This window comes from Tauraco erythrolophus, chromosome 13, assembly GCF_009769465.1.
Source record: "Tauraco erythrolophus isolate bTauEry1 chromosome 13, bTauEry1.pri, whole genome shotgun sequence".
Lineage (NCBI taxonomy): Eukaryota > Metazoa > Chordata > Aves > Musophagiformes > Musophagidae > Tauraco > Tauraco erythrolophus.
Genome location: NC_141477.1, coordinates 11,303,753 through 11,430,172, shown reverse-complemented (window position 1 = coordinate 11,430,172; position 126,420 = coordinate 11,303,753). Strand labels below are relative to the sequence as shown.

Below are 126,420 nucleotides of genomic sequence, written 5' to 3'. Positions count from 1 at the left end.
ACCGAGAAACCTCCCCGGGCCGCGGGCTCCTCACCGCGCTGCGAGGCGGCCAAGGAGCCGGGGCCCCCTGCCCCAGGGGCACTGCTGCTCGCTGGGAGCGGGCCCCGCCGCGCTGCGGGGGCCCGCGGCGTACCTCCCGGTACAAGCCCAGCACCGCCGCGGGCTCCCCGCCCGGCGCCCTGTGCTCACCGAGCGCGTCAGCGACCATGATGCCCGACCCGCTCCCCTCGCCGCCCCGGGGCAGCGAGCCGTGTCCAGCACACGCCGGCCTTCTGCTACCGGCGTGGGGTCGCAGCGATGGACGCCACAGCCCTTCCGGTCCGCACAGACCCGCGGCAGCTCCACAGCAGTCCGGCGCCCAGGGCCGCCTGTGGTCGGGGAATGCTGCAGGGCAGGCCGGCGGGCGCGCAGGGCATGAGACCGCCCTGCAGAGCCGGGCACGGGCACTCCTGCTTACGCCCACCCGCGGAGGCGGCATCAGACCGTGTCACCGCAGCTCTCCCCGAAGGGTCTCTGCCCGTTCGGGCACCTGAAATAAAGAGGGCAGCGGTGGGTGCGATCGGCTCCCATCCCTCCTGCCCCGGGATTCGAGCAAACGTGCGGCCCCCAGCTCCCGGGTGTGCGGGAGAAGGAAACTGTCCGGGGACACCCCCACACTGGCCCCAGAGCCTCTCCCGGAGTCCTTCCTGCTGGCACACAAGGCTGCACAGCACAGCTCGTCTGCTCGGTTTTGCTGGCACAAATTGCAATTCCTGTGGTTATGGTCGCCCTCACACCTGGTGCCTCGAGGAAAGTTCTCAATCAACAGTGACCAAAAATTGCCTGTAGGCAGTTTTTATATATTCTGATTTCAGATAATCTAGGTATCCTACTCACCCACCTTGTCTGGGAATTAACTCTACACAGCTACAACCCCAACCTCTAAAAAGTTAAGTAGAGCAGTCACTTCTTCTTGATAACCACCACCACATAATATTCTAGTAACAGTTTCTTCTATTTTAGTTCAAAAAGAGGGGGTCATAAGTACTCTTGATGCATGCGTTTTTAGTTTTCCTTCACGGCACTGCACATCCATAGTTAACTACAAAATAACATCAAATTCTGAATTAAGCATTAATCAACTATAATTTCATCTAGGCAAAAAAAGGTTTGTGGTAATTAACTCTTCTTAAAGTTATTTTGTGGGAAAAAATATTGTGGCAATTCTCCCATATTGTGGGAATGAACGTTTGCATTTCAGCTAGGAAAACTGAAAGTTCCTAGTTACTTGAGTGTGGAACCTGAAAAGCCATCTGAAAAACAAACGCCAGAAAAGCATTTGAAAAAAGCCTTCTGTCTCTAGACCCAAATATTAAAATCAGAAGTACATGTGATACCCCTTGTTACACCAGAATTACCTCTTGCCTCTCTCTTCTCTCCCAGGTGTGCAAATGGGATTGCTCTCTCCCTCAAAGCCCCAGCCTTCTGCAGGGTCTCTGCGGAGTGCTTGCTGCAAGCATTTGTTCATTTACCATTAGCTGAGTGTGCGAGAATTGCTATTTACACAACATGGACAATTATCTGGGGACCACCAGGGCACCTCCAGCCTCCAGATTAAAGCATCCCCTTCTTGAGAGTGCATCTTTACACTGCAGAAACTTGGCTAGGCCTGTAGGCAACAGCTGGGTGCACCAAAGACAGCAGGTTCACTTCTCTTCTGATAGACAACCCGCCGCCTTCACCTAAATACCAGAAAAAGTCCCAAAAAGCAGAAGGCAAGAGGCAGAAGTGCCCAAGAGCAGACAAGAACAGCAGCTGAAGAGAACTGAGCAAACAGTCCATTCCAATAACTCCTCCTTCTCCATCTCCACCATGAATTTTGCTTCCTCAGCTGTAGTGGATCTGCCATCTTCTAGGCTCAGTTCTCTAGGTTACCTGCTGCTCTACAGAACATGCAGTCAGGTCACCACCACTGGTCCTCAGGCAACCACCTGCAGGTCAGCCACCAACTCCTTTAGTCTGCCACGAGAGCCAAGTGCATAGCCTTACAATGGGCTGCAGTGTCTGTTCTTTCGAGGAGGGGGAAAAAAAAAAATCTCATTTTAATGTCGTTTTGTCTTTTTTTAAAAAAAAAAAACACAACTCCAGCAACATTTGACACCTAGATGTGCAAACCCTCCAACACATGTACCCCAGCTGATATCCTCCCCTAGCAAGTTTTCCTGTCTGCAAATTGCAGCCAGCTCTTTAAGGAAAAGCCTGGTTCTGCCTTGAATTGGCCTTTCTGCTTTGGGATTACACTTTCTCAAGCATGACAACTTCCACGACATTCAGCGAGTAGTTTACTCCGACACAAGATAAATGACTAGATGAACACATTCGCTCATCAATCGTTACCTGCTTCTGTTACAGGACTCACATTTAAAATAAATAACGAAAGAGAGGGTACACCGATACAGATCGTGGCTTAAGTAAGGAGTCCAAGCCGGGCACTGTTGCCCTGCAGTAGGTATGGCAAGGCCCGTCCATGCCAGCGGCGGCGCTCAGAGCCCCTGTCCGGCGGGGCTGAGCATCTCCTGCAGCACCAGGTGCAGCAGGTGGTTCTGTTCGGCGCTAAGCAGTGGCCAGAGCTCGGCCTGCAGGGCCTTCAGCAACTCGGCGTCCTTCTCCTGGCACGCCAGCACGGCCGACTGCAGCAGCAGGAAGAGCTCGGCCGGCAGGTAGGTCGCCGCCGGCAGCAGCCCGCCGCCCGCCCCGGGGCCGCCCCCTCGCCCCGGCCCCGCGCCGCCCTCCGGCGCCTCCCAGCAGTACTGCTCCAGCGTCCGGGCGTGCTCGGGCAGCAGCTCGCCTCTTCCATTAAAGACTGAATCCTCTGATCTTTCCAGTTATGGTCTGAGCAACCCCAAACCCACAGTAGCTCTGTTGAAGGAGCACCTTAAAAATCAGAGGACAAAACTCACTGTGCTGCTTCATTTCTGCTACTAAAAACATTAAGAGCAAGAGAGGGATATTTTTCTCTTTAAATGGGGGTGAGGGGAAACACTGAAAGCCAAGATCTTCCTGTGGAAAGCTGCAACTAAAAGTCACAAAATTGTTCTCATTTTCTGACTAGTATTAACAAGAGTCAAAGCAGAAATGGTATGTGGTTCAGAAGCCTCAGCACTGCAACACCAGAGTATGCACTCCCTATACAGCTTGTGGGAAGTCAAGTTTCCCCCCTCATAAAGCAGAGTCCATCAACACCTCCCTGCCTGATAGCAGCACAGCGGCTAGAAATCCTCATGACCCCACACCTGGCCAGCACCCTGCTCCCTGCTCCACAGCGGAGAGCCATGCAGGACTCGCAGGACCAGTGCAGGTTTCCTTTTTGTGGAAAACAAGAGGGATGATGGTGCAGGTGAGAGGAGATGGGACTCCAAGTGCAGGTGGGGGGGCTGGCAGGCAGGAGGAAGCAGGAGGCTGGCAGGGAAGCAGAGGCAGCCCCTGGGGAGTAGGAGAAGCCACAGGGCGAAGGGGCTGACACTTCCGAGAAGCAGGTGCCCCACGCCATGTCTTCTTTCCTTGATGGCAAAGACAGCTCCTGCTGCTACTATCCCTTGCTCCGTAAGAAGTGGGCTGGGTCAGCTCCTTCCAGGAGGTGCCATGGGCACATCTGAGCCAGGGTCCCTGCAGCTCGGCATGTTCCAGGGTCGCAGAGCTGGGTGCTGGCCCTCCAATGGGGGCTTCATTTACCAAATGAGGCATGCGTGCATGGCAAGTGCTGTAGCCCCTCTTCCCACAAACACTACTCTCCAGCCACCCAGGCAGCTCCTCATGCCCCCTGGAGGGATGTGAACTCGAGACCTCTTCACCTGCAACTCATGTTCCAGCACAAGCCCCAAAAGGCAGTAAATGAAGCAGGTCCCAAGGAACAAGTCAGTCCTCCAGTCACATGTGTCCAAAAGTTAGCAGTACGAAACATCTGTCAGGAGCGCCGGCAACAGAAATCCCTGCTCAGATCAGAGCTTGGGGGCTGCTGGGCAGCTCGTGGGGGCTACAGGGTCTGAGCCCTTTGAGAAACGATGTGTCTACATCCTGCCCTCCTGCTTCTCACCCTGCAGCTGCCCTGTGAGAGGCTTTAGGTCCAGCTGCGTTCAGACCCCTCAAAAGTAGGTCAAGTCACCTACTTCAATGCAGGCCGTAGAGAAACCCCTGCCTGTGCTCTTACCCCTTGGCAGGGACTCGCACAGGAAGCCTGTGGGCAGGCACTGTGCTGCTGGGGCTTGTGCCAGCACCAGCCACCTTCCTGCAGTAATGCTGCTTCCCAGGCCAGCGGAAATGTCCTGCTTATTTGCTCTTCCTCAGCAGGAGCCCCTCAACCCACGGGCTGCCTTCCCAGTATTGGCAGCCTCAGGCTTGATCCTGAAGTCTAACCCAGACCTGGGGATGGGCTAGGTCACCTGCCGTCCTTCGTTTCACCACAAGGCACTGTCACTTAATGACTTAGTGGCTCTGGGAAACAGGAATGAAATCCAGATCCATGGGGTGCTTTACCACAGGACGCATGTGACTTGATTTGAAACACCTTGGCTGTGCAACTTGGACACCTTGTGCCACGACAGCATCCTTTGCCTGGGTGAGCTCAAGATGCTGCTTTGCTCCAGAGAGAAACTGTGGCTTCCCTGCAGGGCCAGTGTAGGAGATGAGTAAGGGAGGAGGGTTTGTCCCAACCATGGAAATCTTAAAGCCTGAAGAATGGAGGTCAGAGGCTGTCAAACCCCTATTTTTTCTAGCTGGTTCTGGCATCTTGTGCTGCATCAGCTTCACCTCCAGCCCTTGTTGAGTAATTAGGAAAGATAAGCCTAAGCAGACCTGCCAGCCAGCAGGCAGAAAAGTAACTGTAAACTGGGAAAGGCTGGGAGATTTGAAAGTGAATTTTCACAGCATCAGTTGGCTGGTGTCAGCCACTTTCAAACACATCTATATGGATAAGCACACTGCCACACTTGTGCCCTCTGTGTTCCTGCCCAGCCCGTTTGCAGCGATTCGGTTCCTGAAAGGGTCTAGGGACAGAGCTGGGAGGAGTGAGCTCCCGGTTTCTGCCACTCTGGGTGGGAGCCACGAGGGCATAAATGAGAGATGCAAGGCCAGGCTCACAGGGACAGTCATCTTCTATTAGATCAGCTGGTACCACTGGAATGGCATCAGCCTGGCTGTGCAGCCCAGTCTAGAGTACAGGTTGGCAGTGCAGAGGGGTCTGCTGGGACTGGGAGCAGAAATAAGGTCTTTAGCCCTGAGGATGGGTGGTTACTGCCAGTGCCTGAAGTGCAGGAACCACAGAGTGACCCACAGCTTGCAGGCTGTCATGTGGCACAGCAAGACGCTGACAGCTTGTGGTCCGTGCGGCTGTTGTGAGCGAGTGTTTTGTGAGCATTGTTATGCTGCAGCAGCATCACTCGCTGGGAGAATTTTTTACTCATTCTGAAGAATCACAGAGGGATAAGCTACATTATTGATCACACTTCAGTTTCACTTGCCAGCTTTGCAGTACCTTTTGTGAACTAAGAGGTCAGAGTGGGTTTTTCTTACAATTCTGTTGGGTTTTTCCACGGTATGAATTGAACTCTGAGCATCAATGCGAAGTACTGAACTTGAACTTCGGATTCAGGCATTGACACCCACACTGTCCTTTGGAACCAGGCTTTTACCAGTGCACAGATGGGACACATGTAGGAAAGTGCCCATGCCACAGCAACCACATGGCCTCTCTGAGCTTATTTGGAACAAGCTCAAAGCTGAGTGCTGCCTGTCACCAAGCCTGTGCGATATGATATTCAGGAGTGGGGAGAGAGCAGGAGGGAAGGCTGTATGCAGTGGATCGCACAGGGCTCCCAAGCCATGTCACCTTAGCTCACAGTGTGTATATGGTATATGAGTGTAATAACAGCCTCTCTCAGCCAGACCAAGGGCCTGCCCAGCCCAGGATCTTGCCTCTAGCAGTGCTGTAAGCAGATGCTCAGGAAAAAGCAAGAAGCAGGCAAGCACGCATGACACTTCCCCCACCCACTTACTCGCTCCAGCACCAAATATTTTCAGCGCTGGGGATTTGCCGGGTCGGATGTGGTTTATCCGTTTAAGAACCCCAAGAGCTCTCTCATCCAAGTGTTCATCTGTCACTCCTTGAACTCGCCTAAAACTCCTGCCCCCGCACATCCTTTGGCCCAGAGTCTCACCCACACGCTACCGTTTGGGTGAATTCTTGTTTGAAGCAGCCTGCTGCTGGCCCCCCCGCCCCGCGGCCCCCCCGCCCGCACGCGGGGCCGGGGCCGCCCAGCCGCTGAAGGGCGCAACGCTGCCCAGCCCCGCTCCGTGCCTGGGGCGGGGCCCACCGTGAGACCACGCCTAAGGGGCGGGGCGCACGGGCGGCCGCCTCTGACTGCGGTAGCCACGCCCCCTTGCGGCCTCTTCACCGGCCCGCCGTCCGCGTGACCACGGAGTGGGCGCCGATTGGCCGCAGCACGCGAGGCGGGGCGCAGCGGAGCGAGCTGCGTCAGTTCCGGGCGGTGCGCGATGCTGGCGGCGGCGGGCGGCTCCGGGACCGGCCTCGGCGGGGACGGGGACTTCCTGTCGCGTTACCGGCTGGTGTCGGCCAAGCTGCGGCGGCGGTTCCTGCGGAAGCCGAACGTGGCGGAGGCGGCGGAGCAGTTCGCGGCACTGGCGCGGGAGCTGCGCGCCCAGGAGAGCCTGCCCTACGCGGCCTGGTGCCAGCTGGCCGTGGCGCGCTGTGCCCAGAGCCTCTTCCACGGGCCCGCCGAGGCCGCCGCGCTGGCCGAGGCGGCGCGGCTCTTCCTGCACCAGGAGCGAGACCTGCGGCAGCGCCTGGGGCTGCGCGGCGGCTTCGGCGAGCACGTGGCGGCGGCGCAGAGCTGCGGCGCCTTCGCCGCCCGCCTGCACCTGGAGAGGGGGCAGCCGGCGCTGGCGGCTGGGCTGTACCTGGAGCTGGCGGTGGCGCTGCGCGACATGGGCCGGCCCTCCCGCGCTGCCGTACACCTACAGCGGGCGGCCGAGCTGCTGGCGGCGGCGCGGCTGCCCCTGGAGGCGCTGCGCTGCCTGGCCGAGCGCGCCTCCTGCCTGCTGCTGGGCCGGGACTACGCGGGCGCGCTGGCGACGCTGACCCGGGCGCAGGCGCTGATCGGGGCCGGGCTGGGCGGCGTTGGCGGTGCTGGCGGCGGCGCCTTCTTGGACGTGCTGGCGCGCTGCGAGGTGTCGCGGGTGCTGCTGCTGCTCTTGCTGCAGCCGCCGCCCGCCAAGCTGCTGCCCGAGCACGCCCGGACGCTGGAGCAGTACTGCTGGGAGGCGCCGGAGGGCGGCGCGGGGCCGGGGCGAGGGGGCGGCCCCGGGGCGGGCGGCGGGCTGCTGCCGGCGGCGACCTACCTGCCGGCCGAGCTCTTCCTGCTGCTGCAGTCGGCCGTGCTGGCGTGCCAGGAGAAGGACGCCGAGTCGCTGAAGGCCCTGCAGGCCGAGCTCTGGCCACTGCTTAGCGCCGAACAGAACCACCTGCTGCACCTGGTGCTGCAGGAGATGCTCAGCCCCGCCGGACAGGGGCTCTGAGCACCGCCGCTGGCATGGACGGGCCTTGCCATACCTACTGCAGGGCAACAGTGCCCGGCTTGGACTCCTTACTTAAGCCACGATCTGTATCGGTGTACCCTCTCTTTCGTTATTTATTTTAAATGTGAGTCCTGTAACAGAAGCAGGTAACGATTGATGAGCGAATGTGTTCATCTAGTCATTTATCTTGTGTCGGAGTAAACTACTCGCTGAATGTCGTGGAAGTTGTCATGCTTGAGAAAGTGTAATCCCAAAGCAGAAAGGCCAATTCAAGGCAGAACCAGGCTTTTCCTTAAAGAGCTGGCTGCAATTTGCAGACAGGAAAACTTGCTAGGGGAGGATATCAGCTGGGGTACATGTGTTGGAGGGTTTGCACATCTAGGTGTCAAATGTTGCTGGAGTTGTGTTTTTTTTTTTTTAAAAAAAGACAAAACGACATTAAAATGAGATTTTTTTTTTTCCCCCTCCTCGAAAGAACAGACACTGCAGCCCATTGTAAGGCTATGCACTTGGCTCTCGTGGCAGACTAAAGGAGTTGGTGGCTGACCTGCAGGTGGTTGCCTGAGGACCAGTGGTGGTGACCTGACTGCACGTTCTGTAGAGCAGCAGGTAACCTAGAGAACTGAGCCTAGAAGATGGCAGATCCACTACAGCTGAGGAAGCAAAATTCATGGTGGAGATGGAGAAGGAGGAGTTATTGGAATGGACTGTTTGCTCAGTTCTCTTCAGCTGCTGTTCTTGTCTGCTCTTGGGCACTTCTGCCTCTTGCCTTCTGCTTTTTGGGACTTTTTCTGGTATTTAGGTGAAGGCGGCGGGTTGTCTATCAGAAGAGAAGTGAACCTGCTGTCTTTGGTGCACCCAGCTGTTGCCTACAGGCCTAGCCAAGTTTCTGCAGTGTAAAGATGCACTCTCAAGAAGGGGATGCTTTAATCTGGAGGCTGGAGGTGCCCTGGTGGTCCCCAGATAATTGTCCATGTTGTGTAAATAGCAATTCTCGCACACTCAGCTAATGGTAAATGAACAAATGCTTGCAGCAAGCACTCCGCAGAGACCCTGCAGAAGGCTGGGGCTTTGAGGGAGAGAGCAATCCCATTTGCACACCTGGGAGAGAAGAGAGAGGCAAGAGGTAATTCTGGTGTAACAAGGGGTATCACATGTACTTCTGATTTTAATATTTGGGTCTAGAGACAGAAGGCTTTTTTCAAATGCTTTTCTGGCGTTTGTTTTTCAGATGGCTTTTCAGGTTCCACACTCAAGTAACTAGGAACTTTCAGTTTTCCTAGCTGAAATGCAAACGTTCATTCCCACAATATGGGAGAATTGCCACAATATTTTTTCCCACAAAATAACTTTAAGAAGAGTTAATTACCACAAACCTTTTTTTGCCTAGATGAAATTATAGTTGATTAATGCTTAATTCAGAATTTGATGTTATTTTGTAGTTAACTATGGATGTGCAGTGCCGTGAAGGAAAACTAAAAACGCATGCATCAAGAGTACTTATGACCCCCTCTTTTTGAACTAAAATAGAAGAAACTGTTACTAGAATATTATGTGGTGGTGGTTATCAAGAAGAAGTGACTGCTCTACTTAACTTTTTAGAGGTTGGGGTTGTAGCTGTGTAGAGTTAATTCCCAGACAAGGTGGGTGAGTAGGATACCTAGATTATCTGAAATCAGAATATATAAAAACTGCCTACAGGCAATTTTTGGTCACTGTTGATTGAGAACTTTCCTCGAGGCACCAGGTGTGAGGGCGACCATAACCACAGGAATTGCAATTTGTGCCAGCAAAACCGAGCAGACGAGCTGTGCTGTGCAGCCTTGTGTGCCAGCAGGAAGGACTCCGGGAGAGGCTCTGGGGCCAGTGTGGGGGTGTCCCCGGACAGTTTCCTTCTCCCGCACACCCGGGAGCTGGGGGCCGCACGTTTGCTCGAATCCCGGGGCAGGAGGGATGGGAGCCGATCGCACCCACCGCTGCCCTTCTTTATTTCAGGTGCCCGAACGGGCAGAGACCCTTCGGGGAGAGCTGCGGTGACACGGTCTGATGCCGCCTCCGCGGGTGGGCGTAAGCAGGAGTGCCCGTGCCCGGCTCTGCAGGGCGGTCTCATGCCCTGCGCGCCCGCCGGCCTGCCCTGCAGCATTCCCCGAGCACAGGCGGCCCTGGGCGCCGGACTGCTGTGGAGCTGCCGGGACACGTTCGCGTTTAGCTGCCTCTGCCGCCCGCGCCTCCCGTCCGACCCGGGCCGGGCCAGACACTCGTTCCGCTACGAGCGCCGCACGGCAGCTCCGAGCAGAGTGAACCGGCCGTGCTGCTCAGGAGGGGGGCAGGGGGCGGGGCAGGGCGGGGCGTGGTTACCGCGGACGGCGGCGCGCTCGAGGCGCGCGGCGGTCACGTGCTGACGCGGGGCTTGTCGGGAGGGGGCGGCCTTTCCGGTCTCTGCGCGGCGGCGGCCTCACCACGCGGCGTGACTATGGCGGAGGGGGATGGTGCGCAGCGGCGCGAACGTGCTGGCGTGGCACCTCGCCCCGCGGGCGCGTTGTGCATGGCTGGGGGGCTGGGGTCGCCCTGCGAGGAGGGGTTGGCGCGGGGCCGGGGGCCGCAGCGCGGCGCTACGTGAGGGAGGGCAGGTGCGGGCCTGGTGCGGAGGGGCTCGGGGTTGCGGGCTCGCTCCCGTGCGCGGCGGGGCTGGCGAGCCCTTGGCGGCGGCGCTTAGCCTGTCGCTCCCTCAGGTTCCAGCGTGAAGAAGCGGCGGAAGAAGGAGAAGCGGGCGCTTCCCGATGAGGATGTGGCGGTGAGCGTGGGGCCGCCGGTCCGGCTCGGGGCGCGGGCTGGCCGCGGCGGGCTCGGCGTGCTGGGGGGCTTCCCGAGCCCGATCCGTGGCGGCGAGGCGGGGCGGTCCGTGGGGCCTGGGGGTAGGACTGGGCCCAGGAGGAGCGGTGCCTCGCAGCGCGCCCGACGGACTTCCTGCCGGCCAGCACCGGCGGAGCGTGGCCGCGCGGCGGGGAGCGGAGCCGCCGCTTTGGTGGAGGTTCCCGAGCCGCGTGGAGGTGGCGGGAGCGCGGGCCTCCGGCTTTTCCTTTTCTGATCGAGGATAACTTCGTATGCTCGCAGGACATTCAGCACACGGAGGAATTTTTCATCAAGCCCGAGTCTCGGATCGCTCAGTTGGACACGTCGCAGTGGCCCCTGCTGCTGAAGGTGGGGTGGGTTACAGACAACCCTGTGGTCCATCCCTGCTCCTGCTGCTCCTCTGGCCTCAGTGTAGGCCCATGGAGATGCACAGCTGCTTCTCTGTGTAACCTGCAGCTAAGGAATAGCCTGTGTGATGCTTGCAGCAGAGGCAAACCCTCTGCGCGCAGAAATCATGTTATAAAGTTTGTCCGGCAGTGCCGTTTGTGTGCCTGCTTTCTAAGCTTACCACCTTCTGTAAAGACCCTACTAGATATTTTTCAGCTTTTCATTTTGGTCTGACAGTGGTCTGTGTATTCTGAGTTGCTTGTGCTGAGTTTCTGGGGCATGCTGGATTTATTGTGCATTGTAAAGGCTGGTATTCTGCTGCTTTCCCATCTCTTTCAGTGCAGGACTTCTGTTTCTTTATCTGTAAAACATGGTTTCATTGTTGGCTCTTTTAGAAGAGGCTGTTAATCACTGAAGTGTATACAAATCATACATTGTGTAATTGGAGAGATGTATTGTGGCAAAGCAATGCCACAATACAAAGCAATGCCACAAAGCAAGATGAGCTCAAGATGACGTAACTTTTGCTTGGATTTTGTAGAACTTTGACAAGTTAAATGTGATGACGGCACACTACACACCTCTTCCTTCTGGTGCTAATCCGCTGAAGAGAGAGATTTCTGACTACGTTAGGTGAGTGCAATAAGGGCCAGAGTGATTTATTTTTCTTTCACAGTTAATATGTTCAAAACGTGTTTTGTTTCGGATTCCCCTTGTACCTTTCCACTTAACTGGGTGTTTTGCTGCTAACCAGTAGATGTCTAAATATGACCCGCTGGTCACTTACCGTAAAGTTTGCTTTGTTCTGGAGTTGCAGCTGGTCTGTGGACAGATATGCAAATACTTGAGGAATTCTCTGGGGTATTATGGAGAGTCCTTTGGCCTTCTAGACTTTGAGACTTGGAGTTTGTTTGTAGCATTTGATTTGGTTTAAGTGCAGAGCAGTGATGAGCAGTCTGGGCAGAGGAGAATTCCTTGTGGAATATATCACTTGCTGTGCACAGAGCAGCTTGGTGCGTGGTCGCTGAGAGCAGCTGTGAGGCTCATTGCTTGTATGGCTGTATAGAAATATGTTTCTTTGCAGCCATGACAAATATTGTCAAAGTTTTTGTACTCCTGCTGTGCTTACCCTGATTCTTAGCTGCTGCTGTCTGCCATCTTGCACTGTAGGTCTGGCTTTATTAACCTCGACAAACCTTCCAATCCATCTTCCCATGAGGTGGTTGCATGGATCCGACGAATCCTTCGAGTAGAGAAAACTGGACACAGTGGCACTTTGGATCCTAAGGTGACTGGGTGCCTCATTGTGTGCATTGAGAGGGCAACACGACTGGTCAAATCTCAGCAGAGCGCAGGTATGTTTATTGCCTGGGACCTTTACACTCTAAGTGACTGGGGAGGTGTGGAGTTCTTTTGGAGACAAAATGGAAATTTCCAGTCTTTGAAAGGGCTACCCCTGGTCTTCACTGCCTTGAGCTTCAGGATTGCTTATCTTTCTCACTTCACCCCAGTGAGGGCACATCCATACTGTCACAAGGCTTTTTTTTTTATTGCCTCTCTGGGGCTTGTGCTGTTTGAAGTCAGTGAAAATGCTTGTTACGGACTGGTTTCATGTACTAATTGAACTTATGGCCTCAGCCTCTACCAGTCCAGTGAAATAAAACTTGAGCGCAAAATAAATGTAGCTTAGATTTATTTTGCTGGAAGAATAACCAGCTCTATAATAAACTGTGCACAATTCCTAGGAGAGCTGATTGTGAAAAATTCAGGGCTCTGTGGATGTGTGGCTGTGAAGCAGTGTAGACTTTGAGGTTAACATTAAATGCAAGTGGCCGCTCCTGACTGCTCTTGTCGTTTTTTCAGGCAAAGAGTATGTGGGAATTGTTCGGCTGCACAATGCAATTGAAAGTGAGGCTCAGCTTGCCAGGGTAAGTCTCGGCATGCTCTTAGCCGTGCTGGCACTTGACATGCAAAGTGTTCAACATTGGTGGGAGATGAGAGAGTAGGAGCAAAGCTCAGATGTGCTCTGTGTGTGAGGTGATGACGAAGTTTATCCATTCTCTGAGTGCAGTGGTGCTGCCCTCCTGCAGCACCCTGATTCCTGTTCTAGGGTCTGGGTGCTGTGCAGCCTCCAGATATCCTCCAGTCTCCCAGTGTCCTACTCGGGGCTGCTGTGGTGTGTGGCTGGCTGCCTGCAGGAGTGAAGTGGTGCTGGCAGGGTTGGAGCCCCTCTTTGGGGGGCTCTGTCCCCACTGAGATGAGGAATAATGTCTGATCACATACTGCCACCTGATGAAAAAGCCCACCTGTGCTCACTGGCAGCTGGGATAGCATTTTGGCCACACTACTGATTCAGATTCACTTTATTAAATATAACATCACCAAATTATGATGAACCTTGTGGTTTCTCACTCATGGAAGTGGTCGTAGTTGATGGACACCCCAGGGTGTTCCTATGTTAGGGCACTGGTGTGAGCTGCTACTTCTGCTTCTACCCTCAGGCAATAGAAACTCTGACAGGCGCACTATTTCAGCGACCACCCCTCATTGCTGCTGTCAAACGACAACTGAGAGTCAGAACCATCTATGAGAGCAAGCTGGTGGAGTATGATCCTGAGAGAAGATTAGGTAAAATAGTGCTTTCCTGCCTTCTTCCTATTAAGCTTAACAACTGATAAAATTTCATGTGAAATAGACTACTTCCTGTTCTTGACAGATGTCTTAAGACATAAATCATCACCATCAAGCAGTAACTGCTTCATGTGTTACTTTGGTGTGCTGAGAAGCAAATCCCATTTATTTTTTGTACTGCTGCATCCTTCATTGAAGAGCCAAATGATGTCAATTAGATGGCATTAGCACTCAGTGCAAAGATGACCTTCATCTATCACCCGAGGCTGATGGCTCTGTGAAAGGTTGGAGATACAGCTTCTCTCAGAGGGAGCTTCTAGATGTGGTTCGTTTCTAGATATGTATTTATGTATCTTCTGTCCTGTCCTGCATTTCAGGTATCTTCTGGGTGAGCTGTGAAGCAGGCACATATATCCGAACACTCTGTGTTCACCTTGGCTTGCTGCTTGGTGTGGGAGGCCAGATGCAAGAGCTCCGCAGAGTGCGCTCAGGCATCCTGGGAGAGAAGGTAGAGTGGTATCTCTAACTATAACTGGGAAATTTGAAATTGTCAGAATTGCAAAAGTTCCTTGGAACTGTGTTAGTTTTACAGTGTTAGGAGAAGGTGTAGGTGCATGGTGGCTGGGAGCAGTTTTGTGAATAGTGGCAAAAACATGAGAGTTCTTGTCATAGATGGTCTGTAACCAAAGTGTTGAGTTCAGTTCAGGGTGTTGCCCCTGTTCTGGTAATTAAGCTTTGGGACAGTGAGTGACTGGGAAGTACATCATGGTGACTGAAAGTTTGTTTTATGCCACCTGTGTTTCTCAGCCTACAAACCATGCATGTGCCACAACTTCAGGTGTGTGAGCCATCTGCTTGGCAATCTGTGACTGCTTGGTGTCAGGACACAATGTAGGGAACGTGCTTCATCGAAATGAGCCTGGGAGATGCAGGCTTGTGTGATCTTCAACACTTGTGCAGTCTTTTCAGTCTGGTCATAGCTGCATCCTGCTCCAGGTCCAAACTTCAAAAAAAACCTTTTTTTTTTTTTTCTTGCAAAGCAGCAGTACTAGAGTGCAAGTGCTTCCCCACCCATCTGTGCTCTTACCACAGCTGTAGTCACTGGCAGTCATTTCTGAATTCCAGGTGGTGGGTGCTTACATCTGCTTCAGGAATTTATTCTGTGTCACAGGTTGAAGAGCTGGTTAATTTAGACTTCTACTCACTAATCTTTGTCTAGAAGTCCCAGGTATTTGTTTAAGTTTGGTTGTGTTTCAAAGTTTCATGTGGACAGACCTTATACGCTAGATCCAAGTGCTGTGTCAGATTAGGAAGGTTGAAGTCTGTCATAGCACAAGTCAGGCTGACCTCAGGCTGTTGATGGAAAGTATTCTTGCCTCTTTTAGGTTCCTTTTTTGATGCTTCTGAGTTGGGCATCTGGTTTTCACTCCCTTTCAGCATGCTGTTTGTTGGTGGACTTCAGCTATTTTCTTGTGTATGCTTCGAGTTGGTGGCTGGTAGGAGAGTTTAGAGGGGTGGTGTCTTTGCAGGACAACATGGTGACTATGCACGATGTACTGGATGCACAGTGGCAGTACGACAACAACAAGGATGACAGCTACCTGCGAAGAGTTATCCTGCCCCTGGAGAAACTGCTGACTTCACACAAGCGGGTAGTCATGAAAGACAGTGCGGTGAGTTCCAGGGATAGTGCCAGTTGACAGCCAGAGACTGCAAAGTATCCTCCTAACTTGTACAGCTAATATAATGAATGGGGGATCAGGATCCACATGGTGTCCAACACTGTCCTGATTGTGAGCTGTGTAGGACCTAGTATGGGCCACTGCCAGATGAGCAGTAAGATGCAAGAGCCAAGAATTGAGTGGCAGAGAAGCTGCTCTCCTCACTTCAGGAGGATGCTGATGTTTATAAGAGATCTGCCTCACATGTTGTTTGCTGTGATAGGTGCTTTGCTTTGCTTACTTTTTCCCAAGCCCCAAAGTTTTACATAGTGGATGATAAAAAATCGAAATATAGGAAAGTTAGTGCTGGGACAGTAATGGCAATGGGAAGCTAAAATATTAGAGGCACTTCTTACCTTCTTTTTATTCTCTAATAGCTTATAAGCCCTCCTGTTCCTTATGTTTTCAGGTTAATGCCATTTGCTATGGAGCCAAAATCATGCTTCCTGGTGTCCTGAGATATGAAGATGGTATTGAGCTTAATCAGGAGATTGTTGTCATCACCACAAAAGGGGAAGCTATCTGCCTAGGTATGAAACTCCTTGTTCTTCTTGTGCCTAGCTAGCTGCAGAAATAACTGTGTTCCAGTGAATGCACAGCAAACGAGTCCCCATGTGCAGAAGGTTTAAATAGTGCTTCCTGATGGGGACTGTGGGTCCGCGTGGCCCAAGGCAAGCTGATGTTGGGCAGGATGTTAGGAAACAACAGCTACCTCAGTCCTTGGCAAGGTGTGAAGAGTGCCTCGGGCTGACTTCAGCTATGGGATGCTCAAGTGTGCTCTGTGTGTGAGGTGATGACGAAGTCTATCCATTCTCTGAGTGCAATGGTGCTGCCCTCCTGCAGCACCCTGATTCCTGTTCTAGGATATGGGTGCTGTGCAGCCTGCAGATACCCTCCAGTCTCCCAGTGTCCTACTCGGGGCTGCTGTGGTGTGTGGCTGGCTGCCTGCAGGAGTGAAGTGCTGGCAGGGTTGGAGCCCCTCTTTGGAGGGACTCCATCCTCATTGAGATGAGGGACAATGTCTGATCACATACTGCTACCTGGCACATCACCCTTCCTGAGCAGATCAGTGTAAAAGGACTTGAGCAATGACCGGCTTCTGTGAAGTGACTTGAAAGGGTCACTGTTTAGGTAGCAGGTGCTGGCATACTGTACAGATGGTCTGTCATAGCACTCAGTGCTCACAGCCTCATGCCCTGTCCAGAGCCATGGGACTGAGGGGCCTTTGAGGTGTAATGCAGCCAAGGCATTCCACCTTGTTGTTTGTACTGCCTGAACTCCGGTCATCTTGGGGACCTGGCAAGAAAAACATAATTTATCAGTAGGATTAGTCTCCTCTGGTTTGGCTCTGCAAGGTTTTGGGAGCTGGTGGAGCAGCACTGCTCCTTTCTTTAGTGCTGTGGTTCCTTGAGCTACTTGGAAGTACTCCAGCAGCTGCTCACAAACCTCTTCCCCATCCAGTGATGATGTTGGTGCTGCTCTGTGAAATGATTGGTCTTAACTGTGTTCACTGATCTAGAACCAGTCTTTGGTGTAAGCCAGAGAGGCCTGTGCTTGGGATGTGGTTAATTCACAACTGGTGTGTTTGCTGCCTTTGAACAGCATAGCTCTCTGAAGCACTAGTCCAGAACTTACCTCCAGTGAGGTTTTGGAGTGAAATGGCACTGGTGGGGGATGTTGCTCCTCTTTGTGCTGACAGAGGAAGAACAGGCTGGACGCAGCAGGTTCCTGTGTCGCTGTTGCAGTTCTGCTGTAAAGAGTTAATGAACTCTTTGCCTGCTTCTGCAGCCATTGCCTTGATGACCACAGCAGTCATTTCTACCTGCGACCATGGCATTGTGGCAAAGATCAAGAGAGTGATCATGGAGAGAGACACGTATCCCCGCAAATGGGGTCTCGGTCCCAAGGTGAGCGACACGGAGGTGCGGTCAGTCCCAGGGTAGCAATGGGAGCCCAGCTGTCAGGATGTGGAACTCTGGACCTCGTGGGCAGAGCTGCACTTGTATCTTCTCCAAGGCCTTGATGTAATTCTTCTGTGCTCTCCTAGCACCACGATGGTGATGCTTCCCAGTTCCAGGACTGTGTTAGCCCAGCACTAGTGGGAGCAAGACTTGCCCTCTCAACAGAGGCAGGGTAGCTCTACCTGAGGCCCAGCTGGGGCTGCTGCTGGTGCTCAGACGTGGGCTCCTCAGGTATGTACGGCACCAGCCCTCCTCTGTTAAATAGCCAAATGATGTGAAGTGGATGACATTAGCGCTCTGTGCAAAGATGACCTTCATCTATCACCCTGTACTGATGGCTCTGGAGGGGCTGGGCAAGGAGCTGCTTTTCCTTCTGGTGCAACTGCAACAATGCCAAAATGCAAACTGTCTTGTGAGACAGGAAATTGTGCCTGAAGGACGGGAGCAGTGGGAACAGCCATTGTTGGGTTCCTGTCTCAAGCATGTGGTAGTCATGGAAATCAGAAATGCTAGCTTAACTGCAGCCAGACTGGTGTATCACTGCAGTAAGTGATGCAGCTCGGACTTAAAACTTGGTGTTGAGTTGCTGTGGCTTACTCCATTCCTGTGGTTCAGGTGAAATGCAGAAAGCTGTGGGGATGCATGCACATCTGTCTCACAGCAAATGTGAGGTAATGCAGACTGGTTCAAGCATCTTGGAGTCTTTAACAAAGTCTTGCATTTGCAGCTGGAGTGGTTCAGCTAAAATGTGGCAGGTCGTTAAGCTGGAGAAACCTGGTCAAATAATTGAGCTCCATGGTGTGCAGTGTTATTTTTTTCTGCTGCTATTTCCTCCACAAATTAGCCCTTATTTACTCACGAAGATGCCTCCTGTCTGAGATTTGTAGGCTACTGTGTGGGGGATGTTTTGTGTGATTTGTTAGAAGGTCCTTGGAGAAGTGTTCAATCAGTACCGCTCTAGTTGTTGGCTTAGCTTGTTCCTGAGTTACCTCCTCTTAGGCTGAGTGGCTGAAGCCCTGGGGAGAATTTCTCCCCCCTGGAGCTGCAGTCTGACTTGATGCATGTTTCTCTCAGGCCAGTCAAAAGAAGATGATGATCCAGAAGGGTCTGCTGGACAAGCACGGAAAGCCCAACGAGAGCACACCGGATTCTTGGAAGGAGGAGTATGTGGATTACAGGTGGGTACAGGGTGTGTGGCTCTTGCATGGTGGGCAGAGGGGAGCCCCATGCAGCAAGGGCTGGGCTGGGTGCTGCCATTTGTGCTTGGAGTGTGTTAGGGCCTGGCCCAAGGCTGTTGGCTGTCTGGACCTGTGGGGTGTGGTGGCATTTCTTTCAGTCCCAGGAAATGTGCTGCTAGTGGGCAGCAGCGGAGGGAAAGGCCCTCAGCAGACAGTTATCCCTTTCTAGCCTGTGCTTGTGGTTTTAGAGGGAGTCAGTCTGCTAAATTAAATGGGGGAGGCCTTGCTGTTGCCCAGCCAGCCCTGGTGCAGGATGCAGGTCTTTCCCACACCAGTGTCGCCCTCCAGCACCTGGCACAGGTTATGGAGTCCTTGTGGCAGGGCCAGAGCTTTGTACTTGTACAGAGCAGCGTGAGGCAGCAGCTGCCCTGCTCAGCCTGGGGATCTTCTCTTTCAGGGATGCGTCCAAGAAAGAGGCAGGTGCCATTCCCCGAGCTGTTTCAGAGCTGGAGAGGGCTCCAAAAGTGAGTATCATTAGTGCTGTCTGGCTGTATGGTTGTTAGGGCCCTGATGAAGAGTGGATACGTGCCAGTTCCTTTAGGCAGTTAGTATCAGGCACTGGATTGTGTGCTGCTTCAATTGGTTGTTTTACAGGGGAAACTTTCATATTCTGGGAGCCTAGTGCCCCAATGTGAGTTGCGGTTGCATGGCCTATGAGCCAGCTGTAGGGTGATCTGTTTAGGGCCTTACCCCCCTGGGTGTTTCTCTCTGGGATGTGATGTTGTACTTTGGGTGTGTGTCCTGTAGCACTGTATGAGAAGGAGGAGCTCTGACTTGCGATGTACAAGCTGCAGCATCCAAGGAAATACGTTGTATGGAGCCACAATGGAGGTTTGTTGTGCCAGAGAACCTTTCTGGAGGCTACAAACAGTTGCAGAAATGTCCATGCAAGAATTACATCTAAAGTTTCCTAAGTCAGAGCTTGTGCATGCACTTGGAAAGCTGCAGCAGTGTTTCAAACCGGAGCATTTGAGGTAGAGGAAACACTGAGAAATACGGAGTGTAATTCTGGCAGAAGCAAATCCTAGACAGTGTATGCTGGAGAAGACTGCTGGCAGTCTGTAGCTCACCCTCCTGCTCAAAGCATTGTTAACTGTGTGGTTTGATTGCGTCAGGCAATATAGTTGTAACGGGCTTGCAGTTTTCCCATTGCTTGAGCTCCTCTGGAAGATGGTGTCTGACAACACGTTCCCCCTAACAGAGGAAGCGAGAGTTGGAGAGCGAAAGTGAGGAGGCTGTGACCCCACCATCCCCTGCCACCCCACCACCAGAGGAGCTGAGCAAAAAGAAAAAGAAGAAGAAGGAGAAGAAGGCCAAAGAGGCAGCCGAGAGTGGAGGAGAGCAAATAGAAGTGGTATGTAACTTGGTGCTACCCTGGTGCAGTGCAAGCATGGGAGAGAGTGGTATCTCTTCCCTAATACCTCCAGGATAAATGCATCAGCATCCTGCTGTGCATGTCCCCAAAGTACCAGGGTCCTAAGAGGCAGAAAAAAAATGTCTGTTTAGGTGCATTTGTAAACTAAATTGGTTGAGGGTGGTGGGAGACTGGGCAGGTGAGACTTGTGGCGGTGGACCTGCAGTGGGAAAGGGATGGGTACATGTTCCTGCCAGGCCACCTCTGGGCTCTGGTGCCCTGTAACAGGCCCTGGTGGGAGGATGGTGCCTGGTATGGTGGCAAGAGGATTGTGGCCATGGGGAGCCTGCGCTGCATCTAGAGTTCCTTCTGAAATAAGCGGTGATGGATTCCTTTTTGATTCTTTCCTGACCTTTCCAACCTCTTCACAGACCAGTGAGACCAGCAACAAGAAGAAGAAGAAGAAAAAGAAACAAAAGGAGGTAGAAGAAAGCTCGGAGTGAGAGACTGGATCTGTCCAAAGCAGGCGACCTTGTCAGTAGGGAGGGAGGACTCTGAGGCCTTGAGAAAAAGAGGACTGGCTGCATGGCAGAGGGGCCAGCAAATTACAAGTTCCTTTTCTGCTGTGTATATGATTGAGTGGGTGTGTTTGCCCAGGATAAGCCCTGCTCAGGCGCCCCTCCTCATCCTGTTTTAAGGGTTGCCAGAGGAGTGGGGTGCCTGACTGCCCCTGCACTGAATTACTCTCTGAAGCTGAACACCGTGATGCCAATAGAAACGATATCTTCAGGGAAGCTGTAGCTCCTGGCTCTTACTTGGTGTCTCTGTTTACACCTTGAGAGGGAGGAATAACATTTCTCTCTCCTCTTGTCCTGCATCTTTCTTCCTTCCAAGGTTGGAGCTGTTACCTGACAGTTGCAGAATGTGTTGGTGTCTGGAGGACTGGCTTTGTGACGGCTCATCTGGATGGGTTTGGATAGGGACAGTCAAATTGGTTATTTGAAGGGCTCTGGTTTGTTTTAACCTGGCTGTGTGCTTGGCTTGACCCTCAGCTAGATGAGATCAAATAGTCCACCCAGATATTCTTTAGTATTTTTTTTTACCTTTGTCATAAAAGAATTAGAACATTAAATTCCTGCTTTTTCTTGATAGTGCAGGGACCTGCTGCTTAGTTGTTGGCTGATCCCCAGTGTGTACCTCTTGCTGGCTCTTTGCTCTTCTTTACCTAGTTGTTGGAATGGGACCGCAGCGCTTTCAGTTGCCTTCCCTGGTTTTGATATTTAATATACTCTGAAAGCTAGAAGTGGGGATGCTGCTGGGTGCTGGAAGCAAAGTGACCAGAAGGTGGCTGGCCAGTATGCTTTTCTAAAGGGCTGTGGGACTGGAATCCTTGCGAGGAAAAGTTTGGCCAGAGGCAGCTCTGCAAGAGGCACTAGCTGTGAGGCTTCAGAAATACTTGTCCTAATTTCCTTCCTGTCTGGAGTGGCTTGCTGGGAGTGGGAGGCCTATGCCACAGGGGTGGTGCTGAGCCAGGATTTTAGCCCCTTTTAATGAGGAAGGATCCAGGCTGCTTTGTTCTGAGCTTCATTCCTCCAGAGATTCTGTAACGTAATGTCTTAGGCTCATGCATTGCTTTTGTCTTAACTGTCTGACTTTTCTCCCCTCTGATGCTGGAGATACACACAGGCAGTGGGGCCAGCAGCTGGTGGCTGTCAGAACCTGAACAGAGAGTCCATTTTTATTTACTTTTTTACTTAAAAATAAAAGTCCTATTTTTGAACAGGTGATTTTCTTGCTCATCTGGCTCCTAGAAGAGGTCAGCGGTCTGTTTGTGGGGAGGGGAGGTAAGTTAATGCATGTGCGTGGTGTAGCTGGGCAGGTAAATGGCTGCCCTTTCTGCCCAGCCTTTGTGCTGCTCTCCTGAAGAAGCTGCTGGTGCAGAGAGGTGATCATGTTCACATGGACCATCACTAGAGGGGCCTTTGTTGATGGTCAGGACTTTGCAGATGTTTAGGGGCCACCCTCCACTTTGGTAAAACCCACTGGGATGTGTGCCTGGAAACTCTGTGTTCTCTTTCCTCCTTTGCCTGTGCTGGAGAGGTCTGACGGTGGCTGGAGAGACTGTTTGGTCCTGGCCTGCCTCACCTTGAGTGTGTTAGGGTCAGGGAGGTGGGAACAGATCTCCAGCTGTGAGCAAGTGCTCAGCCTAAGAGGTAAAACACCAGTCACGGCAATATTTCAGCACACGTTTATTGCTGCTTATTGTTTCCCTGCAGTGGATCAGAACTAAGGTCCCTATTGCACATCAACAGATTTTATTTTTGGCATCCTTAAAAAATTGCACAGGACTTCTTAACCCTCTTCCCCTAGCTGACTGCTGAACACACAGATGAGATTCTTTCACCCAAATGATGGCTATGGTTTGCCCAGGAGCCAAGGTGATGCTTTCCAGACAGTGGTCTTCCTGCAGAAGAAGGAACCCCTTCGTGTGGGTGGCTTTTACGTTTGCGTACAGTGTGCAAGACACCCTAGACTGGAAAACATGCCTGGATGATCTTTGTAGATACTGTTTCTATTGCATGCAACAGATACTTGTGGCTGGATCTAGTTTACCCATTGAACTGTCCCTCTGGGGTTTGATCTGTGCGACTTCCTCAGGTGCTGCTGAGTTTCCCTGACCAGGTGGTAACAACCCAAGATGCATGGTGACAATTTAAATACAGTGACTTTACAACTACAGTTGCACACGGTGAATCAGAAAACTCCACCCTCAGAACACGGGGGGAGACATGCCTGATGGTGGCATGTTCCATGCCACTCAAATCCATGCTTGCCTTTTTCTGCTCTATTCCATTTGTGAAGGGAAATCCTTGGATACAGGAGCTCTTGTGTGGTCTGTGTGAAGCCTCCTAAGCTGTGTGCTTCCTTGACACATCGTGAACACCAGCCAGGCTTTCAAGGTGTTTGTGGCACAGTGTGCACTCCCGTGATAGCCTGGAAAGCCCCTGCTCTACCACTTTGTTTGGGACTGATGCAGAGATCGGCTGGGTGCTACAGCAGGACTGCTTTCCCTTACCCGGTGAGGTGGTGAGCTGTGCTCCGAGCTAATGGTGCCCTAGGCTCTGCTGTAGCCACTAACTTAGCACTGTATTGCAGTGTTGAGGGAGGTGGCCGTCCCCTGGGCAGCCCCTGTCCTGCGTTCCCCTGGAGAGAAGATCCAGAAACCCTCTGTGTGTGTGTGTGTGTGTCAACTAATTGAGACCATGTCCATGGAGCAGCAGAGGGAGTTGTGCTGAGCTGTGTGTGGATTAGGGTAAGCTGAGGAGGTTTCTCCCCATGGCTGCAGGATGATTGATGGGAAGCAGCTGGGGTTGGATGCCCTCTCAGTAGACCCAGGAGATGGGTACCCACTGTGGAGAGCTGCAGGCCTGCTCAAAGGCTTCCTGCAGCAGCTGGAGGCTTTCTTCCACCCCGTTGTTGACCAGTGAGAGGTCGAAGTAGTGTGCGTATCTGCTCCGGATGATCTCTGAATCCTTCTGGAGCTGCTGCAACGCCTCTGACTGCAGGAAATGGGAGAGAGTGCTCAGGAGGCTGAGGAGGAAGGGAATTTCACAGCCCACCCCAACAGGCAAACTCTTTCCTGCCACCAGCACAACTCAGGTAGTTGCTAAGCATCAGAGCACAGAGCATCCCTGCTTGTCTGACAAGCTAGGAGGTGGTGTGTGATCTCTGAGTGCGCATCTAGGGGTTTTGCTGGACTTTTATGCAATGCTAGGAGCATCAGGTTACCTGCTGGAGTAAGGCCAGACCTGCTTGGTCTTGTATTTATCTTTAAAATGCTTTGTGGCAGCTTCCTGTGAGGAGAAGGTTCACTGAGCAGCAGGCTGCTCATTACTATGCTATGCAGTGTAGCCAGCTCAAGGCCCAAGGCTGGTTTCAAGGTAGTCTCCCTGCAGGATGGTCCCTTCCCACAGGCTTTTGACCAGAACAGTGCTGGCTGGCAGAGCAACACCAGCCTCCCTCTACTTGTTTTCGCTGGGATTAGAGTTAAATTTCTTCACAGTAAAATCAAAGCTGTCTGCCCCCTCCTGCCGGTGTGGCTAGTTTGCACGGCTCTCCAGCTAGCAGAGGCATCCCAAAGTGTGTCCCTGCGGGCAGCTGTGCCATCAACAGTGAAGTCCAGACAGATTTCCACCTATCTCCTGAACAGTTTGAAACGCAGGCAGCTCCCTGCATCTGTGTCTGGCAGGGGGGATGATCTTGGGGTGCTGTGCTTGCTGCAGCTCCGCTCTGTGTTGCCCGTCAGCTCTTGGGTGGAGAGGGGAGAGTGATAAGCAGTTTGCTGGGTCACATTCTGGCTCTGCTGCATCCCTGCTAGTAAGCAGTTACCTGAGCCGCAGCAGCTAGCTATATATAGAGCCTGCACCAGCAGGGCTGGCTCTGCCCACTGCAGCAGGAGTTAATTCCTCTGCCTGGAGGCAGCGGTGGGTGATGGGCATGGAGGTGGGGGCAGAAGGCTGCCTAACTGCCCTTTCTGCCCTGACACCAGCCTGCTGCATCTGGCTTTACAATCCCCTGCAGGTTAACATGCCTCTGCATGCCTGTGCACTGATTTCTCTGAAGGCTGCATCCTCCCTGCGACCTATCTGTATCTTCAGCTTTACGAACCCCGAATGAATGAACCCTGAATGAATAGGTTGGGAGAGGTGGCCTTGGCTGCCCATGAGTCCGGGAGGAGTACTGCTCTGTGGATCTCCCTGTTCTCTCATCACTTCCCATCTCCTTGCAGAGGTTAGCCCTTAGAGGAGCTAGTCCAGACTCCAGCAGGGCAGAGTAGGCAGCACTGCTCCCCATGGCGGGGGCTTCTGAGGAAATGGCATGTGGCTGCCAGCACTGGTAGCAAAAACTCACGGTGCCTGGCACTGTGAGTTTTAACTGCAGCATCAGTGCTGCTTTCATCCTTATTTTGGAGGGATGAGCATCTTAATGAGGCAAGGAATGTAAAGAGCTTCTGTTTGTGTCCCTCCATTTACATAGCTTGTGGCAGGATAAATGTTTCTGCTCTGCAGCACTGCTGCAGCTGGAGATGGCTCTGAGTGCTGGGCTGTGCAACCCACTACATGTTAGCAGCTGATGATGCTGCAGGGATGATGGTTGCTGGGGGGAGTCAATCTGGGAGAGTCTGTGACTCCAGGAATCACCAATTCCTGTTTCTCAGGTCTGGGCTGAGGAAGTTGCCCTGCTCTCCTGGACCACAAAAATCAGTGTGGACTGGAAGGAGCTGACGTGGAGCAGGGAGAGTCCTGGGCTGCTGCAGCAGGCTCCTTCTCCCCCTGTGTTGAGCAGGCAAGCCCAGCCGGAGTGAGACAGCCTTGGTGCCCTGCCACTCACCTGCTCTGCCTTGTCTGTTGGGGCAATGAAGACTATGAACGGGGAGAGCTCGGCCGTGCGGATGATCTTCAGGGTCTGTGGAGAGAGGGGTGTAGTTACCAGTGTGGCTGTTCCTCAGGGTGGGCAAGCGCTGCCTGCTGTCCCTCACTAGTCCATGGTGCCCCCCAGCCAGGGTGTGATGGTGCCCGTGATACAGTGGTGGGCTAAAGGGGCAGCCCCTAGTCTGGGGTCATGGGCTCTCTTGGTGGATTTCTGAGCCTGGGGGCAGTTGGGTGAAGCTGGAGCCAGGGGTCCCATCATGGCTTCCTTTGCACCTCATGGAGGAAGATGTAAGGGCATCCCCAGCCCTGCTGGCTACTGGACACTTTGCAAAGCAGCACCCACACACTTGGTGTTGGAGAGGGAAAGGGTCCCTGTGCGAGGCCTGTGCTGGCCCTGCACCCCACCCCACCCCCGGCAGTCTGGCCCTGGCTGTGCTGTCACAGCCAAGTGCATGCTGGGGTGGGGAGTACCCTCATTGCACCCTTGTCTCGGGAACTGAAATGCCACCTTAGCACTCCAAGGCTTTTTCCTTTGGGAAGGGTGGAAGGGCAGTGCACTGGGGAAGGCAGAGACAATCACAGCCACCACACTGGTAGTTGAATCTGCAGTACCCCTTGTCCTGTCCACCCTTTCCCCTGCTCCCTACCTGGGGCTCAATGTCCAAAATAGCGACTTTGTCCTGCTGGTGGATCTTGTGCACCGTTTCAAACTTGGTGCCAAACATGTTTCCCTGGTAGCTTCCAAACTCCAGGAACTCATTGGCGGAGATGTCCCGGGTCATTTCCTCAGTGGAGACAAAGTAGTAGTCCTTCCCGTCCACCTCATTCTTCTTCTGGGGGCGTGTGGTGTCTGAGGAGGGAGGGAGATGGTGAGTGCTGGCTCTAGAAGGACTGGGGAGCAGAGCAGACAGCCTCTGCTCTGGGTGACCTGAGCATCTTGCCTTCCCTTTCTGAGCATGGGGCTAGGGCATGAAGGATCTGTGTACCTCAAGACTAGGCTGTATTAATCCTCTTTCAACTCCTCCAACAAGTAGAGGACTCAGCCTAGGAGCCAAGGAGAGCCACTGACATGTGAAGTGAGGTGTCTCTGCAATGTGGGTGATAGCAGCCCTGCAGCCATCTGTGGGTAGGTTCAGTCCATGGGACAGCAGGCAGGGGGGCCCTACAGTGCCCTGGGTGTTGACCTCTGACATCAGGGGCTTGATGGTGCCTGAGGAACATCTCCCCACTTCCCATCTGCTGTTAGAAGGTCTTGGCTCAAGGAAGTGAGAGGAAAGGCGCCCTGTGCTGTCCCCTCCGCCTCAGCTGGGTACTTACATGGGGGTGGGTACATGAACTTCTCTGGGTTGTTGCTGAGCAGAGCATTCTTGATGTGGCTACGGCCCACGCCGCTGGCCCCTGCAGAGAAGGAGGGATGGATGCTGGAGCTGGGCTCAGAGATGCCTGGCAGGAGATGCTGGGCCCCCTTGCAGCTCTGGGTCTGAGGAAGGGTACAGATCTCCTGTGGCTTTGCCTAGGATCTGCTTGCTGAGCTGGTCTATGGTGTCTTCTGGCCCTGGAGGAGGTTCTCCCTGCCCTGGGCACACTCACCTCCAGCCCCAACTGGAGACAGGATCAGTACCCGCTGAGTGGCCAGCACGGCTGGGCTGCCCATGCCCGCAGGGTCTGCTGACAAGTGCTCAGAACACACAGCATGAGAGTGCTTGCTTTGGTGCAGCTGCGCAGACCAGAGCTGTGTTTAATAAAAGTTATCCATCTGGAAACTCCTGAATTAACTCTGCCTTAGCATTGCGGTGCAGGTGCCAGATCATGCACAATGCCACATGGAGGAGGTCAGCCTGCTTAGTGACTGCTGCAGGCAGAAGAAATGCTTCTTAGAGCTTACTGGATTTTGAAGGGCAGCACTGTCCCAGCCCATGTCCAGTCCTTGTTCCCCTGGGACCCACCACATGCAGCCCCTGTTCTGCACAGGATGCCTTGGGCAGGACCTACCGATGAGCACCAGCGTCTTCCTCTTGAAGGCAGGCAGCCTCACCACCTCCTCATATGAAACCACATCCAGCTGGTCAAAAACTGGGACAGAGAAGAGACAGTGAGCGGTCAGAGCTGGCTTGGCCATGGGAGCAGGACCACATGCACGTCAGACTGAAGCTAGGTCCTCAGGCAAAACTGGAGGGAGCAACCAAGACTGGGCTGAGAGCACATTCCAGTTTGGCTGCTTGGGGGGAAAAGGACAGCAGTCTCGGCAGCAAGCAGCAAGGGAGGTGCAAAGGGTGTCCCGAGGAGCTGGATTAGCAGCTGATGAAGGAGAAGGCAGGGCTGCTCTTGCTTAGTAATTCTGCTTAGGACAGCAGGACCTAGGAGCTGGGTGGGAAGGTGGCAGGACATTGCAGGGAGCCTGTTGCTGGGGATGCTTTATTTGCTGATTTATGGGCCTGTTTCTTGCTGGTTGGAGCTTCAGGCCAGGCTAGGAGCCACCATGTCCTCGGGCACCCACCTTTGCCGGCCCAGTGCCTGCTTGGCATGGCGCATTTGCACAGATGGCTGAGGGGCAGGCTCTCTGCCCCACCAGGGACACAGCTTGGCAGCTGAGGGCAGCAGTTCAGGTTGTTCCCTAACTGCTGAGCAGCCGCAAGGACACTGCCTGCCCAGTGTTCAGCAGCCTGTGGGGTTTGAGGGCCTGGGAGCCCAACTTCCCAAGGAGCTTGGGGCCAGGAGTGCCAGGGATTGTCACCGTAGAAGAGCACAGGAGCTCTGTGCCTGGTTCCCAGGTGAGCCAGCCCCAGCTTTGTGCACTACAGAGCTGCATGGGGACACAGCTGTGGCCACCTGAGGGGTATGAGGACTTTGGAGAAGGGACTCAAAAAAGCTGATAGCATGGGCTGTCCTCCTGAGGTCCCACTGCCAACACAGCTGGGCTGTTTGGTCTGACTCCTGTGGCAGACAGATCTGACCCTGCCCAGAGGCAGGAGTGATGGCCAAAGCTGGGGATGGAGCCCATTGCCCTGCTCACACTTACTTGAGCTGTGCTTGGCCAGGTATTTATCTTTGCACTTCTTCTTCTTCCCAAAGGGGCTACAGCTCGGGGATTCGCTCTGACTGGACTGGGTGATGCTTGCCACACGCCTGCCAAGAGAGGAGGACACCACTGTGGTCCAGCTGTGACCTCAAGCCCTAGGGGAGCAGTGGGATTGTCCGCCAGACATGCAAGAGCAAGAGGAGCAGGGTGGCTGTTGGGACAGATAAAGGCTCACTCTGCGACAGATGAAGGGGACATTTGCCTCCTTTTCCCAGCAGTGATGCTGGTGTTACCCAATACTGTCACATTTCTGGTAGCACATGGTCCCTCTTCCCGCCTCCACTCCCAGATCCAACCCTTCTGGCCAAAGCCAGGGACCTACCATTCCTGCAGCTCTGGAGAAGGGATGAGTCCTGCCGAATCAGTGCAGGAGCCCTCCACTCGGCCCTGCCACCAGTTGCTGTCGTCTTTGTTTATGATTTGAATCACGTCGCCGGTCTGAAACTTCAGCCCCACTTCCTTGCAGGGAATCAGATTGTCTTTTTTGGGGTCATAGTCAAACTGCGCTCTCATGAACATCTGCAAAGAGAGAGTGTGCTGGAGTCAGCATCGCCATGCAGGGTGGCTGAACTTGGTCATGTCCAGCTCCCAGCTCCACATTGCATCTCCCGGCAGTGGCTGCAGAGCCAGCTCCTGGCACAAGGTCCGTTCTCCAGGAGGGACCCTAACCCCTGCCGCTTCCCAGGCCCCACGAGGCTGGGTGAGGAGAAAAGGGATGCACAAAACCTTGGGGGAAGCTCTTGGGCATGGAGCTGCAGTGAGACCTGCTGGTGGGTGAGGGTGGGAGGAGAATGGCATCTTGGCCCTACTGGGAGCCAGTGAAACAGCTGCTGCCTCTAGGCAGGCCTGTGTGCCTCATAGCTGGTGCTTGAACCCTGACATGTATCCCCCCCTGCAGCTGCCCGAGTGCTGCACAGTGGTGCTGAGCCAAGCCAACCAGAGATGAGTCCCATCATGGTGCACAGCAACTAGGGTCTGCAATGGGGTGAGTGGAGAGGAGCCATCGCAACAGTGTGCCCTGCAATCCTATGTCCTGGGCACCCCAGGGAATGCCATGTCTCAATCCCCAGCTGCTGTGCCCTGGTCTCTACCCAGCACCAGGCACTCTCCTGCATGGCACAGGGCCTTCAGGAAGCCAAGACTGTGGTCGTGTGTCCATCCCTGCCTGCGTCTGTCCCGGCCTCTTCTGCATTGGCTACTTTTGCAACGTTCATCACAGCTGCAACTGGAAACGAACTGCTGCTGCTTCCCAGGCCACTGTGCCACCCTCCTGGGGCTGAGGAGGCCCTGGGAACCAAGAAGGCATGAGAATTTGGCCTTTCTCTGTCCATTCTGCTCACTCAGCTCTTTGGGAGGGAGCCTACAGCACTTGCTTGCGCTGGGGCAGTCCGCCCTGCTGCCTCCCCTGGCCTTAAGCCCTCCTGAAGCCAGCAGGCAGCCAGGTGCCCTTGGCCTCTCACTGCCCCCGGGCATCTTTGCAAGGTCAGGAGAGAAACAGCATGTGGCTTTTAAAACACAGACCTTGTTTTCCAGGAAGGCTTTTCAGAAAGACTGTCAGAGAATAACAGGACAGATGAGAGTCACCTGTCCCCAGGAGGGCAGACCACGCATGTGTATTCAGTGTTTTGTGCACTGCCATTTGCTCAGTGCCTGGATGAATGGTTTCTCATCCAAAATGCTGCTGCAGCTGCAGTTTGTCTCTCGCCAGCAGACTCGGCAAGATCAGGACCAGGTCAGGGCTAGTGTGGAGGCAAATCCAAGGCAGGGTAGAGAGGATGAGCAGTGAAAGGCAGAGTTTAGGGAACAAAGTAAAGCTGTGGCTAAGCACAGACCTCACATTGTCCTTGTTCCCTCCTGGGTTTTTTTTTCCTGTGGGCCTCTGAGGCTGCTGGGAGCCCCCAGTCATGGTGCAAAGTCCTGCAGGCTATCCCACAAGTCATGGGTGCTCCCCGGTTTGAGACTTCTGTGATCACTTGGGAGGGTGCTAAGCTCGGAGCCGGTGGCATGCCTGGGGCTGCACAGCAGTCATGCCACCAGCAGGAGATCATCTACAGGGCAAGCAGCACTATCAGACTCAGCCTGATGCTTATGCTAATCCAAGCTTCCCCTGAGCACAACCCTATCAAGTTATGATGAAGATGATCCGAGGGCTGGAGTACCTCTTTTATCAAGACAGGCTGAGTTGGGGTAGTTCAGTCTGGCGAAGAGAAGGCTCTGGGGAGACCTTATAGCAGCCTTCCAGTACCTAAAGGGGGCCTACAAGAAAGCTGGAGAAGGACTTTTTACAAGGGTATGTAGTGGTAGGACAAGGGGCAATGGCTTTTAACTGAAAGAGGGGAGATTTAGATTAGATCTAAGGAAGAAATTCTTCACTCTGAGGGCGGTGAGGCACTGGAACAGGTTGCCCAGAGAAGCTGTGGCTGCCTCATCCCTGGAAGTGTTCAGGGCCAGGTTGGATGAGGCTTTGAGCAACCTGATCTAGGGGAAGGCATCCCTGCCCATGGCAGGGCGTTTGGAAATAGATGATCTTTAGGGTCCTTTCCAACCCACATCATTCTAAGATTCTACGATTTATCCCAGAAACGCAGCACATAGCAAGCAGGCAAAGGGATTAATGTGCGGTGGGGTGATGCCTACGTACTGTCCTCAGATAGGTAGGGCCTAGAAAATCATCCTCCCTGGGTAGAGTAGACCATGCTGTCCTTGTTCCATGTTAAAACAATTTCCCACAGTATGTCCTCCTTCAGCAGTGCTGTTGGAGGCATAGGGCCAGCAGGACACAAACATGGTTCCCTTTTACTGCCAGAAAAGCAGAGCATATGGATCAAGCTGCGACATAAGATCTCTTACAATGGAAGACAACAAAAGTGGAATCTCCTTTCAGAATGAGGAATAATGCTTGCTTTACAAGCACTTGCTGGCACCAGGAAGCTGGTGGTCAACACAAACACACAAGGGACACATGGAAGCTGGTGGTCAACACAAACACACAAGGGACACATAGCAAGCACTGCCCAGGCACCCGCCTCAAGCCCTTTGCTCCCGCAGCTCTGCTACTCCAAGCTAGACACAGCCAGGTCACAGACTCTCCCTCACACCAGTTAGGAGTTAGCATCAGACAGCTCCAGGCATCACCCACAAATTGCCAAGGGCTAGCTCCAAATGCAAGCTATTTGCGTGCCTGCTGCCAGCACCCTCACTGGGTCTGCAAGCCCAGATACTGAGCAGGCTCCAGCATGAGAAGCCCTGGTCTTTAAAGTCAAAAGGCTGTGGTTTACACCTGGGAACAGGCTGGACACGACCTTGAGACCCTTGAGTGCTCAGTGCTTCTCATGAGGATTCTCCCAAGCAAACCTGCCCCAAGAGACACTCAGCTGGCCTCAAGGTGGCTGGCTGCTAGGCTGTGGGGCAAGCCAGGGCAGGGGGGCATCATGATGCCAGGATGTTCACTGTCCTCCCTGTCAGGCCCTGAAATGAAGGTGATCATGGGGATCCAGGAGTTGAAACAAAAGTCCACTCTCAGCAGCGGACTACAACAAGAAGAGATGTGGGCAGCCCATGAGCGGCGGTTCTGGGGAGTAGACAGCAGCACAGCCCTGGACACAGCAAGAGGGAGGACAACTGCTGTTGGGAAGGACTTTGTCCCTGTGTCCTTCCCTGAGCACATGGCCAGCCTTGGGCGAGCCAGCAACTGTGTTCTTTTTCTCAGAGGTACCTTTTCTCCTGGCACTGAGCTGGCCTGGCTGATGGGAGCTGGCAGGGTCAGGCCAGGGAGAGCAGATGTACAGCAGGAAAGGGCAGACATGGGCCAGTGCTTAATAAACAAACACGTGCAAGGCTGCTTGAGCTGGAATGGGGCCAGCATGGGCTGAGCAAGAAACAGAGACAGTTTTCACTTGCCACCATGTTCAGAGACTTCAGCTTCTCTGGCTAAGAAGGGTGACATGGGCTCCTCCAGCCCATCCCAGCACCATCCAGCCTCCTCCCTCTGCCTCTGAGCTCCTCTCCCACTCCTGCCTGTCTATGCGGGTGGGGGGCTGCACTGGAGTTAGTTCCTGCACCTAGAGACAGGACAGCATCCCAGCCACCACACACTGAAGTCTTGGCAGAGGAGCCAGCCCTCCCCACTATCCTGAGTATTTCGGCTACAGCAGGACTTTGAAGGCGAAGCCAGGCAGGTGTAACCCCCTGCCACAGTGACTGCAGGGAGCAGTGAGAGCTCAGTGCTCTGGTGGTGCTGTGGCCCTGTAACGGGGATGTGGCTCTAACAGCCGCGTCTGGGAAGGTAGCAGGAAACTCTCTCGTGGCTCCTGCTGCGCACATGCTGCTGCTTTCCCATCACTGAACACTCCGCACATGTACCACTGTGGCTCAGGCATCCCAGGCCCACATTCCTACACACGTTGGGTAAATACATCCACACAGGGCCAAAACCTGCTTGTTCACAGCAATGTAAGCACAGGACAGGTCCCTCCGTCCTCCAGCAGCTCAGGCAAGATGACTGGGCAGCCATCCCCTTGTCTTTCCCCTGCCTCAGCACAGCTCCCTCTGCAGTGCTGGTCCCCTGTTGTGTGCTTTGGTCCCACCCAGCCCCACAGCCATGTCCCGGCACAGCCCGCAGGTCTGGAGGCTGCACTTACCTGGAGAGCAGGGAGGCGGCTTTGTTGGTTGGGAATTACTTTTATTGAGACCATCCCCTTGGTTTCTTTCTAGTGAACAAAGGAAGGGGAGAAAGAAGAGTTGAAGGAGGTGGTGTCCAGAGGCAGCCTGACAGCAGCAAACTGCAAGGAGCTGCTGAGTGCCAGGACCCGCAAAGGCAAACATCCATGCTGTGAAAGCTGGGGGACACTACAGGCCTCCTGCTTAGGCTGCTGGTGGGTGTCCTCAGCTCCACCACCACCTCCCTCCGGCCAGGTCCCACATGTTGGGCATGGATCAGGATGGTCTCAGCATGTGAACCCAAGGCAGGTCAGAGACCCTGTCCAAAGCTGTCCCTAGCAAGGGCCTGACAGGATCACTGTGACCTCAGCAGCAGGAAAATGGCACAAGGGTGACCTTCAGGAGTGGCTCAGGTCTGCAAGAGCAGCCAGCCCTTGGGCTGGAGTTGTACCGCAGCTCTGACAAGCAGAGGTGGTTTCCAAGACCCATGCGCATCAGCACATGTCAGGGACCCAGCCAACAGCCTTCACTGCTGCTCTTGAGAGGCCAGAAACAAGCAGCAAGCACAGACCAACAAGGCTGCGTACAGAGAACCAGCACTTGGCTGTATTACAGCACCCTGGCACAGCAGCCCTGGCTCCTGCTGCATCACACTGCTTCATGCAGCTGTGTGTTGGCCCTGGTATCTAGGAGGGGGTAAATGCTCAGCCAGCATGCACAGCTGCAAGCCAAAGGAGTTCTTACTGGGGAACCGCCCTGCCAAACACAAATACCTACCAGCATCTTCTGCAGCTGGTCAACTGAGTGGTTGCTCACACTCTGCCCATTGATTTCTATGATTTCATCACCCACGTGAAGGGAGCCTGCCAGCAATGGGAGAAACATGAAAACGTAGGACCAGACAAGAGCTGCTCACTAAAGCCAAACTACGCAGCTCCACCAGCCTCCCGACCCACTGGTCAACCTGTGCCAGGACTCTGCGGTGTTTGCCTAGGCAATGCTTGTGCAGCCACATGTCACCTAAGCACATGGGACTAAAGCACAAGGAGAATTCATTCCCCCTCCACCCGATACACACACTTCATCCAGTCCGAATGTCACCAGGTAGCTTTCCATTGTGTGTCCTTCAGTACTTCAGACTAGTCAAAGCACCTGTTTCAGAGTTATTCAAACCCAAACCCAAGTACCTCACCTGAAGCCAAATGACAGCCTCCCTATAAGGTCCTTAACATAAGCATTCTTCACTTTGTGTGTTTTCAGTTTATATACCCAGTCAGATTGCAGCCTCAGATATACTGCTATAAATAAGGCTCCAGTAGCACTACTGGAATGGCTCCTGGGTTATTTTGGCAGGGGTAAGCTCAGACTTCCCACTTGGATCCAAGGCTGGAAAAGGGGCCTCTTTTAAGCACAGAACATGTCATTTACATGCCCCTTGGCAAGGCCCAAACCCAGAAAATAGCACCTATCTATTTCTCTTGGCACCTTCTTTTGGTCTGCAGAGCCAATCCACAGCAAGCCTGTCCCACCTGTGCACTTTAGGAATGGGAAGAGCTTCCCCTGCAGTCTCCAGGGTATGATCCATCTCTTGTTACTGTGACCCCATAATGAGATGGAAACAGTCAGTCTCTGGTTCCTTTTCGAGAGGGCCCTTTCCTCAACCCTTCATTTCTCCCTAAAGGCTCCAGGGTATTTACATGACAACCATGCAGTGAGACCAGAGAGTCCTGAGTTCCTGACATATTCCTAGTGGAGGAACCAATACAGATGTCCACCTCACAGGCGAAAGTCTGCAGTGCTGGGAGGCTGCCTTATCTCTGCATGGAAAGAAACCAGCTGCAGATGTGCACCTCATACACTGCCTCTATAAGGGCCTTGTTACCTTGTCTGTGAATCATGCCCCCGTGGAAGATCCTGGCCACCATGCAGCTCTGCTTGTCGTTGAGCTTCAGTGTGATTCCCTGGAAGACAGGAAAATCCCTGACTGCTTGCTGGAAAGGAGAGCTCCCACACTCTCAGCAAAGTTTTGTCCAGGCCCACATCTGCGGTGGGCTGTCCAGTGGCTGGGATGAAGCCCCCTGCTTGGCCAGCGCAGCCTGCTGCAGCTCCTCTTGGCACAAGCTTCACCACTCTTTGATCGGGCTCGCTCTGGGTCCCCAGGCAGAAGGCAGGATCCAGCACCCTCTTCCCATGGCCAAGGTCTCTAGTGAACTCCTGCTTCCCCCGAGGCCAGCCCATTGGCACGGCTCTACCTGCCCTTCCGCCCCTGGGGTGCCGCCAGGCTTCGGGATCTTGCCAGCTCTCACCATGGGCTCCTCCGTGACCTTCTCAAACTGGATGAGGCGTATCTTCCGCACCTCACGGCCATTGCTGTAGGAGGGGCTGCCCAGAGTCGCTGAGCCATTGGTATAAATGTCCTCAGTCGTGGTGTTCGGGGACTGAGTGATGGCCTGTCAGGGCAAAACAAAGACCGGGCTTTAGGGGCTCCACCTGAACGGGGCCGGGAGTGCTGGCTCCCCGCTGTCGGGCTGAGCTACCTCACTGTGTTAGGGTGCCTGAGACACAGAAGGAGGAGACATCTATGTGCTGGAGGAGAGGGCAGTAAGAGCAAGAAAAGAAAAAGAGCAAAAGAGCTGCACCCATGAAGATGTGGATGTGGGCTTGATCTGCAGTTTTCCAGCCTGGGAAACACAGGAGGTAAGAAAACTTTGGAAAAGCTACAGGTAGCAGAAGCCAAAAGAGTCCACAGCTGATCATCTTCTGCAGCAACAAGTCCCAAACCCTACTTGTGTGTTGCAGCAGCACTCGGTCCACAGCTGGCTTGTTGCAGAGCATAAAGCTCAGGCAGCTTCACTGAGTGAACGAACAGAGCAGTTTCAAACTCACTGCTGAAGAACTGAGGCCAGGCTCTGCTTTTGTTTAGTTTGCAAGTTCAGCCATTCATCATCTGCATCAATGGGCAACTGAAACGATGCAGAGCCACGTCTACATCCAGGCACTGAAGGCAATGTGCTCCCAAGCCAGCCAGAAACCCCCCGTACCCCTCCTCTCAGCTACAGCCTAGTTCATGCTGGCTGGCACTGGGAAGCCAAGCAGAGGTTTTCAGCCATGGGGAAACCCCTGCTCTGCATCTCCAGCAGGCACAGGCACTGGGGCAGGTGGAGGGTGCATGGGGTCCCGGGCAGACACCACCAAACCTGCCCTGCCATGCAGCAGGGACACTGCAAAGTGAGCTGCCACCTCCCAGCCTAAGAAAGCCTGGCATGGTCCTGTTAAACTCCGCAGGTATGCTGGGCAACATCTTCACACAGCTCGCAGACACACTGGTTTGGCCCCAAACGCAGTGGACTTCCCTTGAGCCTCTCCCAAATCGGTGCTGGCCCAGCAAAAGCCAGGTCAGCTTTGATCTGCAGCCCCTGCCCACCTTGTCAGCACACTCAAATCCCTATGCCAGCCCATAAGGCAAAGCAAACCCTCCCAGCTGCCCCACTCCACACCAGGCTGCCAGCTTTGCTGCCCAGTTTGCAGCTTGCACCCTCCCTCCCAGCAGCACCCAGCAAGGTCCTCATCAGCTTTAGTTCTGCACAAGTGATGCCACACGCATGCCCAGACAGAGCCAACACCTCTCCCTGCTGCATGCCGATTTGCCAACATCTGACCAAGTGCTGGACCCTGGGGCTCCAAGCCTAACCCCCCTGCCCTGGCTCACTCTCGTCCATTGCAGACACCTCGCCCGGAGCAAAGAGGCTGCAGCCCCACGCCACCAAGGGGTGAGATCCAGCTGGGCCGTGAGGAGGTTCATGCACGTGCAACTGGGGTGAAGAGCATTTGCTGGTGGGGTGCACCCACGGCACTAAACCACAACAAAATTAACTTTGGTAGGTATGTGCCAGTGTGCTGCCGGGCTGAGACAGCGGCCCAGCCTTGTGCAGTGGCTGAAAGCAGGGAGGGAACCAAAGGCAAGGGCAGCAGAGCCAGGGCTAGCTGGGCTAGCAGGAGAGGCACTTGCAGAGAGGGACGGACCAGCATCAAGGCACGGGCACCACTGCACCCTTGACAAAAGAGTGCTAGCAAGGGCGGGGAGGAGAGGCTGCAGGGAGCCATGTGCCCACGCTGCAGTGACAGGGAAGATGTGTGATTTATTTTTAAGCCAACTACTTCTAAAAGAGACAACCAACCTCCTCCTCTCAGGAAAAAGGCATCACTTGGGCTCTGGCTGCCAATGGCTTAAACATGGAGGAGGCAGCTGAATCCCAGTCCACAGCAGTGCCCAGGTCAAGGACTCACAGGGTGGAAGGAAGAGCGACTCACAGCCCCCCAGCCTGGCTTGCCAGCCCCAACAGGGCATGCTACCGTGCTGATCACAGGGCAGAGGGACAGATCCAGCAGTGTGGGTGCCTAGAGCCAGCCCTCAGCTCTCCGCCAGCTGCCCCAGCTCTGCTGAGCCAGCGGGTGGCAGGAGGAAGAGGATGATGAGGAACTTTTGTAGCCCTGCCTGAGGCCAAAGTGCCCATGAGGTGGTTTGAGTCAGCACAGATCACACCTATCTTGGTCATGCATTGGGAAAGCATTACACCGTGCAATCCCTGGCTTCAAACCTCTGAGCTCAGCAGAGGCTGATGACCCGGGACACAGCACAGTCTGCTCCAGGGGCTGGGAGTTCCCGTCCCCGCCAGCTAAGCCTCCCAGCCCTGACCTTTGCATTTTGCTGAGAGCTGAAGAAAACACCTGGCCCTCAATGCTGACACAGCATCAGTGTCACCCTGGTGACTCCCAGAGAGCAAGCCTTGTTATTAGAGCCTTGTTGTGTGCCTGGAGATGGCCACCAGTCACTTGATGGCAGCCCTGAACCCAGCAGGGTCCTCTGGCAACTCCCTGTGCTCCAAACAGAGCCACTCTGGGACGGCATGGGCTTTTGCTGACTGCACTGGGTAGCCAGTGGATGGGGATGGGAAAATGCTAGGCTCACAAGGAGGACCAGGACCCATGAAGTAGCAGATCCCAGCCTCCATGCTGGGCATCCAGAAGCTGGAGACAGGAGATGTGCACAGCTCTTGTGCTCCATGCACGTAAGCCAGCCGGCCAGATCACCTAAAGTGCGCGCTCCTGGCAGCCACAATGCTACTGGCCTGCTCAGGCTGGTGTAGCCTGTGACCTCGAGAGCCCTTCAAGTCATGCTGGTGGCGGGCCAGACCCTGCTACTTATGCACTGATCTGCAGGAAACATCTATAAGTGCTGCCAAGAGCTGGCTCCGTGGCCACCAGCCACTGCCAGTTCTGCACAGCCCTAGGTTCAGTCACTACTGGGGTCAGCCTTGGTGCAGGCACGGGGCGAGGGGGCTGAGCTGTGCAATAGACCTGCTGGGCAGGGCCGAGCAGCCCTGTGAGTGCCTTGCAGCTGGCTGGCAAGGGTACAAATCCTCATTCAGAAATCATGCTCCAGGTGGCGAAGCACAGAGGAGCCACCAGCTTCACAGGTCAAAGAGGTGCACCTCAGCTCCCTGCCTGCATTTTCCTCAAGACCCTGGCTTTCTGCCCTGTATCCCAGGGTGGAGGGAAGGGCACCAGCTCCTCGGCCAGTATTTGCCAACACGGCAAACAGTAAATGTGGAGCAATCCTCAGCAAAGACCCCAGGGCTTGGCGTCCTGTCCCCCAGTGGGGTCAGCATTGTCCTGCTGCTGCACTCGCTAAGCTGGACTGCATGTCACTGTGCAAATCAAACTTTAACTGGGCAGCTCGTTTGCAGGAGCCTGAAGCAGCACCATAGTGCAAAGGGCACATCTGGTTGTTTACTTCCTGGGCTCTCCTTGCTGATCTCACCAAGAGACTTCAATATCAGATGGCCTTGGAAGAGCAGGGCTCCCTGAAGAGCATGTGGAGAAAGGTCAGACACTGCTGGCTTTGCCAAACAGGTACCCAAAGCACAGCACCTTGGATGTAGGAGGGAACCCTAGAGCCAACATCCCCCAGTACTGCCCTCTTGGCTGGCAGGGAGACACACTCTGCTGCCCACAGTGAGCAACAAAATCCCAGCTCCCCTCACATTATAATCACCATGGGCGTGGGCATGCACAAGTAGGTTGGAGCACTGTTTGGTGCAGCGATGTCCTGGCCCAGCAACCTCAATTCCTGCCCTCTAGTGCTCCAACTTTGCCTTCCCATCGTCCAGCAGATGTGTGCATCACAGTCTCAGTACAGCTTAAAAACCACAACAATGTGTAAAAAGAGCAAACTAGCAAAAAAATTTGAGCTTGGGAGTTGCTTTGGGGCTGCTCCAGCAGGCTGGGGAGCAACAGCCATGTGGACATTTAGAAGTAATTAATCCCTGCCTTCTTTCAGGAGCTACTGCCTTCTCAGGTCTGCCAGCACAACCACAGGAGCAACCTCATCCAAGATCCCTTCCAGCAATATGATCCTTTTTTTTTTTTTAAAAAAAAAAAAAGCATTTAAACCAAACAGGATTATATTGCTGACAATGTGAAAAGGCCCAGCAACACCAACAGGTTGCAGTGGTGTCCTGGTTTCGGCTGGGAGAGTTAGTTTTTCTTTTTAGCAGGTAGAAGAGCTCTGTGTTTGGGTTTTAGTCTGGGACTCGTTTATAGTTGATGCTGAGACATCAAGGACCTTTCAGCTTCCTGTGTTTTTGCCAGTGTGCAGGAGCACAACAGGATGGGAGGAAGCATGGCCAGGACAAAGGGCTCACAACTCTCCTCATTATTTGAACTTAGATTTAGGATTGAGCACCAAATTGGCCAACTGAGTTTTCCGTATCATGCAACGTCATGCCCAGTATATAGATGAGGGTTGACTGGGAAGTTGGGGAATTCTCATCTGTGGGACTCTCTCAATCTCTTGGAGCTCTCTCTCTCTCTGAGCCTCTGACTAATCCGGGATTGAGGTGTCGAGCACTTGTTTCGAGATCACTTGCTGGGATGGGATGGAATGGGAGTTTGCCACCTGGTAGTGAGCAATTACACTGTGCATCCCCTGTTTGTACATATTATTATCATATCTATATATTCATATATTGTTATTATTTTATCATTATTACTTTTAATTTTATATTATTGTTCTTATTAAATTGTTCGTATCTCAACTTGCGAGTCTCCTTCCCTTTTTCCCCTTTAATTCTCTTCCCCATTCCCCAGGGGTGTGGGAGAGTGAGTGAGCAACTGCATGGTGTTTAGTTGCTGGCCAGGATAAAACACAACAAGTGGGAAGGGGAACAAAGAAATAGGAGGGATACAAGCAGTTGTGGAGGTCAGAACACGCCGCTAGCTCTGTGTGCCCTCACACTGACTCCAGATCATGGAGTGGTGCAATAGAGAAGAGTCAGATTTTCAAGGGAGCACAGTTTTGCTGAGGCACCATCTTCCCACCAGGAAAGGCTGATGCTGCCTTTCAGATGTGTTTGTGAAATTCCTCACCTCCAAGGGAGAGTCAGTAAAACCACAACACTGCCAGAGGAAATCTTGAGAAGCTGCTCAGCTGCTCCATCCTCACCTTCCAGAACAAGCCCTGCAAAACAGCTTTTCCCCTGTAGATGCTACAGACTGGAACATGGCAAACTGAACTTGAGATGAAAAAAGTTGGAATCAGCCCTCCCCACTTCATTTTGGTCAAGCCCAGAAGTTTTGCTCAGCTTTCAACCACTAGTTTTGCCCGTGGTCGTTTCAGGATTTGGTCCCTGTGGACTGTGGCCTCAGTCTGCTCTGGAGCTGGTGCCAGTCGGATGCCAGGAACTGCTGCCCACAGGGAAGCACAGTGTCTCCTCTGCATGCTCAGGCTCAGCTCTCTCCAGAAGTACCCTCCTTTTCCCCACCGAACTCCCAAAGGTCACATTTGCTGCCCATTTTACAGCTGGGGAACTGAGTCATGGCCAATAATGGCATCTGCCTAAGGTCACCCTGCCAACCAAGGAATAAAGCCCACACCTCTATGGTAAATCTGTATTTGCCAGTTGAGAGATAAAGAAAAGATATGCAGGCATGTGGTGGGGCTCAAGGGAAGAGGGTGAGTGGCTTCCTCCACCTTGGCTTGTTTTCTAGCAATGACATGACTTCCACTTTCTGAGGGTTTGCGTGCCCTGCCACCACGGAAGGAACGCAGGACAGCATTTCCCAGCGTGTGACTCTGCCACAGGAAATGGGGAATAGAAACCTCCCAGTTGCCCTGTTCGACTCCAGCCAAGATGCAGCCAGCCAGACCCAGCAGCCCTCCCGAGAGCTGCTGCTGGGCGATGTCCCTGCTGTCTCACAGAGGGGCCCACAGCCACCATGGGCCAGCACTGCCTCTGCATGCATGTGACACGGGGATGAGCAACTGGCAAGCTCAGAACACATAACCTCAGTTGGGTGCCAGCCCTACAGAGCTCCTCCTCCTCTCTGTCCACTTTCAGAGTATCCCTGTCCATAGCAGGGGGTTGGCACTAGATGGTCTTTAAGATACCTTCCAACCCATACCACTCTATGATTCTATGATTCCTAAAAGGCCCCAGACAGATCCTGGTTTTCCATCTCTCTCTTTATCCCTACTGGAATAAATATACCATAACACCAGGGAGCTGCAGGCCAGATCCTACATTTTTCATGCCCCACTGCCATTGGTGATTTATCCCTGCTCTGCCTGCAGTCAGGCAGGCTCTCTGCCTTGATCCTGCAGGTAGAGGGATGGGAGAGCTCCTCTCAGCAGTTGCCTGATTTAGGCATTTTGTTGTAAAAGCTTTTTTCTTTTTGTTTGAAGCACTCTGCCAGGGTTGAGCCATAAAAAGCGCACAAACCGCTGGTGTGGGACAGATCTGACAAGCCTCTTGGATGCTGTAGCGTCCAACAGGATGGGCCAAGGACAGCACTTCAGGAAATTTCCTCCCTGCTCTCTGAGGCTCCCCAGAGAGACAAGAAAATCTCAGCCCTGGTACACTGTACCATGACTCCGTCAGGGACTCCTGTTCAAAGTCAAAAATCTCTGCTGGGAGCACCAGCTGCTTAGCACTGGGAACTGCTGACCTTCTCCTGGTTGCACCCAAGCTACCCCAAATGACATCAGCTGGGGAAGGAGCCCTCCCAGCACAAGAGAGACAGCTGGTGCAGTCTGCTCTCCTTCTGTTGGAGATGGGGCGTACACGCCCCGCCTCCCCCCGCCCCCAGCCCATTCCCTCCCCTGGGGTAGGTATGAGAAGGGCTGGTTGCATCCTCCTTCTCTGGGGCTGAGACCCACTCCCCACCCCCCTCCAGCCCATGCTGTGGACCTGGAGGTTGCTCAGCAGCTGAATCAGCTCATGTGACAGGCAGTTCCAGTTCAGACCAGCTACAACTTTGCAGCAAAACAAGCACAAGCTCCTCCGTGGCAGGATGCTGAAGCCTTCCTCCTCTCTACCCAGCTCCTTTCCTGCTCGGCCACGCTGTGCTGGCCACGCTGGCTGACCGTTTCCTCACGGCGCCCCACGTCTCCAGCAAGAAGCCCTGCTCCTGGGGTGCTGGCGATCAGCAATGCCACGTATAGGGCACGGATCTGGACGCTCACCTCCTGCCCACCGTGGAGCCTCTGCCCTAGGAACCCTGATCCCTCCAGCGTGTGCGGGAGGGACCGCATGGAGGGGGACCCCGGGGGCTCCGCACTGGGCCGGAGCTGGGCTCAGCGCTCGGCTAAGGACCCGCGGGCAAGGGGACCGGAGGGCGGAGGCGCGCTCTGCCTCGGGGTGCCGGGGCCGCCACGGGGGCGGATGGAGGGGCCGCTCACCTCGGGCTTGGCCCGGTTCTGCAGGAGGTGCTCCAGGTAGAGGTCGGAGAGTGCAGTCCGCATGCTGCCGGCGCTGTCGCTGCGCCCCGACTTGAGGGTCATCCCGCCGCCGCCAACAGCTGCAGCCGGTTCCGCTGGCTACAGGAGATCGGCCCGGCCCCGGCCCGTGCTCCAGCAGCGCCGCGCTCTGCCCGCACGCTCCGCCCGCTTGGCAGCGGTGGGAGGCCCGAGAGCGGGCGGCGCGGCGCCGGGCGGAGCCAGGGGGCCGGGGGTGTGCTGAGGCCGGCCCCCGGGTATTGCTGCCGCGGGGGTGTCACTTCCGCGCTGCGCCTTCCCGGGAGGCGGGTCGGGGCCGCGCAGCCGGCACCCGGAGGTGCGGGAGCGGAGGGGTTCGATCCCAGAAGTGGAACGGATGGGGCAAGACGTCCCCGCACAGATGGCATATCAGCACCGGCAGCTGCCACTCGGCGTGTCCCCATCGTGTCTCTGCTGGGAACAGCCCCTGCCCCATGCCGGCCCCCCGACGTGCCCGAGCGCCAGCAGAGCTGTTAGCCGGCACGCACCAGCGAGGGTGCTGACAAGTCTGAACTCTCATGCGACTCTGCCGGGGGTGGGGGCTGCCTGCACCGCTCACACCAGCTCACTTGGTTGCCAAAACCAGGGCAGGAGGCTGGATCTGAGAAAGATTTGTCCTCTCATAGCCAGGGCAGAAGCCCAGCAATGACATGGGGACCCCCTCTCCAAAGCAGCATTGGTGCATAGCTGGTTCTCACAAGCTGATGGTCATCTCCAGGCCCCACTGGTGTGCTGAGCAGGGTGTGCTGGGCTCCAAGGGGCCTCTAATGTGAGGAGACCCACGGATTTCCCTGTGCTGCAGCAGGAACAGCCCTGTTCTTGTGCTGTTCTGGCTCTTCCACTTCCTCATGCACCTGCAATTCACATGGCTGTGGGTGGGATGGCATTTGTGAGCTGTGCGTGATGGGAAAGGCTGCTGTCAAGCTTGTTTTGTGCTCTTGCTATGAGTCTCACTGATGCCAGAGCCTCAGGTGAAATCTGAGCTTTATTTGCAGATGGGAAATTAATTCTGGTAGAATGTTCTTTAAGATAATTACTGAAAGGATTTTTCATCTCTGGGATCCTGGAGGTTTTGAGGTTTCCTTGCTAGACTCCCACACTGCTGTATACAAGTTCCCCAGGTTGCCTCAGTCTAAAATTGCACTAAGAAATACATGGAAAAGAAGGGTGTAAATCCCTAGAGAAAGGAAACAGGAAAATGAGGGAATAAAGCAGGACAAAAAGAAAAGAAAGAAAATCTACCTTGTTCTGACAGCATGTTTCTCCTGCCTTGTGGGAGTAAAACTGCTCCTGATTGGGCTTTCAGAAAGCCCAAGGACATGGGGAAGAGGAGGAGTGGGAGTTGCAGGCACTGGCGTGACTGGCTCCAGCCAGGAGGAAAGAGCCTCAGCAGCACAGCCTGGGCAGGCAGCAGGAGAGAGCTCTGCTGCAGCAAGTCAGCCTAGTCCAGCCCCTCACAAGGTGGGTGCTCAGAGGCGGGAAAGGTGCTGGGGGTCTGCCCCCGATGCATCCCACAGGTGGATTCAGGTTGTGTCACCAGGAATGCACCATCTTTGTACACAAACGGAGCCAGAAAGCTTACTTCTTGAGCAGATGCCATAATCTGGAAACTTTGGAAAAGTTCTGATATAAGCTTTGTGCTCTGGGGCTCCGTCTGCTTTTTTTTGAATTTATTTTTGACTATGGCCTCATAGACTGGGTAATAGCTTGTGGTCAGCATCCTTCCCTGTAAATCTCCCACTGCATCTTTCACACGTTGGCCAGAGGAGCACCTCCTCGCTGCCACGTCTTGCTCATGACAGTGGGGATTTTGGAGCTATGATCCAGACAGCACGACCCAGAGGAGCAAACCTGCCCCAAAGAAAGGATCACCAGATGGCGGGTGACACACACATACAAGTGAGGCAGCAGAGGAGTGACAGAATCAGCAGGGTGAAAGGGAGGATGTACAGGAGTGCCTGTGTATGGCAACCAGTTATTATTACCCAGCTGGATTGAGTTGAGATAATGAACTAATTACTAATCAACTCAAGGTACCTATCCTGCCTACAAGAGGGAGGCCATTTCCTCCTGGCTGCGGAAGATGCAACAGCGTCCTTGGTGCCGCAGCCCAGGCTGGTGAGCGACAACTGGTGACCCCGACGTGATACATCGGTGAGACCCTGGGAAGCCCCGACTCCCTTGCCGAGCCGAGAGCCCGAGCCAAAGGAGCCTGAGCCGGGAGCTTGAGCGAGAGTCCTTCGGAGAAGAAGGTAAAGCTGCAAGCCCCGACGTGGTATTCACGGGAGGGAAGTGTGCTGGAGTTGGATGAATGGGCTGGGTCTCTGCTCACCTTAAAGCCTTTGTGAAAACAAAAATGGTAAAACAAAAAGGGGGAATTATGGCAACCAGTTATTATTACCCAGCTGGATTGAGTTGAGATAATGACAAAAAATGGTAAAACAAAAAGGGGGAATTATGGCACCAATCATTCTTACCCAGCTGGACTGAGTTGAGATCAAGGTACCTATCCTGCCTACAAGAGGCAGGCCATTTCCTCCTCGCTGTGGAGGATGCAACAGCGTCCTTGGTGCCGCAGCCCAGGCTGGTGAGCAACATCTGTGGGAAGTTCTGTTGAAGGTGAGACTACCTGTCACTCAGATAATCTGCCAGCCAGGACTAGTGGATGCCCGCAGATGAGACGTGTCCTAGTGACTGCAAGGAAGTGATGGGAGAGGGATGTGATCCAGGGCCCGTGCTCCCAGAAGGTCTTTGTGGGACAGGCAGTGGTCAGGGCTGCTTGCCTCAGAGGATTTGCTGGTGGCAGCTCTGAGGATGTTCAATATTGACTCAGATTTCACGTGCCTGATGCCGCCAAAATGAATCCATCCGATCCCAGAAGCTAAGTCTTGCAGCAAAACTGGGGAGAGCAGAGACACGAGAAACCTTCCTTTTTCTTGGATCTATTTTGAGATAGGATGAGGCCTTCTTCCTTGTGCTGATGTGCAGCATCCAGCCCCTCTCACTCCACACAGATACACGCCACTTTCCTCACTCTGGGGTCACCATAAAGAACTTCAGCCCCAGGACAAAGCTGGTGCCCTCTGTGCAAACTGATTTTACTTGTGCACACAGCAAGTGAAGGAGCGAGCCTGGTCGTGCACCCGTGTACATAGAGGACAAGAGGGTCATTTGGGGCAGCAAGAGTGTTCCCCAGTCAGGACTACTGGGTGCCTTGTCTGCTGCAGGCTGAGGCCAACAGGATGGACAGGGAGTTCCCAGATCACAAGGGGTAGTGTGTCTTCCTCTCCAATGTTGAAAAACTTCATCCTTCCCAAGAAACTTCCTGGAAAACTCCAGCCCCTGGGCTGAAGTTCCTGCAGTGGTCTCCAGCCCAGGACTGTCTTGTAGGGCTAGCTACCCACCCCTTTCTCCTCCACAGCAGATATGTCAAGTGGATGGGGATTAAGAGGCAGAAAGCCACGGATCTGCTGCTCAGAGGTGGCTGGAGTGGGCAGTCAGTTCTGCTCGAGGCAAGCTCTTCTCATCAGTCCTTCTCCTGTGGCAGCTCTTGTGCACTTAGTTGGGATCACCTGGCTAGAATCTTCTGCATCACCCATATGTAGCTCTAGACCCACTTCCTGCCCTATCCTCAGCCTCACACTGCCCAGTTGGGTGGTGGCCTTGGGCTTTGTTGAGGGAATCATGCCACGGACCAAGAATTATGCCACTGTTAACCGGGCTTGGTTCTTTTCCTGCTAGGTTCCTACTTGCAAAAGAGGAGTCACCAATCTGCTGAGTAAACATGCAGTTTGTTTATCTGACACGCAGAGCAGTTCAAACTATGTGTCTCCAAAGAGGGACACCGAACAAAGAAATCCTTGGGCAATTATAGCCTTGCAATCTAAGTTCCCCATTGCTCATCCGATAGTTGTGACCAGTAGCAATATTAGGGTCTGGGGTCTTCCCATTCTTCGTTTGGTTCCTTCATTGCCTATGAGTGGGTGTTTTTTTCTGTTATCTCTAAGGTAGCTGCATCAGCTGATGATAGTAGCGACCTTCCTTGCTTCCTTATCTTCCAGCTCAAATGAGCTCTGGGGCCTTACTTTACTCAGCTAGGTAAAACTAGCATACCTGGGTGAAAGTTCCCAGCTTGCAGCCTGAGGCTTCAGCAAATTTAGCTACTAATGCTCAGCAAGATATGCTAAGCAAGTTCTGTCTAAGTAGTATACCAAATGGCACAACAGGCTTGCAGTGACAGTAGAAGATCATGGCGGTCTGCACCAGGAGCAGAAAAAGACAGCTATGAGGGTCTCGTTTTGCAGCTGGGCATGGTGGGACCTGTGGCACAGACTTCATCTGTGTGGTTCCCTGTAAAGCCTGTAAAATCAGATTAGGATGAGAAACCTAGGCCAACAAAAGTCCTGGGGTGCCTGTGTTCAGCAACAATAGATGTGTCTCCTAGGCTAGAGGATGCTGCTTGAACCATCATCTCCCCTAGCCCTTCCTGGCTGACAAAGAAGGATCTGCAGAGCACTTTGGAGCATCCTTACCTAGTGGCTGAGGCAGCCTGGGAGGAGGAGCACTCATCGAGAGCAAGCCTTGCCTCTCCTGGAGAGAGTGGGTTGAGAGGCAAGTATGGACATACAGTGACATCGTGGAACATGGCTTTGAGACATGTTGCCCTGAGTACATCCTGACTCCAGGCTCCTCTTGAAATCACAGGCTAGAAACAGGCTGGAAACAATGTGGGGTAGGAGGTAAGAGCTATGGAGAGCAGAGAGGAGCCCTACAGTTGTAGAATACATAGTAGAAGGGAGAAATGTGACAAGAGACACCTGATAGACAGAAAAGAGAAGACTAAGTCATTTCTTTCCCTCTTGGGAAACCAAAGCAGAGGAGGTGGTAAGCAGCTTGGCCCTCGCTTCATGGCTGAGCTGAGAATTCAGCTGTGCTTTCCCGAGTTTGCTTCGCTCCCTGTTGGCCATGGTTCCTGCTCAGGTGCTCTCTTCACTGTACTGCTGCCTGTTTCTGTTATGAGCTGCCAACTTTTTCTGAAAATGGTGCCTGTCTGCCTAGCTGCAATACCTGCATACATCCCCACATCTGGCTCAGGTGGGGACTGTGTACCAGGGGCTCTCCATCCAACATGGGAGAAGCTGGATTTAGAAGCAGCCCTGGCCCATGGCTTATCTGGCTGGAGCTCAGCATTGAAACACCTTGCACACTTTGGCTTACAAAATAATCCCTGCTTGGGCTATACTAGGGAGAGATGGCAGGGATGTGTCTTATCTTCCTAGAGACACTAGATAGCTGTATGATCACCCAACCCAGGCAATCCTAGCAGCCGAATCATGAAAGAGAATAAGATCCCTGGTGTCGGGAGGATTCAGCCAGGCATCCCCCACTGCAGCAAGGCTCTTCATGAGGTGGTGACCAGGCAGGGGCCTTTGTGCTGGCCCAGCCCTTCCCCTGCACGGAAATGTGTGTGGCTTGGTAGAGGCTGCAATGCATCTCAGATCTGCGTAATGCTAGAAGGAAACAGTATCTGGTCTCCATTCTCCACAAGATATCAAGAGACGCTTCCAGTAACGGATACTAGAGCTTGTCAGGCTCTGACACATCTGACAATTTGGCTACCCACAGCCACTTCCCAGTGCTCTCACAAAGCACAGCCCCTTCACTGCTTCCTGAGTGGCTGGAGAGCATCCTGAAGCTGCTCGGGGCTGGTTTGTGAAGGCTATTGTCACCTGCAGAGATTTTGGCCATTTCCTCTTTGAAAATGATCCAGAGGGGGCTCTGGTGCACACAGCTTTTTCTCTGATCTAAACCTGTGTCACCAGACAAATGTGCCACAACACAGCAGCCTGTTTCTGGAGGCAAGATGAGCCTGAGCATTCACTGATACAAGCAGGGACCATGTCCCTCCTTCACCAAGCAGAGCTGGATACCAGTCCTGAGAGACAAGGCAACCAGGACCATATGGAGCAGCCAGCCCTGCATGACTGACTACACATGCATCTGAGCCTAATCCTGGGTGGGCTTGCGGTCCTCACCAATTTTGTGTTGTGAAAAAACCCTGCTCTTGACCAATCCCTGTCAGTTTCTCACCCTGATGAGTATTTAAGCTTCAGCTGATCAAGCCCAGCCTGGCCTGCAGTGGTAGCCATGGGCAGAGGATGCAGATGTCTGTCCTTGTCCAAGGGCATCAACATGGGGAACTGGACCTCAGCAAGGATGTGTAGGTCTCTGTCTACAGTCCAGCTGCTGTTTGGGGCTGAGCTGTTGTCTCTGCTCTCTCTGCCATCACGCCCTTCACCATGCCTGCAATACTCTTCTGCACTGGTGGTCCAGAGAATGCAGCCAGCTGTCCTTGTGCAGCATTGGCCACTGCGTTCACAGGAGATGTAGCTGCCTTGGAGCTGAGGAGGCTTGCCTTGGGAAGGGGCCAAGGTGGCAGGCTTTGTCCTCCCAGGCTGAAGGCTACGCTGCCTCAAGCAGGGGTGTTCCCCTTTGAGAAGCTTATGGCTCCAGTTCCTCTCTTCAGGCCAGTGTTTGCCAGGCAGCCCCTCCTCTCTGTGCCTGGTTGGTGTCGGAATGCAATGAAGCCAGAGGGTGATTGTAACTCCTGCTTGAGGCTGTAATGTAATCACTGCCAGGGCCTGTGGCCCTGGAGCAAAGGCTCCTTGTACAGTGACGTAGAGCCCAGCAGTTGCATGAGGCTTTTTGTGAGCCCTGCTTCATTTGAGATATCAGCTTATGATCTCCGCTGGATGTGGGTTCCCAGACAGGTCATGTCACCTGGCTGACCTGCAGCATGTGTCCCTGTGTCCTCCGGACCCGAGCCATGATGGGGAGGCATCTGTCTGCCCCACAGCAGGCCCAGTGCTCCCGAGGGTGAGCAGGAGCTGGGTGGCTCAGGGCAGCAGTTCCTCACACCACCACCCTGCCTCGTGGCAAGGCCCTGGGGTCTCCACCGTGACAGTTCCCTGGTGCTGCTGGTAGAGCTCTCCTCAGAGCTGCCCCAGGCTGCTTCTCTCATAGGTGTGAGCAGAGACTGCCTGGCTGATGGGGCTCCATGGGAATTCACAAGCCAATTGCTGGCTGTTGCTAGCCTGGCGCACTCATCCTACACATCCCATTGTGACGGCGGCCAGCACCTGGATGATCCCCACCATTTTCCAAATCCCTCTCATCGCCCCGCTTCCCGCCCCACGCCGGCTGCTAGAGGTGTTTGTGGAGCCACCTGGCTCCCCCACCATAGAGGGAGGACTCACAGTGCTGGGGTTGGGTTGGTGCAGGGTCTGATGAGCCAGTGGCGATGACAATGCTGCCACTGCCATGGAGGCGAAATGTGTTGCCCAGCGGGCATGACCCCACACCTGCTTCACAGCCCACTAGGTGCTCTGGGCCGTTGTGAGGTGGCAATTGTTTCAGAAGGTCCCCACCCCCTGAGAGGCATGAGGCAGGAGTCCGTGTCACACCACTCATTGCCATCCTGGGAGGGGAAACATCTACCACTGAGACACCTTGCTGGGGATCATGGCAAGGCGGCAGCTCATCCAGCAGTCAATGTCCCACCAGAGCCCCCGGGAGCCACAGAACTCCTCCAGTGAGTAAGCAAGGAGGGATTGCTTGAGGCAGCCACGGAAAGCAGGACAGTGGCACCCGGCCACGGCAGCAGGAGTATTATGGGAAGGAGATGAAGTGGAGGTCCAAAGCCCGTTGTTGAGTCAGGCTGAGCAAGCACTGCCTCCCACAAGCCACTGGTCTACACCAATGGTCTCTGGGGCCTGGGGCAGGGCCTCCTCCCCCAGCCCTTATCTTTGCTGCTTCCTCTTTCTCTGGGACTGTGCCTGGGCAGTGGGAGCTTGTGAAAAAAAAGCTGAGCAGCTCTGTGTCTAATTAATTACTAGCTGCTGGTAATGCTGACTGAGCCCCTGAAGACTCCAAGGCTGGAGCAGAGGAGAAACTGCAAAGAGATACTGGAAAATTCCTTTTTTATTTTTCAGCATTACACTGGAAAATTACTGTTTAGTTCTTCAGCATTACATCTGACTATATGGCATTTGGTAGATAAAGGACAGGAAGAGGCTGATAACGAGCCAGCCACTGCCACAGCTCTGCAGGTCTGCTCTGCCTCAGCAGCAAGGGTGGCCAGGGCCTTGGGGGGCTGGCCAACTCTCTTGGTGAGAGTTCAGTGTCCAGCTGGATGCAGGTCCTCAGGCTCGTGCCTCCCATGCCTGGCCCCACAGCTGTCAGTACTCCTGCTGAGTGTCGCAGCCAAGGAATTCTATCCGCAGGGCAATGTGGTTGTGCCACTGGCGGGGGTGTATCCTCACAAAGCGGGCAAAGAGGGGAGGCTCCAGGGTATTCATCACTGTGCTAGTGTGGTCTTGGTTTGCCTTGAAGATCTGGAGATGAGAGAGAAATCAGGGGTGTGCTCTCCTCTGCTGGTATATTAAGCCCATGACTTGAGGACAATCAACCCAGAGAAGCACCACTTGGGAACCCTTTAAGGAGGAAAAAGCACAGCTAGGCTCACTGTTCTTGCAAAAAGTCCTGTGAGCATGTTTGCTGCCAAGGGGTCTGCTTGATGCCCTGGGGGTGGCCATGGGCTGCCTCTGGCCATGGCAGCTCTGCCTACCTTCTCCTTGCCATCCTGCAGCATTGGGCTCCAGTGCACGCTGTTCTGGCTGCTGGAGACAGCAAACTCCTTCACAAACATGTGGGTGAAGACAGCTTTGGCACCTTGCGTTATGATTGCAGTCACTTTCTTGGTTACTTCAAAGTCCACCTGCAACCACTCACTGGGGCTGTTGCTCTGGGGAAGGACAGACTGCCTTCAACCCTTCAGCAGCAATGAGAAAGACATGTTCGTTGCAGCTGAAGCCGACCTATCTCTGCATTATAGCCTAGGACTTCACCTGCCCTACCAGGCATCTGGTTGGAGCTGCTGGGTGCTAAACGAGTGTGGCAACTCTCCTGCCTGTGTGTAGGTGCACATGGCTGTACACACTCTCCACACAGCCCAGGGTAGGAGAGACTGCAAGCACCCAGCCTGCCTGCTGGGATCCCACCTGCCTGCCTGTGCCCCAGCTGCCTGCCTGAGGATCTCCTTGCATGGGTTACCTTTGGCCTCCATGCGTTGATCCTCCCCTGCAGATTCAGGCGGGCATGAGAGGGTGACCAGCTGGAGAAGACGTTTGTGCTGGAGGAGGATGCAGAGATGCACTGGTCAGGGATCCCTCTGTTCTCCATTCCTAGAGGCATGGAGCAGCCTGGAAGAGACGAGCGATGCTTGTCAGAGCAGGGAACAGACACATCTTGGAGATGGCTTCTGAATGCTCAGTGCTCCAGCTGTCCTCCATACACTTCCCCTGGTTACAGGTTCTCCTGTGCCTTGCTGCAATATCACGGTCCGTGTGCTGCTCAGGGCCCCTGTGTTGGGAAGTGCCAGACTGTGCTTGCCACTAGTCCCACCTGCTTTTCTCCCTGGAGATTTTATCTAGGAGGAACGTGAAAAATTTTGTGCTTCTGCCAAGACATAAGGAGAAGCTATCTCCAGGGGAAAGACAAGAATACCTGGCAGGGAGACACACTGCAGAGGGTGTGATTGAGTATGCATGTGCACAGCTGCGTCGGAGCTGGCATGTTTGTGGCATGGGGTGACAGCACAGTTGCTGCTGCTGGAGAGTCCACCTTGCTGGTGTGCGAAGCTAAAGAAAGGATCCCAGAGCACCACTGTCCCAGGCCACGCTATGGGCCAGAGCAGTCTCACCTGGGAGTGGCAAAACTAGAGGAAAAGCCAATGACCTCTATCTCTGTTTGTTCCCTGCTTCCCCACATCGAGGCAGCAGCTCTCCAGCTATCAGCTTAGCTGCTGCTGAAGGTTTCTGATGATTCAGGAAAAAGCAGTGGTGAGAGCTGGCCTCATCCTCTCCCTTTGGTATTGCTAGCTCTAAGACCATAATGAGATTCTCCAGCTTTGTTCCCCCAACGTCTTAATGCCATCTCCAAGTTCCTCCTTCTCCCTCCACAACTGCCTGCGGAGTCCTGAAACACACGGAGCTGATGCTCAGCACTCCACTGGATCAGGGCCCTGCTTTGGCGCTTGGTATCTGGAGGTGGGACGTACTGTTCAGATCACAGCCAATGAGCTCCATGCGCAGTGTGGTCCGGATGTTGTAGTGTGTGGGGTTAATGCGGATGTACCGGGCTATGATCGGAGGGTTGAAGTGATTTTCTTTCACTCTGGTTGCATCCACATTTGCAAAGAAAAGCTGCAAGGAAAGGGAGAAAAAGGATTGTTGTACTAGTGGAAAAAGAGCTAGACAGGGCAAGGATTAGTGGAGTGAAGAACATTTCTATCTGGCACTTCTGTATCTTATCACCATCCTAGCAAGAGAAAGACAACTCAGGAAAATGATTTTAGATGTGATTCAAACCAAAGAAGTGTGAGTGGGCCAAATCAGGGTGAACCACTGAGAAACAGGAGGAGAAAAAAACTGGAGTTCATGCAAATGAACATGTTTTTGTATTTTCACCAAACAGAGGGGAGAAAAAGAAGAAAAATGTCAGTCCTGGGACACTTGAACCTGGGAAATATTTTGGGCACAGTTGGTGTACATGATGGAGGCTTTTCTGGATACTTCTCCCACTGGAATGATCAGCTTATGCTCTAAGTAACATGCAACATATTGTTAAGCAGTGGATCTTGCAGCCACCTGAGATCATGGAAAGAAATAGCTCAATTGATTTAAAATGAGACAGATGGATGCAGACAGCAAGTTCCTTGCAGATCTGTGATCTGGGATTCAGTCATCCTGACAGTGACTGCTCACTGTTCCTGCCCTAATCAAATATCTCAGGGGCTCAGGAGATCTCTGCCTTGCGTACAGAGCTCCCTAGCTCTCATCACCCCAAGATACACCATTCTGGAAAGACACTCTCCTCAAAACTCATTCATCTTACCTTCTGGGTGCTGGTGGCTTTCCCCTTGTATTTCCTCCACCTTTGCCCGTCAAGGCTGTAGAATACAACAAACTGGGAGACGTAAAGGCTGGAGAACTTTTGTCGAGCCCCTTGGGTTTTTATGCAGTGAATAATCATGAGATGCAAAAGGTCCACCTGAGAACAAAAGTCAGAGATTCATTTCTGACAGAAAACGCAAGCCAGGTAAACACATGGAACGCGCTTCCTCATGACGTAACTGAGCACAGGTTATGAAACTAGCTAAAATTGTTGTTCCTAAAGGCACAAGTCAGCCAACAGCTGGAAGAGGGCAGGAGAGAGCTGTTTGGAGAGGTGAGCTGTTCTCATTAGGTCTTGGGGGATTTTTGCAAAATCCAACGCTGCAACCAGACCACCAAGTGATTCCTCTGCTGCACTGAGGATGAACCAGCAGCAACCATGGTCAGACCAACTGCCACCAGGATCTCAGAGCTCCCGTCCCAGAGGGGAAGCAGGGGAAATAGCAGGACATAGCTGAGGAAACACTGGCCATCTGTGTGGGTCCTGCACAGTGATGCCTCCAGCCACAAGGCCCCTCTTACCTGGATCCAAGCGTTGCTGCAGTCAGTGCTCCAAGCATTGATGGAGCCGGTGTTATGCAGCCTGGCCAGGTAAGGAGCCCACTGCCCTGCGAGGAGAGTGCACAGGTATGAGGGTGCTGCTGGCCCCGGGCACTGCCCAGCCTGAGGTGGTGAGAAGTTCATCCACAGGATGAGGCCTCAGGATCACCCTAGGGTTTATTAGCCACATACAGAGTGGCAGAGCACTGACATGATGGGCAAGACATGGGAAGGCACCTCCAGGTCCTGAGTGGGACACTGACTTGTGCACGGATGAAGGAAGGACTCTGTCAGGGAGCCAGTGTAGCAGAGCCTTGGGCAGGCAAGCACATGAATTGAGCTGGATGAAGCTGCCCAGCCTCACCTGCCTTCCTTACAGCAAGAGCACCTACTCACCATACTGCCCCGATGCTGTGATCTGAGCATCTGCAATGTGGCCCGAGGCCAGGCCGAGGGAGTTTTGGCAGTCTGCAGACCACAAACAAGGAGAAGGAGGGCGAAAAGCAGAGAGAGTTGATTAGATAATAAGGCCTTTGATGGAAAATCCTAGGCTGGCTAGCAGCCTCCAGGCTCAGGGAGGTAGTTCCAAGTCTCCAGGAGCCCCCAGGCTCATTTGTCTCACACCAAAAGGTGGGTTTCAGATGCCTCCACATGCATCTCTGAATTTTGAGGGTGCTGAATGTTCTTGCTCCCAAGCCCAATGTCAGCAGCAGAGAGTTCTCAGCATCATCCACACCAGCCTCTTGTCAAACTCCTGTCCCTGAGTCTCTGACCTCCCATTCCCACATTCTGATCTCCCAGCAATGCTGACAAGTGTCTCTTCCATACCCATGTCTTACTCCTGTGCCTTTTGTTGCTAGGCAGCGTCTTTTAAAAAACAAATGTCACGTCGCTAAAGGAATGTCTGCCTGACATTCCTGTCTCTGTGTCTCTCTTCCGATCTGCTGAGCAAAAGGTTGTTTGTCTCCTATAATAACTATTATTAGCAACTCGTCAGATCTTAGCATCTCCGCTGCAATGCTTCTGGGGAAAAAATGCAAATTTGAAATCTTAAACAGATTTTTAGCTTATGGAAACATTTTCTGGCTGACATTTAATACTGCTTTAGGAAGAGGAGAGAGACTGTCACTGCATGATAAAATACTAATCTCACAAACCACCTCCCCAGTGCTTAGAGGTAAGGTAGAAACGTGTTGTTCTGGGGTGAATGGACTCAGGTTTCCTGTGGATTTTGCAGTTTCTCTTGGGACTATTTCTGTTAGATCAACCTGTAGTGAGGCAGTGTCACCTTCTGCCTCCTGCCGTCACTCTGTGCCTCAGTTTACCTCTTGACGTGTGGTTAGGCAGCTGGGCACTGAACGTTCCTGACAGCATGGGCAGGCACCAGTATATGCATGCAGTTTCTGGGGTAAGTACATTTTATAGGAGGTCGAGGGACCCTCAATTTTGGAAAATGAGCTCTGAGAGCAAATAGTTGTAGGTAAATGAAGCTGGTCTCCTAGCCTTCACCCCAACCGTGTCCTTGACTCTGTGCTTTCTGCTGGGCTGTGTAGGGTGGCAAGGGCTGAAGTAGTGACCTTCTTTCAGCGTGAAAATCCAGAAGTCCTCACTTGGGCCAACCCGGGGAAACACTGAGAGCCCTGTGGGAGTGATCTCAAAAACATGCTGGCCATGGCCATGGCAGCAAGCACGCCAGGGCACAAAGAGGATCACTCACTCAAGTTGTACACGAGGAAGAGAGCAGTCATCCCGGCTTGCTGGTGCTCTCCCACTTTGCACTCTACCCGCCAGATTCCGGCATGTGAGGGCCACATCTCCACCGTCCCAAATACACCTGGCCAGGAATGGAGAGCAGAGGGAAGTTACTGGCTGTAATGGAATGCCCCAGTGCCAAGTGCTGTGTAAACCCAGAGCCAGACTCTTCCAGATCCATCACCCTTCCTTGCTATCCCCCCACAGGCTTGGCAATTCCTAATGGTCATGGACATGAAGCCGCGGTAGCTGCGGTGTGCACCGCACTGTATCTCACCAGGATAAAGATTGTAGACTGCCATGCGATACTCCTGGCTACTCCTGACGCTGAACAGCTGCCCATGAAAGTGGACGGAGTGGATATCCTCAGTGCTGCCCATGTTCAGGAGGTGCCATCGGACCCGTTGCTGCTGAGCCATCACCAGCCCGGGCAGTGTGTCACTCACGTAGCCATTGATGGCTGGGGAAGGCAACAGTCAGGAGTGGCTCAAGGTTCCAGGGTTTTTCCATCCCAATATAGATTGTGGAATGGTGTCGTGGTTTAACCCCAGCTGAAACTAAGCATCATGCAGCCGCTTGGTCACTCTTCCCTCATGGGAAGGAATGGGGAAGAGAATCGGAAAAACACTTGTAGCTTGAGATAAAGACAGTTTAATAGGACAGGAAAAACAAGCAAGCAAGCAAAAAACCCCAATTATAATAAAAGAATATATAAAACAAGCAAAGCACAGTATAATTGCTCACCACTCACTGACCGATGCCCAGCCTGTTCCCAAGCAGCAATTGTGCCCTCCCGGTCAACACCCCCACTTTATATACTGAGCATGATGTTATATTGTATGGAATACCCCTTTGGTCATTTTGGGTCAGCTGTCCTGGATATGATGCCTCCCATCTTCTTGTGCACCTGGGAACCTGAAAGTCTTTGACTGTTTAGCAACAACTAAAAACATCAGTGTAGTATCAGTATTCTTCTCATACTAAATTTGAAAACAGCACTATACCAGCTACTAAGAAGAAAATCAGCTCTACCGCAGCCGAAACCAGGACAGATGGAAAGGGCAAGGGCAAGGGTCCTCACCATGGAAGGAATGGTTTCTCTTAAAGTCAGGGTTGTCCAGCTGGATGCGGCAGGGAGGGTGGCAGTTCCTCTCCATGTTCTCCAGGAAGTACCAGCTTTTGGTCTCATCAAAGATGGTGAAGAGCAAGGAGAACTCCTGCACAGCCAGCTGCTGCCTGAAAACGAAGCTGAGCACCCCACGGCGGCAGATGATCAGTGGCCCAATGAGGCCTGAGTGCAGGTCCTTCTCCTGCCAGGGAGCCAGGAAAGAAGGGTTTGCCTTAGAAGGGGAGACAGTGCTGATGCCTGCAAGTGGCACAGCAGCAAGAAAAGCAGTGGCCCTGCCTCCCTGGCTTGGATCCACTCATGCACAGGGCACGGCACGTACAGGGTGGGAAGGACGTGCTGGGTTAACTGGGAGATCCTCACTCTGCCCTTAGCTAAGAAAGGCAGTGCATCAAGTGTTTGCACATGCTTTTGAGAGAAGTGGTGTCTGTCCAACAGTACCTATCCCACTAACATTGGAACCCATGAGCCAAATTCAGCAGAGGGGACTGCAGAATGCCAGTTCCCTACAATTCTCATAAGCTGGTACAACTGGGGAAAAGGGGGAAACCCAATGAAGCAAAATGAAAGCATCAGCATGCGTTCATCACTGTATTAGGCATCTGAGAATCTACTCAGCCACAGGCTGCTTTCAGCACAGAACCATAGGAAAAGCCTTGACCTCACAGCCAGGACCAGGCGTACTGCTCATCGCTGCTTCCTGGGATGCCCCATGGAGCAGGCTTGCACCTACCAGGTCCACGTTGGAGAAGTAAGCCCAGGCCTTGCAGTCAAACTCCTGTGTGGTGGGTGCCATCTGGGGCAGGACTTTCCAGGAGTACTTCTGGAGCTCACCGGGCTCCACCACCTCTCCACCCTCCATTGAGTCCTGTGTCTCCTCGTAGGCTTGCAGTGTGGAGTGGAAGGAGAAGGGCCGCGAGGCCAGGTTCTTGAACGTCACCTGCCCGGGAGGGAAGGCAAAGCAAAGAGAGTGTGGGAGGGGGCTAGGTGCAGCGCTGAGAGTGCCCTGGACCCTGGGGTTGAATTCAGCCAGCTGGTGGGAAGAAGACAGCCATGTCCCCGGTGCCTAGACCTCCAGCTGTGACCCATGCAGTGGTCAACACCTGCTGAACCACAAGCTGTTGCTGTACAGTGTGACCCCCAGTGGAAAGAGCATCCCAGTCATGTTAGCAGGATGAGTCTCTCTCCGGGCTCCATGGGAGCAGCGACACTACTGTCTCTGGAGCCCAAAGGTGCTGAATCTATCCTGGTGAAGATTTCAGTGAAAACCAGGTGACTTCTTCAGGCATATGAGTCCTGAGCCTGATGAAGAGCCTGTCACCTCTTCCTTAGATAGGTGATGAAGGACCTTTGGTGGTGAGGGAAGCCCAAGCATGCCCTCATATAGCGCACTTAAAGAAGCTGTACTGAACCTTGCTTAGCTCATTACCCTTTTTACAACCCTTCACCCAAAAGGCTCCCCATGGAGCCCAGGTGCTTCTCAGGCTGTACAGTTACAGGGGTTGGGTCTGTCACAGGTTCAGGTCTTTGCACCTGAACACTCTGAGGTTCCTACTAGCCCATTCCTGCAGCCACTGAGGTCCCTCTGAATGGTGGCTTTGCCTCGCAATCTGGTGCCATCCATGTGCCACACAGAGTGCCAAAAGGGCAGCTCCTGCCTCTGAGCTCTGAAGGTGAACCCATCAGAGCCTGCAAGCCCATCTTAGCACTTCCTCTGATTGAGCCCAACCAGCAACAGGTGGATTTCAGGTTTTATAGGAAATGAAAACTTTCAATTCACCATGATGACATCTTCTACTTCTGCCCTGATGTATGGTCCAAGGATGCCCAAGTGCTCATCCAGCTCTCCCCTCACCAGTGGCTGCGTGAAGGAATCATCCATGTACTCTCGGAAAACCACCTTGCGGTACCGCTGGAAAGGCTTCCTCCTGCCACTCCAGGGGTCCCTGCTGGGGTGAAGGCAGTTAAGCAAGTCAGGTGATACTGTCCCGTAGGGAGGGCAGCCATGGCAGGGCTGCTGCAGGGCAAGGGTGATGCAGAACCTAGAGCATCCCTGACCCACTTTCAATGAAGCTGAAGGTTGATGGAGTTACAAAACTCCCCAGATGGAGGGGAGATGCTGGGAGCATCCTTGCCCTGGGCTGCTTGGCTGGATTATACAGTCATAGACCTGTGATCCTGCCTGTCAGGACATGACAACTCATGCATCAAGCCATGCCATGCAGTGCAGGAGGAATACATGAGGGACAGTCACACTTACATGGCTTTTAGGAAGTGCTGGGGTCTCTGATTTCCATATTCCCACATCACCTCCACTGCTGCAATGAAGTATTGCCGTACCTCCCCCTGGAAGGAGCGTGGGTCATGCTCCTTTTCCCCATAGATGTCAAAATCCTCCACAGTTTGCTCTGTGTTGCCATACTCGTCGTAGTCCAGCTTGTCAGCCTTTGGCCTCAAGGGGCTGGAATGGGTCCTGTTGTTCAGAGCCGGGCTCTCCCTATGTCCAAGGGCATGGTTCTGCTTCTCAGCTGTTTTGTTGCTTTCTTCATCCTCCTTGGGATCTCCTAGGCCCTGGCCCTCTCTCTTCGTTGTCTCTCTGAGGACATGTTCCTCACTGAACAGCTGCAATCTATCTGGACTGGTTTGCACATAGTTGGCTGTTTTTTTGGTAGTGCTGTGGTTGTGAACAGGGCTGCTTAGAGAGAGGGAATAGTTGTCTTTGGAGGCTGCTTTCATAGACATTTCTTCTGGGCTTTGCCCAGACATGCTCTCAGCCAGATATTTCTCTGTGGCCTTGAGGTGCTGAGGCTGAGGACTGAACTGCCCCAGCTGCTCCACAGAGTTTGTCTCCTCCTCCATCTGGCTTCTCTCCTGAGTTTGCTTGCTCCCAGGAGGCTCCCAGAGAGCACCTCTGGCTGGCTGCAGCTCGTCCAAAGCTGGGCTCTGCAAGCCCCTTGCATGACCCACCACCCCCAGGGAGACTGGGTCCCAGTTTGAGGCCAGGTCAGCAGCCACGGCAGCAGCCTGCATTTCTGAGGCTGCTTGCTGCCATCGCCACCTCACTCCCCAGTGCTCTCCACATGGGGAAGGAGCGTCCACCGTGCTGGGGCTGCCTCACTGCTACTCTGTGCACCCTCATCTGTGCTTGACCGCCCCTCAGGATGCATCTCGTCAGCACTATCTGCAAGCAGATCCTGTGGAGCATCCCTGCCCAGGTGCAGTGTCGCCTCAACCATGTTTGATATTTCTTCCAGGCTTTGCTGGGCCACCATCACCTTGGACAAAGTGTTGCTTGACCTCTTTTTGAAGTGAGCACTGCAGAAAGGCGAATGAGTTCCACACATCTCTGGGGCTTTCTTATTCACCACTGTCTCAGGGGTCTGTCTGGCCGGATCCTGCTCTGTTCTGTTACCCTGAGAGAGGGGCTCCCTGCTGCCAGGCCAACTGGTGTTGGGAAGACCCAGATCATGCATCAAACCTCTGCTTTCCAGTGACCTGGCTTGTCGAGACCTCCACTCAGGGCCACTCGTGCTTGGGGGTGGATCTCTGTGCCTCAAAAACTGCTCAGGGCTGTTTAAGAAAGCATTTGGGAACAGTCTTGTGTCATTGGTCATGACATTTGATTCAGATAAGGCAAGACTGTTCATCTCTGGCATTTCCTTGGTGGCTGTAGCATCTTGAAACACTGCCTCCAAAATTAATTCATCCCTCTCTTCCGTCATTATATAGCTGGAAGGCTCAAGGTCATTGGTGTGTGCAAAGGTGGTTTCTACAATGCTTGTGCCTTTGACCGGTTCACTGGTTTCTTGTTCTGTGCTACTTTTTGCAGGCAAGGAGTTATTCTCATCTGTGAGGATTTGTTCTTCTGTAGCTTTGCTGGGTCCCAGATCTGAGAAAGAAACATTTTTCCCTTGAAAAGATTCATAAAAGTCTTGCAAAATAGCTTTGTGATGTCTTTTTTCCAGCCTAGCATCTAGTTCATTTGATGAATAATTGCTTTCTCTGGTGTGACTGTGAGCCACAGCATGAGAAGTCCTCTTGTCTTCTGTCTCATCTGAAGATGCAGAAGGATTGTCCAGTGTGGAGGAAAAGTTATGATCAGTACTTAAAGACAATTCTGTATTGGTTGTCTCATTTGACTCATGTAGATCTAAATATATTTTATCAGCCTCTCTTAGCAAATTGTCCTCAGCATCTTGTGAAGACATGTCTTGAAGTCCCAGATTGTGCTCCAGGACATTCTGGTGAAATGAGCTCCTGTTCTCTTGAAAAGGAGCTTTGCTAGCAGCATAAGCTATTGAGTCCCACAAGCTTGTTGCATGAGAAGTTGTTTTTTGAGGCTCTTTTTCCAAGATCTCTAATGTACTACCAGTCTGAACCATCATCCTTTTTACTGACTTCTGTGCCTCTGAGATTTTTGTCACCTTCTGTCGTGCCAGAGCATCTGGTGTGGCTTGGTGCAGCCAATGCTGACCTTCTTCTGAGCTCACAGTATCATAGACCCTTCCACTGACACTTGCCAAGTGTTCCTCAGGTGGGAGAGCTCCAAACCTTTCATCCTGGTTGATGGTTTTTGACAATTCCTCTTCATCTTTCAGGAAGGATTCATAGGACACTGGCTCATAGTTTGTTTCTGGCAGAGAAGACATGGAAATAGCAGGTGGATGTGAGATTGTTTCTAAAAGTGTTGACGTGCCATTGGAAGGGGGATCAGAAATCTTGCCATTGCTCAGGAAGCTGCCATGCCTAGGCTCTGTCAAGCACAACCTTGGCTCCTCTGTCTCATTTCTGGAAGAGATGACGTCCTTCATTTGCTCATACACACATGGCCTGCGCCATCTCTTTGTTTTAGAGAAGCCCCTGGGTTGGAAGTCAAAGGCACCCTCCTCCTCAAAATCCACATAAACTTCCCCATCAGGGTATTGCTCATGCTGGCACTGTGAGACTGTGAACTTGGCACGCATCCCTCGGTCTCTGAAATCAGGATTCAGGCACCCCAGCATCCAGACGCCTGTCTCAAGAGACGACAAGAGAACACCATCAGCCCACCACAGTGGGAAAATCAGAAGAGCTGCCATCCCCATGCCACTCCCTTGCTAGTACAACTGATATTTTCAAGCAGCCTCTGGTTCATGGCAGTGATTTCATGTTTTCATAATGCCTAGATTATCTTACAGCTGGACTCACAAGACATCACGGTTGCTGGCAACATCAGAGCCAGTCCTGACAAGCACCATCAGCAGGGCTGGTGTTTTCTGCCAGAACTTAGCAAGCTACACACAGTCGTGAGGCCCCAACAATAGCTTGGTGAAAATAGATCATGCACGGAGAACCCACGGAGCCTCTAGGATTATTGCCAGCAGCAGAGTAATCACCATAATTGCCATATTCCACTCCCCAAAGACATGCTGGTGCTGTCAAATACAACTCTTTCCCAGACACAGTCGTCATGTCTCTCCCACTCGAGAAAGAAATGAAAAGACTGCCTCTTGCTCACGTTCTCAGGCAACATGTTTACTCCCTGCAACAAGCACCTCTTCTCCAGCTGCTAAGACTGGGTGAGGAGGTGTGTAATAACCAGCTCTGCTGCTGGTCAAGCTGCTTGCCTGTTTCAGATCAGCAGGCAAAAATCAGAGCTCAAATGTACGCAGTGTTTGGCTGGGTTTTAGAAACTTCCTGAGGTATCTAGACACCCTGTCAGCTTGGCTGAGGGTGCAGGGCTCGTGACCATCATATCAGTGTTTGCAATCACATGGTAAATTCTGTGTTTCCTCTGTGAGTGAGGAAAAGGTTAATGGCACAGCTTTTGCAAATGCTAAGGAAAAAATGCTGAGTGGGGGGAAATAAAACCAAACTCTGAAGCAAATCCTTTCTAGGATTGCTCCATGGCTGCAACTTCCATCCTTGCAAAGGTGTGGAGATAAATGGCAAGCTGTGACCAACCACTGAACCCACAGCAGGGAGAGCACTGCCACTCCCCGTGACCTCCGAGCTCAGAGCCAATGGTGCAGATGCAAGGTCCACAGGGCTCATGTTACTGCGGCCAGCTTACTGAGTTGGTAGCATGTGTGGCCTTAATGCATCCTATTAATGAAGTAAAATACAGTAATTTAATTTCTTTGATTTAAGCTTTGGAATGTTTTTGTCATTGCCTCTCACGTTGCTGTTCCAGCAGGTTGTGCATCCCTTTCCTCTCAGGGCTGCCAAAATGCAATCAGATACCAGAGACCTGGCTCAAGATGCTCGCTTATCTCCACTGTGATGTCAAGCCCATGATTTATAGAATAGCCCATGTTACTAACCTGGCTTTTCCAAACTCATGAAGACTGTTTCTCCAGAAAACGGGAAAAGGGTAAGCACATCCTCAAATACCGTGTTGTGCTTGAATGTGTTTCCAGAGAAGAAGATGGAGAGGAAATCTGTTTGGGCCCCAACACTGAGGACATACCAGTACACAACTTCATGCAGGCAGAGTTTTGGGTGGAGGTTGTCAAACACAAAGCCATTAATAGCTGGAAGAGAGCAGAGGTGAAATATTTAATCAGGAGCTGATTCCCCGGTGGCTGCCAAGCTGCTGCATGTTCCTTGCTTGTTCCCTGGGGCAGGGATGAGCCTCTGTCTGCTGGAGCTTTGCAGGGAGTCACTGGCTGACCACTCACCATACATCATGTTGGACGCATAAAACTGTGGGTCCTGCTTATCCACATGGGCTGCGTCAGTGCAGAACCGCCTGATGTTCTCCTCCAGGTACCAGCTGCGGTTCTCATCAAAGACTGAAAACAGCACCAACCTCGTGTTGTCTGACATTATCTAGAAGATGGAGAGGGAAGTGGTTATTCCTGGTCTGATCAGAGCATCCCTGGGGCCCAGCATACCTGCCAGGTCTTAGCCTGGGTGCACGGGTAACAGTTTACTGCTATTTCACAGGAATTAGGGTCCAGGTTTGGAGACAAGGGGACATACAAGGATGGGGAAGGCAGGGGCATTGGGACTGATGGTAGGGTTGAAAAGAACATAACAAATTTGGTTTTACTCAAATATTTCACCCTTCACAGTTATTCCAGCCTTTCAGCCTGGCATTTGAGGGGACAAAGGAAAGACCCACCTGATTTCCCCTCTGATCCATGGACTTCTTAAAGCAGATCAGGAGAGGACCAATCAGGCCTGAGGCCATGTCTCGGACTTGGTCGATGGAGCTGTAGTAGAAACGAGTGAGGCAGCGAGGATCCGCCTGAGTTGGCCCATCCTCAGTGGTGACCCTCCAGCTGTAGGTGAATGACTGGCCAGGGAAGATAGGAATGTCTTTCACATCCTTATCTGGCAACACACAGCCCAAGGGCAAATCAGTTAGGTCTGGGCTGCTTCTGCAAAAGGTGATCCCACTTTTTAAAAGCCCTCAGAAACGAGGTTTCCTGACCAAACAAGTTGTATAGAAAACTACCGAGCCTCACACCCACCCTGGAACAGCACACTGGCTGCTTGCATGGAAAGGTGATCTAGACAAAAGGAGCCCCTGGGACCAGGTGAGGATGGAGAGGCATGTGCCTAATTTTGAAAGCCCTTAAAACTCCTGCAAACTGGAAAATTTACTCAGTTTCAGCTGTGTTGGGCTTCCTAGAGGAGTTTGCAGATGAAGGTACAGAGCTGGGCAGGGCGGAACTGAGTGAAAAACAAAGCAAATAAAGAGATTTTTAAGCAAATACAGCTAGACTATGAGAAAAGCAAAGAGAAGATCTGGAAGGAACAGAAGGAAAACTCAAATGCAAATAAATCCTCTGAGTATTCAGCAGGATCTTGCACTGACATAGCCTTAGGAAAAGACTTTTCTTTGCTCCAAGTGCCCAGCTGAGCCACTGTAAGAGCATGGTTTTCAAAGCTCATGTTCCAGTCAGGGTAGGAATAGCTCCTTTTATTTATACTCCCTTAAAGACCATCGTCTCTGTGGCTCCAGGAACACGACTCGCCCACTTTTACAGAGTTGAATTGCTGGCAAAGCTGGCGAGCCATATTCGGCTAAGGATGTTGATGGAGGAGCAGGGGCAGGTCTCCCAGCTCTTCTGTGTGGCTCGGCTCCTTTAGTTCTGCCAGCCAATGGGCCACCTTGCCCTTTTGACTCTCCTGAAGGAAAACTTTAAATAGTAACAGGTAACAAAGCTGACCTAGTTTGCTCCTTAGTGAACTTGAACTCCTTGGCGGCTGCCATCTCTGCTGCAGCAGAGGAGCTTTTCTTCAGCCTCTGCAATTGCTCCCAACATTGTGATGTACCCAAAAGGTCGGAGAGGAGGAGGGTAGAGGGATGGGGCATAATTTTGCCCTGGTGGGATGGCCTTGCACAAGTCACGATCCTAGAAGCATGCCAGCAGGGGATGAAAGAAGTTCTGGGAAGGGGACATGATAGTTCAACAACCTTGGAGCAAAAACCACGATGCTGGGAGAGGGGGATAAATCCCTCATATTAAAGTTGGGCAGTGGGGAGCCCAGGGAATGAGGACTGTAAGCAAACTGGCAAAAACAGGCAGGATCACCAGGGCGGTTCCTGCCTCATCAAAAAGTGAAGGGCTCCAGGATGGACTAGACAACATGGTCCCAGCTTCCTGGTTGATAATGCTCCTTCTTCCAGCCATCACCCAAGCCTTCCTTAAAGACAGGGTTACATGGCACCAAGGGGCACATGAATCGAGTCGTCATCATCTCTGGGATTTCAGGGCTTAGGCACTTGAATGGATGGGTTGAACAACCAGGCTTACTACGAGCTGCAGCAAGCTCTCTTGGCCCATAAGAATAACAATGGCCAAGTGATGTCCCAAACTCTTGTGGCCTGCCTTACCTTGAGAGGGCTTCAAGGAGTGGTATGAGCTTACGTTGGTGAGGCCATGAGGGTAGATGTTGTATGGTCGGCTTGCCAGGTTCCTGAACACGATCTAAAATGAGGACAGCCAGTGGGAATATTTAATGCTTTCTGAACGTTGTGAGCCCTCGAGGCTGCCCTCAGTGTTCTTGCAGGGAGGGAAATGACGGGGAGTGGTGCTCTGGGATTGTCTACCTGCCAGCGTCCAATGGGGAGGAAGCCGGATGTATCTGGGACCACAAAGTAGGAGTCAGAATAGAAAAAGTGTCTTTATTTCTCTATCAGTCTACACTGCCCATCTTTTTTTTTGGGAAGTGCCCATTTTAAGGAAGGCATGAAAATATAAAATTTATTAAAGGGAAAGTCTTTAGTCTCACTTTGCATATGAGACAGAAGATGTCTGTCAATCCAGGAGGCCTCAAAGGACCAAGAGAGTAAATATGCATAGCAGTCAATAGCTTTCCACTTCACTGCATGAAGCCCTTCATTTATTTCTCTAAACATTTCTGTCAGGGCTTTGCCACTGGCGTTAACTTCAGCTTCATGCCCACAACTGCCCAGGGAACTCCAGGCAGGGAGCAGAAATGTGAAGCTCCTGGAAACCACCCCATTCTAGCAGCAAACAAGTCAAGTGGTCAGTAGAGGCACTTGGGGAGACACAAGTGACGGTCCCCAATACTGTATGGTAAGCATACATGGATGGAGAAGAGTGAAGGATGCAAGGACCCTCCTGCATCAGAGGAAGGCGCTGGATGTCATGTGTCACAGATTAATTTACATGATTCCCAAGACGCCTGTAATAAAGTCAAATCAAGGGGACTGAGCCACATCCTGCACATCTGTGCTGATCTAACTGAGAGTACTTAGCTTTAGCTTTCAGTAACATCTGTCTTTCTGGTGAACTTTGGACATTATAAAAAATAATTGAACACCTCAAGACCTTAGCTACACCTTAGTCAGACCTTAGTCACAAACGAAGAGCTATTAGGAGGAACAGCACTGAGATTTGAAATTTCCCCTTTCAGTCTCTCTTTGTGGATAGCAATATCTCTCACCTTAAACTGATCTCCAACCTCTCCCTTAATGACAGGCCCCAGAATTCCCTTGTCCAGTTGATCTGACACCTTGCGCTTCTTGAAGGTTGCATCCTCATACTCCACGAACATCACTTTCTTATACTTCGAACCAATCCGCTGAGGGCCAGCCTCCAAGAACAGGCTCGTGATGTTTCTGCAGGCAAGGCAGAGAAAGAGCAAACCGCCACATGCGGGATGCTGTCAGAACCAGAGCAAGACCTTCCATCATGCAAGGACTTACATAGCTGCCTGGGGACTACCAGTGCAGTGGGGACACATACATGCAATCACAATATGCATCCTGGGGAATAATGTTTCAAGTGATTTAGTGCTTCTTTAACGGAGAAAGCTTCAACTATGTTGCACAGCAGGAGCCTCAGGCTGACACTGCCCTGTCTTGGAGGGAAGTGGGGACTGAAAGTTGAGAGCATGGCAGGTTGTCCTGTGTCAGGGAACATTCCCAATACGTGGACATAAGGCAACAGAGCAGCTGCCTTTTCTTGATCATCCCAGCTCCCCCAGGAGCAACGCCAGCCCTAGGCCCAAGAGGACCTCCTTTGGCTTACCCTGCTGGTGGGGCTGCAGGTAGGGATTTCTGTCCCACGTGCTTTGGTCCAGTGGCTGCTAGCTGGGATTCTCGTCTAGGGCAGAACCCAGTGATCCCACTACCAAGCCAGCTCTATCTCACACAGCCTGTGTCAGCAGAGTGATGTTGGGACTGATGACAAGTAAGGTACTTTTGCTGAGATATTGCACTTGCATCACTTCTCCCTTGAAGTGTTTCTACCATCTAAGACAGGTCCTTCCAGACAGGGCAAGGAGATCCACACTCTGGGACTGCAGGCACATGTCCTGGCTGTGCAGGGCCTCCTGGCTAGAGGGTGACAAGGGTCACCAGGCATTGCTGCCAGCTCAGAAGGGGCTGACTGCAGAGACCTGGGTGGCAGACAAATGCCTCAGAGACAAATATCTCTGCAGGGCATTTGGTAAAATGGAGCAAAGCCACTTCCTCCCTTCTCATCTTCTCCCCAAGACCTTCCTTGTCCTGCATCCATATTGTTAACATTAATAAGGAAGAATAAAACTGTCCAGGTTGGGCACAAGGAAAATAAATTTCTGGGGGAAAAAGGAAGAGCTGGCAGGAGTGCCTCAAGGAGCAGCCTTATGGGCACACATGCCCACTCTCACCTGTCCAGAGACACTGGCTTCACAGGGGCATAGTCCCAGTCCATTTCTTCAGCTGCAATGTAGTGAGTCCAGGTCACAGGCTTCTCTTTAGCAAAAGAGCGCGCTTGGATCACATGATAAGTTTCCTCATCTTCTTCAAGGTAATCCTCTGGCTCATCTGACAGCTTTCCCATCCTCACCAGGCGCTCCTCCAGACACTCCTCCACCTTTACAATTGCCTCCATCCCAGCTGTGTATAGACAAGCCAAGCAGAAATGGTCACATCGACATGACAGCACAAGTGCACACTCCCCTAGACTGATGGGGAGATGTCCTCTCCACTACTGTCCCCATCAAATGGGTCAACCTATGCCATCCTGATTGCAGGCCAGATTGTGCGTGCATGTAACACCATGGAGCAGGAGGGGCTTTGGAGCTGCAGCACTGCATAAAACTCTGAGCCTGGTCCATCCCCTGAACTTCTTTTCCCCCGAGCTCTTGCAGAATAATTTACCTTGCTGATGGGACGGTATTTGGCAGAACATCCGAAACCAGCCAACTGTTCCTGGCATGGTCTGGGCTGTGAGATAAGTGGCAGGGGAGATTTCTAGGCTGCTGAGACGGTGGCCTCTCACCAGGAATGTGTGGGCTTCAAAGAAGATGGAGTGCACTTCTGGCCCTGTGCCCAACCCGATCACATGCCAGTGGACCTGCTTCTTGAGGCACAGTGTAAGACCTGCCAGGAGAGAAGGAAAGCAATCAGCACTGCGTCCATCCCTTTTCCCTGCTCTTGGTGTCATGGACTCGGAGCCTAACATGCTAAGCAGAGTCCTCTGCCTCATAAGGTGGTGGCTTCAAGCTGGAGAAGTCACATGTGAATGTGGAGTGTCTGAGCAAAACAGAAGCACAGACCAAATCATGTCCCTGAGATAAGACTAGCTTTACAGAGTGGAGGCTTTGGGAGGTGTGCTGATGGGAGCTCGCAATGGGATGCAGTGGTAAAAGAGGTAGATGTGCTCCTTGACTCCATAAATAAGGGAATTAGGAACAGGAAAGGGGAATTGTTTGTCTGATCCCAACACTGGCAATCTCACTACTAAAACATTGCATCTGGGGCATGACTCCTCAGCAATAGTTGAAATATCCCCAAAAGAGAAGAACGAGGTCACCAGGGTTATTTGAAGGCTGGAGAAAATTCCTTCCTTGGAGAGACTCAAAGAGCTCAGTGTCCTTAGGAAATGGGAGAGGACTTGACTGCATTGTAAAAATATTTTCCTGGGGAGAAATCAGGGTGTGCTGAAGGGCTCTAATCTAGCACGGAAATGAATAACAAGAACAAGTTCTTGGAAGCTGAAGCCAAAGAAAGTCAAATACAGAGTCAAGCACTTGTTTTTGGCCCTGAGCACGATAGGTGACTGGAACAGATCCAAGAGCCCAGAAGGAGACAGGGTGGAGGCTCTATCCTGAGGCCCTCAGCACTCCATTGCCACCTCTCAGGCCAAGTACCCCAGCCAGACAGGAGGTTGCTGGGTGGAGGTGGATACCTTCTTGAGGGGAAACCCACTGTGCAGACACAGTGGCTGACCACCAGATTCTACTTAGCTCTTAAGCTCCTTTGATTCACCAGGACAGGGAATTCAGGGAAGTTTTGCTTTTGCCTTTTATTGGAGAACAGCCAGACCCAGGTGGGAGGTTTCAGGGTGTGGTTCATTAGCACCAGGTTGCTAATGGTAAACACTGTCACTCTCCTGACAGTGTTTCCCAATTTTCCTTGGAGATTCTTCACTCTCAAGCAGCTCTTGACCTTCTCCAAGAAGAACATCAGGAAACGCTAACTTTTCTCTTCAATGAGACCACCAACAACCTTTTCTTTTGCTTTTCTGGAGAAAAGAAGGCTGAGGGGAGACCTTATCACTCTCTACAACTATCTGAAAGGAAGTTGTAGCAAGGTGGGTGTCAGTCCCTTCTCCCAAGTAACAAGTGATAAGGCAAGAAGAAATATCCTCAAGTTGCACCAGGGGGGTTTTAGATTAGATATTAGGAAAAATTTCTTCACTGAAAGATTTATTAAACACTGGAAAAGGCTGCCCAGGGAAGTGGTTGAGTGACCATCCCTGCCATTATTTGAAAGATGTGGCACTTCAGTACATGGTTTAGTGGTGGACTTAGCAGTAGTAGGTTTATGATTTGACTTGATGATCTTAAGGGTCTTTTCCAACCTAAATAATTCTATGATTCTATTCCCCAAATCCTACAGAGGTGTGTTGTTAGAGCCAGCCTAGTGAGCGCTGAATTTTCCCCTAAATGCTACCTCCAGCATCATTCACAGGGCTACTAGAGATAAAACTCTTTTTTACCAGCACTATTCCTGGAGACCTCTGAGGAGGTCAGCTGTAAGGAGGTCAGCAACAGAAACAGGTCCTGCCTCACTGTAAATGGGCAAGGCAGATCAAGGAGTTGAGGATGTGATAGTCCCCTGGGGTGAAAACAGCCCAACAGATCCATCACCTGGAAACTTCTCTTGATGTGCCTTCTCACATCCTTTCACAACCTACCTTGAGTTTATAGACCTGGCTACACCCCTGTTCCTACTCCTCCCATGTCCTCTATCCCTGTCCCCAGCACACCAGTACTCACCAGGCAGTGAGCCATTGATGTAGCCATTGATGGTGTGCATCTCTGGCCTGTTGTGTGGCAGGGGAGCTGTTGCAGAACCAGTCTCAGAGTACCAGCTTTTCCCTGTGGAGAGAGGAGGATGCAAGTGAGCTTTCACTTGAGAGCATTTCTAAGAAAAAAGAAACCTTCCCACTGTTGTGAAAATATGAAAGCCAAAATCCTGGGAGATCAGATGTGTGGTACCTGTTGGAAATCCACAGCAGGCCTGGCCACAACTCTGCATCAATGTGGTGGTGACCATTGCACATGAGAGAGCATTATTTCCCCACAGCTTTAGCCTGCGTGATGGGAACAAGGCCAGGGCATGGGAGAGGAGAGCTGAGGCGGCTGCAAGTTCCCTGCGCCTGAGACACAGAAGGAGTGGCAGTACTTCACCAGGAGCACTGGTTGCAGGGCCTGTAAAAGGCTCAAACCCTTGGGAGGCAGAGTGGGAGCTCACACCATGGCCAAAACGTGCGCACCAAATCAGGCTGAATTCAGGGTCTGACACCAGTCGGCAGGGTAGTTACCTTCATCAAACACTGCGAAGAGCATCACAAACTTTTGCTGCATGTCCTCGTTCCCATCACTTGCCAGGGTCCCTGCAAGATGCCATGGGATGGATCTCATTACAAGTCAGCAAGCAGCATGCTCATCTCCCCAGGGAATTCCCTTTGTGCCCTCCGAGAACTGGTAAATCAAGGCCAGGCTGTGGATTGCTTTTGTCATGTCTCAAGACTGGCACAGCCTTGTTTCCAGCCTTGCAGTCCCCGAAAGCCCATGGTTGAGAGGCAGCTGCCCTCAGAAGGCATTGAAATGTCAGTTTGTGCTGCTTTCCCCTTGCAGGCTCTCAGTCTTACTGTCTTCACTTAGTCACCTGCAAGAGCCCATTTTATCTAGCCCCTTCATCAGCACCATTGTCTGCACTTGCACTTGTGGAGAAACTGCTCCTGGTGAATCACTGGAGCCTGCAGACAGTGCCCTGGAACATGACTTGCACTCATTCCTCTCCAGTGACTATAGAGGGGTCCAGACAACTGCTTCCAGGAGATGGCTCAACCAGGGATGACCAGTCTCACCCTAGGTACACTTCTCAGTGCCTTGCACCCAGCAAGTATTAACAGGTAGGATTCCAGCACCTCCAGTGTTTACTGAAGGAAGGAGAGCAGGCACAGGTGTCGTGGACCAGGCAGTGCCCTAGGTGTCTTGCCTCTCTCCTGCCTGATCCTTAACCCCTGCTGATACAAACTCCCCTCTATTTCTTCCAACAAAACCCTTTTTGACAAAGCACCCTGGCTGACACTTACTGATCCAAGCTTAGTGAAGCTCTGAAAGACAAAAATTCAGAGGGACCTTGACAGGCTGGAGAGGTGGGCCTGTGAGGACCTCATGAAGTTCAACAAGGCCAAGTGCAAAGTCCGACACGTGGGTTGGGGCAATTCCATGCACAAGTACAGGCTGGGCGGAGAATGGATCGAGAGCAGCCCTGAGGAAAAGGACTTGGAAGTGCTGGTGGATGAGAAGCTCAACATGAGCCGGCAATGTGCGCTGGCAGCCCAGAAAGCCAGCCGTATCCTGGGCTGTATCAAAAGGAGCGTGGCCAGCAGATCGAGGGAAGTGATTCTGCCCCTCTACTCTGCTCTCGTGACACCCCACCTGGAATACCGTGTTCAGCTCTGGAGTCCGCAACACAAGAAGGACATGGAGCTGCTGGAGCGGATCCAGAGGAGGCCACAAAGATGATCTGAGGGCTGGAGCACCTCTGCTATGAAGACAGGCTGAGAGAGTTGGGGCTGTTCAGCCTGGAGAAGAGAAGGCTCCGGGGTGATCTTATAGCAGCTTTCCAGTACCTAAAGGGGGCCTACAGGAAAGCTGAGGAGGGACTTTTTACAAGGGTGTGTAGTGATAGGACAGGGTAAATGGCTTTAAATTGAAAGAGGGCAGATTCAGATTAGATATAAGAAAGAAATTTTTTACATTGAGGGTGGTGAGGCACTGGAACAGGTTGCCCAGAGAAGTTATAGATGCCCCATCTCTGGAAGTGTTCAAGGCCAGGTTGGATGAGGCTTTGGGCAACCTGGTGTAGTGGAGGGTTTCCCTGCCCATGGCAGGGGAGTTGGAACTAGAGGATCTTTGAGGTCCCTTCCAGCCCAGCCCATTCCGTGAGTCCATAATTTATGCCTCCATAGCAATTTACCTTATGGATAGATAAGGTCCAGATAAAAGGTAGAAGATTTCAGCTGTGGTCTGAAATATTGCACAGGAAAGAAGCAACTGATTTCTCACCAGAAGGGAAATCCAAAGTGTGTTTGGCTCCTGCACTGGGAAAGACTCTTTGAGGAAAGGGCCAAACCCTAAAAGTACTGTTGTAGACCACAACTTACTGACTCCACTGCCATGTTCAGCCACTGGAAGGCATCTTTGATTTTTCTGCTTTTCAGTTCATGATTGCATGTGACCTGTCCTCATCCTCTACTGTCCTTACCAGGTCGGCACACCAGCAGGGCACCGATCAAACCAGAGTTGATATCCTTCACACTGTCGGTGTTGGAGGAGTAGGAGTGGGTCAAGCATAGTGTGTCGCCATCCATTGGGCCTTGGTTTTGCTGGATTTCCCAGATGTATGTGTGTGTCTTTCCTGGATCCACCCTGTCACCCTCCTTCTCCTGCTGGCTGGTCTCATCTTCATACCCTGCACCTAAAGCCAAAGGAACAGACACATTTCAGTGGAGGCTCATCCCAAACACACTGTGGCTACAGAAATACCTCTTTCCCCAACCCGGAGCACAGCCTTTCTCCACCCCAGCCCCTAGGCCCAGCCCAGCTCCCACCGGTGATGGCTGGTCTCAGGGCAGTGAGCAGAGCTGTGCTGGAGACTTGCTCTGCACTTGCTGTGCACCCACCATGTGCCCTGGTGCTGGAGGGCACAGTCTTCCTAGCACTAAGCATCCAGACCTCTGGTTTAACCTATGTATTACCTCTATAACTGATACAGGTTTGCTCATCTCAGCACATTTCTGGGCTGGACATGGTCTTGTTGTTCCCCCAGGCTAAGGCATCTCCGTGACTGTCTGTTCACATAGATTCATATGAATCGCAGGGTCAGGGAGGGATGTGCTCCTTCCTGGCAGGCAGCAGAGCGGGATGCACGGCACAAGGCTTGCAGCACCTGGCTATTGGCTGACTTACCCTCTGACGCTTTCCAGTAGGAGACTCCAACGGCATGGAGGTTGTACGGGCGGGAGGCCAGGTTCTTAAACATGATGACCACCGTGTCATAGACTTCTGCTTGGATAGTGGGGCCCAAAAGACCTGAAGGAGAGAAGACACCAGAGTCAGGCAGCAGGGGTCAGGCATCTCACACCCAGCCACGGGCCCCAAAGGGTTTGGGCTTTCCACCTGCACAATTAGCGGTTGTCCCTCATGTAGCATGGCAGCATCAACAGCTCCGGCACCAGCAAGGCTCCCCAGCAGCCCTGCTGTACTGGGACTCTAGCCAGGTGCTTTCCCATTCCTAGCCAAGGAGCTGCCAGCCCCCAACCCAGGAACAGTTGGCTGCTGTCAAAGAGAACTAGGGCTCACCACGCTGCAGGTGCTTCTTACCCATCCATGCTGGCTTGGGCTTGGGCTGTGTGAACGAGGCATCAGGGTACTCCACAAACACAGCCTTCCTGTACTGGGGAGAAACACCAGGTGTGGGGAGCCGTGGGCCCAGGTGCCCCGACATGCTGCAGGAGGAAGAAAAAGCCAAGGCTGATTGCACAACCCCATCCATGGATGGGCAGCAGCCATCCTCTTGCCTGTGCCATGCTGGCTCCAGAGGTCACTCACCCTGTTGTGTACTTTGGGTTTCCTGACAACCCTAAGGTGTGTTTGGAAATGTTTTTCTCAGCTCAAGGATGACAATGTGGCAATGATCAATGTCACAGTGTTAGTCACAATGAAAGAAGACATAACGGCAGGAGGCACAGCGTTGTACCCAGCTGCAGATGGGAGTGGGCATAGCCATAGGCATCACTGCCAGCCTCCTGTCTTGTGCCTTTCCTGACTTTGTGCTTCCCCACCAGCGGAGACCCGGGGCACTGAGAGTGCTGCGATAGCAGTGCCATGTTGGCCTCTGTCCCGCAGCTGCGCCCCACCCCATCCCCAGCACGTTCAGGAGTGGCAGACACATGACATCACACATAACCTTGAGCATCCTCCCTCGGAAAGAAACTGTGTTGGGCTGCATGGCAGGTCACAGCAGTTTGCTCCACAGTCTGAGCAATGTCCCCACATTTGTTTCTTTTCTGACCAAACTGGAGTTTACAGCCAGCCCCTAAAAAACTACTCCTTGCAGCAGAAGCATAAAGGAGCCTTGAACACATTTTTTGCTACACTTACCTCCACTGGCCATTTTCTTTCTATAAGCAGTTTAACAAATTCATTTTCCAGAAGGAATCCAGGAATTATGATAACAAAACCCATTAATTTCTCCAGGGATTTTAGAGGCTGGCTTATCAGCCTCAGGACTGAGACCATTTCCAGTAATCAGATAAGCTGCTTCCAGTCTTGTTTTATTTGCAAAAAACAGGTGGTATTTTCTTCTCTCTGAAGAAGCAAGGAGATTCCCCTCTGACTAAGCCTTCATTCAAGCAGTGGTTCCTTTTGTGACTCTTCCTCAAGAGGAAGAGGAAGGAGCCACAGTGACTCAAATTTAGGAAGCGGTGACGCACACTCACCCCCACGCTGCTGGCTGGAAGCCACCTGCAGCTGGAGAATACTGTGGGGAGAGTAGGAGTTCACGGTTCACCCTCCTGGGGCCAGAGCAGGATGAGCACGCAAAAAAAGCCATGCATGCCCACCTCCAGCCTTTCCCACCATGGCTAGAACCCCGTGTTCAGGCTGGCAGGAAGCCCCTAGCAGACATGGCTTCAGTTGACTTTGTTGGAGTTGTTATCATTCAGCTGACTTTGCCTTCGAGTTGTTATCATTCCTTGCTTGATGGCAGTAGGCTCTAGACCAAACTTTGCTCTCTAGCGTGACCTCATGCTGGAAGGCAGCAATGCCATGGGGTTGCTGGCACTGGGCTTTCCACTGTGGGGAAGCTGTGCCTTAATCTCTAACTCAAGGAATCTCATCCCTGACATATGAAGGTCTGGTCCTGCTAATTCTGTGGTAAACAAGGCAGAAATCCTGCGGAGCCAGGGAGATTTTGCTGGCATGCAGAGGCATGGCTAGGAGAAGATGTCGTGACATCAGTGCTAGGTCCCAGCTGGCACAGCAAAGCCTTTGCAGGGGATGAGGAGACAGAGTTTGGCACAGGGACATCTGATCCAAGTGCTTCTGGATAGTCCTCTGCACTTGGGTTCCCCGTGGACTTCCTATGTCAAGGGTAGCTGAAGCCAAGGCAGGGAGATAGGTTCCTGGCGCCTTCAATCAGCATTGTTAGCCGCACTATCTGTTCATCTCAGAGCCGGGAGATGGACAAGGTAAACACTGCACCGCCGAAGAACTCAAACACGGGCTGCTGCTGCTACATGACTGCCAGCTCCGAGCCGGAGCAGAGATCTCTGGGGCCATCACAGGTCGTTCTAGTCCTAGCTCTGACTCTGCTGATAGGGTTGTGTTTGGGAGGAAGAGAAACTGAAATCATGGGAAAGGTGTAAGCAGCTCTGGCCTGGTGTGCTGTAGCCCATTCATTTGGCAGAGCTTTCCACAAACATGCCAGAGAAACCACTGGATACATACAGGGGTTTTGGAGACACTGCCTGGAGGTGCACCCTTGGGGGCTGCCATGAGATGCTGGTACCACAAGGGATAACGGGTGGAGCAGAAGACACCTTATGCACAGATTGGAGGCACCTCAATTTCAGCGGCAGCTCTGCTCCTGCTACGCTTTCCTGGCACATTCCTGCATGCCCCTTCTCCCCAGCCTGGCTATTTTCCTGTGCCTTCCCCACACGAGGGGAACCAGGCTGATGCTGCAGGGCTAGGGAAAAGACACTGTCATCCAGCTGTGAACAACCATGCCAAGCAAGCCCCAGTTCCCATCACGACTCCCCAGGGAGCCAGGCTGCCCAGGTGTGCCTTATCTCTCTGGGTAGGGCACACTGCACACCACCAAGCTCTTCTGGGAAAGCCGAAGTTCCCCATTTTAGAAAAGGACGAGTGACCTCAGACTGACTACTGGTGCCCTGCTTGTCCCTAGGGCAGAGCCAGCTCCCTGTATCATTCCTGGGCCAGAAACAGTGTGCAAGCATGTCATTAAAGCCAGACCTGAAATGGAAAGCCAAAGAGTTAAATTAACAGCGTGAGTGACCTCACCTCCACTGTAGCCTAATGTATCTGAGTGCAACATTAGTAAAAGGAGGGCGGGGGGGCGACATTAGTGAAGCAGGGGGTGCTGGAGGCAGTTTTCCTATTGAAGTAACCAAAGCAGGGCTAAAACAACGTAACTTTGATACAGTGACTATGGCAGGCTGACCTGGGTCATCACCAGAGTCCAGTTTCCCATACCTGACCACAACTCCTTGCTGTCAAGCCAGCGTGGGTCTGAGACGAGGCCGTGGGCTAACATCGCCTCAGCACGGAGCCCGGGGAAGGGGATGTGACAGCAGGGCAGAGGGAAGGGGTACGGATTGATCCACAAGGGATGCAGCTCTTCAGCTCTGCTCCCCATACTGAGCTCAGAACAGCCCATGCACAGTGGTGCATGTCCAAAGCAGCTGCGTCTCCAGACACCATTCTGATGTCCGAGCAATGCAACTGCCACTTTTCCTTCCTAATCCAAAGTGTTTGGGCAAAACCACCATGCCTTCCTCTCTCTTGTCACTGAGTAAAAACACCATTCTTTGCCCAAAAACTAAAAATTATTTTCATTTCCTAAAGAAAAAAGTTTCAGCCCCAGCATTGTAATGTACACAAACATACAAATAACTAAAGCTGGGTTTTACCAAGGCCAGACACAGTGGAGAGCCTTTAACTGCTCCTAGTTATGTCAGGAGGCACAGCCAACCTCTGCAGCCCTGAGGAAGGGAGGCACAGGATGCCATCTCCTATCACACGTCCCCAAAGCTCCCAGGATGCAGACCACAAGCTGGAGAAACAGCTCTTGGCACAGACTTTAAAGGGTCACAAGCAAAGAGCATTAAGATAAAGCAGCACAGAGCAGCAGTGCAGAGCAGGTCTGCATATCTCTCTGCAGATTTATTTCACCTGTGCATTATCAGAGGTTGCATTTAGTTGCTCCTCATTGCACAGAAACACCCATTCCCAGCTGTACCAGCAGCTCAGTGAGCCCACCCTGACAAGTTGTCCCCATACATCTGCCTACCTGGACCCAGGCTCACAGCACTGTGCATGCCAGGGTGGAAGAACACCAACAGGAGGGTGCTGGAATTGCAATAGAAAGAACTTTACCGTGCAGGTGCTTGCAGCACGGAGAGAAGGTCGCTGTGCATGTAATCCCAGGCAGTCTCCACTGCACCAATATAGTATCTCTTGACTTTGCTGATGCCCTCGTCAACCAGGCAGAGGAGCAGGAGGCTGCTCAGGGCTCCCACCAGCATTGTGCCCACCAGCTGGGAACTGCTCCGGCTTCAGAAGGAGAAGTGAAAAGGAAGGAATGAGAAAGGAAAGAAGAGAGAAAAAATTTATCTTCTCATCCAGCTATTGTAATCCACAGAAGATGACGATTTAAAGCCAGCACCCACGGGCTCACTCAGAGTGCTGTAGTTTCTCAAAGACATCAGGAGAGGATTCACTCGAGCGGGTTTGTGTAAACAGGAGCGAGTGAGCAAGAAACTCCCCCTCTCTTCCTCTGGGGTGGCAGTGTCAGGAGTAGAGGAAAAAACAAAAGGAAAGGGAGGACAAGAGCAGTGGTAAGCTCTGCTGCAGAACCCAGTTGGCTCGGTGTCCTGGCCTGTGTCCAGCAGCAAGGTGAGGAAAGGGAGGGTTACAGAGGAAGGGGAATTTAGGTGTGGTCTCTGCCTGGACCAACATTCCTTCTCACTGAAGAGGGGGAGGAGGAGACTGGGTTGCAGGCAGTGCCCTGCTGCTCTCAGGCTACAGGAGCCTTTATTTCCCTCCACAGATCAGTCTGGGCTTGTACCTGAGGCTGGAGTGCCCCAGGGAGTTGGCAGCTGCCTTCAGTACCTGCTAGTTTACAAAGCCTGAGGAAATGGCAATTTGGGGGGGGAATTTGCCTTCAGGATGCAGATGGCTTATTGCTATGAAGCAGGAGAGGCTGTCCCCTCGTCCCCCAGCGCTGGGAATCTGCAAGGCACTTTGCATTTGCAGGGGCAGGGCTGGAGGCCAGGAAACAGCAAGAGATGCACGTATACCTGGCTAACAAGGGAGGTACCAGCTGACTGGAGGTTGGCAAACCTGACATCGATCAACAAGAAAGGTAAGAGGGAAGACCCAGGGAACTACCGGCCTGTCAGTCTGACCTCATCGCCAGGTAAACTCCTGGAACAGATCATCCTTAGTGTTGTCATGTACAAGACAGTCAGATGATCAGGCCCAGCCAACATGGATTTATGAAGGGCAAGGTCTTGTTTGACCAACCCGATCTCCTATGATAAAATGACCCGTTTAGTGGATGAGAGAAGAACTGTGGGTGTTGTTTACCTCAATTTTAGCAAAGCCTTTGACACTGTTTCCCATAATATTCTTCTGCAGAAGCTGGCTGCCTATGGCTTGGAAGAGTGTACGCTTCGCTGGATCAAAAACTGGCTGGACGGCTGGGCCCAGAGCGTGGTGGTGAATGGAGTTAAATCTAGCTGGCGGCCGGTCACCAGTGCTGTTCCACAGGGCTCAGTGTTGGGGCCTGTTCTCTTTAACATCTTTATCAATTATCTGGATGAGGGATTGAGTGCACCCTCAGCAATTTTGCAGATGACACTAAATTGGGAGGTAGTGTTGATCTGCCTAAGGGTCAGGAGGCTCTACAGAGGGACCTGGACAGACTGGATTGATGGGCCGAGGCCAACTGTATGAAATTCAACAAGACCAATTGCCGGGCCCTGCACTTAGGCCACCACAAACCCCTGTAGCGTTACAGGCTTGGGGAATTGCAGCTGGAAAGCTGCACAGCAGAGAAGAACCTGGGCGTGCTGGTCAACAGCCCATTGAACATGGGCCAGCAGTGTGCCCACGCAGCCAACAGAATCCTGGCATATATCAGAAACAGTGTGGCCAGCAGGAGCAGGGAAGTGATTGTCCCCCTATACTCAGCACTGGTGAGGCCACACCTGGAGTACTGTGTCTAGTTTGGGGCACCTCACTTCAAGAAGGGTGTTGAGGTGCTGGAGTGGGTTCAGAGAAGGGCAACAAAACTAGTGAAGGGTTTAGAGAACTTGTCCTATGAGGAGCGACTGAGGGAGCTGGGACTGTTTAGTCTGGAGAAGAGGAGGCTCAGGGGGGACCTTCTCGCTCTCTACAATTACCTGAAAGGAAGTTGTAGGGAGATGGGGGTCGGTCTCTTCTCCCACGTTATGAATAACAGGACGAGAGGGAATGGCCTCAAGTTGCACCAGGGGAAATTTAGTGACTTTAGCAGGAAAAATTTCTTTACAGAGAGGGTTGTGAAGTATTGGAACAGGCTGCCCAGGGAGGTGGTGGAGTCCCCATCCCTGGAAGTGTTTTAAAACCGTGTAGATTTGGTGTTGAGCAATATGGTTTAGAGACCCTGACAGTGCAGGGCGAATGGTTGGACTCGATGATCTTGAAGGTCTCTTCCAACCAGGTGATTCTATGACTCGTGGGGTGTATCCCTGTGCCCTGGGTGCCTGCACCCCAAGCAGTGATGATTTAGCCACACAACCTCACTTCAAGCCACATGGGAGGGAGAGGGTTGAGGTGACCCCTGGGAGGCCCCCTCCTGCCAATTGCTCCTCACCTTTCTCTTCTTGCAGGGTCCTGCAGAACAGCTCAGAGAAGATGCACTGAAACATTTCTGCAAATTTTTTCTGTTTTAAAATCACAAATTTTCCGTATCTTTTTAAAAGCCCAGGAAATCCCCCACACTCACCCCAAGGCACACATGTATGCTCACACACACAGAGGCATGTGGTGGTTCTTTGGCTCACAGAGGCAGGAAGATGAGGAGGAATGCCCTGCATGGTCTCAGTGTCTGCTGGGTGAGTGAGGTGGGGAAACATCCCATAAATCACACTGTAGGCCAGCTGGACTGCAACGGCGGCAGCAGCCCCTTTGGTGACAATTCCATCCATGTGACAGGTCTTGATGCCGGAGCAGCAGAGGGAGTGATGGGGATGGTGGAGTGATGGGTGTTTTCGGGTCCCAGATCTGAATGCTTAGCATGGGGTGGGACTGGTGGGAGACAGATGAGCCTCCCAGGTAGAGGCAATCCCATCAGATATGTGGACATATTCCTCAATGTCCCACTGCCCTGTGTAGCACATCGTAGCCTGGGAATGACCTTAAGAATCACAGTCGCACAGGCTCAGCGTGCAGGAGCACCCCATGTGCATGAGGTCATTGATGGCACTCTGTCCCCCTCCCTCAGAGTGGGGCAAGTTCTTGCCACCTCCCTGAGGACATCTCATCTCTTCCCACCCCTCTCCTTATGGCAGCCTCTGGGCCTGAGGGGTAAAACCATCCCTGGCAGCTGTGTCTGGCTGGAGCACTCAAAGCACCAGCAGGAGCACCTGAGGGGACTTCCATTTGACCCGTGTAAAACCTCAACCCGCAGAGGGGCTGCCCACTCCCTCCTGCACTCACGCCAGGCTTGGCTGGCGTGGCAGGAGCCACAACAGAAAGTGCTCCCAGGCTGGCGCAGCAGAAGCTGGGGCAGAAAGCGCTTCCTGGCTGGCGCATCAGGAGCTGGGGCAGAAAGCGCTCCCAGGCTGGTGCAGCACCCACCTTGCATATGGAGAGGCAAAAAGTCAGAGAAACACATTTCCTCTGGCTTGTGTGCTGGTGGCTGGCTCCGTGCCCAGCCTGAGGCTCTTTTTCTTTGTGAGGAAGATGAGCAACAATCCGCCTTATGTTTCCCAGTATTTTGGGGAAGAATCAGTGGTATGTTACATTTGGGAATGGCCCAGGTGCTTCGCACCACCTGCTCTGGCATGGTGAAGTAGAAGAGTTATTGGTCAGTGCTGGAGGGGAAAAGGGTTGTCTGGAGGTCCAGGAGAGGCATGGGAGTCTCGGGCTGCGCTTCTGGTACCGGTGTTTCCGGCACTATGGACATGACTTTATTTTAGTCATCCCATCTGGGGATTTCCCGGTGCTGTGAGACTATGCTCACCTGGAAAGGCTGGAAAAGATGTTTCTTCTAGAAACAAGTAGATGGAGAAAACATCGCCAAGCAGACAACGTGACTGTGAAGAGGACAGCTGGGTGTGGCAGCGCAGGATAGGCACGCAGGAGGGTTGGGCTTGGCTGTCGGGAGGGGTCCTCCAGCTCTCGGTGCTGGAGATCTGCATGGGGCAGCATAGGGGTTTCTTGCCTCTAACCCCAACAGGCATGCTCCAGGCACCATGGGATGACAACATCCAGAAATCATGGAGGGGAGTAAGGCAAAGCTTTACTTGGGGGCTGCAGTGCCAGGAGCCTGGACACAGTCAGAAATTAATGGTTATGACACTGGCAGGTGCTGAATTGCTGAGTTTAAAAATTATCAGCTAAAAAGAGGTAGCTCCAGGTTCCTGACCCAGAGCCATAAGAGTAAACTGGAGATATGGGGTCTAATCTGAGGGAGCAGAAAGAAAATTATAGTATCAAGATACTTGAGGCTGAAGGAATGGGACTCCAGGTGTGAAACTGGAGGACACTTGGAAATAACTTAGGCAAGGGGCCGAGATCCTGCACTGGCTGCATGCAGTGGGTAGCTTTGTGCAGGCATGTGAGAGCCAGTGCAGAGTGAAGTGTGCCGAGGACAGCCAGGCATCTGCAGGGAGCCCAGCTCCCTGGCATAACCTGCTAAGCCAGAGCCCACGTGCCCCAAAAAGAGCACACGTGGCCCCAGAAAGTGGGGCATCAATAGCAGCTCTGGCACTTCCGAGGGCTCTGCAAACCGATGTGGGTGCCACTGCAAAGTGTCAGCATCACCCATGCATGGCTGGGCTGGCTGGGCCAGGCAGTAGCAGATGGCTGTGCCTTTGAGAGAGCTGCATAGAAGCAGTGGCATCCTGGTCCTGCCTGAAGTGAGGCACAGCATGAGCACATCTGCCCACCCCCAGCCTCCCCAAGAGACAGCGCCAGGACACTGTCCTCCCATGCAAATGTGATGGGAAAGCTAGGACAGGCTCCTGCCACTGAGAGTCGGAGAAATCTGCTTGACCAGAGCCAAGGACCCACCTGCATGCAGAAAGCACCATTTGTTTCCCCACATTGTGCAGTTCTCAGTTCAATATGGGGCTGAGGCAGATAAAAATGACTTAGAACAAAGTGAGCCATGTCTAATCTCTCCTGGGACTTTTTGTGTGCATGTGTGTATGTATGTGAGACAGCAAGTGAGTGACTCATGGTAGCTTCTCTGGAATGCAGAGTATCTTGGAAATGCCACCCATAAGGCACTCAACCTTTCCAGCACTCAGATGGGCAAAGGGCACCGAGACACTGGCTATGCTGCGTGGCACTGGTGGAGGTCCACAGTAGAAGGACCAGGCATGGCCCCTTGTACCAGTGCTTCTGAGCTGAAGCATCTCCCACTGCTGCCCGTATCCCACCTGGACCCTGCCTGCCCTGGCGAGGGCTTGGTTTTGGTGCATGGCTGCTTCAGAAAGAGAACAGCAGCCCAACGGTGGGCAGGACACATCCCTGCTATTCCACAGACATGCCATGGGCAAGTCACCTCTGTGTGCGCTTGTCACGCTTCCTCCTCATGCTGCTGGGCACAAGCTGCTGGCTGGTTCCTGGCCAGCCTGCCAGCCATGCCCAGCTGGATGCATGCCGCGCTGACTCATTTCACCAAACACCACAGGAAATCCCTTTCACTTTGCCAGCGACTCCCTGTACAGGTGGTGTGAAGGATGCTGCAGGGGTTTCCAACCTCCTCTCTGGAGCCAGGTCTAGGGTTTAGTCACAGGAGACATGTTTATCCCATGTAACCAGGCCCACTGTGCTCTGCAAGGGCAGAGGTGCTTTAGGGAAGCTGCTTTTTTCAGACTCATTGTCTCAGTTAGGAAGCAAAACCAGTAAACCAAACCATCAGCCAAAGAAAGCATCTCTTAGTGCTTTTGTCTCCATCCAGGCTGCTGCAAAATCAGTCTAAGTGGAGAGACAAACCCTGGCCCTAGTGCAAATAAATCAAAGCAGGAGCAAAACCCAACCCTGTCCTCGGGGTGAAAAAACTCTCTCCTTTGGAATCAAAGCTCCAGGCTAGCGGAGAAATGCCTGGTTGACTTTGCTTGGCAGCTGCACCCCAGCAATAACAGAGCAAAGAGGGGCTGCAGCCCTGTGCAGCTCACAGAGCAGCTGACCCACAGACAGCAGGACCCTGAAGGAGAAGCAGCAGCACAGTGAAGCTGATGGCACCAACAGCCCTGCGTATCCAGCAAATATGGCCCTGAGGTTCCCCAGCCCCGGAGCAGAAATACTGATGTAGAGGAGGTCCCAAATTTAAGCCTGCTTTTCTCCCTTGGCTTTCCTTGCAGTAATTGGGTCAGTGGAGCACTTCTACTTCCTCATTTCTCACATCAGAGGCGTCTCTGAATGATTTAGGCAGCCGGAGCACAATGGCCATGCTCCTAACTCAGGGCACCTGGGGGCTGTGCCTGCAGAAGCTGGGGAGGACAAGCATTTCGAGGGGCACACCGGCCAGAGGCTGCTCCGAATGGCTGCTGGCTTCACATGGCTATTATAAAAGGATCTTTTTTCCTCAAGTGTCAGAGCAGCCCAGGGAAAACCAGACCAGCCTCCAGGCACACAAGTCCTTTAGAAGTTACCTATTTACTCTGGCTGATTAAATGAAGCTCAGAGCAATTGCTCTTCCCTGGGCTTGCTTTGAGGGTTGCTCCTACTAAGTCAGCTTGGAGATAGGGTCAAATTCCCAGGAGGTGTCTGGTTTTTGATGTCTGTTGTGTGCTGTGCTTAGGTTGTCTCCTGAGACATCCTGGCTGCTACAAAAACTCTTGGAATAAGCCTCAAGCCCCCAGGGCTGCTCATATTCAGCAAAGCTTCATCTGCACCCCCCAAGAAGTGGCTCTCCTCCTGTGGTTGAGGCCATGAGAAAGGGGCATGATGGTGCCCTGCCTTACCTGTACCCCTGGTATTCAGTGTTGCTGGACCCTGGCATCCTCGCACTGATAGAGCTCCTGGCAAGCCAGAAAAGGAGCTAAATTTAACAACAGGAATTTAACAGCACTCCATGGGAATGGCTGTTCAAGAGAAGCGCTGTCCCAGAAAACTCCTCTCTCAATTGTTGCCACAAAGAAAGGACAACTGGATCCAGTGATCTGTAGCAAGCTCCTGCACAGCCTGAAGCCTTCCACCCAGCTGGTCCCCAGCCCGAGGCTGTGCCTGTCGCTGAGGCAGAGCCCTGAGCCTGGGGATGCTGCTGCACCAAGTGTCCATGGTTGTCCCTGCACTGTGCTCAACTTGTCTCTACGTGCCCAGCCCAGGCCTTAGGGCTGGCAGGGGTGCCTGTTGGCCAGGCAGTGACAGGAGAGGGTGCAGACTCATGAGATAAAGGGATTGTCAGGGAACATGGACCAGGATCCTGACCATGTGCGCCAGGCCAGCGCCGTGCACGCGCTGTGTCCACTGGTGTGCCCTTGTGCACGATCGTCCCCGCTGCTGCTGCGGCAGCACTGCCAGCTCAGGTGTGGTTCCATGGGCACCCTCAGTCCCTGTCCCCTGTGCCATGGGCGGCTCTGCCCTGGAGTCTCCTGGGAGGAGCAGCTCAGAGCATCAGCACAGCACAAGGGGCCTGTGGCATCCCAGGGAGGGACAAAGGGAGCTCCAAGGGTATCCTCAGTGTCCCAGAGTCCATGGCAGTTTGCTCCCTCTGATGTGGGAGGCCTGTGCTCATCTGCGAGCTGTCGCTTCACAGAAACAGTGCCTTTTGTCGTTTGCTTAAAACAAACACAAGAGATTCTCCTGGTAGCTGTACTAAGGCACATAAAAAAACCCAAGTGTTTGGTGACAGCCAACATGGCTTCACTAGGGGCATCGTGCCTGACTAATTTACTGGCTTTCCATGACAAAGCTACGGTGCTGGTTGACATAGGTAAAGCAACAGATGTCATTTTCCTGGACTTTTGCAAGGCATTTGACACTGTCCTATATGACATCCTTGTTTCTAAAATGGAGAGACATGGATTTGACAGATTGACAACTCGGTGGATAAAGAACTGGCTGGATGGTCGCACTCAAAGAGTTGCGGTCAATGGTGCGATGTCTACATGGAGACCAGTGTCACACGGTGTCCATCAGGGGTCTGTTCTGGGTCCAGTGCTGTTCAACATCTTTGTCAGCGACATGGATGATGGCATTGAGTGCACCCTCAGTAAGTTTGCCGATGACACCAAGTTGTGTGTGCCGTGGACTCACTTGAGGGAAGAGATGCCATCCAGAGGGACCTTGATAGGCTTGAGAATTAGGCCAGTGCTAACTGCATGAGCTTCAACAAGTCAAAATGCAAGGTCCTTCACCTGGGTCAGGCCAATCCTAGGCACAAATACAAACTGGGCACAGAGTGGGTTGATGTGGAGGAATTCCTTTCCGAGACTGGCCATAATATTCTCTCGGGTATGGACAATCCCTGTTTGGGCCCCAGAGCACAAGGTTACCAACTAGATTACTTTTGTCCTTCAAGTTATCTCAATGGCCTTAAAAGGAAATGTAGACTGATAGCCTGCCAAGATGCACGCCTCCTGGATGCCTCTCCGATGACCGCAATGAGGAGACTGAAGGGATGAGCTTATTACCTGTGTTCTGCTAGCGCTGCCCTATCACTATAGCCCACAAGAGTGTGTTTACGCTAAGCAAGCCAATTGTAGTATGTAGTCGTGTCACATCACATTCTGCTATATAACCTGTGTGTTGTTTGTAATAAATGGAGCATGATCTTTTAACCATATTGGTGTATGTTCATGACTCTGGGCCGTCCACAGAAGGGCTCTGCAACAAGTGGCGCATGAGCAGGGACCCTGAAATTGCTTAAATGCGGAAAAAGTCGCTTAAATGCGGAAAAATTGCTTAAATGCGGATAAACTCGCTTAAATGCGGAAGTCTCCATAGCATCGTGAATACGGTATTGGGAGCCTGTGGACGTGCAGCAGGGAAGGGCACGGGACGAAGAGAATCGCCGGAGCCTGGAAAGTTTCGCAGCGGCCGAGCGAACCCCTGCAAGGTAAGACCGCGATGGAAACGGAGGCAGCAATCAAGCTGTTAACCAGTATACTCTCTAAGAGAGGAGAAACGGTTAACCCTAAGGAAATAGAAAGCCTCATGAAGTGGGCGAAAGCAAATGGACATTGTAAAACCTGTCCGCTACTCTTTAATGTTGACGAATGGCGTGAAGTGGGGGAACATCTCTGGGAGACCACCTTAGCGGGAGGAAAAGAGGAAAAAACAGCAAAAGAAGTGGGACAGACGTGGCGTGTCGTAATTAACACCTTACGGGAGATCAAAGCTGAGCGAAAAGTTGCTGCTGCGGCCATAGAAGCCCTGCAGCCGGATAACACCTCTGGCGAGCTGCACGAGCCGCCGCCGCCACCCTCCCGTATTGCGCAGTTCTTTGGGGTCGGACATTTACACCCAACAAAAGGCATGCGAGCTCCCACCTGTTCTACTATCACTGAGGTGTGGAAACAAGCCGAGGGGCTGGGAGAAACTGTGTCAGAACAAAAAACTGAGTCTAAAGAGCCTACGGGGCCCCCAGCCTGCTCAGGGACAGCAGAGGAAGTGCCCGCCGCCCCTCCAGCGCCAACTGGGCACAAAGCGGAAGTGCCAGCCCAAGGGAACTCGGAGGGTGGTGACTGTACGGCTTTGTCATCGCTGTCGTCGGGCCAAGGAAGAGCGTCCTGCCACCCAAAACTTAACCCTGCTTTGCCCTCCTCTGGCGTGTCGGTTCTTTTGCAGCTGATGGTCTTCGGTGGGAGGGGTCGGCAGCAGTTACGGAGCGCAAGCGGCCGGAGCCGCGACAACGACAACAACGACAGCAACAGCAACAACAAGCGGGGCGGCCGGCATAGGGCAGCTGGGTCGTCGTGGCCACCCCGCTCCCCCGCTCCCCTGCCCGGCTGAGGCGAGGCAGGGCTGGAGCCCGCCACCGCCGCTTCCCCCCCCCCCCCCGCCGCAGGCCGAGCCTGGAGAGCGGCCGTCTCGCCGCTGCCCGTGGCCCGAGTTTTACCACGAGACAGCACATTTTAACTCGATCGACATCGCGGGAAATAACTAATCCTCCTTTGTTCCAGCAATTTGAACAGTTAATATCAGTATTGCAAAACCGTAAACATGCATATTCCATGGTACATCTGCGAGCGCACACCACGCTTCCAAGGCCTATAGCAGAAGGGAACAGGCGAGCTGAGCCTCTCACGAGTGCAGCTCTGGTACCGAACTCGTTAATGCAGGCAAAATCTTGCATGACTGCTACCATCAGAATGCTAATGCTATTAGGTGATAATTTGGTTTAACACGACAACAAGCCCGCTCAATCGTACAATTGTGTACTAGCTGTTAAAATATGATCATGCCACCAATGAATGGTGTTAATCCTCATGGTTTACGCTTGCAGGAACTTTGGCATACACTTCTTATCAGACGTATGTATTTTTGTCATCATGAGGTATTGAGCATGTTACTGGTATTCCATACAATCCTACTGAGCAACCGATCATAGAACATGCACATGGTACTTTGGAGAATATGCCTTTAAAACAAAAAGGGGGAATGACAGGGAAATCTCCCAATGAAACAATAGCTAAAGTGTTATAGCTGTTAAATTTCTTAAATCGAGAGCTAAACATTTTGGGATGAATAAAATGTCACACATGTCAAAATCAGGCACAGGCAGGGTTACAGCAAGTGGCTTTCCAACAACTGACTGAATTGGCTATGAGAGCATTAAGACGTGTCCCTGATTTTTGGGGACGGGGAGGCTTCCTTTGCTTCCATTCGGCAGGGAGCACAGGAACCTTATGAACATTTCCTTGATCGGCTGCAAGCAGCAGTTCAGAGACAAACAGAAAATCCAGCTGCTGCAGATGTCTTGCTATTCCAGTTAGTAATTGAAGATATCCTCTTAAGCACGTGCCAAGCCCATGTATACAGCAGTGTTGGTGACAATATTGGGGCAGCTGTAGCTATTGGCAGTGTTATAACAGGATGTCTTAAATGGCTGAAAAATCCTGAAGCGGAAGGTGACCATCTAAAGAGTGCTTCCCAGCATCTATGCTCTCCATCCTTTTCTACCTTTTTACAATTTCGTTTTATTTCGTTTTGCATCATGATGAACTCTCACCAGAGTTCTCTGCTCTGTAGTGACAGAGCATTCTGTGTATCACTGGTGGTTCGCAGCATCATGAGGCATTTCGAAGGTTTACGTTTTTGCATTTCACAGAGATCTTAAACTAAGACAATCACTTATCTTGAATAGCACACCCTACTCCTCGCAATCTCTTTGCACATCCATTGTCCCATATTGACATGAATCAAATGAATACTTTTTGCACAGGCAAGCTCCTGATCCTATCAGAAATCGGGCAAAAACAATTGCAGATTTAATAAAGGGTGTCAGAATGTGGGCTCAAAAATTAGGCGATGAACAGCTCAAATTAGGACATATAATTCCCTCCACTACCCTATGGATTACTCCAATATTTGCTAACCCAAAGAAATCAGGAAAATGGATATTTATGTTAAAAGATTTAAGAGCTATTAATGCAATCATTTCACCAATGGGTGCATTACAACCGGGTGTATCAAATCCTACTATGATTTCAGAATGTTCGCATTTGATGGTGATTGATTTAAAAGACTGGGTTTTTCTACCTTTTTACTCTTTTATTTATTTACACCCTAACGATTGTCCTAGATTTGCCTTTTCAGTTCCAGTACTTAACGATGAACAACCCACGCAACAATATCATTGGATTGTACTGCCTCAAGGAATGATGATTAGTCCTACAGTTTGTCAATTGCTGGTTGATGATACTTCCCATCAGGTCAGACAGTAGATCAAGCTCAGCAGATTGTACACGCCTGCCCTGACCGTCAGCGTATTGTGCCTTCAAATAATCCAGCAGGAGTAAATCCAAAAGGTTTATGTGTCAATGAATTGTGGCAAACTGATATTACTTATATTCAATCGTTTCTTCGATCTAAATATGTACATATACCTGTTGATATATTTTCTGCCTTTGTTGTTGCTACTGCTCACACTGGAGAAAACCATGGGAGTACCAAAGAAAATTGGGACAGACAGTGATCCAGTATGGTGCCTTTTTACAGGATTGGGGAGTGACTCACACTACCAGTATCCCTCATTCACCTATGGGACAAGCTGTTATTGAACAAACTCATTTAACGTTAAAACAAATGCTTGATAAAAAAAAAAAGGGGGCAGTCTTCCGTATATTTCCCAGCAAGAATCCTTGGACAAAGCCACATATGTTTTAAATTTTCTTCATTTGTCTGCTTCTAGGCAACATACTACGGCTGTGGATCACAATTTTAAACCCAGTGCCATTTTTGCAGAAAAATCAACAGCATGTTATAAGAAACTGGGCTCAACTCATGGGATGGCCCTGTGTCTCTGCTTGCATGGGGAAGAGGGTATGCTCGTGTTCTCTTTCCCACAGGTCCGTACTGGTTACCAGCAAGAAACGTAAAGCCAGCCAGGACTTTTGAAACTACAAATAGAGAAAGGAAGATCCAAGAATTAGCAGAGCAAGCAGAGATCACAGAAACACCGAATGAGGAGAATGGTTCAAATGGACAGACTCGTAATAGAAGATTTCATGTTAATATATCAACTGTTCTTATGTTTCTCATTGTTAGGTATAGTATGTGTGTGAAAGTTGCTTGTATATATGCTTTGTGTGTTTTCTCCGATCGGAAGGTGTATGGATTCCACCCGTAGCTACTGGAAGGAAAAGAATTAACTGGTACCAAATTAATGACAAAGAATTACTGACTGGACCTAATTGTGAGCACGTAACTTTGAAAAGAGAAGCTAGGAGGATTGTTATTGAACATGTTGCGATTCGCAAAAACCGCTGTTAGCCGGCAGAGCACATACTGGGCAGCCTTGTTGCGCGCACTGGCCACGCGTGCGGCAACGCCGTGTCAGTACCTTTGTCATAGACTCTGTTGAGGGTGAAAAGAGATGGCTCAGAGCGGAGCTGAGGGAGGCTGCAGAGCACACTGTGTGGATAAACAGGGGACGCCCTGAAGGTGCTGTGCCTGCCTCTCTTCTCTGCGATGACCCTGCTGATTGTTACCCTCCTGCTCAGCGGAATCTTGGGCATAGTCGAAATAGTAAGGCTCCCAGAAAGGGAAACAATATGCTAGTAACTGCTTCTGCAAGGCTGTACCAAAACAAAACGCTAGTAACTGCTTCTGTAGGGCTATAGTAGAGCTTAGGGTATTCCTTCGCATATAAGGGGAGATCTATGTACTATAGGAACTTTAGGAATGTATTTACCTCATACCACCATGATCCTAAGTCATAGACACACCTGGAATAGGCAAAGCACGCACGCTTATGATAGCTAGTGCAATTCCAGAGCAGAATTTGGGAAACCAGCTAAAATCATTGCAGCTTCAATATTTGCACCAGGAGTTGAAGTGGCACAGACGTTAACTACACTGAATAAGTTGGGTCACTTGGGCTAACAAAACCAACGTCTCGCAATTCTGTTTATCTATGCAAATTGCCTCTGACCCATTTCGCATGTGCCTTATTGGTGTGCCAATACTTTTGGCCAAATAATAGCACTAACATTACAGAGTTTCAAAGATTCGTCAATGCCTCTGCCCTCTCATACCAACAACCCAGTGGCATGAGACGGATCTGCAGTGGGTGGGATTGGCCTTTCGATGTGGGATCGGAAGTCCAAGCCGCCTTGATTAGATCACTCAATGTGACCATCCCCGCAGGACTGCAAGAACTTGATCTTTTAGGTAGCTTGTTACCAGGGACATGGAAAAATGTTTCTGGTTTATGGAACCAGTTAATGAGTCATGACGCCATATGTAAAATCATTCGCCCTCCCATGCAACTTGTAACTGGCTCTGGAGTGGTTTGGTTCCAAACGCTGAAGCAAGCCTATTAGACTAAATTAGGACACAGTTTCTTCTTCCAAGATAAACCGCGTTTCAATGTGTCCGGCACATCAATGTGGGGAAATGTAAAAACTGGAGCGCTCATTGGGAAAGTATTTACACATGATACGCTCCTGCCCCCCGGAATTTTTCTGATCTGTGAAGATCGTGCCTGGACCGGAATTCCACAAGGACCTATCGGTGGTCCTGGCTATTTGGGTTGCCTAACTCTCTTTGCCCCTAGCATTCATGATTTTCAAGCTGAACGAACAACCCGAACAAGTCGGGGTAAGAGGAGCCTAAAAGAATTTGACAGCACTTGTAATGACAACGTGCAGCTGCTGAATCCAGCTGAAATAGCAGCACTATCTGTCTTCCTTCTAGGAGCCTCTGACGGCAATGCTAATAGTCAGTTGGCTAAGCTTGCTTGTTGGGCATTGAAACAATTTAATCTTACCTCTGATATTCTCACTTCTCTATTGCTTGATGTAGATGATATCCAGCATGCTGTATTGCAAAATTGCACTTCTATTGATTTTTTATTGTTAGCTCAAGGCTATGGTTGTACTGACTTTGAAGGCATGTGCTGTATGGACCTACCTGATCACTCTCAAAGCATTCATAAGCAACTTGCAAACCTTCAAAGTAACATGCATCATATCACGACACGAGATGACCGGTCCTCAAACTGGTTTGGTAGTTGGAACATACCAGGTTGGATAAAAGGATTAATCATACAAGGCATAACGATATTAGTTGCATTGCTGTTTATGATTCTCTTAGCAGGGTGTGTCCTGAAGTGCGCCTCTCGGGTCCTCCTTAAAGCAATGCCAGGACTATGGATTGTCCAAAAACAGAAAGGGGGAAGTGTGGAGGAATTCCTTTCCGAGACTGGCCATAATATTCTCTCAGGTATGGACAATCCCTGTTTGGGCCCCAGAGCACAAGGTTACCAACTAGATTACTTTTGTCCTTCAAGTTATCTCAATGGCCTTAAAAGGAAATGTAGACTGATAGCCTGCCAAGATGCACGCCTCCTGGATGCCTCTCCGATGACCGCAATGAGGAGACTGAAGGGATGAGCTTATTACCTGTGGTCTGCTAGCGCTGCCCTATCACTATAGCCCACGAGAGTGTGTTTACGCTAAGCAAGCCAATTGTAGAATGTAGTCGTGTCACATCACATTCCGCTATATAACCTGTGTGTTGTTTGTAATAAACAGAGCATGATCTTTTAACCATATTGGTGTATGTTCATGACTCTGGGCCATCCGCAGAAGGGCTCTGCAACAGGTTGAGAGTAGCCCTGAAGAGAAGGATTTGGGGGTGTTTATAGATGAGAAGCTCAACATGAGCCGGCAGTGCGCTCATGCGGCCCAGAAGGCCAACCGCATCCTGGGATGTATCAAGAGAAGCGTGGTCAGCAGGTCAAGAGAGGTGATTCTCCCCCTTTACTCTGCTCTTGTGAGACCCCACCTCAAATACTGCTTCCAGTTCTGGTGTCCCCACCATAAGAGAGACATAGATCTGTTGGAGCGTGTTCAGAGGAGGGCCACAAAGATGATCCAGGGGCTGGAGCACCTCTGCTACAAGGACAGGTTGCGGGAGCTGGGATTGTTCAGCCTTGAAAAGAGAAGACTTCGGGGGACCTAATAGCTGCCTTCCAATACCTGAAGGGAACCTACAGGAAGGCTGGGGAGGGACTTTTTACAAAAGTGTCCACTGATAGGACAAGGGGAAATGGGTTTAAGTTGAAGGAGAAAAGCTTTTGATTAGATCTTAGGAAGAAATTTTTCAGTACGAGGTTGGTAAGACTTTGGAATAGATTGCCCAGAGAAGTTGTGGATGCCCCCTCCCTGGAGGTGTTCAAGGCCAAGTTGGATGGAACCTTGAGTAGCCTGATCTAGTTGAGAGGCATCCCTGCCCATGACAGGGAGGCTGGATTAGATGATCTCTAAGGTCCCTTCCAGCCTACGCCATGCTATGATTCTATGATTCTTAGGCAGCTCAGCCTCCTGGTGTGTGCCCCAGGACTTCTTTTCCCATGTTGGGTCACACAGAGGAGCGGGCCAGGTGTGTGGCTGAGGTGGGGACTCAGGCGTGTTGGAAGTAGTGCGGAGAGTCTGCTGCACTGCATCTGGTGCACACACGCTGCTCTGCCCTGGTATGGCCCTGCCTGCCCCTAAGTTGGTTTGGGCAGCCCAGGCATGCTGCCTGGCAGGAACACATTTTACTGTCTCCCCTGAAACAGTGATCCCTCCAATTTCTGAGCCATTACTCTCTTGAACTCCTGCAGAACTAAAGTCACCTGCTTCCCACCTGGGGACACACCTCCCCAGCTAGTAGCAAAGCCTGAGACACAATAAACAACAAAAAAAAGCCTCCTGGAGAGAGAGTAAGCAAAGAAGTGAGCTTGACTCTCCTATGAGGTTAATGGAAACCAGTGCATGAGTGGGAGCAGGAGTTCAGGTGGCATGGGCCAGGTGGGGGAACAGACAATATACGAGGAATCAACAGCAGCACTCTGCCATGGTGGCTCCTTCCCCTTTGCAGGCAGATGGAGACATGTTAGGCGCTATAGCAGCATCACACGTGTTTCCTGCACTGTCCTGATTAGGGGGAACTGGCTGGAGCAGTGCATGCACACCCAGACCAAAGTGGCAGGAGAGTGCTTCCCCAGGGATCAAGGTGTAATGTTTTGTACACAGTTGGCTTGTTGGGACCGGTGACTGCTGCCCACAGCAGGTTTGGGCCTTGGGTCTCGGCTGTTTGATGTGAGAAGGGCCAGGCAAGACACAGCTGGAGGGATGGGTGCCGTGGGGGTACAGTAGGAGAGAAGCTGGGTGTCCAGACTTTGATCCTCAAGGACCCTGTAGACAGGATGGTCCAAAAGGCTTTTGCTCTCATAATCACTTGGAGAAGGAGACTGCACTCCACAAGTGTTTATTTACTCTCTGGCAATTGGGAAGCTCCTGCATTTGCTCTTCTTAGCAGCCAAAGCCCCATGGCATTGTCCAGGATCAGGGCTCCCCTCCGCCCCTGCACACTCCCAGAGATTCCCAGTCGTCCTGTCCCCAGCAGATCAGAGGGCAGCTCCTGTGGCTGCAGTGCGGTCGCCCTTTGGTGACCCAGTAATCAGACGTAGCTGTTAGCAAGATTGTTGGACAGATCCTACACTGACTACTGAGCGGCCAAGAGCACTGCGTCTCTGCTGGGTCTCAGCCTCAGCTCTAGGCAGGGCTGGCAGTGAACAGAGCAGCTTCCCCTGGGAAAAGAAGATATAGTGGCCAAGGAGAGGATGGCCCATGGAGAGGAATGGCTGGGTGCCTGGCAGCAGTGTTTCAGCTTGGAAATCCCATCCAAACACCAATGTCAGGTGGCACTGGGGTCTCCTGCAAGTCTGGTACGTGGTTGGCTCCCATCCCCGTGCAGCACGTGTCCCTGGTTTTGTCTCCTTGCCCTGAGAAAAGGGCTGCCCAGGTGCCCTGGGGCCAGGCCGGATTTCTCTTGTGCCTCCTCCCTGGTGCTACAAACACGTGGTCCCAGGGGCACCTGCTGGCCCGAACATCTGCAGCATCTTCTGTGGCATGCATGCACCATTGCCTGGGGCAGGCGCTCGGCTTCCTTCTGCAGCAGGGAAGGAGCTGGGCTGATAGGAGGGCTGGAGGGGCTGCAGGGCTTGGGGCTCCTGTGCTGTGGGGTCAGACCCAGCTTGGTACAGAGGGTGGCACAGGGGCCAGCAGGTACAGCTTCAGAACCCAGCACTAGCACCTCAGCACCCCACGGCCACTGGTGCTCCCTGCAAGGCACCTTCCTGGCAAGCAGCCCTATTCAGCTCAGGACACACAGGCACAAAAAGCTGTTCCCTGTCTCAAAGGCTTCTTCTCCCTTCTGGCACCACCAGTGCCTCTCAGCCTGTGTGACCAGACTGAGCCACAGCTTGCCAGCCTATGTGGGCTTCCAGCAGCCATGCATGGTCAAGGCAAGTGGTACAGGGCAATAACGTGGTCAGCAAAACCCTATCCCCTGGGTGAGTCCTCACTTACAGAGCCCCCAAAAATGCTCTGTAAATGGACACACGATGCCCCTCCAGGCGCCTCAGAGAGGCACCGTACCTGGCCACCTCTGCTAGATGCCAGGGTCCCTGTTGATAGGAAACATGTTCCCAGTGCACAGGGACCTGGAGGGCTGCAGTGTCCTAGCGCTCCCAAGCTGCTACTCCGGTATCTTAGCGTGATGTGGCCCTGATGCTTGCGGCCCCACGGCACTCCGCTGAGGCCTCCACCACGTTGCTGCTTTAGTATGGTGAAAAGCAACATCTGAATTCCCCTCCTACTGACTGTGACATCTGCGCTGGTGTCCCACAGCCATACAGGGACAGCCCAAGTTCAGTGGCCGGCTCGGGCATGCTGCAGCCTGCAGAAAGGAAATTTGCAGCTCAACCTTGTCGAAGCAAAAGCGCAGGGATTTTCAGTGGGATTCCTCTCTCTGCTGCTGTCTCTCTTTTCTCATTTTCTGGAAATGAAACAAACTCAGGCTCCAGCCCTTCATGCCACGTGGTGGCTATGAGCAGGGGTGACAGCCCTTCTCCTTCACTCCCCCACAGCTGCTGTGGGGACTTTTCAGTGCAGGCTGGCTCGCCCCCAGCCTCCCTCACTTTCATGCTGCAAAGGAAGGGGCTTTCTGCTCCCTCCTGCCAGCAGCTGGGATTTCTGCCAGCCAGGTTTAGGGAACAGGAGGGCAGCTGAGCAACCTGTCGCCAGGCACACAGCTGTGCTGAGCGCGGCAGTGAGCCCCTGGCCGCCCCTCAAGCCATCGCACCTGCGAGAAGCGCTGATTTTGGACAGCGAATGGACACAGGCGGCCTGGAGCACAGCAAGTGACACCGAGTGGCTGCGCAGGTGACACAGGCACTCTCTGACTTGCCGCTGCCCTTGACTGCGGGCAAGTCCTGCTGACCCTGCAGCAGCTTCCCCAGCTGTAAAAGGCCAATAACAATACGTCGGCGCCCCGAACGTCCCCACTCGGCTCCTTGGGCCACAAGCGCTCCCGGCGCGCGCGCCTCGGCTCAGTGACGCGCCGGGGGCGTAGCGGGGCGTGGCCGTGCCAGGCAGCCGCCGCGCGCCTGCGCAGCGCGGTCACGTGCGGGCGGCGGCGGCGGAGCGGAGCCCAGCGGGGCCATGGCGGTGCCGGGCGGAGGTGGGCCGGACCGGGGCGGCGGTGGAGGAGTCCTCGGACCCCCAGCTCGGCCCCGCCGGCGGAGAGCAAGGCCCGTGCCCTGCGCGGTGCCGGGGCCTGGCGCTACCTGAGGACGCTCCGGGGTGGCTGCCGGGACAGGACTCCTCAGCCCGCGCCCCTTCCTCAGGGGCATGATCTGCCGGAGCACCGAGGGGCGTGAGGGGTCCCGGGGACGGGATCCGAGGGGGTCTGAGGGGCCCTGGAGGAGTCTGAGGGGCCCTGGGGGAGAGCGTGGGGCCTTTGGATTCCTAAAGGCCTGGGGGGAGCACCGGACCCTGTGAGCTGTGTGAGTGGGCCCGGGTCCCTGGGGGGGCCCTGGGCAGCTGGCAGGGGACTGTGGTACAGCAGCCCTGGCACTGAGCTTCTCCACGTGCCTGCAGGTGTGAAGGAGGACTCGTTCAATGTGCTGGACCTGGCGGAGTACACCAAGAACCGGCCCTGGTGGCGCAAGGTCTTCGCCCCCAGCTCGGGGTCGAGTGCTGAGAAATACAACGTGGCCACACAGCTGGTGATTGGAGGGGTCACAGGATGGTAAGATGTGCTGAGGTTGCTGTTGCTGCTTGTGGCAGGCAGGGTGCCTGTGGGCACTAGCCATACTTTTGGAAACATGCTGACAGGTGCAGGGTAGTCATCAGGCAGACTTGCAAAGAAGGCAGGTGTCCAGCGTGCTCAGCTCACTGTGCACTGGCATCCTCTGCTGAACTGTGAGAGGTCTTAAAAGCTGTCTCTAACATGGAGCTGAATAACTGAGGCTATCTCCTAGGGAAGAAAATAGCATCAGGATTTTTTGAGGTGAGATAGTTCTCTTTAGCTTCTAGCATAAAGTGGTGCTGTTGAATTTAGGACAGGCAAATATGAGCCTCTTGGAACAAGGATACCTTCTTCCCTGGAGATAGGTGCGCTTCAGTTATCTGCATAAAAATTTCTACGTAGGTGGCTTATTGTGCCTGTGAGCATGGTTCCTGAGGTTTCGTGTTGCTTGTAGCAAGTGCTGGGGCTGGTGGCTTGTGGCACTATTTGCAACTTCATTCTCACAGCAGCATGGTCCAAGTTGAAAACTTGGTGTAATCACACTGCTTTGCTGCTTGCCCTGCCTGTCATCTTTGTCTGGCACAGGGGTAATCGTTTAAAAGTGTATGACAGATCTGGTAAAAATACGAGCTGGCGACCTCTCTCTTGTATCTTCATTAAGTGTATGTATTGAGAAATGGGTAAGAGCAGGTTGCTGTGTTGTTTTGCCATGTTGATAAGGAAACTGTGGTCATAGTAAAGTCTGTTTTGGATGATACAGTACACTGGCCCTTTGCTGCATGACTGAGCAATGGGGTGGCACTTGCTTGAGTTCTGGTGGCTGCAGTGGTGTCTTTCATGTTGAAAGCTTGTAACCCAGTTTGGAGACCAGTATAGCTTTAGACCACTGCTGTCTGCTTGCTTCAGCATTTTTCTCTTCTGAGAAATGAGAAGTAAGCAGTTGTTTGGGCAACGAAGAAGCTTGCCTTGTGATCTGCTTCCTATGCTCTATCATGGAGCAGCAGCAGATGAGCCGCCTAATTTCCCTTCAGAGATGATACCAGTAAAAAAAAAAAAAGTTAAAATCACTTGTTGGTTTTGGTGAAATCATGTGTTTCTGATTACTCTTTTGGGAGAAAGTTGATGCTGAAGAGATAAGAATAAAACCTGCAAAAGGCTGAAATGTGGTAGTGAGAGGTAAAAAGTTATATCCTTTCTCTTTTCTCTGGTTGCATATGGTTTCTTCTGCTGTTTCTCAGGCTGTCTCCAAGTCTTGGGTAATTACTGCCAAAGGCAGCCTTGCCCGTGGGAAGCATGCTGAGGAGCCTGTGTTCGGTATTTTGTTCTCCTGACTGGATCCTTGTTGATTTACAGGTGCACTGGATTCATCTTCCAGAAAGTTGGAAAGCTGGCAGCAACAGCGGTGGGAGGTGGCTTTTTCCTGCTTCAGGTCTGTGTGAACTATTTGGAGAGGAACAGGCTATATTAATAGCTGTGTCCACCCACAGCAGCAAGAGAACTACAGAGAGCCCCAATGATATACATGGCAGTTGTGAAGGGGAGTTGATGTCAGCTTTGCGTTAGAGAATAGAGGCTGAAACAGTCTAAGCTGCAATGTGTGCCCTGCTGATAGGGGAATTACTGTGGGAGACAGATGTTGCAGGACATTTAATACAGCCATAGGGGTGGTCCTTTGTCCAGTTTTAAGCTGATGTGCTCATCCTCTTAGCCCACTGGACTGTGGAGGTGGCTGTGGTCAGGGAAGGTTGTGGGCAAGGGAGTCTTTTTAGCCATGGTCACGCAGGACGTTACTCCAGGAGCTTTCTTTCCACCCCTCAAAACTCTAGATTGCAAACCATACGGGATACATCAAAGTGGACTGGAAGCTGGTGGAACGGGATGTGAACAAAGCCAAGCAGCAGCTGAATTTCACAGCAGTGGTAACAAAACGTCTACAGAAGTGAAAAGCAGAGTGGATGAGGTGAGGCAGCTCTCCAAGGGCGTGTGCAGGTGCTTGGCTGGAGGGACAGCACAAAACAGGATTGATTCCTGGGCACTTATAGATCTTCCATTGTGCAAATACAAGGAGGGAATGCTTGCATGACAGCAAAACTGGAGAGATGGCAAAGCTATTTATGCATATTTGAAACAGCAAGGATTGCTTCTTAGGCATGACGCCAGCTCACCATATGTTGCTGCAAATTCCATGAAGTTGAGAGAAAGTGTGCTGGGATTTTTGGGAAAAGTGTCTGTTCAGTCTGACAAGAAAAGCTAAGCAGTTCTGGCAGCAGAGTCGCTTAGTTACCCTGGACTCTGCTGTACCCTTGTCCGGTGTGCACAGTCAGCAGCCCCATCTGTCTGACTGACTGTGCTGGTTGTGAGAGAGCCCTGGAGCATGTAGGCTTGGACTGCAGCTCTTGGATGATCTGGGCTGAGATCTGAGACTAGATCAGTTCAGGAGCTATACATGCAGCCAGGAGATTAGGGAGGGGAGGTCATTGGGTAGCATATTTTCCCAGACCCGAGCAGTGAACTCTCTCCAAGCATCATTCACCTCGGAGAACAGTCTGAGGGATGTCTTCTTATGGGGAGGGTGGATGGGTGACCTGCTGTCGTTGAACACTGTTGACTCTTCTCTCCCCTGCTTTAGGTGATCATATTTCTGAAGAAGAATGTTATCCTGACTGGAGGGTTTGCTGGAGGATTCTTACTTGGAATGGCATCCTAGAAACTGCGCTCAACTCTCCCTTCGTGCCCAGCTTTCCCTACCCTCCTCTACTACTGTTCTCTCTCATTTAGAAGTGAAAGGATGCTGCTGATAGGCTCAGTTCCCTTTGCTTACAGATTCCAGCCCTTATTTCTTAGAACGCTGCTTTTGACTTCCAACATTTTCCTCTGTCTGGGCTGTTAGGGTGCTGGGATTTATCTGAAAGCTATGACTCCCAGTGTGTCATTGTGATTCCTTTCTCCACCAATAAGCCCAGTCCAAAATTTTGGATGAGTTGCAGCCTCATAAACATGTAGTGGCAGAGAAGTCTCTTAATGCACCTCTTCCCAGGTGCTCAGGGCTGTTACATGTATATTTGTCTGCCACTGTATGTGTACAACAGCTGTCAGCTGTTCACTGCTATTTAGCTTGCACTTTTGCCTGCCCTGGTACCTGGAAAGCCTGTGCTTCCCTCTGCGCAGAAATGGTGTGTGCAATCTAACATGTGCTTGCCTGTCCTGGCGTAGATGCAGAATCGTCAGGGGACAGTCTGGCCAAGTGGATAAAGACTATATGTGGTGCTGGGGACTTTCCTACCCTCTCCCTGCCATTGCATTGTAGGTAGGGTGCTCTTTGGCTTCTCCTCTGCTGTTATTTATACCCTTACTGGAATTGCAGCACTGGCGCTGCTGATGGAAACCGAGCACTGTGGTGACTCTGCAGGCCCTTTCCTCATCGTGTGTTCTGAAAGTCACCAAACGTTCTGCACTGTAGATCACCTTTCTCCCTTGCTAGCTGACTGCTTAGCCTTTGACAGGTGCTGAGGCGCTCTCTGGTGGTGGGCAGGCTTCCAGCGTGCTTGATCTCTCTGTGTCAGGCTAGCTGGCTGTGCCACTTACTGTAAATCACCTTGGGCCTCAGACTGGTGTTTCTAGGTCTGTCATGACCTTACTGGCCACTTTGGCGTTGGTGATGGTCTTAGAGCTGTAGCCATGTGGGACAGGATTGTAGACAGGAAATGCATCCCTGTTTAGGGTACATTGTACTGGTACAGGGTCCCTGTTGCCAGCTCTACTGGAATGGTGGTGGGGGAGGTTGAGAAATCTGGAGTGCAGTCCTTTACCTGCCTCTGCAGAGCACAAACTTCGTCTCCCCAGTCTCTGCAAGCACAGAAATGACAAAACTTTTGGGAAAACCAGAGTATGCTCTTGTGTAAGAGGCCAGCTTTCTGCTTTGGTTATGTTCTTTGCGTTACCGTTTCCACAAAAAAAGCTGCTTGCTTCATTCCATCAGCTGCAGCCTTCTCCTGCAGGTGATGAGCAGCCCAGATGTGGGAGCTAGCTGTTTTTGGACAGTGTGTCCCAGTGCAGCTGTGTGCAGAGCAGAAATCTAAGCTACAAGAGGGGGGAAAAAAAAAAAATCCTTAGAGGTGTCTGCATTGCTTGTGCTGGGCTAGCATAATCGCTTTCCAGAGTGCGGGGACTTGCATGATGGCAAGGTGATGTCCTCCAGCAGGTGCAAGAATGTTTTTTTTTTTTAATATGAAAGTGAGCCCATCCTTCAATGGGAAATGCGCTAGGGAATGATGATGTGTGTGGGTGATTGGGACACAGCACCTGTCTCAGCAGCTGCACCCCACCTCCAGTGCTGTGTAATGCCTTTCTGATCACCAGCTGCTGCTCTCAGTATGGCTAGAAATGGAGATCTTTCCCCGGAGAGGTGCTGGAAGATTCGAACATTGGGTTCTTCCACGCAAGGTTTTGTGATGAGCACTTGAAGTTGTTAATTTTGTTTCAGCTCTGTTGATTGAAGTGTCAGTGTAGCAATACATTGATTCAGCTGAGGTTTTCTTACCTTCAGGATGTGAAAAGAGGCTGCAGGTAATCAGGAAACAGAAGCTGATATCTTTGCTCCTGTCCTGCCATACATGGCCAAGGAGAATGAAGCAGCAGCTGGTCTCACATCCATTTAATCATGGTCTTCATAGAAATCATAGAATGGTTTTGGTTGAAAGGGACCTTAAAGATCATCTATTTCCAAACCCCCTGCCTTGACAGGGTCATCTTCCACTAGATCACGTTGCTCAAAGCCTCATCCAACCTGGCCTTGAACACGTCTAGGGATGAGCATCCACAGCTTCTCTGGCAACCTGTTCCAGTGCCTCACCACCTCAGAGTGAGGAATTTCTTCCTTCGATGTAATCAAAATCTACCCTCTTTCAGTTTAAAGCCATTACCCCTTCTGTTAATACATGCCCTTGTAAAAGCCCTCTCAGCTTTCCTTATAGTCCCCCTTTAGGTACTGGAAAGGACTGCTATCCCCAACTCTCTGGCTGTCTTCAATAGGAGATGGCTCCAGCCCTCTGATAATCTTCGTGGACCTCCTTTGGACTTGGTCATTGGTTCCATATCCTTCTTATGCGGGGAGTTCCAGAGCTGAACGCAGTACTCCAGGTGGAGTCTTGCGAGAGTAAGTAGAGGCAGAGAAACACCTCCCTTAGTACCTGCTGGTCATGCTTTCTTTTGATGCAGCCCAGAATACAGTTGGCTTTCTGGGCTGCAGGCCACATATTGCCGTCTCATGTTGATTTCTCATCAACCAGCAGTCCCAAGTCCTTTTCCTGAAGGCTGCTCTCAGTCCATTCTCCGCCCAGCCCGTATTTGTGCTTGAGATTGCCCTGACCTTGCACGTGGCCTTGTTGAACTTCATGAGGCTTGCACAGGCCCACCTCTCCAGCCTATCAGGTTCCTCTGGATGGCATCCCTTCCCTCCCATGTCAACTACACCACACGCTTGTATTGTCAGCAAACTTGCTGAGGGTGCACTCAATCACACTCTCACTGTCACGGACAAAGATGTTAAACAGCACGGCAACACCAAACCCTGAGGAACACCACTGTTACTGGTCTCCACTCAGACATCAAGCCATTGACCACAACTCTCTGAGTGTGACCGTCCAGCCAATTTCCTTATCCACTGAGTGTGTCCATGCATCAACCCCGTGTCTCACCGAATTAGAGACAAGGATGTTGTGCAAGACAGTGTCAAATGCTTTGCATAAGTCCAGGTAGACGATGTCAGTTGCTCTCCCCTTATCCACCAATGCTGTAACCCCATTGCGAAAGGCCACCAAATTAGTCAGGCAGGATTTGCCCTTAGTGAAGCCATGTTGGCTGTCACCAATCACCTCCTTATTTTCCTTATGCCTTAGCATAGTTGCCAGGAGATCTGCTCCATGATCTTGCCAGGCGCAGAAGTGAGACTGACTGGCCTTTAGTTCTGCAGGTCTTCCTTTTTCCCCTTTTAAAAATGAGGCTATGTTTCCCCTTTTGCAGTCGGTGGGAACTTCACTGGACTGCCATGACTTCTTAGGTATGATGAATAGTGGCTTAGGAACTTCATCTGCAGTTCCCTTAGGACCCGTGGATGCATCTAATTCCCATGGACTCATGTACCGTTAGGTTCTTTAGATGGTCTCAAACCTGATCCTCTCCTACACTGGGCAGTTCTTCATTCTCCCAGTCCCTGCCTTTGCCTTCTGTGACTTGATGGTGCGGCTAGAGCACTTGCCAGTGAAGACTGAGGCAAAAAAGTCCTTGAGTACCTGAGGCTTTTCCATATCCTGGGTAGCCAGGGCTCCTGTTTCCTTCCAGAGAGGGCCCACATTTTCCCTAGTTCTCCTTTTATCACTGACATACCTGTAGAAGATTTTCTTGATGTCCCTGGCCAGATTTAATTCTATCAGCAGGGCTTCACTTTCCTACCTGATCCCTGGCTGCTCAGACAATTTCTCTGTATTCCTCCCAGGCTACCTGTACTTGCTTCCACCCTCTGGAGGCTTCCCTTTGTGCTTAAGTTGTTCAGGAGCTCCTCGTTCATCCATGCAGGCCTCCTTGCATTTTTGCCAGACTTCCTCTTTGTTGGATGCACTGCTCCTGAGCTTGGAAGAGGTGATCCTTGAATATTAACCATCTTGGGCCCCTCTTCCCTCCAGGGCTTTATCCCATGGTACTCTACCAAGCAGATCCCTGAAGAGGCCGGAGTCTGCTCTCCCAAAGACCAGGGTAGTGAGCTTTGCCGAGTACCCTCTTCATGCCCTAAGGATCCTGAACTCCAGTTTCATGTTGGCTACAGCCAGGCCGCCCTTGAGCCTTTCCCCACCAGCCCCTCCTTGTTTGGTGAGAACAAGGTCCAGCGTAGCACCATCTTCTCATTGGTTTGTCTGTGACTTGGAGAAGGAGTTATCACCAACGCATTCCAGGAGCCTCCTGGATTGCCTATGCCCTGCTGTGTTGTCCCTCTCCAACAGATATTGGAGTGGTTGAAGCCCCTCATGAGGACCAGGGCTCGTGAACGTGAGGCTGCTCCTATGTGTCTGTAGAGGGCCTCATCTACTTGTCTTCCTGGTCAGGTGGCCTGTAGCAAACCCCCATTATAACGTCACCTGTCCCTGTCTCCCTTAAGCCTGACCCGTAACTCTTGTCAGTTCCTTATCCGTCTCCAGGAGGAGCTCCATGCCCTCCCCCTGGTCATTGCATAGAGAGTGACATCTCCTCGTCTTCTCTGCCTGTCCTTCCTAAAGAGCCTATGTCCCTCATTCTGATGCTGCTGCAGTCATAGAAGCCATGCCTCCACACCTCTGTGATACCAATAAAATCATAGTTCTGCAGACATGCATACATCTCTAATGCTATTGTTTATTCCTATGCTACATGCGTTTGCATAGAGGCATTTAAGTTGGGCCCTTGATGAAGCTGATTTACTAGCTGGAGTGGCTGGAATACCTTTCTGCCTGTTCTTCAGGGTGGTCTCAGCTTGTCTGGGCAAGCTTCGTACTATTCCCCCTCCCTCTTCAAGTCTAGTTTAAAGCTCTGTCAATGAGTCCCACTAGCTCATGAGCAAAGACTCTCTTCCCCTTTGAGGAAAGGTGAATCCCATCTGGTGCCAGCTAGCCTGGTGCTGTGTAGGTCATCCCATTATTGAAAAACCCAAAATTGCAGTGGTGACACCAAGCACAGAGCCAAGTATTAATAGACTGAGTGTGTCTGTTTCTTCCCATGTCGCTGCCCACAACTCTAAGAAGAGTGAAAAAAATAACCTATGCAAGGCCCTAAAGTCTCTCTTGATTGCCTTTGGACTATGCATTGTGGCTTCATTGCCACCCACATGGAAGAGAAGTAATAGTCCGAGGGCCATACCAGGCTAGGAAGTTTCCTAGTGATGTCCTTAACCCAGGTGCCAGGGAGGCAGCAGACTTCCCTAAGAGGAGGCTCTGTCTGGCATGTTTGACCCTCTGTTCCCCTTAGAAGGGAGTCGCCTACAACTGTAACCCATCTTTTCTTCCTCATGGAGGTGGTCGGGGATACGGTGGGTAGGCTCTCTCTGACCCGGGCAACACCTCTGGTGTAGATGGACCATCATCTGTTGACTGGCCTTCCACATCCAGAGCCTCATAAAGGCACCTGGGAAGGTGAGGTGGGCAAGGAGGGAGTCCGCTTGCTGCGCCAAGCATGCACTTGCCCCCATTCATTCCTTTCCTTTAAGCCACTGCCTTCAGCCTGGTGGGGGAGGATACAAGATCTCCTTGATGTTCATTTTTTTCATGTTGCTTTTGCTATTTCTGTCTCAGGGAGGGCAGAGCGTGATTCCACCAGTCTATAACTTTTCTCAGATTCCCCGATGCTCCATAACCTTTGTACTTCCTCTTGCAGCTCTGCCACTATGCTGAGCAGATCATCCACCTGGCCACACCTCAGACAGCTGTTCTCACCACTGCCATCCCTTACCAGGGAAAGGCTCTGACACTCCCTGCAGCCTGAGGCCTGGGCAGCTGCACATCTTCGTGGGAGCTCTGTCTGGGTTACCACATCCATTCTGTGAAATGCAGAGGTCGTAGTTATCTGCTGGGTGAATACCATAGCTAGGCTTCTGAGAGGGTGATGGCCAACAAACTGAGCTCGCCTCTTGAGCTGGCGGGGGTGACTACAGCCTTCCTGCATGCCTTTCTGCACCATGTCCTGTTTGCTCACTCTGTTCGCAGCACTCCGAGTCACCAGCACTGACTGTGCTGCTTTTTGTAGAGTGGGGGTGGCTGGGCGTGCTCTTGCAACACCCAGACCTCGTCAGCAGTTCCTGTGAGAGCTGCTGGCTCCTGACAGATCTCTTCACTCTGGCATTTCCCTGCTTCAGGAAAACCCTGTGTGTGTCAAGATCTGCCTCTCCGCTGTGGATTGGGCTGGGTCTGGTCTTCCTAAAGGCAAGCCAGGACTGCAGGAGTGATGTGATGCAATAAATTGGTGTTTGAGAGTGGAGTGACAGGTGATGGTGGTGATTTTGAGTGGGTTTTGGTTTTTTTTTTGGGGGAACACTGCAGAGCTGAACATGCATGCATTGATACATTTGTATTGCAGGGTATCGCTTCTGTAGAAAAACAGCATGGCTGCCCCTCTGCCTGGTGTGCTACCTAAAAAGTTCTTCTGAGATGCACTAATCACAAAGTTTTCTCCAATGACAAAGCTCAAAGTAAATCATTAGCAAACCTTAGAGATGTTTTTGAGGCTCAAATAAGTCACTTTCTGCTCAGCCCCAGGGAAGAGCGTACTGGGTTCTGCTCCACAGGGTCCCAACTTGCTGCTATGGAGAGAAATGGCCCAGAGAGGTAGCTAAAATGCCTCAATTCCTGCTGAAAGGGGAAACAAATTGACATGTTGAGTTTGATATGAATGCAGATAGGGAACGGATAAGGACATCAGGATCTCGCAAATCTTTCTGCTATGCCAATATTGGCTCATGGCTGGCACTGTTTGATGCTGTGAGCCCACTTTGGAAGCTTTGATGCTGAATCAGCCTCTGTGGGGATGCGTTTTCATTGTTGCAGGTGCCAAGAATGAGGTGTTACCCCCCCCTTCCCTGCCCCTGCTCCATTTTGTCTTGTTTCAACAATTTCTGGCATCTGTTTCAGTATGAGAAGGTTTCAGACACACTAGGCTTTTAAAGTGTTTTTATATATTGTATGTAAATGCTTGTTGAAGTGATATTTTATTAAACTAATAAATCAGTTTTGCTCTCATAGCTTCTAAGCGTAAGGTCTGTTGACTTCTTGGGAACCAGTGTGGTTTTTGTCTTACCCTGCATGTTGCATTTGGAGCAGTTGCAGCCAGTCTGGTAGCATGGAGCCACCAGCCTTCCCTCTCCTCTGCAGGTAACCGTGGGCTGCCTTAGTAAATCCCTCTGCTTGATAATCCTGGCAGCAATCACCTATATTCTCAAAAGGTGGGATGGTTCTGGGGCAGGAGGTGATTCTGCTGCCAGCCTGGCTTCAGAGTCTCCCTGTTGAGCAAGTTTGCTCCACCCAAGTAGAAATGGGCATGATGAGATGCTCTTCTTTTTAATAGGTGCAACAGAAGCCTAAATATTTATTTTTTATCATTTATTAGTGACTTACTTTCCACTGCTACTGCTCAGATAGGGCAAAAGGGAAAAAATGAGATACTTGTCAAGTGTTTGAGCTGCTTCACGACATTATTATCACTTTCCCCTACTTTTCAACAATACTAAACCCTCTGCTTTGTCTTAAGGTTCTTTTTTGGGGGGAGGGAGGCATGAGTGGAAGGCTAGCCCTGAATTATTCTGATCTTGAGCCCCAGTTATAAAAATATCAAGCAGCCTCTATTTAAACATGACAACATCACATGTAGCTCTGGACTGAATGTCAGCCAAGCTGCTGGGCTTGTAGCTATGTTGTATTCTTAATAAACAACCAAACCGAGACTACAAGTTGTTCCAGTCATTTATTTTGTATCATGATATTTCAGAGCAGTGAATACAGATGGTTTGCTCTTCTAGGCTTCAATACACTCAACTATTGTGCCTAGACTACAGTGGTTTGTTTATAGAAGCTGTATTTCGTAAGTAAGTTGTAGTTGATCATAGCACAAAAGTCCTCAATGGCTAGATCTAATGACAGAGTTAGGGGCCTAGTGGGTTCGAAGTCTGATATTTAGGTGCCTAGACCCTATGATGGACTTGTCACCCACTGAGGTGCCTGGACTCCTGCTACAGGGGACGGAGAGACTTAGGCAGCTCTGAAGGGTGATGCAGGAACCTGTCTACTGAGCTCTTCCTACAGATCACAGGAAATTCTGCTGCATGGGTTAGAGCTTCTGAAAAGCCATCTTTCCCTGGGGTCCAGCCATCTTTCCCTGGGGTCCAGACACAGCCGGCTTGTGAGTGAGTCTGGAATGCTGTGTTGAAAGTGAGTGCCTGCAACTGCTTGTTCAGTAAGCAGCACCTAAATCAGTTCTTGGATCTAGCCCAGGGCTTTGTGACAGGCTTCTGGGTACCAGTGGGTTGAACTACGCTGGGTTTGTCACATATTGCTTAAAGGTGTTCAATTATACATAAATTTATAAATTTTATATCAACAGTCAGATCTTTCAAATGAATATTGCTTTTAAAAAAAAAAATTATTCCTGTAGCATTCCCTGAAATAATGTTCCTGTAACATCTTTGTCATGCAAATAGCAGCATGTAGGCAATTCAAATATAAGTAACCAAAAGTCTGTCCAGTGGGAAAGTGAGGCACTTAGGCAAAGTGACTTGTAGTCACTCATGATCTATGCAAGACCTAGGAACAATCCCCAGACCTGATTCCCATTCTTGAGCTTGAACCACTGGACAGGCAAATGTCTGGAACTACTGCGTGATGGCAGCAATGCTTTTGCTGTGTCAAGATGGGCTTGTTTCATGTGTTACGCTTAAAGTCACTCACTCTTCTGAGCTCACTTCCTGTACCTCTCGCACCAGAAGCCAGAATTACTTGGTTCCAGTTCTCCATTTTGAGAGCAAAGATGGATTAGAGTAAGGTAAGCATTCTGAAAACATCAAGTTGACTTCTCACAGACACAGATGCAATGCGAAGACAATGTAAATGATGTTTTAGTACAGAAAATAAAGTCTGTTAACCAGGCCATCTGTTGGTACTGGTTATACTTTTTGGTGTGCCGGATGGTGTGTTCTAGGAGCGATCTGGCTTTCCTGAAAGTCTAAAGAAGGCTTGAAAAAACACACACAAGCTTTGAAGGTAAGTCCATGTTCTGGCACCTGCTGGAGCTGCATTGTGTTACTGAGGTTGTGGGGGAATTCCTTCTGAAGTCGCTTTAAATTCTTCTCTCTCTCTTTCTTCTTTCTCAAACCCTGAGCAACAGATGGATCTGCCTTTGGGGTACTGGGCGCAGCACTTCCGCATTTCCTGAAGCACGGTTTCACACTTAGACTCCATGTAGTTGTTCACTGGAAAATAAGGAGGAAGACTAAGTCTGCAGAGGTGAACAGATTTAGTCCCCAGAGGGGACACATCTAGCCCAGCCCTTCAGCTGCTGGGCAGCACGTTTCTCTGAAAAACAAGAGCTGCTTACAAGCATTTAATCACTTTCTCTGCTCTACAAAAATCTTTCCTTAGTTTCAGCTCTCTAAAGCCACACAAAGGCAGCCTTGTTATTGTGGATGGGAGCACCTTCAGTCTCTTGAGTTTTGTAGCTATAACATCTCACTATAGTTAACAATGAAGTTTCCCTTAATGCTACCCTTCAATCCTTACTTTCTTTAGCCTTCAATCCTTACTTTCTTTAGCCTGTGCGCTTTTAAGCTTGATCTTGTCATCCATGGTCTGCAACCCAGCTGCCATGTCACTATAAGGTTTACAGCTGAGTGTAAATATAAGAGCACCCAAAGAGGACCTCATATAAACAGGGATGTGTGCACCCTTCAGCACCGTGGGGTTTGTAAAAAGGAGGAGTGTGGAGCATGGCTGTCAGCCTCCTACTGGTGACCTGTTGAGGGCTGGCTGTAGCTTTGCAGCATAACTGAAGCACGCAGCACACTAGCAGGAACGCTTAGCCAGACGCCAGCAGCTGAATCCAACCACACAGAGCCAGTGACATGACCACTTTCCACACAAAGGTCCCACCTCTATCTCAGGAGGTCACTTAGCCACACAACTGTTACTTGACTTCTCACTTTCCTCCCTAGGCTTCTCCTCTTGGACACGGCCAGAGCTGGGACACAGGGCTAAATGAGCTCCTAGTCTGACCTGAGATAACTGGGCTTACGTATTTGTGCACGGCATAGCTATGCCCACCTCTGTACTTTCTCCGTATTGCCTTTGTTTCAGGCTCTGAGAGATTTCACTGCACTGGCAGGTTCAGGCACTGCAGGATACAGGTGATTTGTCCAGCAGCCTTTCTGCCCCCGTGCTGTGCTGGCTGCACTGTCAGCTGAGGTGGCAAAGCCCCCAGTGCTTTGCAGGGCTGGCCACCAGGCTCTCGGAGAGAAGCTCTGTGGGTATGTGAGCAGACTGAGTCTGTAGCTTGAATTAATAACTGTCTGCATAGAAGTGCAGGGTGTGCAGAGCTACCCGCTCTGCCTTGGATGAGCTACGCAACCACTACGCAGCTGCGCTCACCCCCTCACTCACCACTGATTTTTAAAAGACTAAAAGAAGAAACAGCAGCCTGATGTGACAAACACAGCACCCACTAGAGAGCCCAGAAAGCAGCAGTGAACACCTCCTGGTTAACGACAAAGCCAGCCCACTCTGTTCACTGGGCTACAAATTCCCTAACCGGGTTGGTGAGTGACATGTAACACAAGCACAGAGGTCATCCCCGAGAAAAACATTATGGTGATGTTACTGCTTTGTGCAAGCTGGCAGCCTAGGAGGCATGGCAGGCCCTTGAAGAGGAGAGCTAATCTCTCTCTGCCATAATCTGCCATTGATGAGTGCTCCAAGGCTCTCCTAATTGTTCCTCTGCCTGTGTAGGTTTGTTTCTAAAACTACAGTTACATACAGGCACACCCTGCTGTGTACACTGTCTGTGTATTTGTCAGTTCAGGCTCTGTATACACACTCTATCACATTAATTCTTACAGGGAAAAATTGTTTTGCTGTCTGTCAACTTGGCTGCTTCATCTGTGCAACTTGGACAACTCTGCAGCACAGTAATACATGAACAACAACAGCACTCCAAAACGACAGCTAGAGAAGTGTTGGATAGAGAAGTGTGCATATAGCAGAGTCAGAGCATTTCTTTGCTAACACTCAACCATTCAGATCGAATCTGTACACAAACCCACACCGGTAAAACACTTGAAATAACTTCCATGACTGTTATAATAAGAACATTGTCACAGATGCAACTAAACTAGGGTGAAACATTAGCTTTCAAGTGCAGTCACTATGGGGAAAGAAGGCAGCCCTTCATGGGAGAATGCTCTCCAAACCATAAAGACAGTAAAAGGTAATATCTAGACAAATGCTGGGGACACATAGAGGAGGTTGTTTGAGCCCTTGCTTTGAGCTGAACACAGCTTCCAAAAAACAATCCTGGGAACGACAGACATCTACCAATAAACATTATTTCCTTACTTTTTCCCAGATGCTTTTGCTCCTATGCTCCACCCCAGCCACCGGGGTGGTTGTGTTACCTGCACAGATTGCAACCACTATGTTTGCTGCAGCCTGAAAAGTCATCCCTCTACTTCCACAGCAGGACCTCCTGCTTCCTCCCTCATACATCTTAGCTAACCTGCTTGTAGCCTGCAAATAAATTAAAGGCAGAAATGAGTTGCTGAGGAACTGGCCTGGCTAATTTCAGCTGTGGTGTCACTAGCCTCCTACCTCATCATACCTGGGCTAACACCATGAGTTATTATCACGTGAAGATCAGAGCATGCTGGCTAAGGGATCCATCAGGTGAGTTAGGAAGAACTCTTTCCTATGTGGCTGAGCTGCCTTGGCACAGAAGAATGTTTTCTCTTATTCATTCCATAAGGCAAATCCTTTTCCAAGAAGCAACCAAAAATTTTTTTAAAATATTGTCCACTACAACTAACAAGCCTGCTCTCCCCAACTCAGGCTCCCAAAACACATTATCACATAATCTCCTTTGCCCCTACAAATATTTAGCTAAGCTAATACAAAACAGCTGTTAAAGGTCTCCAGAGACCATCTCATAGCTTGAGGCCAGATCACATATACCTAACCCATTCCTAACAGACCTCTGTCTGACCTGCTCTTAAAATACTCCTGCAGCTAGCAGCTCTGCAGTCTTCTCACACAATCCAGTCACTACCCACTCTGTAAGAGAGCTTATTATAATGTCTGGCTCTTCCCGCCTACAGCTGAGTCCCAAGACTACACATGGCATCTTACTACCAGCACAGAGAACATTTTGAAATAAGCATAACATTACTGTTACAAATGGTCTGGCTTGTACTAGTGGTGTCTCATTATTCACAAACACGCACAAGGGAATTCTATTAAAACCAGACATTAAAATTTTGTTTGCTTTGCAACCAGGTGATGCAAATGTGCTTGCTTTTTTCTTTCTCAATATGAAAGGAGACAGGGTTAAGTTAAAAGAATTAAGTTCCACCAAAAATCAAGACACCAAAAAGACAAAATGACACTTGGTACCTTGCAAGCATTTCTGTATTTCACAGGCTTGTTTCTGGCAGGGATCCTTCTGGGACATGTTCAGAGAACTAAAATGATAGGAAAATGTTACTGTAGAAACAAAGTGCTTTTCAGGGGGCAAGGAGGCAAGACACTGTCTTAAAGCCAAGGCTTTAAAGAGTTCCCAGTTTCCCTCTCTGTCCCAGACAGTTCAGAAAACATCTATTGCTGCTTGCAGATGCCTGCCAACACACAAAAATTCTCTGTGTCTGGCTGAAGGATGATAATGTGGACAATGAATATGGGAAGTTTGCTAGGCTTGAAGGCCTTTTTCTTTTGTCTGGTCAAAATGAGTCCTTTTCCACTTGGTTGCACAAAGATTTCAGCAAAGATTCAAATTAACATGGCTGACTAACTTTTAACAGTTCTATGCCTCTAGACCTTATACTAAAAGATGTATTTGTGTAAACGCCCTCTCTGTGAGCTCTACTCAACCAAGGATTTGGTGTTAGTCATAGAACTGTATATGGAGGAGGCATTTAAAAAAACAACCCAAGGAAACAACTTAGTTGTATATGTCCCATAAAGACAACAAGGAGGGCTTTTTTCCTTGTTCCAGGAGAAAGTCTCTTAGAAATCCCACTCCCACCCAAACACACTGGAAGGCAGCTCCATCTTGTTCAAATCCCTAGAAAGCAGGATTTCAGACACTCAATTTGACCTTCTGCAGCTGTGACACCTGTAACTGTGATCTTCTGTGAGATCAAAAGATGAGCAAAAACTGGCAGTAATAGTAGTTGGATGGGAGACCTCTAGAGGAAAGCACCACTGTGACAGAAAGTGGTGGTGGGACTTCACCTCCATCTGAGCCACAGTTCAGCTCCTGTCCCTGTGCAGAGCTAGGGCGGTGCTGCCTTTCAAACTTCTTATAATTCGCCAGCACACAGCACTTTTAAATAATGCTAGGGCATTACTTTCAGCATCCTGGCCAAGCTCCACTTGGGGCAACTACATTCTGCCTACCTAGAACTCCCCCTGATGTTTCACTTGGACACAATTCTTCACTGCCTGTGCTAAACTCTTGTGTAATGTTGCTGTGTGTTGTTTAACTGCTTCCACCTCAGAGGTGGCTGCATTTCAGTGGAGAGAGAATCATTTATTGTACAAAATATGCAACGACATCTTCCTAGAGCCACCGCTCCTGAAAGACAAAAATTCATATTAAAGAATGACTGGGAATAAACAGAGCACAGTATAAAGCAGGGGTAATGTCTACACATACCAGATTAATCACCAGGCACGAGTTTAAGCAGCAGTTCTTCAACACCACCAAGCTGTAAGTGACAAGGAAAAGTTCAATACGTCTACAGTTACTGTGGCTGAGCTAATGGACTTCAACAAAATAACAGTCCTTTGCCGTCCCTCAAGGATCTCAAATGACTTCACAAACAGGCATGACTATGGTCTGTTGTTGCCACCATCCTTACCATGAGATGGTGCTCTATCTCCCAAACGCGAGAGTTACTATCCCTGTACTGCTCACCCTGGGACAGCTGCCACATATGAGGCAGCCGGGATGGGGGGAGCTGGCTGGGTCGCAGCGCCTCACCCAGGGGAACCTGAACTCTTTGGATCCGAGCCCTCAGCATACCTTCCTCCTGGGGGAAAGTAACAAAGAGAGCAGGCAGTTACTGGCAATGCAGTAGAGGCACCTGCAATAGCAAAGCTACAATCACTGGGAAGCTCAAAGGACACTTGCCTCTTCTGCAGCCACAAGCCACGTTTTGCGGTGCTCATCGCAGTAAACGCCTACGCGTCGCACCCACAGTCGGACAGGAGGAGCGCCAGCGTGCCCTCCTTCTGCCATTCCCTCAGTCACTTCAGGATGCTCCCATTAGGTGGATGGCATTGACCCGCAGGATGCACGCATGGTCTCTTTAGCTCTGAATACATTCACGGAGAAAGCTCTCAGACCTGAAAGGCACCTCTGGGTGGTGTCTGAGTTACTGTATGAGATGTTATGTGCTGAAATGTCCCTAAAAGTCAGCTTGGTAAACTAAGGTGGTGCCTAAATGAACAGAAATTTCATGACAAGTTGTACACTGGGACATGCGTGCTGCATGGCGTTCATAAGGCATTCTGGGGCAAAAGGTGCTACTGGTACACAGCTAAACCCTATGAATATTGGCTTTGCTTATTCTAGTAACAGTCGTATTAACAGTCTTTGTGTAAATAGAGAAAAAAAAAAGTGATTTACAAAGGAGTTCCGTGGCTAATGATGGTCTAATCCCAAAATCAGACTTGTGACAGGAGGTGAAATTAGCTTAACAAGAACGAAGATCACTCTGGAGACAAAGCATGAACTCCATATGCATGACTCTCATATTTGGAACTTGCAGAGCTGTCATTGTGAACGGTCCTTCGTCTCATCTCTCAAGAGGATGGCAGCATTGTCCATTGCACCAACTTCTCGTGAACAGCTCTTGTGACTTTGCGTAGTTCAGCTTTTAGATGGTTACAGAGAGCCAACGATACCAGCAGGGGCAAAGGAATTTTGGACATTGAGGTGGTTCTTCCTACTGGAATTTTTTGTTTAACAGCAAGTTTATCTGTATACCAGTTAGATCAAGCTGAGCCATTAGCAAATGAAGGTCAGGGGAAATGATTCTCTCTTTGAACCTAGAAGAGGTAATCAAAATGGTACAGACAGTCTTCATTCTTTATCTAGGTTTAAAGTAGAACAGAATTAAGCTGTAATACATATAACAACCTCCTGCTATGAAGCAGATGCAATATTCCTATCCCAGTAAAACATAGTGGTCTTCTGAAAACTTGTAAAGTTATAAGGCATATTTCAAGACAGGAGCAAGAAATCTGAGTACAAAATAAGTAGGGAAGGCAGGGAAAGAAAAAAAAATTGTTATACATTGAGGTACATATATAACAGGAAATACACTTCCATGTTGCCTTCTATATCCTACATCAGTGCTTCTCTGCCTTTTTGAATCAAAGGATCACTTAATCTTTTGAAAACAAAACACCAACCATGGATCAGCCTGACAGCACTGTCACAGTATTTTAATTTCTAACAAGAAAACTTTGAATGTTCTTTTATTATTTCTTTTTCTCCCATTCTGTTTGTTTCCTTGCTTGATGTGTGGGAATGTGTATGTGCATTATAAAAAGCACCACTGTTCTGAAGACCATCCTGTGATGTGGTACAGCCATTCCAAGCAATGCCCCAGCAGCTGGATCACTGGCATTTAGAGGAATGAGACAGCAGACCTACCAGCCTCACAGGGCCTTCAAGAATAAGCTATGAGGGTTAAAAGGACATTTCTGTAAGTCCTTTTCATTCTGCTTTACCCTAAGTCACTTTACAAATTTAAGCCCATGTGTGGAAATCACTTCGCCCAACAGTGAAATGCAGCAATCGCCACTGCTCATTTTCAGTCAGCTGAATATAATCACCCAGGTTGGAATTTGGCCAGGATACTCTCCTACTCTGCAGTAAACTGCCAAAGGCTCCATCATGACCAAAAATGCTCAAGAACTTGCTTTTATTCCATTCAAGGCTGGAATTTCTACAGCTTATCATTCCCAGAACCAGAAGACTCAAGACTGAATTCAGTATTGGAAAAACATTACTCAGTTTTCAACACTATTTCCTACAGCAAGTAAACTCTCCTGGAAGGTCTCCTATCCAAATACTAACCTGGTTTACTCTTGCTGAACTACAGGTAGGAGGACTAAAGCACAACAAGTATGTTTGTTTTTATTGTGTGTAACATGGTACTAATGATAGATACAGGACTGACAGAACAAAGGTCTCATGCAGAGGACATTGTGCAGAATGGGCAGCAGTTAACATGTCTTTTCACCCTTTGCCCCACTAATTTGTCCCAGGAATTTGTTCCTCCAAACTCCATGGCTCTGAGTTCAGTTGGCAAAGTTCAAAGGCCCAGTCTGGCCTCTCTTTTCAACAGTCTCTAAGACTGTTATGAAGGTGCCCAGTTAATGCCACAAATAAAATCTTGAGGTCAGGTAAAACCGTCAATTGGGATTGAAGTAAGAAAGATCTGTCTTTAGTACTCAAAGATACAAAAGAAATAGGAGATTTGACATTTGCACTTGAAACTTTAAGAAGGGAAAAATATAAACAATTCCTATTCTTGCAGATTTTATCAGAAAGCAATAAAAAAGCCTGAAGGAAGACATGAGTGAAAGGGGAAGTAAGCTTACTTATATTTAAAACAAGTTGTAAAACCTGTTTCTTATATGGCCTGCTTCATAATCTATTAAAAAAACCCCACCACATCCAACAAAAAAACAATCAGCTTGAATTTTCAAGATTGCAGCAGCATCCTTTGACATAGATTTTAATGTTCCCATCAACATAATTGCAGAAGTTTGAGCTGTTTAAGGTATCAATTTGGGGAGATTCGAAGCCCAATCCCCATGGACAGGAACAAGACTTGCAGATACTCTGTGCATCTCAGCATCAGGCCTTAGAAGTTTAATGCTGTTCTGGGACCTTGGTGGATTTCTGAGCCATGCAATACATGAATAAACATGAAAATATGAAAATGGCCAGGAGGAGGACTGCATCTTGTGGTGAAGACAATTTATTTGCTTTTAAATTGGGTACATTAAAATATTGTATGAAATAAATAATAAATAAACAATAAAATATTGTGTGAAAGAAATTGCTCCAGCTGCTGCCTGGATGATCCCCAGAGCTGCAGCTCAGTATGCTGAACAAACTCCACCCTTTACCACCTTCTATTTTAAAAGGAGACTGGGTCAAACTGTTAGAAGAGTTCAGCTGTCATTTAGGTGCCAAGGAAAAAAAGTGATGCCAAGGCTTAGTGAACTGGGCACAGTGTTGTGCTAAGACAGCTACACAGCTTCTGGACCGAAGCTGGCCAGTTTGGCCTTCTGGTGGAGCGTACAGCTGCCTGCACACCTCTGTGCATGCAGCCTTCAGACAGCTAAAAGGGAGCTGAGCTTTCCTGAAAAAGCCCGTCTGCGTCTTGCAACAAGCCAGGGATCAGACGAGCTGTCTGCTGATGTAAGAGCCTGTTGACTCACTCTAAAGCTGCTTCTGGGAGGTTCGGACTCTACTCTGCCTGGAGCACTTGCCTCAAGCAAGCACCTCCGAGACTCCACTCTCCGCTCTGCCCGACCTACGGAGGGGTAGCAGATGCTCACCGACCAGCCAGGGCTGTCCAGCAGTTTAGGGAGGGAAGGTCTACCTTTGGTAGGATCTAAAGAAACAGGGAGACAAAAAAGATGGACACGGTGTGCGGGGAGCCGCGAAGAAGGAAGGGGAGGACAAGGCAAGGGGTGCGGGAGCGGGGCCTGGTGAAGGGCCGACCGGAAGGGGGTGAGGGGGGCAGCGCAGACAAGGGGAGGGGATGCGGGGCCGGTGCGGGCGGCGGCCCGGCCATGGCGGGGAGGAGTTGGGGAGGGCCGGAGAGGCCCGGCCGCCACGGCGAGAAGAGGGCGAAGCACGTCTCCATAGCGACCACCTCCCACCCGGGCAGGGCCTGCGGGGCTCGGCGGCCGCCCCTCGGCATGAGACAGCGCCGGGCGGAGCGGAAGGCGCCGGGCCAGGCCCCTCGGGCCGCCCGCCCGTGACCTACCTGCAGCCCCGCGCCAGGTGACAGCCAGCGCCGTGTGCGCCGCGCAAAGCCTTCCCCCGCCCTCCCGCCCGACCCGCCGGCCTCCCCGGCGGCTCGCAGCCCCCAGCGGCCGGCGCGCAGCGGAGCCCCGCCCCGAGCCCCGCCGGGCCGCACCGCACCGCTCCGTCTCGTTCCGTTCCGTCCCGTTTCGCCCCGCTCCACTCCGCCGCCCACCCCGCCCCGCGGACAGAGGCCGCCCCACGGAACCCCAGGGCCGCTGTTTGCACGCGTGACACGGCGCTTCCGCGGCGCCGCACCCCTCGCCTTTCCGGCAGCCAGACTGCGCCTTCGCCCCGCCGGGATTGGCCCTGCTGCCGAGCGCGGCGGCGGCCGTGGAGCTCGGCCCCGCCTGCTTCCGGGGCGGGGGAGACAGGCGGGCGGGCGACGGAAAGATGGCGGTGCAGGGCGTGCATCTGGAGGCTGACGCGTTCCTGGTGTGTCTCAACCACGCGCTGAGCACCGAGAAGGAGGAGGTCATGGGGCTCTGCATCGGCGAGGTACCGGGGCCGCGGCGCTGGGCGGGGCTGCCGCGAGGAGAGGCGGGAGGGAATGCCGCCCGGGCGGGGCTCGCGGCCTTCGCCGCCGCGGGCGGCGGGCCGGCGGTCCGCGGGCTCTTACCTGCCAGGCGGGCTGTCGCGGCGGCTGGCAGCGCTGTGCGGGCCGTGGAGGGGCGGTCCCGGCAGAACTCTGCCGCTCCCCGCCCCGCTCCCGGCGGGTGCCGGCCCGCAGTTCAGCTGCGGTGAACGTCAGATCTTAGAGCCCGGGAAGGTTCCTGTCGTCACCCCTGGCTGTGCTCCGGTGTGCGCCTTGTCCCTGCCGAAGGCACAGGAGCCGGTCTTTTCCTCGAGAGTGGTTATTTCTTTAGCAAAGGAATGATTGATTTTTCCCTCCGTGTCATTAGGTTGACACCAGCCGAATCGTTCATATCCATTCTGTGATCATCCTGCGCCGCTCTGATAAGAGAAAAGACCGTGTGGAAATTTCACCAGAGCAGCTTTCGGCTGCTTCGACAGAAGCAGAGATATCCTTTCGTAGAGACAGCAGCAAACTTGCCAGTGGAATGGTTCACCTTGGACCTCTTTTCATGTGCCGTGTTTTAGACTTGTTCTGGTTGGCTTGAAGTTGTCTGCTGCTTCCCTCCTACAGCTGTCCAGTTTGGAGGGCTGTGCTGGCAGTTTCCGTTCTGTGGAGTCTTTGTTGGTTCCAGCATTTGCAGTGGAATTGTGTTATAACTGGTTTTTGTAGTTTATTTGTATTTGGTCACAAGTAAAACTGAAGTATGTTTTTGGTAGAGGGTAGCAGTTCAGCAGGGAGATTTAGTAGAAGATGAAAGATTGATGAGTCCCTGTTTCCAAGCATGGTGTGCTGGAGAGCCTTTTCCCTATGTACACTCAAGGATGCTGTTCTGGACAGCTTGCTGCCGTGTCGCTTACTGCCACATGCAAACAAAATCCAGTTTGCGTCTGCAGCACTGGCATCCTGCCAGTGCTGCAGAAGAGGCTTCCATCAGCTTCCTGCTGAGTGTCTTGTCAGCCCTCTAAAGGGATTTGGAGTACTGTTGACTGATGAGAAACTCAACTCTATTGTTTTTCTTTGTACAAAAAACTTTTTCTATTTGCTCTGTTGGTTTCAAATGTACCTTGACTCACACACAGGTTGGCTGAAATGACAGGACGTCCCATGAGAGTTGTGGGCTGGTATCACTCTCATCCTCATATTACTGTCTGGCCGTCACATGTTGGTAAGAGCATTCTTGGTCTGGGTTCTATATGCAGACCCGCAGCTCGCTAATTGTGTTACTCAATTTACTGGATTTTCAGAGCTGCGCATCCCAACTATCAAAGTCTGGTTTCTCAGATGTCCTCTGGTAGGACAGGTTGTCTGGGTGGGCTTCAGGAACCTCTGCCAGTATAGACCCATTCCTGCCTGTGTGCTCCAGGTGCTCCAACTGTCCATGACTCAGTAGTCACAGATCAGTACTGCTAGTGTGCTGGTGCTACTGTTCTTACAGGAAAACTAGATCTAGGATGCGAGGAATAGCAAAAAAAGCTGTTGGAATCATAAGCCTGCTGTGATGATTTTTGACATCTGTAGAATGTTAATTCAAAGATGAAAACTTTTTCAGAATAAATGTGTGAGTATTTTTTACATGTTGGACATTATGGTTATATAGTGATCTGTGGCACCAGGCTGATGGTAAGATAATTCCTTGTTTTGTTGACTCATCTTGTATTTTTAAGATTTGCTATTGAATTACATTTTAAATTGGACTAATTTTTCTTTTTTTAACTTAGTCACCTTTATTAAGTACTTTAAAATAAAGCTTGTGACATTTGTTACCAAATTCCAGGTCACCCTTCACCAGGTGGCAAATCTTTTTCTGCTCCTTCAGATGACTAATTCAGTTCTCATTCTCTTATTTCTTTGTCTGCAGATGTCCGCACGCAAGCTATGTATCAGATGATGGACCAAGGTTTTGTAGGGCTTATCTTTTCCTGCTTCATTGAGGACAAAAACACAAAGGTAGGCAACTTAAAAATAGCAATAAACCCTCCAAGTACTCAAGAGAAACATCAGCCCCGGGGCAAAGCTGATATCCTTGGATGCAGCCTGCAAGAAGGGCTGAAGTCTGCTTGGACTCAGACTCACACTCAAAGCACAGCTAGAATGGTGATGTTTGGATCGTAATCCCAATGACAAAAGAATGAGTTGTTAATTGTGATCTGCTGATCCACAGCCTGGCTCTCCAGCAAGCAGAGCTGGGCTGGTATAGGGTTCTGGGGCTGCATCAGAGGGCTGCAGTTTGTGAGTGTGCTGAGATGTGAACACCCTTCAGCTGTCAGTCCAGCAGATACAGCTTATTGCATCTCTGTGCCTCTGGCCTCTTTAGGAGGTGCTGCTGTAGTGTGAGGTAAACTGACAGTGGACTGTCTTGTCTAGGTTTTCCAGGTAGCTATTGTTTAAGATTTTTTTTCATAGTTAATGAGTCTGTCAAAATCTCCTTGTAAACAGTTCCGGCATACCAATCAACGTGAAAAGCTTACCTTTGCAACCCGTTACAATGCTATTTGAAAGTATATTCTGCTTCCTAAAGCAATAGTGGGTTTAGATTAGTTTTTGCTCTTGGAATCTGACATTCTGCTGTCTTTCTTAGACAGGCAGGATTCTCTACACCTGTTTCCAGTCCGTTCAGGCCCAGAAGAGCTCAGAGTGAGTACAGCAGAAGAATATTATGTCCAGCGTCAGATTGTATTTCATCTTGTCTCTCCTTTCTGGATTGTCTCAAATAAGTGGCTCCTAGGCTTATCAAGAGGAGCAAATATTGTATAGAGATGCCTGAATGAGGTCTCCTTACTTCTGCTAATGCAGGCTTCTTGAAGAGAATGTAAAGATTAGGACTGATTAATTTAGCCTAGATAATGTAGTATCTTAATATTTGATGTAGGACACTGTAGTCTGGGTATGAATTTGTGCTGTAATCCATTATGTAGAAGGCCCACCCTTTTGCTTTCAACTCTAGAGGTTGAGGCTTCAAGCTGGCATGGTGTAGAGTCCCCACCAACTGCACACACATTGCATCATGTGCATCATATTGTCAGTACTAGCCATCTAGTTGCTTTAGTGTTTTATCATCAAAATTTAAGGCTATTATGTGGCTATAAAAGGCTTCAATTTGCCTATCAACTTAGGCATGTATTCCCAAAAGTAAACCTGCAGCAATGCCATAAGTTGGACAGACTGTTGCAGGTTTGTACAAGTCCTTTTTTTTCCTCTGCTGCTTCGAAGTTAATTATTTCTGATACCGTTTTAGATACGAAAGGATTGAAATTCCTATTCATGTTGTCCCTCATGAAACTGTTGGGAAAGTGTGTCTGGAATCAGCTGTAGAGCTGCCCAAGATCCTGTGCCAAGAAGAGCAAGATGCCTACAGAAGAATTCACAGGTAACAACGCTGGGGCTGCACCCCTCTCCAAGACTGTCTTTGCTAACATGTTCTACCATTGCTTAAAGTATCATAACCTTAGCAGGGGTATAGAAAATAAGAGGCATTACCAGCTCACCTGCCTTTGTAGGAGAACTGATTGAATACCTTCACAATAAGGAGTTCAGGTTTTCCCAGCCTTGCACACAAGAGCTAAGTGTAACTGCTCCTTTGCTGCAACAAAAAAAGAGCTAGAGTGTGTGTGATCTAATGGTGGCACTTCAGTGATGTGTCTGTGTGTATAGTTAGTTTTTAACCAGGGTAAGAGTGCTGAGAAGAAGTCTAGAAAATTAGATGAAAAATCAGCTTGTGTGTGGGTTGTGGTGTGGTTTTTTTCCCTACCCTCTGGTGCTGAACACTGGTGTTTCTGTACAGTAAGCTCTTGTTATCTTTGTGAATGTGCAGCTTCAACAATGAGGAGCTTTAGATATACCTGCAGTGTCAGTGACTTGTAGGTAGCTGGTTCTATAGCCTGGGTTTGCCTAAGGTGCAGTTCACTTTATCTTGTCACTAACCTGCATTCTGTTCATTCTCTTAGCCTCACCCATCTAGACTCCGTAACCAAGATTCATAATGGCTCAGGTAAAGATTCCTTTTTTGTATGTGAGAATCCAGGATGCTGCTCCCAGGGTCAAAACAGTAGGTCTTGAGCAGGGGTTGGTTTGGCTCTAGCTTCAGGGACAGTAGACCACAGTTGTGTAACAGTCCTCCTTTTGCCATAAAGGCATTTGTAAATAGCTATGGAAGCACAAACTTTTTGTCTTTTTCTTTTCCATACAGTTAATTTACAATCACTGTGTAACCTAAAGAATTCCCTAAGACTGTTAACCTTGTTACATAAAGTCTGGTGGAGGAACAGAATTGTAGCTAAACACTTTAAAGGAAAACATCAAGGGCTGTAAAATAACCTAATCCATGGGTTTATGAATGCTGTTGTATCCTTCAACCTCTGTACAATTGGTTAAAATTACTATAGCTTTTTTTTTTTTTTTCTGTTACAACAGCAAGGAGGTGTTGGATTTGGTGAATTTTAAAGTAATGCTCATCTGATCTATACACATGCTTTCATCTTCTGGCACATCCTGTATCTTACGTGCATATGATGTCTTTGTTTTTGCCGATGAGATAGGGCGAATCCTAATCTCGCTTCTGTTCCGAGATGAATACCCCATTGTCCATTCTCACTTGTTCAATAAATGAGGCATTTTTTTGCATCTGAATTTAGAAATTACTTAGCATCAATGATGACTTATATGCAGATTTCCAGATTTCTCTGTAGATCTGTCATCCCTCCCCTGGGTGTCTAAAGGTCAGATTGAAATATTTTATTTCCCTGTTTAGCAAGCTACAGATTCTGGCTTTCCTGTGGGGATGTCTGGTTGGCTTGGCCAGGATTTCCAAATGGAAACCAAACGGAGGGTTTCCTTGGCTGTCTAACGCTCTTGGCTTTCGGGTTGTTGTAGCACACGGAATCTTTTGTGTGTTTGCACTGGCATGATATGTTCTTGCTCTTTCCAGTGTTCACAAAGAACCTCTGCAGCCAGATGTCTGCCATCAGTGGGCCGCTCCTTCAGTGGCTGGAGGACAGACTAGAGCAGAACAAACAGCGGGTGCAGGAGCTGCAGCAGGAGAAAGAGCAGCTCCTGAAGGAACTAGCTGCTTTAGAGTGAAGGAAGAAATGCAGACCCTTCAGAAAAGAGACTGAAAAAAACTCTACAATACCTACTCCTGGCTGAAAGGTGGCCCTACATTGCCTTACAGTGGAAATACTAGCTGTGTCTCTTCTCTTGCCCCATGCAGCAGAGAGCACTTCTACAGGACAAGGGCTTTATCTGCCCCAGCTTGGTGGAAAGCAGTGGTATCTCTCCAGATGCTGCTTGATGCAGTGCAGTTCTAAGCTCAGTGGTGGGGTTGGGCATCACCTGAAGAGACTTTGGTTCTGGAGGGCACACACCTAGGGAACGTGTTGTTTCTCCCTTCCCTGTATTTTGCAGAAGTCTTACTGCTTTACATGTATTCCAGGAGCCTAGAACAGGAGGGTTGAAGGGGAAAAGTGTGTCCCTGCATTCATATCTGATGCTGCTAACTTCTGCCTTCTTTCAGTAGCTTCAGTTGAACGTGATCTTATATCTAATAATGTTGTGGATTACTGGTTATCCACCCAGGCAGGTGAGAGGTGGGAGGGAAGCTTGGGAAGAGACCTGGGAGAACTTTGACATAGGATCTGTGTTCAGCATACTTCAAACTAAATAGAGAAATCCAAAGCCAGAGCTGTTCGGAGTAGAAATGAAATGGATGCTACAACATGCCAGTGCCTGCGTTTTTTGGACACAGTCTGTATTCTCTTACTTCACGTAATGCCTCTGCATGCCCAGCACTGAGGTTCTCTATAAAATGGTCTCTTTCTGCTGGCTCAGTGGGAGCAGTGTAGTCCCTTCTCAGAGGGAAATAAGTTAAGATACTGAGAAGAGAGCTGATAGATACGCAAACCTGTCATTCTCACATGCTGAACTTAATTGCAGAAATTTCAGTAGATTGAAATGGAATAAAATACCTGTTATTGAACTAATCCTTTAAATGTTCTTGCTGTTGCATTTCAGAGTATCCCCCATCATGTACATCGTCATCTGTATTCTGTTACGTGAAGTCTGTCTCATGTGAGTGAAGGAACCAGCAGCACAAACTTCTGTTTCAGCTCCTTGGTTCTAACCTAAATACTTACATGCTTAAGCAGATGAAAATGAGCTGCCTGCATTACTGCAATGGAGGTTGTGACATTCCTGACAACTCACTTTCATTCTCCCAAAGCAACAGTCAAGCTAATAATGGCTGACAAAGAGGCACTCCCTTTCCAGTGAATGGCCACCATTGGTTAGCAACCGTAAATTGCTGTCAGACCTGGAAGCCCCTTAGCCAGCTTGTTTTTGTCAGACTTAACTTTTCAATCTTTTTGCATTGATGTTAGCAAAACCCCAAACAGTAGAACTTCTTTGAAATAAAATGCTCACGACATTTTCCCCCCCTTAAAAGTGCTCTGAGTAGTATTTTGATTTAAATTGTTTTTGAATGGTTGGTGTCTTTGTTCTGTTGGTTTTGTTATTGTTTTCTAGTTCAAGTGTTCCTTACTGTGATCTTCATGGGGGTGGGGTGGGTGAGGAGGGGTGTGCCTCACTGCCCCTAGGCTTGATGAGAACTCCTTGGAGATGACCCAACAGCCCTGGGCCTCATGGCCTTTGGTGCAACTCCCAGGGCATCCTGCCAAGCACATCCCAGATAAAGCCAAAACGAGTTCTCCTGTAGTCCAGGTCAGCAATTCTGTAACTTGTTTTGTTTTACTTCTCTCAAGATCCTTACCAGGATCTCTGGATTGCCACCCTTCTCTAGGCTAGGCCTTTCCCACTTCAGGTTACAGACAGCTCACAGTAGAATCATAGAATGGTTTGGGTTGGAAGGGACCTTAAAGATCATCTAGTTCCAACCCCCCTGCCGTGGGCAGGGAAACCCTCCACTACACCAGGTTGCCCAAAGCCTCGTCCAACCTGGCCTTGAACACTGCCAGGGATGGGGCATCCACAACTTCTCTGGGCAACCTGTTGCACTGTCTCACCAGAGACTGCCTCTACTTATCAGTAGAAAGAAGTTAGTTTGGTTTTGAGCATAGCCACCACCTATCCACTCCCCAAGCAACAAGTTTTGTCCTTTTAGACTCCTGATACTTGATAGGCTACTGTCCCCATGCTGGCATATGT

General features: G+C 51.3%; 8 protein-coding genes and 5 non-coding genes across 22 annotated transcripts; 9 read left to right on the top strand and 4 right to left on the bottom strand.

The window, feature by feature from the left end:
* The first annotated feature begins 6,528 nt into the window (after positions 1 to 6,528).
* F8A1 (coagulation factor VIII associated 1) lies at positions 6,529 to 7,583 on the top strand. The gene has a single exon (XM_086619702.1). It carries the CDS (start codon positions 6,529 to 6,531, stop codon positions 7,567 to 7,569), a length of 1,041 nt encoding a protein of 346 aa, XP_086475828.1. The 3' UTR covers positions 7,570 to 7,583.
* Positions 7,584 to 10,028: 2,445 nt separating this feature from the next.
* DKC1 (dyskerin pseudouridine synthase 1) lies at positions 10,029 to 21,155 on the top strand. Of its 2 annotated transcripts, XM_086619540.1 has the most exons (15): positions 10,029 to 10,058; positions 10,302 to 10,363; positions 10,684 to 10,770; positions 11,351 to 11,442; positions 11,980 to 12,164; positions 12,673 to 12,737; positions 13,311 to 13,437; positions 13,818 to 13,948; positions 14,970 to 15,113; positions 15,571 to 15,691; positions 16,950 to 17,068; positions 18,197 to 18,300; positions 18,758 to 18,824; positions 19,562 to 19,714; positions 20,146 to 21,155. In XM_086619540.1, the coding sequence occupies exons 1-15, from the start codon at positions 10,043 to 10,045 to the stop codon at positions 20,215 to 20,217; spliced, it is 1,545 nt and encodes a 514-aa protein (XP_086475666.1). In that variant the 5' UTR covers positions 10,029 to 10,042; the 3' UTR covers positions 20,218 to 21,155. The 2 variants fall into 2 exon arrangements, with proteins under 2 accessions (XP_086475666.1, XP_086475668.1); XM_086619542.1 differs by lacking the exons at positions 18,197 to 18,300; positions 18,758 to 18,824; positions 19,562 to 19,714; positions 20,146 to 21,155 and adding an exon at positions 17,209 to 17,348.
* On the top strand, positions 12,842 to 13,088 carry LOC147527917 (small nucleolar RNA SNORD17). Its single transcript, XR_015222522.1, has one exon. It is a non-coding gene; the product is annotated as a small nucleolar RNA SNORD17 (small nucleolar RNA).
* Positions 13,640 to 13,715, top strand: LOC147527916 (small nucleolar RNA SNORD83). Its single transcript, XR_015222526.1, has one exon. It is a non-coding gene; the product is annotated as a small nucleolar RNA SNORD83 (small nucleolar RNA).
* LOC147527915 (small nucleolar RNA SNORA36 family) lies at positions 14,122 to 14,256 on the top strand. The gene has a single exon (XR_015222521.1). It is a non-coding gene; the product is annotated as a small nucleolar RNA SNORA36 family (small nucleolar RNA).
* LOC147527914 (small nucleolar RNA SNORD17) lies at positions 15,947 to 16,191 on the top strand. The gene has a single exon (XR_015222523.1). It is a non-coding gene; the product is annotated as a small nucleolar RNA SNORD17 (small nucleolar RNA).
* Positions 17,387 to 17,462, top strand: LOC147527913 (small nucleolar RNA SNORD83). The gene has a single exon (XR_015222525.1). It is a non-coding gene; the product is annotated as a small nucleolar RNA SNORD83 (small nucleolar RNA).
* A 1,908-nt stretch (positions 21,156 to 23,063) lies between the features above and the next one.
* Positions 23,064 to 42,725, bottom strand: MPP1 (MAGUK p55 scaffold protein 1). Of its 4 annotated transcripts, none has more exons than XM_086619951.1 (12): positions 42,624 to 42,725; positions 35,191 to 35,334; positions 34,767 to 34,845; positions 33,662 to 33,747; positions 32,866 to 32,934; positions 28,548 to 28,744; positions 28,166 to 28,272; positions 27,139 to 27,219; positions 26,464 to 26,544; positions 25,794 to 25,996; positions 25,099 to 25,180; positions 23,064 to 23,270 (listed from the first exon to the last, which is right to left on the bottom strand). In XM_086619951.1, exons 1-12 carry the CDS (start codon positions 42,723 to 42,725, stop codon positions 23,098 to 23,100), a joined length of 1,404 nt encoding a protein of 467 aa, XP_086476077.1. In that variant the 3' UTR covers positions 23,064 to 23,097. The 4 variants fall into 4 exon arrangements, with proteins under 4 accessions (XP_086476077.1, XP_086476076.1, XP_086476079.1 ...); XM_086619950.1 differs by having other exon boundaries at positions 23,064 to 23,274; positions 25,106 to 25,180; XM_086619953.1 differs by having other exon boundaries at positions 23,064 to 23,274; positions 25,106 to 25,180; positions 28,548 to 28,684.
* Positions 42,726 to 50,935: 8,210 nt separating this feature from the next.
* On the bottom strand, positions 50,936 to 78,424 carry F8 (coagulation factor VIII). Its single transcript, XM_086619949.1, is given in 28 exon segments — positions 50,936 to 51,091; positions 51,325 to 51,501; positions 51,810 to 51,958; positions 52,816 to 52,960; positions 53,652 to 53,807; positions 54,233 to 54,318; positions 54,647 to 54,718; positions 55,968 to 56,084; positions 56,280 to 56,462; positions 57,084 to 57,312; positions 57,862 to 58,068; positions 58,909 to 59,074; positions 59,389 to 60,176; positions 60,178 to 60,234; positions 60,236 to 62,139; positions 63,431 to 63,640; positions 63,788 to 63,938; positions 64,234 to 64,445; positions 65,956 to 66,049; positions 67,032 to 67,206; positions 68,241 to 68,469; positions 68,734 to 68,955; positions 70,857 to 70,958; positions 71,405 to 71,476; positions 73,360 to 73,572; positions 74,064 to 74,186; positions 74,478 to 74,602; positions 78,276 to 78,424. Coding segments are annotated over 28 exon segments (6,669 nt in total).
* An 18,841-nt stretch (positions 78,425 to 97,265) lies between these two features.
* Positions 97,266 to 101,879, top strand: FUNDC2 (FUN14 domain containing 2). Its single transcript, XM_086619579.1, is given in 6 exon segments — positions 97,266 to 97,295; positions 97,715 to 97,865; positions 99,219 to 99,294; positions 99,692 to 99,784; positions 99,787 to 99,825; positions 100,495 to 101,879. Coding segments are annotated over 6 exon segments (456 nt in total). The 5' UTR covers positions 97,266 to 97,276; the 3' UTR covers positions 100,573 to 101,879.
* Positions 101,880 to 108,746: 6,867 nt separating this feature from the next.
* On the bottom strand, positions 108,747 to 118,681 carry CMC4 (C-X9-C motif containing 4). 2 transcript variants are annotated; one of them, XM_086619753.1, is made up of 3 exons: positions 118,651 to 118,681; positions 113,027 to 113,094; positions 108,747 to 109,842 (listed from the first exon to the last, which is right to left on the bottom strand). In XM_086619753.1, the coding sequence occupies exons 2-3, from the start codon at positions 113,082 to 113,084 to the stop codon at positions 109,673 to 109,675; spliced, it is 228 nt and encodes a 75-aa protein (XP_086475879.1). In that variant the 5' UTR covers positions 113,085 to 113,094; positions 118,651 to 118,681; the 3' UTR covers positions 108,747 to 109,672. The 2 variants fall into 2 exon arrangements, with proteins under 2 accessions (XP_086475879.1, XP_009988135.1); XM_009989833.2 differs by lacking the exon at positions 118,651 to 118,681 and adding an exon at positions 114,029 to 114,193.
* MTCP1 (mature T cell proliferation 1) lies at positions 114,172 to 115,716 on the bottom strand. Its single transcript, XM_009989834.2, has 4 exons — positions 114,765 to 115,716; positions 114,493 to 114,663; positions 114,288 to 114,339; positions 114,172 to 114,206 (listed from the first exon to the last, which is right to left on the bottom strand). Exons 1-3 carry the CDS (start codon positions 114,870 to 114,872, stop codon positions 114,292 to 114,294), a joined length of 327 nt encoding a protein of 108 aa, XP_009988136.1. The 5' UTR covers positions 114,873 to 115,716; the 3' UTR covers positions 114,172 to 114,206; positions 114,288 to 114,291.
* A 394-nt stretch (positions 118,682 to 119,075) lies between the features above and the next one.
* On the top strand, positions 119,076 to 125,683 carry BRCC3 (BRCA1/BRCA2-containing complex subunit 3). Of its 5 annotated transcripts, XR_015222507.1 has the most exons (9): positions 119,076 to 119,186; positions 119,591 to 119,775; positions 120,345 to 120,430; positions 121,124 to 121,212; positions 121,844 to 121,899; positions 122,501 to 122,632; positions 123,210 to 123,253; positions 124,190 to 124,410; positions 125,272 to 125,683. XR_015222507.1 is itself a non-coding variant. In XM_086619708.1 (8 exons), the coding sequence occupies exons 1-8, from the start codon at positions 119,082 to 119,084 to the stop codon at positions 124,339 to 124,341; spliced, it is 786 nt and encodes a 261-aa protein (XP_086475834.1). In that variant the 5' UTR covers positions 119,076 to 119,081; the 3' UTR covers positions 124,342 to 125,683. The 5 variants fall into 5 exon arrangements, 4 of the variants coding, with proteins under 4 accessions (XP_086475834.1, XP_086475831.1, XP_086475833.1 ...); XM_086619708.1 differs by having other exon boundaries at positions 119,591 to 119,710; positions 120,343 to 120,430; positions 124,190 to 125,683; XM_086619705.1 differs by having other exon boundaries at positions 124,190 to 125,683.
* The last annotated feature ends 737 nt before the right edge of the window (positions 125,684 to 126,420 follow it).

Bases quoted from the DNA above. Each gene is read 5' to 3' on its own strand.
- F8A1 (XM_086619702.1), top strand. From the start codon at position 6,529: ATGCTGGCGGCGGCGGGCGGCTCCGGGACCGGCCTCGGCGGGGACGGG.
- DKC1 (XM_086619540.1), top strand. The intron at 10,771-11,350 runs GTGGGGTGGGTT...TGGATTTTGTAG, and splicing joins AGTGGCCCCTGCTGCTGAAG to AACTTTGACAAGTTAAATGT. The intron at 11,443-11,979 runs GTGAGTGCAATA...CTTGCACTGTAG, and splicing joins GAGATTTCTGACTACGTTAG to GTCTGGCTTTATTAACCTCG.
- MPP1 (XM_086619951.1), bottom strand. From the start codon at position 42,725: ATGACCCTCAAGTCGGGGCGCAGCGACAGCGCCGGCAGCATGCGGACT. The intron at 35,335-42,623 runs GTGAGCGGCCCC...TTGCCCTGACAG, and splicing joins AGAACCGGGCCAAGCCCGAG to GCCATCACTCAGTCCCCGAA. The intron at 26,545-27,138 runs GTAGGTCCTGCC...CCTTCTCTGCAG, and splicing joins GAAGACGCTGGTGCTCATCG to GGGCCAGCGGCGTGGGCCGT.
- CMC4 (XM_086619753.1), bottom strand. From the start codon at position 113,084: ATGTCCCAGAAGGATCCCTGCCAGAAACAAGCCTGTGAAATACAGAAA. The intron at 109,843-113,026 runs GTACCAAGTGTC...CTTATTTTCCAG, and splicing joins AATACAGAAATGCTTGCAAG to TGAACAACTACATGGAGTCT.
- MTCP1 (XM_009989834.2), bottom strand. From the start codon at position 114,872: ATGGCAGAAGGAGGGCACGCTGGCGCTCCTCCTGTCCGACTGTGGGTG. The intron at 114,664-114,764 runs GCAAGTGTCCTT...ACTTTCCCCCAG, and splicing joins GGCTTGTGGCTGCAGAAGAG to GAGGAAGGTATGCTGAGGGC. The intron at 114,340-114,492 runs GTAAGGATGGTG...TGTCACTTACAG, and splicing joins AGATAGAGCACCATCTCATG to CTTGGTGGTGTTGAAGAACT.
- BRCC3 (XM_086619706.1), top strand. From the start codon at position 119,082: ATGGCGGTGCAGGGCGTGCATCTGGAGGCTGACGCGTTCCTGGTGTGT. The intron at 121,900-122,500 runs GTGAGTACAGCA...ATACCGTTTTAG, and splicing joins CAGGCCCAGAAGAGCTCAGA to ATACGAAAGGATTGAAATTC. The intron at 122,633-123,209 runs GTAACAACGCTG...TCATTCTCTTAG, and splicing joins GCCTACAGAAGAATTCACAG to CCTCACCCATCTAGACTCCG.